Source organism: Delphinus delphis, chromosome 14 (genome assembly GCF_949987515.2).
Source record: "Delphinus delphis chromosome 14, mDelDel1.2, whole genome shotgun sequence".
NCBI lineage: Eukaryota > Metazoa > Chordata > Mammalia > Artiodactyla > Delphinidae > Delphinus > Delphinus delphis.
The window spans coordinates 28,876,179-29,003,165 of record NC_082696.1 but is presented as its reverse complement, the minus strand read 5'-3'; the positions used below and the strand labels follow the sequence as shown (position 1 = coordinate 29,003,165).

General features: G+C 41.2%; 2 protein-coding genes across 3 annotated transcripts; one reads left to right on the top strand and one right to left on the bottom strand.

The window, feature by feature from the left end:
* Window positions 1-15,844: 15,844 nt before the first annotated feature.
* Window positions 15,845-47,330, top strand: TBPL1 (TATA-box binding protein like 1). The gene is made up of 7 exons (XM_060029938.1): window positions 15,845-16,109; window positions 39,415-39,593; window positions 41,094-41,176; window positions 41,343-41,406; window positions 42,936-43,039; window positions 43,132-43,226; window positions 45,254-47,330. The coding sequence occupies exons 2-7, from the start codon at window positions 39,459-39,461 to the stop codon at window positions 45,331-45,333; spliced, it is 561 nt and encodes a 186-aa protein (XP_059885921.1). The 5' UTR covers window positions 15,845-16,109; window positions 39,415-39,458; the 3' UTR covers window positions 45,334-47,330.
* A 322-nt stretch (window positions 47,331-47,652) lies between these two features.
* On the bottom strand, window positions 47,653-104,700 carry SLC2A12 (solute carrier family 2 member 12). Of its 2 annotated transcripts, XM_060029937.1 has the most exons (6): window positions 104,488-104,700; window positions 83,671-85,011; window positions 65,012-65,134; window positions 61,210-61,342; window positions 49,614-49,729; window positions 47,653-48,526 (listed from the first exon to the last, which is right to left on the bottom strand). In XM_060029937.1, the coding sequence occupies exons 1-6, from the start codon at window positions 104,600-104,602 to the stop codon at window positions 48,522-48,524; spliced, it is 1,833 nt and encodes a 610-aa protein (XP_059885920.1). In that variant the 5' UTR covers window positions 104,603-104,700; the 3' UTR covers window positions 47,653-48,521. The 2 variants fall into 2 exon arrangements, with proteins under 2 accessions (XP_059885920.1, XP_059885918.1); XM_060029935.1 differs by having other exon boundaries at window positions 48,515-49,729.
* Between the last annotated feature and the right edge of the window lie 22,287 nt (window positions 104,701-126,987).

The following is a 126,987-nucleotide window of genomic DNA, read 5'->3' as shown; positions in this document are numbered from 1 at the left end:
CTAGCTGAGGTGCTTGCTGAGGGCCAAGGGAATATGAAATGGATAGTGGAAGAAGATAGCTATAAATACCAGCTACAACCATGTAACCAGCTGCAGAAATTAGGGCTATAATCGTTACGAGTGTTTCTTCCTGGTTTTGTTATAAATATTTTGTATATATTTTAAGCAATTATTTTTGTTTTCTTCCCTCTTATTCCTTTATCATCTAAGATATACTAATGACAATTAACTTTATATCACATTTTTAAGAATATCAAAAAGAAGAGTGAATATTACCCTAGGATTTTGCATCCTCTTCTGGAGAAAGGGTTTGTGTGTTTGGTTGTATGGAGTATGTGTGATGTCGGGTGGAAGTACGATTCCGTTGATGTCTTTATGTGGAGGTTAAATATGGTTTATGGAGTTGTGTGTGTGTGCCAAGTAGACAACTAGTGGACTGTAATGGTCTTTTTGACATGTCCACTTGGCTAGGCTATAGTCCCCGGGTACTAAATAAAAAATCCATGATCCATTCAAGTTGACTTAAAGTAAGGGCTGTTGTCCTGGACAATTTGGATGACCCCATTCGATCAACTGAATGAGCTTAAGGTGGAGCTGAGGCTTTCTTGAAGAAAAAAAAGTTCCTCCTGTGGACAGAAATTTCCGCATATGCCTGAGTTTCAGCTGCCCTTCATGACAGCCTGCCCTGTGTATTTTAGACATGCCTAGACAGCCCCCACAATCGCATAAGCCAACTCCTTGCCATAAATCTCTTAATATATGTCTCCTACTGGTTCTGCTTCTCTGATATACGTGCCAAAAGAGAATTAAGGCTGCAGATAGAATTAAGCTTGCCATTCAGCTGCAGCTGACTTTAAGATAGGGGGCTTTAGCTTAGATTACCCAAGTGAGCCCAATGCAATCTGATGCAGCATGAGAAAGACTGGACTGCCATTGCTGGTGTTGAAGGTAGCAAGGAGCCATGATCCAAAATGGTGGCAACCTTTAGAAACTGGCATCGATGAGGAAACTGATTCTCCCCTAAGCGTCCAGAAGGAATGCAGCCCTGCTGACGTCTTGATTTTAGCCCAGTGAAACCAACTGCAAACTTCTGACCCCCCAAACTGTAAGATAATAAATTTCTGTTGTCTTAAGCCACTAGGTTTGTTTGGTAATTTGTTACAGCTGCAATTAGAAACAAATATACCAAATATATGAAGTCTGTCTTAAAGTTTTCCTTAGACTCAGAGAGCAATATAGATACATACACATATATAGTTTAGAAATATATATAGTTTATAATTATATTGTTTATATATAAATATAATTTAGATTATAAATATATAAATTATTAATATGAATTTTGATATAAAAATTATAGCATTGACTTTATTCTTTATAAAAGAAATTCATAAAAATAATTACCATTAGGATTAGTCTCCCATAAGAGAATGTTCATATAGAAGCTTTCACTGAGGCAGTACAAGATAACAGATGTTAAGATTCACAACAGAGCCCTCTATGAAGAATCAAGAATATGAAAGGGACAGGAAAGTATGGAGAGAAAGGAGATTGTCATGTGAAGACTCTCTTTGGAAGAAGATATTGCATGTGGTGTAGGGCTCAGCTGAGAGCCCCACCTCACCCCAAACCAAGGAAGCAAGGAGGAACCTGCCATACTGGGGGATGGGGAGCCTCCCCAGAGCTTTAGGTGTTATTCCTGTGGGGGGAGGATAGGACTGGCTCCCCCTGAGGTCATAGAGATTAACATCCCCTGTGGCAGGTCCAAGAGTCGGATACTTGCTGGGATCTATATACCCAGAGCCTGTCCCCCTATAGGAGAGAGTAAGCAGGCATGAGGTTACCATGGGTCCAGTCCCAGCACACCACCTGGAGAGGCAGAGGGGCAGTAAGTTACAGTCCACATATAGAAACTGAAGTGGCCACCTGATGTAAAGATGCATCTGTCTGCGACAAGGGACAGTGCCCATAAGAGAAAGGTTGGGGTCAGGTTATAATGATACTCTGTTCCGATAATATCTTTCCTTTCCCTTACTAGTCTCCAGACCCACTGCTTCCTGTTTCAACTTTTGGGGGTCAGGAACTGGCAGGCTGAGGGGGTTAGAGGAAGAGAAAAAAGGGAGGAGAGACTGAGATGAAGCCAACTATAATTCTAGAATGCTACAAGTCAGCCAAATTAAATCAACTAATAACTGGTACAGGCATAACGTTTGCAGGTTCCCATCAATATTGATTTGCCCATTTAGTGAAATGTATATATCTGAGCCAAGGATGGATTGACAAAAGGGACGTGATCGACATAGAAAAGCAAACTCTCCATTCTATTCAGAACTTCCCAGAAAGATATAAGAAACAGAGGAAATTTTTTCACAAGAAAGGTACTTTGATGGTAGAGCAGAGTTCACTGGGTTTCCACAGAAGTTGGATTAAGGACCCACCTTTATAGTCAGTGTCCAATCAGAGAGCAGAAACCATATAGTTATCTGAACAGGGAAAATTTAATTTAAAAAGTTATTAACTACAGCAGAGGATTAACTAGAAAGGGAGAACCCTGGGGCTGATGGGGCTTACCCACAGAGGGAAGAAACTTGTAAGAGAGGCCCCCTTCCCAAGGCTAGGATTCAGTTTTTACCGCAGAAGTCCACCAGAGAAGATTTCTGTGCTGCTCTGGACCACAGCTGGTCCACAGGTGCTTGGAGCAGAGGCTGGCAAGCAAGGAATTTCAGCTGGGACCAGCATGCAAGGAACGATCTTCTGGGGTGGAGGCAAACAGAGCCTGGCAAACTGGAATCCTTGGCTGGAAGTCACTGGGAATTCGACCTCTGGGAATGCTACAAGGGAAAACCATCCACAAAAGGTGCCACACCTCAGAAGTTGTTGTAAAGCCACCAGAGATGCTGGGTGGAAGCCCCTGCAGAGAGGTGCTATGTTCTGTTGGCCACTGGGCTCTGCAGGCTGCCACACACACTGCAGGAGCCTGGCCTGCAGAAGCTGGCTCACGAAGGAGGCTGCTAGAAGGAGCACAAATGGGTGAAACAGAAAGGGTGCCTTTCCTCCTTCAGTGTCCCTCCTGCGCCCTCTACTGACAAAGCTTAATATCCCGCCAGCTGCAAAGGAGAGATGCTTATAAAATCTAGCTCCGGAACACTGGATTTAGAGCTGAGCAGGCAAAAGGGTGGATTTGGAGCTGAGAGGCAATACCTTGATAACTGGAACACTGGCAAAACGATTCTTTTCCTGTGTTTTTATCTGTCTGTTCATCAGACAAAATGGATCTGTAAATCAACCTCCCAGGTATCCAAACCCTAAGGTTTCTTTAGGCACCACCATCACCACCACCATCATCAAAGAATTCCAGGGCAACAAAAACCAGTTTTTGAGATTTGCTCTAGGACAGATGCTTGCATACATTATCTCCCTGATGCAGGATAACACAATCTACAGTGTTATATATTGAATAGTAAGCAGTATGTAAGTATATGCTACTGTTCTTCTTACTTTAACAAACATATGAGGAAACTAAAGTTCAAGAACACACAGCTAGTAACTGATGGATCTAAAATTCTAAGCCTAGGACCATCTCACTAGAAAATTGCTGCTGTGTTCACTAACTCAGCCTTTCGCACCAAGAGACTAATTTTTGTGTGATGTGCTAAGAAATTCCATGTTCTAGGCTAAAACGTGGTGCCTCAACTAAGGTCCTGCCTTTGAGAAATCCTGCTGGCAAGAATCTGTTACTTTTAGGACAACATCTTTTCCAAGAATGCGTTAAAAAATGAAATAGAAGTGCTGGTTTTCTTCAAGAAATTTGATAGCTTCATTGTGATTACACTTAAAGTATAGTTGTACACACATGTCCCCTGCTGGGAGATTTTATCAGCCTAACATCTATGGCGCAGTGAGTAAATGCTAGGCATTGCGCTAAGTTCTGTGCATGCCTTTTGCTTTGTAATCTTTGCCACAGCCCTGTGAGTACGGTTAGTAGTCCCATTTTCAGATAAGAAAACTGAACATTGGAGAAGTTGAATAATTTCACCAAGTTATCACATAAGTGGTGGCACTGGAATTTGAATCCAAAATAGGTCTAACTCCAGAGCTCAAGTTCATGATCATGAGGCCAGGGCCCATCCAGTTACCCTGTGTTGTACACTTTCTTTATTTCAAATATTCTATATTTTTAAGTTTTAAAAATAAAAAATGGGCTTAATACATTTTTCAGTTGCTTTTGATTAATAAAAGAGATTGCTCCCTTGAGATGATTAGACTTCTTTAAGAATGTTAAGCAGTCTTAGAGGGGAAGCCCATTTCTAACCCTGTTAGATTAGCAGGGAAAGAAGAGTTTCTGATATGGTGCCCCTTGCCCATTTTCATTAATTCCAAGTGAGGTAGGGCAGACATGTGGATACTTGACATGAGCAATTTACAGTTGTCTAGGATGAAGATAGCAGCTGATACGGCAAATATTTTGGCGAAATTATTTTTCATTGCCTTTCTTCTTACCCTACGTCTGGTTATTAGTAGCATCCCAGCCACAGAGCGGGCCTCTATGCAACTCAAGCAGTGATTCCTCTTGGGCCCCCCTTTATTTTTAACCAAAAAAAGATCTCAGTGCCCATTTCTGTGACACTCAAACTAGAGCAAATCTATTTAAATATTTGCTTCACTTGGCATTCATTAAATTCTGTTTAGTTAAATTATCTCATTTATATAACATGGCTATCATGCTAAAAGTATCTGATTGTCAAAAAGGTAGGAACAAAGAGAATTTTAAGAATTTAATATCTTATATTTTGTTTTATCAAATAAAATTATGCATATCTAGCCATAATTTTAAATGAAAACTATAGATTCCTAAGTGCCTTCCATAGACCTTTCAATCTATGGACATGGGTCAATTATAATATCTTCCTGGGACTTCAGGCAGCTACATGGCTAGGTCCAAAAGTTGTAATTACTAAAAGTTGGTAATTACTGTTCTAACTAATGGAAATTTCACCTTGTGTAATTTCCCCAATTCTCACACTTCTCTGTATAAACTCCACTTTTCTGTTCAAGTATCACACCACACGATGGCAGCCTTGTCTCTCATTTCCTTTTCTGTATTTTCAAGGAGGGATCCTCATTGTTACTGAATGAGTAGTAAGTTTGGGAAGAAACCAACTGATTCAGACCGAAGTTTCTGGAGGACACTAGTAGGAAAAATAGTGTGGGCCCTTACTTCCTTATTTATGGAACTGAATAGATCTCCAAACTCTGATTTATGATTCCAAAGGTGACTTGCCACTGAACTTGAATCTACGAAGATTGTGAGAAAAGGATGATGGGACAAAGCCTTCAGGAGCAAGCTGACCAGCACAGGTGAAGAGTAAGGAAGTAATGAGGGAGGGCATGAAGTGAGGTGTTCCCAGCATTTCCCCAAAGGAAGGTAAGAAAACAAGCTCAGCAAACCTCTTTGAATGTTTGAGGGTCTCCAGGGCAAAAGAAATTAGGGAGATTGTGATGGAAGTTATAAATGACCTAGAAAACACTGGTTGTGTTCAATTTCCATACCCTAGAAAATGTACTAAAATCAATCATTATGTATAAAACTACCATCTCAGAGGAAAACCAGAAAGCATCAATTCCTAATGAAAGTAACTCTAACAGCTCCTCCTACGAAAAATACAAAAACACTCCAATCCAATAAGGGCATAGTTTCAGAGGAAAATCAATAACTAATCAGTAATATTGTAACTCTTCTGAAGAAAAAATAAGATGATAGGAAGATAACAGGTTCTTCCCTGGTGGCGCAGTGGTTAAGAATCCGCCTGCCAATACAGGGGACATGGGTTTGATCCCTGGTCCGGGAAGATCCCACATGCCGTGGAGCAACTAAGCCCATGCGCCACAACTACTGAGCCTGCGCTCTAGAGCCCACAAGCCACAACTACTGAGCCTGCATGCCACAACTACTGAAGCCTGCACGCCCTAGAGCCTGTGCCCTGCAACAAGAGAAGCCACCGCAGTGAGAAGCCCGTGCACCACAACGAAGAGTAGACCCCGCTCACTGCAACTAGAGAAAGCCCGTGTGCAGCAACAAAGACCCAGTGCAGTCAAAAAAATAATAATAAAATAAAATTTATAAAAACAAAGAAAAAGAAAGATAATAGTCTGCATGGTGTCTAAAATAGGGGAGACAGAGAAGAATTCAAAATGTCTTTTGCAGCATTGTTTAGGAGAGAAGGTCTTGACTGCATTACATATATATTTGGTCCATTTGAAGTGAATGTATTTTTTCAGCTTTCTTGGAGTTTCTTCTGTTTTTCTTTCTCTGACTTGATACTTCCCATATCAATTTTCAGGCTTTCTTCTTTAAAGCAAGTAAAACTTGTTAATTATGTTGATTAAAACTTCTATAGCTCTATTCACAGATGTAGAGAACAAATGTATGGACACCAAGGGGGGGGGAGTGGTGGGGGTGGGTGGGGGAGGGGTGGTGGGATGAACTGGGAGATTGGGATTGACATGTATACACTAACATGTATAAAATAGATAACTAACAAGAACCTGCTATATAAAAGATAAAATAAAATTCAAAACAAAAAACTATAGCTCTATTAATTTTTAACTGCTTTATAGTTCAATAAATCAGAGAGATTTATAGGGATATCTTCTTTGATCTAAATTTGTCAATTTCTCATCATCAATTTTGTTTTTGTTTTGACAATATTAATATGGCTACTGGTTTTCAATGGTTAGCATTTTTCTGGAATCATTTGCATTTTTTAGCTTTCACTCTTTCTATTCTTTAAATGTAAAGAATATTTTGCAAACAATATAGTTCTCTTGGTTTTTTTATTTTTTAATCCACCAGAACAATCTCTATTTTTTAACTGGTGATCTTAATATATTTATAGACAGAATATAGTTGAATTATTTTTAATCTATTACTATATTTTCTGATTTTTTGCATGTGAGGTTAATCTATTTACATGTATTATGTTTACTGGAAATTTAGAATTTGTTTCCACTATCTTACTTTATGATCTCTTTTGCTCTACTATTTCTGTGTTTTCTTTCTCTCTTGACTTTACATCCGTTTGTTTTGTTGTTTAATTTTGGCCTTCTATTAGATGGGAATTTATAGTCTATTTTTTACTTTTTATAATAGAAATAGTCTTCTAGTGATCTTATTTAACAACTCAACAATGTCTAACGTTCAGCATACCTTAACTCCTCTTTTAAACAATACAAATCTAAGGACACTCTTTTTGCATCAGACTCCACTTTGCTCTCCCAACTTACTTGAACTGCTAAATAGCATGACAGGATTTCCAGAGTAGAAATCAAGTAGATAACTTTCTCACCACTAGAGGGCAAGATGCATTTTCAAAATAATTTTTTATTTTATATATTTCAAAATAATGTTATTATTTATCTAAGTTGTGAATTGAATTATTAATCAAATGACCAAGTAAATTTTGTTTCAAGAAGGTGGCCTAAAAACATATTTACCTCCTTAGTCTTTCAAAATTCAATTAAACTAACAGAAGAAATATAAATAAAAATTAATTCAGAGCACTAAAAAGGAGTCTATGATGCCAGAAGACTAGAGCACTGGAGAATTTCTGAACCGTATAAAGGAAATGTCACACTACAGTGTTAATTTTGAGGAGGGATGGGATGGCAGGAGGTGGGGGACTAAAGGAGACTTCACTTTGTGTATGTTTGTGTTGTCTGAATTTCTACTGAGAAATGTATTCATGTATTACATGTGTCGAATGAAAGATTACGTAGTCACTTTAAAATAAACTATATGGATAGAGATTTGATGATAAAACCTAATAGAGCTGAGGATCTTTGAAACCCATGCATTTGACAAATGTCAAGAACTTCTTCAAAACGGAGCTAAAATCAGAGACAGTGGAGATCCTTAATCCATGTGGAAATTATTTTTGTTACTAAATAAAGATATGACTATATATTTTTTGAATGGATAGCCAACTGTCTCAATACCATCTATTGATAGTTTATCCTGTTTCAACAGAGTTGAAATGTCACCTTTATCACTTTGTAGATTTCTTTAACTACATGGATCTGTATTTTCTATTCTTTTCCACTCATATTTTTGCCCATTCCTGCCCGAAGTATACTTCATTAATTATTATTGCTTTTTAATGTGTTTTTATATCTGGCAGTATAATATTCCCTCTTTTGCAAAATTGTCTACGTTATGCTCTTGCGTTTTCTTTTTCAGATGAAATTTAGAATCTGATTAATTTCATTAAAAAATTATTGCTGGCTATTGATTGGGATAACATTAAATTTATAGATACAATTGAGGAGAAATGACTTCTCTATACCACTGAACTTTCCAGCCAATCACTTGCTTCTCTTTTCTCTCCATCTTCTGTCTCCATGTCGGCTTTGTTACCTCTTAGTGATTATCATTCTCTGCCTTACAGAAGAGGATACGTCAGCCTGTTGCCCTCATTTCACACCTTCCCAGTTTCACTACCAAAAAAGGAAATTGTTCTTTTTCCTAGCTGCATCTCAACAAACAAAACTCTTTGATTTGACTTGGTCATATGTCCTCTTCCCAACCAATCACAGGAGCCAGGAAAGTGGAGTCGTGAATCCAATCAGGAGACATAAATCACACAGTAATTTGAGCAGAGACAGTACAATATAATTCTTATCTATAACAGGGGATTGGAGTATTGCGGAATTGGCTAGTGTGAAATAAAGAAAACTCTAAGGAATACAGGAATAGTGCAAATAAGGAACAGATGCCACCTCTAGGTCTGAGATGGAACACCCAAGAGAAAAGCCCTCCATGGCTGAGCTCCAGACCTTGTTGGAGAGGGCATGGCCATGGCTTACCAAGTGACACAGAATTGCTATGATACTTGACAGAAAAAATTCACTAGAAACTGGCCCTGGGTGCTGGGGAATGTAGTTCATAAGGTGATGACTGACTGGAGGCAATATCCTACAATACCAAGTGATGAGGAGATTTGGAGGTAGCTGCAGGAGCTAGGAACTGCGGGAGCTGCATGTTTTGCAGGAAGCAGACACTCAAGCTACTCACTTTGTAGGAGCCCCGTGCACTACAGGAACTTGTGACTACTTAGCTTCCATATGCACCTGTCTATGATAAATCAGTGCTGTGTTTCTATGCATTCTAGTAAGATACTGCTATCCTTCTTACAAGTGAACGTCTCACCTTTTCCCCAAAATGAGGAGACAGACTCCTAGGAGTCATTGTATCCACTGCTGCCTGTATTGATTAATCCTCAAATTCAGTCACAGTTCCACTGAATATTCTGTTACCTAAAGACTTGATTGTAAAGCTAACTTCTATAGTAAGTTGCACTGTGGCCTCAAAATATGTGTCCAAGTCCTAACCCTCAGTACCTGTGAACATGACCTTATTTAGAAATAGGGTCTTTGGAGATATAATTAAATTAAGGATCTAGAGAAGAGATTATCCTGATTTAGAGGGGGCCCTAAATCCAATGCTACTGTTCCTTATATGAGAAGAAAGAGGGGGATCTGAGACACAGAGAGACACAGAGAAGACGATATGAAGATGGAGGCGGGATTGGAGTGATATGTTATAAACCAAGGAATGCCAAGGATTACCAGGCAGCCAGTTGCCAGTAACTAGGAGAAAGACATGGAACATATTCTTCCTCAGAGCTTCCCAAAGAAACCAACCCTGCCGATACCTTGATCTCAAAATTCTGTCTTCCAGAATTGTGAGAGAACAAATTTCTGTTGTTTTAAGCCAGCAAGTTTGTGGTACTTTGTTATAGCAGCCCTAGGAAACGAATACAACTTTGACAACTTCAATATAAAATAAAAATCGGAAGGAGAGAAAGGAAGAAAATGATTAGTAAATACAAATAAACACATGGATATAACAAGTCAATAGATAATATACAAAGATACTGCAGTCCCTGTTTCTGTAATTGTTCACAAGATCATAATTCGTATCTATGGCTTCCATTTTCCTCTAACCATTCCGTATTTCCCCTGCCCTCAGTCAGAACCTCAACTGGTTGGGATCCTTTACTTCGTGAAATGACCCAGATCTTCATTTTCAAAGGTTCTGAGTCCTCAAGAACCCTACTTTTTATTTTTAGTTGCTTTAATTTTTCATTATCCTTAATACTAGACATGCAAGTACTAAGACAATGCCCAGAAAATCTTTTGGGCTCCAGGCTGTCCTCCTTGCCTCCATTGTGTAGAATAAGCAAGCCAATTTCCCCTTGGTAATCAGGATCAATCACTCCAGACAGTAGATTACCCCGTTTTTGCTTTTTGTTTCAGTGGTATAAGGAACCCCAAATGACCAGTTGATAGCCTCATCTTCCAATTTACTGGAACCATTGCATCTCCTGAAGGAAACATTCTCCCCTTGGGGACAAATATCTCCACACCAGCAGCAGTCAAAGTTTTTAGGTAAGGGAAGAAAAATCCTCAGAGTGAAAAGAGACACTCCCACTGCCATACCTTGATTCAAATGTATTCTGACTGTAGGAAGGAGAGTACCATATAATGATCTCTGATTCAAAACATATCCGGTAAAACAGAATCCCATTTCTCCAGAGTGTTGCCTCCCAACTGGATCATAACAGTGTCGTCAGTAAGTCATTTCACTTTTCAGTTAAGCCAGCTGCTTCCAAGTGATGGTGTATGTAGTAAGATCAGTTAATTTCATAGACATGGACCCATTGCTACATTTCCTTTGCTGTAAAACAAGCACCCTGATCAGATGCAGTGTTGTGTGTAATGTATCAGTGGTAGATAAACCATTTTGTGAGTTCACAGACAGTGGTGTTGGCAGAAACATTATGAGCAGTCAAGGCCAATCCATTTCTAGAACATGTGATTATTCCAATGAGGATGAATCTTTGCTCCCTCAATGATGGAAGAGGACCAATGTAATCAACCTGCCAGATGGCTGGTTCATCACCCTGGGGACTGGGACTGTATCAGGGAGTCAATGTTGTTTTCTGCTTTTGCCAAATTAGGCGCTTGGCAGTAGCATCAGCTAGGTGAGCCTTAGTATTGGAAAATCCAGGTTGCTGAGCACATGCACAGCCTGCATCCCTACAACTATGGCCACTTTGTTCATGAGCCCATTGAGCAAGCACTGGGGTGGCTAGGCAAAGAGGCTGGCTGACACCCACAGAGTGCACCATTTTATCCACCTGATTATTGAGTCTCCTCTATAGTGGGTACCTTTAATATGCATTCAGATAGGACACAGATATCTTCACAGTCTGTGACCATTCAGAGAAATCCATTCATATACCTCTTCCCCATACTTCCTCATCTCCAATCTTCCAATCCCATTCCATCTAGAAAAACCATTAGCAACTGCCCATTCTGGTCATCCCTCACTCCAGACATGGTGAATAAACAAATATACTATTTGAATTATGCCCACTTAGAAGATTTTCCTTCACCACTGACTGTCCTTCAGACCCCTGAGTGGGGCTGGGGAAGCCACCTGTGCTGCAGGAGGTGGATTCTAGAAAAACCTTCCATGCTTCAGGTGCCTGGCAGGGAAGCACACTGGAACCAGGAAGCAAAACCTTTTCCTCCTTCAGTGTTGCTCCAGCACTTTTTCTACTGACAAAGTATAACACTGTTATAACTAACAAAAGAAGAATATTCAATGGGTCAAGATCTACCTTCACAGAACAGGCACAAAGACTGAATTTGGAACGAAGAGCCATAACTCAATTACAGTACAGATACTATATAGTTGCCTTAGCTCAGCTCAGAAACCCACTGCTCTATCGATCACTGTGGCTACTGCACGTCCCATTTGGACACATATTAGATTGGAGATAGATAAAGAGTAGAAGTAGTTGCCCCAAATAGGAGGGAAGAGTATTCTTCCCAAAGTAAGAGGGGAGTTCTGGGTTGACAAAACAATAAATGTTCCCTTCACATCACCCTTGGCTGTAAGGTGTATACATACACACACACACACACACACACACACACACACACACACACTGATTTCTCCATAGCTATAGTTTCTCTTAACATAAAGCAATGATCCATACACAATTGACAATGTACTCAATCCCTACCCAGTGGGAGGCGAAATCTCAGTCATACCCAGCCCAGATTCAGGGTCCTTGGGTGTAGTCAATCTTGATCGGGTCCAAATGTAGCTAAAGGATGAATAATAAAATTTTCCCCAATGCACAAATATACAGTAAAGGAGGTGGGAGATGGGATAACAAAAACTAACGAGAAAGGGCAAAAAGGAGACGCAATATGTGATGGCTGTGAAATTACACCGTATGTATCCTGGTGGACAAGAGTAACAGGGTAAGAAGCAACTCTCTTCTCCAGCAGAGGACTGAGATATCTGGTGAGCCAATCAAAGTGCCAAGATTTCCTTTATCTATTATCCTGAAAGACCCTGCCTTAGAGGAATAGTGAGAAGGAATCTCCTGGGACTGCCCCAACAAGCGAATTCATCTTTCTACAGAGACAGAGACTGGGACATTGTCTTTGAGACAGCATACCAGGAGATGCCTTCTGCCAGGCTGAGGATTTTCTGGCTATACCTTCAAACAGTGTCATTTGGAGGAAATCCATTAGCTTGTTAACAGAAATCTCACTGAGATGTAAGCTTTGAATATGGACTCTGCCCTTCCTGCTTCTCTCCCTTGGAAACTGGCCTGGCCTCTGTATCATTCTCCCTAGATCTTAGTTCACTGTCTTTGCCACAGACACTATGCTATCTGAGCGCAGAGGGAGGGAACAGCTGGGGTCATAAAGCCAGGTTACGGTATCACATTCTGTCCTATAAATTGCACACTACTCAACTGGCATAATGGGAGGAATTACTTTTTCAGTTGGTGTACAGAGTGTACAGCAGGAGATAGTCAAGTAGAATCCTGAGAAATGAGGATCCCCAACTCCACTGTTCTGCTGGGACTCTGCATTCCTAGTTAGTATGTTAACTTCATGTGGGGCAGAAAATTTTGTTGTTTCAATTGGCAGAGTAGATATTATCTAATCCCTACCAGTATAGGATAACTAAATCACTGGCAGAAAGGACTCCTCTTAACAATGCTGTCTGAGTACCACCCCACTATTGCCTGTCTCTTCAGAAAAGCTGTGCTGAACCACAGTTTGTCTCTCTCAAAGCACTAAGGGAGACAAGCAGTAGCCAACATATTCCAATAACCTGATTTTTTCTTAACCAAGTTCATAAAGCTGGAGCCTTAGTGGGCATAACTGTGGTGAAGGATCAGTGTTTTGGTTTGTTTGTTTTTATTTACCAACCCAACACAGACAAGTGTTTTCATAAATACAAAACTGCACGCTTAGATGTCACAGTAATGTCAGATTATTGAAAGTTTCAAAATGCTCCTCTTGATTTCTACACCTATTTTATTGTTGATCAGTAGTTTACAAACTGGCTTTTGTCTATAAATCACATTTTTAGTAGCACATATCTAACTGATAAGGTTTACTGTTTTCCCAGCCTAGATATCAATTTCTGTATTAATGGGGAGGCTTGGTTCAGAACATACGCTGTATATTCTAATCTTACCTGGCACCTGAATGATGAATAATATTATAATCTTACCTGGATCTTGAATAATGGAGCACATTATAAGACCAGTGAAGCCCATGGGCTTTATCTCATTGTCTTACTTCTTTCATCTTGAAATGAACTCCTGGGTCAGAGGAATGGTGTTTGAGCTAAAGCGTTCAATGCGTCTATGGAGAACGGTGCCTGCAGTAAAATCAAACCCAATTCCAGAATAAGGAAATACTGTAATGAGACAGACTGTGGACTGACCTGTGACAAAAGGGGGCCCAAAGCAACTGACATGCTTGATACCAGGTATATTGCTGGTCTCCTGCAAGGAGGGTGCCTCATAAAGACCAGTCACCATTGCTGTAAAGCTGACTTTTCAGCAGTGGCAGTAATTGTTGGGACAGAGCCTTTCCCCTGCCACTTCCTTGGTAAATCAGACCATGCCACTCTACAGCTTAAACCCCTTCACTTCCACTAGCACTTGAAAGAAAATCCAAACTCCCTTCTGCATGGTCTGCAAGGCACTGAAGGTTCAAGGCCTTAGTTTCTCTCCAACTTCATCTCGTGTCCTCTACCCCTAGCTCTGATCATGATGCCCCATCCACTCTAATACTCCAGCACAGCAAATTCTAGCCCATACTGTTCCCTCCGCCTGGAACACTATGTGCATCCCTTCCACTCCCATCCCTTTCAGATAACAGTTAAAATGTTACTTCCCGAAAGTCATCTCCTCACTACCCAGCAGACATTACTCTCTAACCCAGCCTCTTCTTCATCACACATATTCTTGTTCATTTTCTTCATTAAATAATTATAATACAAGCTATAATTATTGAATATTATTCAAAAAATAAATTAGTAAAGAAAATGAAACAAAATGGAAGTTCCATAATTCTACAGTGCTTTTAAACGTCAGATATTTTACTGAACAGAGTGGGAAGCAAAAGATCTAGAGGCATCCTTGAAGACCCCGTAAGTAGTGAAACACTCAAATGGTTGTCTACTCCCAAATCCCCCAGAAGTCAGCCCAAGTCTTTCAAAAGGACTGTGGTGTTATCATTTTTCATGCAGGATTCACACCAATCAGAGGCCAGGTACTCATGAGCCCGCCTCATGGCCTTTTATTAAATTAGAGCTGCCCACTGGCCTCATCCAGGGCCAGAGGCTTCTGACTGCAGCCCAGCCCTAGAGCAGAGGCCTGTGCCGGCCTGGGAGTGGGGCTCGGGGGGGTGCCGCGGGGCCCCGCGCTGCCTGGAGTTCCCAGGGCCGTTACTCGGGTCTCGCTCCCACAGGCAGCACCTTTCACGTCACCCCGCGAGGGTCCTCGAGGACCCCAGCGCAGCCGTTCAAACGGGCGAATGTGCACCCCTGGGAGTCCCCCGGGTCAGTTCACGGCTACTTGGGAGCACAGCCGAGGAAGGGTCTCAGTCCCAAGCGCCCAGCTTCCACGTGAGCCGAGCCGCCGCTGCTCCTGCCCAGCGCCCCAGTCCCAGCCTGCAGCCGCCCTCTCCCACCTCGCATCCTTCTTGGATCCGGCTACGCCGCTTAGAAGCCTCGGAAGTGCCTCCCGGCTCCCAAGGCAGAATCCTGATCGCAAACCCAAGCTGAGTAAGGAATATCGAAGGGACAGGCGACAGAAGTTTGACCTAAACTCCCTGCGTTATCTATCTATCTATCTATCTAATCTATCAATTTACCCGTGTATCCATTCTTTCATCTTTCATATCCTATCGCTCTATTTTAGGACTAGGATTAGAATTCATTCATGAGAGTTTGATCGCGAAGTCGTAAATTAACGCGAAAAAGCGAAGTAGGACTTTTTCACAGAAAATGTCTTCGTTAGAATTAGAAAAAAAAATAGTTCTTAGGGCTAGCTTCGCTAATTATGTTGAATGGTGGACCTTTTCTATAAATTGAATGAGCTAACGAAAGTTCCAAGGTTTTGACAAAAAACAAACAAAAAACCCTAAAATCCATTTATATTATACTTTACGCCAGAAATTACGTGCTCATGTTTAGCTACCAGCTAAAGATGTACAAGGGATACCTAGTTTTCTCGAAATCTTTTCAAGCGGTTTTCAAGCACAAGTCTAGCCTAGTCCACACCCACCAGCCCCACCTCGCCAAGCTCTCCAACAGGCCGGGCCGGACCTGGGCACCAGGAAGGAGGAAAGGAAAACGGAGGAAGGGGCGGGGGAAAGTGACGGGAGCAGTGAGAGCCGGAAGTGGTTGGCTAGCGAGGAGCCCAGGAGCGCCCTGTCCGGCGGCGCTCTAGCCTCCGCGCGCTGTCTCTGTGCTCCCCCGCGTCTCGTCTATTTATTGTCGCGGGGAAGCAGCGGCCGCCCTGTACCCGGAACAACAAAGCACGGAAGACTGAGCCCGAGCCTCGGGGGCTCCTAGCAACGGGCCGGGGCGGGAGTTCCATGGAGACTGGGGAGCGCGCCCGCCTCATCATTATCCTTGTCCTCCAGCTTATCCTTCGCGCCCGCCGCAACCGGCAGCAGCGCTGCCGCCGCGTCCTCTGCCGCCGCCCGCTCTTCCCACGGTAACCCGGTCGGCGACCCTGGGCGGGGGGAGCGCGGGCGACCGAGCTGCCTGAGTGCCGGGTGCGGGGCGACTTGGCGCGGGGCTGCGTGTGCGGAGCCGGGGCCGTGCTGCGGGTGGGGTGTGTGCGGGCGGATGCCTGAGGGAGAGGCGCTCAGATGTAGGAAATTGGTCCGGGGGCCGAGGGAGGGTCCAGTTCTTAGGAGGACAGGGTGATATTTGGGGGTCTCATCAGGGATAACCGGTTGGGGGTGGGGCGTCACTGCCTGGGAGCGTTATCCAGCGAGGTGTAGGATAAGAAAAGAGGTATTTTATTTTTCCTGTTAGCCACCACTGGGAAAGACAGGAGAAGGGAGATTCCCCATCCGTCTCTATGGAGCCCTCCCCCAGGGGAAGAGAAATCGTGCAAAGATGCTAGCGGGTCCGTTGCTTCCCAGAAAACTTCCAACGGCCTTTGCCGCGGCGAGCCGGCTCCCAAATAGCACCTTCGTCGGTTCCTGGTTCTGGCAATGCCAACAGCCTCGCTTTATGTTATTATTAGTAGTAGAATTAACAGAAATTAGACTTGATGAAGAAGGATCTGGAACTGAGGAAGATAAAATGGATAGTAGGTAGGGCTAAGCAGGGTTGAGAGTCGGGATAAGCAAGCGCTTAATGATAGCCAGTAGAAGCTCTAAAAGTAAATTTAATTGGGAATGACGGTTTTTAAACTCTCTCCTTCTGCCGAGATGTGCATCTGCGGGCTGTGTCAGTGTGCTCATTGCGATAGGATTCAGACTGCAGCCAATCCACATCTGTGAGCTCTCTGACTGCATCTGTCACCTGCAGTTCCAGAGCGACACTGGCAGTTAACCAGCGTTAGGCTTGTGTATTTAGGGTTAAGAACAGTGCCTTAAAACTGGCTCAAGGAAAGAAACGGAAACAAGCTTGGTGTGATTATTGTGTGAAGAAATAATAACAGATTCCTTGGGGAAACTGGGAAAGAGAAATATGAGAAGGTTCAGCTCTTCTAGTACAATCTGCAGTCTCTTGGAAAGTTTGAGAAAATGGCAGTTCATTCAAATCGAGAAAGGATTTTTATCACTGTGTGGTTTAAAGAATTATTCGCAGTTGATATGTTAAATGCCAGTTTATGCTATCTCTTTAAGCCTTACGTCTCTAACTATTTAATGGTTTTATGCTTTCCAAAACCATTCTAGGTCAGTAAATGAGGTTTTCCTGTGGCGTGCTGAAACGGCCATGTATGCATACTACAGTAATACTATTTTTGTGTCCAGTGGGAACAAAGCTCTTTATATAAAGCTGAAGATTAAAGATGAAAATAAAATTGATAAATAACAGAAGCAGTGATGTCAACCACAGTTTCTATTTGTTCCTTACCTTTTTCGCTAAGTCTGGCTTGTCTTAAGCAAATAGGTTTCATCCTTGTCCCCCAGCCCGCTTTTTTCGTAATGATCTGCCGCTCTGTGCTCTTGATTGGTTGATGCCAGAACAGAGTTTTTGACTTTGGCATTTTCATGGAATTGAGGTGCAGCATCTCTTGTTACGGAATTTCATATATGTGCAAAGAGGTGGGCAGTTTCCTTTGACAAAGATGGGAAGTATAAACATTGGGAAACTTAAAATTGCATTTTAAACCTCTTAAGAAGAAAAACCTAATATTGTCATCTTTAGGTTAGTGAATCAAGGACTTTTTCTTAATCTCTTCATGTAGCTGTACTTCTGTGAATGTTGTTCTGGGGGGTGACCACATTTGAGGGTATTGGACGTTGAGTCCCAGGATTTTCTCAGTGTGTATGAGACTTAGTGAGTTCCCTCAGTCTCAGGGCTGCCATCACACTCACTTCGTTTAGATTTTATTTGCTGTTGCCTCTATCCCTTATCCCTTCTGTGTTTGATGGGGGAAAGGATTTAAGCCCCGACTTCCACCTTTATTAACAATCCCTGCTTTCCCTGCTCTCTGCTCCAACACTCCCAACGTTTTGTGTTGTCTTAGTTCCTCTCCTTACTTAATCACATCCCAATCAAAAGTGATTTTTTATGATATTTGTATTATTTCTGTTTCTTATGGAATTTTCAACATATGTCCTTGGCCTGTATATCCTTTTCATTAATGTTACTTTGTCTGTTGCATTTTCCTTCTGTATCCCTCCCCTGATATGGAAAATGGAGTGATCATGTCAGATGCTCTGTATTTATTCTGAATACAACAGGTAAGAGCCTTAAACCAAGAATCAAGACTGCATTGAAATAAGACACGTAAAAATATTTGAACGTTTAGGAATAAAAGGTGTTTCAGAAGTCCAAGTGGTAACACTGTAATTGGAGATGTAGTCACTTTTTTAAAAATAAAAGAGTATTGTAGAGCCTGCTGTGTGTTTTTAATTGAACCTTAGATTTTCATAATTTGTACTCTAAAAACCTTTTCTTAACATCCATCTTTTCTGATCATTTTGCATCTGAATACTTGACTGAAATTACACTTTGCCAAATTAGAGGGAACAATTTAAGTGAGTCCCACAATTTTGTTTCATGTGGAAAATTGTCATGTCGAAATTTGTGTGGATGTATACATATATAGAATGTGCAGAGTTTGCTGCAAGGTAGAATGAATACATGCAGAATCTATAGCTGAATAGTTTTGGAGAGTGTTCTTTCTTAGCACGGGTGTGGCACAGTATTTAAAAATCAGCAAATATTGTATAATCTAGTTGAGTGGGTATTAGTGCTGTTTTTAGGTGAGGAGGCCCGTAATTACCTGGTGATTGATTTCTTTCTGTTGCATCATAGACCATGTGATGAATTATTATTGCTATGAAAAATAAAGTGTAAATTGATTGTAGAATTGATAGTAGAATGTTTCCACAATGGCTCAACACCTGTAGTGCTTTGAAAATTTAGCTGTATTGTGACATTTGAAATAATAAATAAAGATTTCCTGAAATTTACACTCATGTTTGTTGTACCTTTAATATGTTTGATGCCACGGCAGGTGTACAAAGCTGGATGGAAGTGTTTCTCTTCAGGTGCTTTTTGTGCACTTGTAGATAGCAGAGAAATGACATGCATAGATACTAAAACATGACAAACCTAAATTTGAATTTTAAATCCTTTATTACGTACTGCCTGGTGCTATAGTTATTGATGTATGGATTTCAGCGTGCCTGCTAAATTAGAAGTTTCTTGGGGATCGGGACTGTAAGTCGCCATCATATTGTATGTTCATGTTGCATATGTGTGTATTTTGAAGATTAACATATTAATAAAAGGATGTATATATATTTCATTTCTTTCACTTCAGAGACTTATCTAGTGGATGAGGGGAACCTTTAGGCATCTAATCTAATTAGGAATCTAATTCCTGATGCCTAAAATTAACTTTTTATACTGGCTGCAAATTCTAAACAGCAAAATTTCTCAAACATGATTAGGGCTTTTTTTTTTTTTTTTTTTTTAACCAATTCAAATAATAAAAATAATGGTTTACTGCCTTGAGTTGATACAGTATTTGCTCTTGTTACATGACTGCCACTTCGGGTAATTTCAGAAGGGTGAAAGAATATATTTATCTGAGGTCTTTCCAGGCCACGTAGACAGATTTGATTTTTGTATTGTGACACAATTTATTTAGAAGAAAAATGGAGTGTATGTGTTTGTACAGTTGTGAAAAAGCAAGATTCCAGAAGTACGTCATTAGTGGAAAGGAATCAGGTCATATCAAAAATTGTACTTATCTGGTCTTATCTTGTGACTAAAGGGTGACAGAATTCACAATTTGGTTTAAATGGCTTGTTTTGTAATGGAAGGTGTGCTGCTGACGATCCTATTAAATGCTAAAAAAACACAAGGTGAATTCTGGGACAGTTCAAATCAGCCTTCATATGGGAGTCCGTAATGAAGCTGTTTGAAATTTCACCAAAAAAATGCAGCACAAAACTTTGGCTGGCGATTTTGACCATGCAGTATTCATCCGTAAAGAAAGAATACTGAAAATCAGATTGCATCTGAAGGACAGTCTTCTCAGGACATGTGTGGATGACTCTTGGTACTATAATTGTGTTTACCATCATAGACTTCTGTCCATAGACCTTGATCCATGATACGTTTTTGTTTTTTAACTCACTAGGTGAGAACTCACAACATTTTGAAAGTCAGAATTTGTTTTTATTAACTAAATGGTTCCAGAGGTCAGGCATTAACCTTTTTCCTTCTGATAAATTACAAGTATTTTCATTGTAAAACCAGTTTTTTTTGTTTTTTTTTTTTTTTGTTTTTTTGCGGTACGCGGGCCTCTCACTGTTGTGGCCTCTCCCGTTGCGGAGCACAGGCTCTTGGACGCGCAGGCTCAGCAGCCATGGCTCACGGGCCCAGCCGCTCCGCGGCATGTGGGATCCTCCCAGACCGGGGCACGAACCCGTGTACCCTGCATCGTCAGGCGGACTCCCAACCACTGCGCCACCAGGGAAGCCCTGTAAAACCAGTTTTGATCAAAATCAGTTACGCTTTCTTGGGATTAGGGTTAGTATAGCGCTTAAGAGTATGGACTCTGGAGACAGGCTGCCTGTGTTCAGCGTGGTGGCGATGCTGCTTGTTAGTGGTGTGGCCTTGAGCAAGTTTTTTCACTGCCTTCGTTCCCCAGTTTCCTCATCTTCAAAATGGGGTTCATATAAGTACTACCTCATAGGGTTGCTGTGAAAAGTAAGTGTAAAGCACTTAGCACACTGTTCTGCAGAGTTAGCTGAAAAAATACTAGCTGGTGCTTGACTCAGTGGTGTGAGGTGTAGTACGTTAAAGGTGAACCATTAGACCACTCAGATGCTTTGTTTCTATCCTTTGGAGGCTATTAAAACAGTGAAATTGTTTGTGATGCTGGCTATTGGACTCATCTCTGCTGTTAGGTCTTGGGAGGGGGAAGCACTTTTGTTTTAATTTTGGATCATCACACAGACATCTGGTTATCACTTATGGCAGATGGATTCAGTAAAAAGAGACATCTCTGTTTCTTGGAAAAGGACGGCCAACAAAGCCCGGTCTGGCACCATGTTGCAGCTATTGAAATGCTATTTCCCTGTGGACTTCACTGCTTGTTTAGTTGTGTGGTACTTCTGAATAAAAGGAATAGACCCCAGTGGTTTCATTTAGCAGAATTAGCCCTTTTTTAGAAGACACTGTTTTTTACTTGTATAGCCTTAGGTGGTGGTAAACTTGAAACTTATTGGTGTCATTATCACTTGGGTTTTCTGTGTCACTATAAATGTGCTCTACATAGTAGCTTTCTTGTAATTTTAGAGGTAGCTGAAACTACTGCTGTGCTCCAATAATTCAAGTGGCTCGGGAATGACTGCATACGATTGCAAGATTATTTGTTTATGGTAAGGCTGACACCAAATACTGAGGCTGCCTAGTAGGGGATAACCTGATCATTATAGCTTTGTTTATTAGGCTGCTATTGAAATGGCTAACTTTTTAATGTTAAATCCAAATGTTTTAGTTTAGTTGTGTGGACCTTTGAAACTGTTGACTAGAAAATAAATATTTCTCTTAAGTACAATGTATCACAAACTGTTCTTTCCTATATTGGCTGATATGTAGGTCTTGGTTTTTAGTTGAAATAATATTTTTTATAAAACATATAGAAGTTTATATAAAACATTATTAAAAGTATGTTTTGCTTTAAATATACAGGGATAAAGTTTTATAATTCTTTCTTCTATATTGTGCAGTTTTTGTTTTAGTTGGTTTTTATAACCACCCCGCCAAGAAGATTGGCAAATATGCTTGTATTTAGAGGCATGACTTCTGTTTTCCTGATTGAAGAGAGTGACATTTAGTTGATACTGTTGATTTCATTGCGTACTAATAACTACATTGGCCAGAATAGATGAGGTATTGATATAATATTGTTAACATAATTCCTGTAGCCATCATGGATTCTGGGTCTAAAAAAATATGGAGATAAGCAAGGAAATGATCATGGCTGTTTCATATATATACTCGCACATGTATATATCCTTTAATTTTAGATATTCTGAGGATTGTATTGGGAGATTTTTAGGACAGCAGGTCTCCAAAGTGTCAATACTGTTGCCCAGAATAAAACCTGGGTGTTTTATTCTGTCTAATACATTGTTAACGTTTCCCCGGTGTTCTTAACACCACCCTTTTTCAGGGACAGGTGTTGCCATCTTTCAGATATGAAGATAATAAAATCAGTGTGTAACCCAAAAGCGCAAATCTGAAGATGGGCATTTGGTTTATGAGTATGGCCAACAATTAGAGACTGTATCATTGTTTGAACCTCTTAAGATTCACGATGAACCTGCAGCTTATGTGGAGCAAGAACCTCTCCATTCTTTTTAATTTGCCAGATACTTTTGTTGAACCACAAAACCTTTTATCTTTCACCTGCTTATGGCTGCAGTGAACCTCTTGGGCATCTCCAGTTTCTTGTATGTATGTGCAACCTAGTGAGGTTGTAATGAGCAACCGTTAATTGCTCATGGGTTGACCACATCCCAGGACGTGGCAGGTTAGGGTGGTGGTAGGAGCCACAGCCATGTTGAAGGCACAGTCACCAGTTCATTAGATCTTCCTCAACACCAACCTGGTGTGCTCATCTCAAAGGTCCACCAGATTGCTTAACTCAGTTCTCTCCTCTTTTTTGTTGTTGATGGGGGAGGACCTGAAGTAAGGGATGTGATGTGGCTCAACAGTTCACAACTGATAAAGAGCTCTACGAATAATACTTTTTCCATTATCTCAGCAGCATATTGATAATGTAAGTCTTTAGAGAAAACCTTTGGCTGGCCGGTAATCTTGAAAATTCTGCTTCAATGCATAGTGTAAACCTACTTAGGTGATAGTTTAATTTGTCTGTACATTAAGAATGTGTGCCTTTTAGTTACTCTTTGTAGGCTTTTTGTTTAGGGCCTGTTAAATTAGAAGAGTTTCAGATGTCTGAAACTATATTCTTAACCTAATTTGTCTGTATTGTATCCTCGCTCTCACTTTGTAAAGAGAGGAATAATGGCTTTATCATCGCACCCTGTTTAAAGGACGGTTGTTATGCTGAAGGTAACTGACAGGGTAGCTAGTCTATAACCAGCTTTCATGGAATAAACTTAGGATATGGATGAGTTAGGACCCTTGGGGCTGAAATGGAGAGTGTAGCTTAGGAAAGGGGAAAGAGAATATATACCAAAAGTGCTAAGGGTCTGTATGTGTGTTTTAACCAAAATTATTCTTTCCTTACATCAGAACGGTATTATATTTCTGTATTTGTGAAAACTCCTAGAACACAGTTGCCCTTTAGGACTTGGGGGTCTGAACTAAAACCGGTCTGTTGAGTTGATGACCAAGTGCCAGCCACTAAGCCACATTCTAAAGACATTTATATTAAATTGTTCTCTTTAAGGAGCATGGTGCCTACAGTCCAGTAGAGTGGACAGTTACAATACAGTCAGTGCCCTGACATGTGTTGGGCCCTCACTTGGGGTCTCTTCTGTCAGTGTTGCATGTGGCTGGCTCCTGCTTAGCCTTCCAGATCTCATTTTAAGAATAATCTCTCATCTCTGAGGAAGTTAAGGGACCTTCCTGGATCACTCTAGAGTTTCTCTTTATAACATAGATCACATTCTCTAATTATTTTCATGGCTTGTCCTTTTTCATTGTCTGTTTCTTCCACTGGAATACAACTGCCATGAGGGTTTCTTACCTGACTGTTTTGTTCTGAGCTGTATTCCCAGTGTCTAGCCGCAGTGCTTGGTTCACATCCGTTGCATGCTAATGAATACAGTTGTGAGTAAGAGTTTGTTAGTTGAAGGAGTGGGGAAGGGGCATCCTAGGCAGATATAAAATCAGGAAAGGGTCAGCTGTTGCAAGAGGAGTGGTAAAAAGTTGTGAAGCAGTTAAGGTGTGTTGGAAGTGGAAGATTAGGTTATAAAACTTAATTTGGAGACATGAAACTCACTGCATTCCAAGCTGTCTATGTAAGAGAGCCAAGAGATATTTATTTAAACAGGGGTGTGGCACAGTTAGGAAGACAATTCTGGTAGCTTATTTGGTAGATGGACTAAATTGTGGAGACTGCAAGCAGAGAATTCCACTAGAAGGCTGTAGCCTTAATGGCACGTGAAAGCCTAACGTCAAACACTGACGCTTGGGATGCAGAAAAGAAGCTAGACGAGAAGCTAACTGGGTGTAGGAGAAAAAGGAGAAATAAAGGATGATTCTGAAATTTCGGATTCAGGTTTGAGAGGGGTGGCGGCTCCATTAACTAAAATTAGGAATCTGGAGACAGCAGGTGTTTCTGAGGGGATTAATTATTAGTGTTGGATGTGTTGGTTTACCTTAATGAATATGCCTACCAGACAGGAATATGGTTTCAAATCTCTGATAGGTCAGGATTGAAGTAAGAGCCATAAATTTATGGGTAGCAGTTGAAGTCTGGAAAGCTTAAATTGGAAAGGGATTTAAGGCAGTTGTTTATAACCTTCAAGGATCTTAAACTCATTTGAGAATATGAAGAAAATAATGGCCTCCTCAGATGTACATCCACATTTGTGTGGATATGATTTCAAGGGGGTTTGCACCTCTGAAACCAATTGTTGAGCTCTTCAGGGACTGTCGTGGACTTCCCTGAAGAATTTATGACATAAGAGGCAGACAGAGCAGTATTTGAGATGGGGAGAACCTAGGAAAGGTGCCTCAGAAGCCCAGGATAGGGGATGGTGAGGAAGAATCGGGGGAATCAGGGGTTCCCAGGGCTTATGCTCTGGAGAGGTCCAGTAGGAGGGAGTGTCAGCTGTGACATTGGATTCAGCAATGAGCAGTTCATTTGTAACATTTCATCCCATGCAGAGGCAGAAGGCAGATTGTGACCGTTCAATGCATGAATCCAAGTTAAGGAAACAATGCATGGGAAAGAGTGCAGAAGTCTTGATGTTCTGTATGATAAACAGTCCTGATATGAGAATATAACCCATTTTAAGGACCTGCTGAAAGGGAAATTCCATTATTTTGTTGACCTGTTGTGGCGTTTCAGCCCAGTGGTTCTCAACGGACTGCCCCATTAGAAACAACTTGGAAATGTTTTTAAAATCAGGGCCCTACAAAGGTTAGTTAATCAATATCTTTGGGGCTTGTACCTCTTTATAGCTTTTATTTTGTTTGTTCTGTTTTGGGTTTTTCTTAAAAGTTAAGAACCAATGTTCCCATCAGAAAACCTCCTTATCACTCTTTTTATGCGTCTGTGTTAGAATACTTTCTTTAATTGTACGTTATTATCAATTACTCAGTTTACTGTTGTGCTAGGTTTAAATCAGTGCCCTTTAGTCCTTCTCACAGACCTTAGTTTCCAATTTAAAAAATTTTATGGCTTTCTTCTGATCTTCAACCAAGTTCTACATATTTATCTTTTTTGAGTGGTACAGCCCTCAATCAGTGAAAGATCTGCCCATTTCTGAGTAAGACAGGAAATTCTTAATGGTGCTTACATGTGGAAAGAGTATTCATTCTGCAGTCCCTTTTGCTTTTATTTAAGTATGTTACATTTTTTACTAAATAGTAAAAACTATTTTTTAACTAGAAAAGTTTGAACTCTGTACAGTATTTTCCAAGTAGCTAATTTCATAATAGCTACATAAGAATTTCATAATTCTTACCTTCCTTTTTTAAAAAAATGGCAGTCATACATGACCTAGGCCTTAAACAGTTTGTCTCCATTAGAGCAGACATTTTATATGAAGGGTAAACCTGTAAAATCAGTTGAAAGGAAACTGTCAAAATAGGAAATTCCACCTGTTGTGTTTTCAACTTGCAGTGTTTTCTCTGGATTAAATTCTTGATGAGCTGTCAGCAGTTCAAGTTTGAATCCTGTGTTCATACCCTTGAAATAAAAATCAGATTATGGAAAGGGCTTCCCTGGTGGCGCAGTGGTTGAGAGTCCGCCTGCCGATGCAGGGGACACGGGTTCGTGCCCCGGTCCGGGAGGATCCCACATGCCGCGGAGCGGCTGGGCCCGTGAGCCATGGCCGCTGAGCCTGCGCGTCCGGAGCCTGTGCTCCGCAACGGGAGAGGCCACAACAGTGAGAGGCCCGCGTATGGCAAAAAAAAAAAAAAAAAATTGTTTAAAAAAAAATCAGATTATGGAAAAAATTGAAATTTATGCATGCCAACCTTGACACCAACCACAAGCTGAAAGGGGGTTTATTCCGTTTTTTAGCAACCTAATTAATTAATATTTTTACTTGCGAAGAAAATGATAATCTTTAAAAAATTCTGTTGTGTTATTAGCATCAGCTTAATGGCTAGAGTAGTCTCACAAATTGTAGTTGCTTATTATGGGTAACTTAGGGCAAATATTAAGATTCTCTGTAAAGAGACAAACTTCCTCGTTTTTTAAATAATAGCTCATAATATGGGAAAATAGGGATGCATGTAAGACCTTCTGGGAAGAACTGAGGCCTTACACTTAAAATGAACTGATAAATTTACACTTTAAATGAAATGAGCAGATGAATAGTTTTGTTACAATTTAATATTCAGTTTTCCTGTTTTTGCAGGTACCTAGCTAAGTAAATGTTGGCACAATGTCTGTTTTGTAATTTGTAGTAGACTTGGTGAGACTCTTCTCCCCGTCTCTTCTCTCTCCTTCTCCTCCAGACTCCCAACTCCCCACCCCACAAAAAACCCACACAATCAACAACTACTTTTTGTTTTGGTTTGAAACGGTTTTGTTATTGTTGTTGTTGTTTTAATTCACTGTTAAATTTAGTTGTTTTTTAAATACTGATTTCATTTACCAGATACATCAAAATTGTATTCTTTATTTTTACCCTTGCTTTTAGCCCTGAAGCAACATGATCTGTTTTTGTGTTCCAAAGCTGGAGAACCACAATGAATAACTGGAAATCCTTTCCATTTTTGAACATTTCTCTATCCGTGGAAGATGAAGAAAGGAGATAATTATAGTAACAATAAGAATAGCTAAATTTGAATGCTTACCGTGTACAAGTACTATGCTAAATGCTCTGCATGAAATTTTAGTTTTCCCAACACTTGGCACTAGGTGCTGTTATCTGCCTTATCCTACAGATGTGGACATTGAGGCACAAAGGCGTTAAATAACTTCCCCAAGGTCACACGACTGATAAGTGGTAGAGTCTGGATTTAACCCAAGTAATCTGCTCCAGAGCCTGCGCTCTTAAAACTTGTGTCTGTGTGCGCATGTGTAGAGATGCTGCTGTTTAATAATCTCAAGCTAACAGTTAACCTCTCATAGACACTTTATTGAATGTGTCTCATGCCTTGGGCACTATTCCAAGACTTGGGTACAAAAATAAGTAAGAATTGATCACGCGTCCAAGGAGCTTATTGTCTACCAAGGAGACAGAAATACAAAATTTCACTGTAGTGTGGGAAAGTGCTGTGTAGTAGTACAACTAGCAGCGTGGTCATGAGACTCGGAGCATTCATCATGGTAATGGACGCTCTGGCTCAGTCTTGGAGATCAGATGTCGTAGTTCCTTTGATTTCTTATTTTACCCATCATGGTTTTAATTACCTTCTGTATGAGGGTTTCCAAGTTTTCACCTCCAGTCTAGACCTAGGCCTGTCCTGAGCAGTGGCTCTTATCTGATTGTCTGTATCTCCTCTTGGATGTCTCACAAGTTCCTTCAAGTTAACATGTCCAAAACAGAATCCTTACCCCTCCTCCTTTTCCCATCTCCCCTTGCAAACCTGCTCTCCCTTCAGTGTTCCTGTCCCAGTAGATAGTATCTTAGGCCACAAACCTAGAGTCATCCTCCATCTCCCTTTTCCTCTTTCCCATATCAGTCACAAAGCTCTGTTCACTCTGCCTCCCAAAAATGTCTCTCTTCAATCTACTTCTTTCCGTCTTCATCCACCCTGCTCCCACGACTGTCCTCTCTCACCAGGACTGCCGCACTAGACCCTAACTGAGTTTTCTGCCTGTTCTAACTTTGCAGTCCATTCTCCTGTTACAGAAATGGCAGTGATAGATTTTCATGAAAAGCAAATACATTATGTCATTTCTTGCTTCTCTTTAGCCCACCATTATCTTGGGATAAACATGAAAATCCTTAACTTGGCCTAGAAGGCATAATTTAACCCCTCCCTGCATCTCCAGCCAGGTCTCATGCCACTTTCCGTCTTCCCGCTCTAGCCAGGCTGGCCCTTCTTCACATCTGAACACTTCATACTGCTCACTCACCTCAGAGCTGAGAACACCAGCTGTTCCCTCTGCCAAGTCTTGGTCACTGCTGGACCCCCATCTGCTGGGACTGGGCCTGATGCTTAGATTTCCGTTTCATTGTTATAGAATTGATTGAATGAAGGTGATGCTGAGCTATAGAACAAGTAGGAATGAGCTAGGTATAGAAATCGGGATTGATCATTTTTAGCAGAAGAAATAGCATAAGCAAGCAAAAGGCTGATATTTCTTTACATATAAGAGCTTTTTATAAATCAGTAGGATATCTCAGAAGGAAAATGAACAAAGGGTATGAGGCAGTTAACATAGAATAAATACAAGTATTCATATTTGCAAAGTTCACCTTCATTAGTGTTCAAGGAAAATCAATTCAATATTGCTATTTTTCTTATCTCAGGTTGTCAAAGGTTTTTATAAAATCCTTTGTTGACTAGATACGACACCATAGGCATATGATCTCAATCTTGTTTAATATGCACAGATAAATATATGGATTTAGCAGGCTCATGTGCCTACATGAGCATAGAAAAACAGCAGTAATTATCACTGTGGTGAGATTATGGATGACTTTTTTTTTCTTTAAGTATTTCTTATGTAATCAGAAAATGACATGCCATCTTTTAAAATCATATATTAAATCATATATTAAGACCATGTAATTGAAATACTAAGAAATCTATCCAAAATAAATTTTGCTTTTACATAATAAGGAATCTGTATGCCAGATTTCTCATTTTTGAGTGTGAATCGCCAGATTTCAAGTTGTATTCAGTAAAATACTTTTTTCCTCTTATAATAGTACATTAGTTAAAATTAATATTAATGTTAGCATTGACTAATGTGACAACACTTTGATAGAGCATATTATAATTTGTGAGGTGCTCATTAATCCCTCAAATCAATCATATGGTGAGTAAATAGTGTTGTTTGTATTTTGCAAATAAGGGGAGAAACAGTTTAGAGTCAGCCCCTAGTCACATAGCATCCATTAGACATCCAAAATTTCTTACTTTACAGATACATATTAGCACATATTAAAATAGTGAAATTTGGGCTTCCCTGGTGGCGCAGTGATTGAGAGTCCGCCTGCCGATGCAGGGGACACGGGCTCGTGCCCCGGTCCGGGAAGATCCCACATGCCGCAGAGCGGCTGGGCCCATGAGCCATGGCCGCTGAGCCCGCGCGTCCAGAGCCTGTGCTCCGCAACGGGAGAGGCCACAACAGTGAGAGGCCCGCGTACCAAAAAAAAAAAAAAAAAAAAAAATGAAATTCTTAAGCAGGCTACTGTTTAAGCATTATTAATATGGGGTAAGTATTGATTATGTATTCTTAAACTGCAAAATACTTTTTTATACTGGAACTTTTTCATGGCAGTGTAAACCATTGAGTTATCTTTCCTTAAGCAGTCATTTTCAGAAAATCAGCATCATTTAAATCTTCCTCCACCACCTTTTAGGCATCATTACAAATATGTTCACTGATTAAAACATATTAATATACTCCTCTTTACTATTTTTTTTTAATAGATAGTTGCTGGCAACCCTCAGAGTTGTTTAAAAAACAGTATCTTTCTCTGTAATAACCTATATGGGAAAAGAATCTGAAAAAGAATAGATATACGTAAAAACTAAACTAAACAACAAACTAAATCACTTTGCTGTACCTCTGAAACTAACACAACATTGTAAATCAACTATGCTCCAGTGTAAAAGAAAAAATAAAAACAGTATCTTTGTAATTCTCTTAATGTAGATTTTTAAAAATTGTAATAACCATTTTGCTGCCAGTCTTCAGAATTGGTATTTAGATTAAGTCAGAGATAGAAGGTGGAGACATATGTAATGAAGATAGTTTAACTTTCTGTTTAACTTAATGCAGTGATGGTTTTGTACATCGAATACTTTTGCTTTTATTTAAGCATTGAACTGTTTTATATGAGTGGTATACTACATAATCCTTTCCTTTGGAATATACAAGGGTTTTTGGGCCCAGGCATACTGTTAATAAAACTTTCTTTCTTCGTGTGGCTAGAACACAAAAATGCCAACCCCAAGGACTGTTGGTATAAAGTATAAGCTGTTGGGCCGTGCGGAGAAATGTCTTCATGATATGATGTCACCATGCCAAACAAAGAATTTGCAATTTGGTCATCTGCCTCCACCGTTGCCCCTCAGCGCATCTTTCTCCCTTTACTGCCCGTTTGAACACGAATGCTCGTTGAAGGGAAGGTGGGAAGTTCAGAATTGGGATGTTAATTTAACTAAACTAACATAATAGTTTTAGAATGAAAATTGAAATTTAGTATGTAATTCTAGTATGAAATTTAGTATGTAAAGTTGTCTATAGTATGTCTTCATGTAAGATGTTGGAATCCTGGGATTTGAGAATTAGATGGCATCTTAGAAACCATCTAGTGGCATCTTCTACCTAATAAGAGAATCATCCTATAACATTCCTAACTTGGTTAATATTTTGCCCTACCTCCCCTTTTTTGGGACACTTACCTTCTGTTGAGGCTTCTGCTTGGCAGGCATTTGCTTTTTGGTGTGGCTTTATGAGGCCTGCTTCCGTGCGACTTCATTTGGATCTTTCAGTTTCCTTTTTGTTCAGACATTTGAGAGCAACTGCTATCTTTCCTTTCTTGTGCTAAATGTCCTGAGACTCTCCTCATACAACTATTTTTATATCTCATGCCATCCTACTTTCCTCTGGATATCTGGATATCAGTGCCCTCTTTAAATGATAAGGTCAGGATATTCTAGATGTTTTAGTAGCAAAGAGGCTAGTAATTCCTTTGCTCTGAATAGTCCTTTCTAACCTAGTTTTTCTTTTTTTTGTAAGTAATATAATTAAAATCCATGTTGTCTTAGTGTGACTTACTGTAAGGAAATTCTTTTTTTCTTTTAAAACAGCTTTTAAAAATTATTGTGGAAATTTTTAGACAGAAATGTCGGGAGAGTAGTGTAACGAATACGCATATATCCTATCACCTAGATTTAATCATTAGTAAGAGATGAGGCAGTAGTATGGTACTTTTTTGTCTTAAAATAAAATTATACCTACTATCCAGATTCATTCTGTACCTCAGAATAGATCGTCCAAATTTGTTTGTTTCCTGTGGTAAGATTCCAGATAATGAGGGACTCATCTGAAACTTTATCCAAATCTATTTGTTACCGAGTTCAGACAGTGGAAGATTCCTGTATCTTAAATTACAGACATGGCATTTCCCCCGTGAATATTTCAATATGCATGTCTGAAAAATAAGCATAATTGTCTACATGGCCACTCTATTATTTCACCTAACAGAATTAACAGTAATTCCCTAATGTCATCTATCATATACAAATTTCCTCTTATAAGTGTTTTGTTCAAACCAGGAACCAGTCAAGGACCATGATATACAGATGTTTTATTCACTTTATTTATTTTTTTATTGGAGTATAATTGCTTTACAACGTCGTGTTAGTTTCTGCTGTACAATGAAGTGAATCAGGTATATGTTTACATATATCCTCGCCTCCCACCCATCTAGGTCATCACAGAGCACCAAGCTGAGCTCCCTGTGCTATACAGCAGGTTCCCACTAGCTATCTGTTTACACATGGTAATGTATTTGTGTCAAACCTAATCTTCCAGTTCATCCCACCCTCCCCTTCCGCCCACCCCAGTGCCCACACGTCCGTTCTCTATGCCTGCGTTTCTGTTCCTGCCCTGCAGATCCGTTCATCTGTACCATTTCTCTAGATACCACATATATGTGTTAATACACCGTATTTGTTTTTCTCTTTCTGACGTACCTCACTCTGTATGACAGACTCTAGGTAAAAATGTGAGCTTTACATTTATTAGCACTAAATTTTATTTTATCGCTGTCGCCCCATTGCACTAGTGTAGGGATCTGCACACTTTTTCTTAAAGGACCAGATAGTAACTATTTTAGGCTTATAGGTCATTTGGTTTTTGTCACAACTACTCAGCTCTGCCACAGAGTCATTATGTAAACACATGAGCATGGCTGTGTTTCAGTATGACTTGTTTTTTTTTTTTTTAACAAATCAGGCCCTGGCCCATTGGTTGTAGTTTGCTGACCCCTGCCTAACCTCTTATGATCTCTGTTTTTTTCTGTTAATGTGACTGTTCTCAAGTTTTGTGTCAATTCACTAAATCATACTATCTGGTTGCGATATTCTACTACCTGTGAATCCATTAAACAGTTATAGCTACCATTTAGTGAACACATGCTGTATGCTGTGTACTTGACATAAATAATCATATTTAATCCTTAAAAGCACCCAGGGAGATGCAGTGATGTTATTGCCGATTTTCAGAAGAAAAAATGAAGACTTAGAAAGAGGTCAGGTAACTTACCCAGTATCACACACCTAAGTGTAAACACTAAGTCACCCTGCCCTTTTGTAAGGTTTATGCTGTACTATTAAACAGATATGAAAGAAGACCCTCTTTCTAAAAGGCTTTTGTCCATCTTAGTCGTAGGCATGTGTTGAGAGACGATCAAGTAATCTGTTGGGATCAGGAACACAAAATGTCTCTTTCCTAAGCTGCTGTTTTGGGGGCTTTATAAAGAATACGAGGTTAGTTTGGATGGCGTACCTTATTTGTAGAAGAATGATCTCTAGGACACCACCTGGGTTCACACTGTGTTTGCAGTTGTACTATATCCAGTCATTCCCTCCTTCTGCCATTTCTCAAATCGTGGACAGTAGTTCCGTGGTTAAACCTTTGAGGACCCACAAATCCTTTGAGGATACCCACAGTATCTTCAGATGCAATTTGAGTACACTTAAAAGTAGCTAGAATCTACTTTTCTGTATTCTCATGTTTATTTTATTCTTTTGGCTTGTAGTTAGATTTTTAGGGTTATTTTTGCATTGTTTTTATAACAGTGTTTATTGTGCCCTTTTAGTTTAAAATGTCTTTCCTGGTGTGGAAAATTTTAAATGTAGTAGTCTCGGATGTAATTTGTCTTAAAAACCAGGAGGTGGCGATGTTTTCCAGGTGATGCTTTAAGGTTGTAGTTGGAATACCACTGGAAAGAGGATCTAACTTGTCCATAAAAGTCAGTGAGCAGGGAAGAAGCTGTTTCAACTCCAATAATGCATTTTAATACAGTGCTAGAAATGTTACTTCTTGAAGTAGGACAGCTTCAGTTTTCAACTTTGCTTTTTATTAGAAGGAAATATTTGACAAACACATGTTAGGCATTTACTTGAGAAACAGGACAAAACACATTATTAAACCATGTCTTAATATTAGGCCTTGGGCAGTGGGGAAATTACCAAAGTCACTCTGTTGCCAATTCTCTGAATAGAATAATTGTTAACATTTTGGCATTTTTAGTACATACAGAGATATATAAACCAAAATGAACTCTATCAAACATATATTTATTTTTTACATTATGAACCTCCGTCTACATCCATGTAGTTGTAATTTATAAAGTCTGTTCAGTAGTCTGTTACATGAGACTGCTATACTTTATTTAACCAATCCCTTCTAGATGGGCACGTAGGTTTCTGTTATTAACAGAATTGCAGTGTATATAATCTTATTTATACTTTGCTCAGTTGAATAATTTCTCAAGATGCATTCTTAATGGTTGACTGCAATTCATCATATACACATATTTTTAATTATTTGAATACACACTGCCAGATTATCTCCTGTAGAAATTGTTCCAAATTATAAGAGAATGCTGGTTTACTTACATCTTCATCAGCAGTGTTTGATGCTTACCAGTATAAATAGTGGTATCTCATTCTTTTAAGTTAGCACTTCCTCATTACCAGTAAACTTAAAAACTATATATGTCTAAAGGCAAAGACTTTCTAAATAAATAGCTAATTAGTCTAAGAAAAATAATAATGGAAATGTAAATATTGTTAGAATCAAGGGATAATGGAAACATAATATATCCAACTTCAGATGTACCGGAAGCACTTGGTTATAATTGCCTTAAATGTTCATACGAGAATAGAGAAAAAGTTCAAAACTGAAGTATTAAGCATCCAACTTACTTTCTAATATAAGAAATTAGGAAAAAAAATAGATCTGTAGAAGGAAGGAAATAATGAGCATAAGGCAAAAAATTTAATAAAGAGGATCAACTAACTGCCAATAGTTTGTCCTTTGAAGAAACAAAAAATAGAAAAACTTTTCAGCAAGATTGATGATAGGAAAAAAAGCAGGGATAAATGATACTATGATGAAAAAGAGGTAAGTATACTAAAGTTGAGTTTTTAAAATTTGTAAGAAAACCATGAAAAATTGTATGCCATAAAATTTTAAATTTTAGAAGAAATGCAAAATGTCCCAAGAAAATTTAATTTAGGAAAACTGATTAAAGAAGAAATAGAAGACATCAAATGTCTTAAAACTCTTAAATTGAATTAATCTTTTAAAATCCCCCAAGGAAACAAGAAACAGGTCCACACCATTTTCAGATAAGGTTTTCTAAAACTGTCTTCCAGAGGATTTTTTTTTAAAAAAAGAAGAAGAAACCTCACTACAAGTAACTCAATTTCGTTTCTTTTTATGGCTGAGTAATATTCCATTGTATATATGTACCACATCTTCTTTATCTAGTCATCTGTCAGTGGACACTTAGGTCTTCCACGTCCTGGCTATTGTAAATAGTGCTGCAGTGAACGTTGTGGTACATGACTCTTTTTGAATTATGGTAAGTCAGGAAGAGAAAAACAAATAGTATGTGAACACATATATATGGAATCTAAAAAAAAAAACGGTTCTTATGAACCTAGGGTCAGGACAGGAATAAAGACGCAGATGTAGAGAATGGACTTGAGGACATGGGAAAGGGGAAGGGTAAGCTGGGACAAAGTGAGAGAGTAGCACTGACATATATACACTACCAAATGTAAAATCGATAGCTAGTGGGAAGCAGCCGCATAGCACAGGGAGATCAGCTCAGTGCTTTGTGACCACCTAGAGGGATGGAATAAGAGGGAGGGTGGGAGGGAGACACAAGAGGGAGGGGATATGGGGATGTATGTATGCATGTAGCTGATTCACTTTGTTAAACAGCAGAAACTAACACAACATTGTAAAGCAATTATACTCGAATAAAGATGTTTTAAAAAATAAAAACTGAAAACAAAAAAAGAAGAAACCAACCTAACTTGTATAATAAGTCCAGTGTCACCTTGATACTCAAACCAGATAAAGACAGTCCAAGAAAGGAATATTATAGGCAAATTCTACTTACAAACATAGACATATCAATCCTAACTGAAATATTAGCAAACCAAATCCATCAATGTATTTTTTTTGAAAACATGACTTACTGGGTTCAAGGATGTAATACATATGTCATAACTTTAAGAGGAATATATGAGAATGATAAAACAATTCAGCGAGAGTAGAGATTTTCTCCAGAGGGAAGGAACGAGCATGTAATTTTGGGAGAAGTGCATGAGGAGACATCAATTGTATTGTAAATTTTATTTTTTAAGCTGGGTGGTAGGTACATAGATGTTCGTTTTTGCCATTTATGTATCTTAAGTATTTCACGTTATAGTGTCAGCAGGCTTAACAGCTTTGTAAGTTTAAATGCCACTCTAAAATACTATTCTTTTTTGTGGAGTTGCTTAAACACATTTCCCTTGGAACTGTACGAACAAGTTTAAAAAGTTTTATGTGTAAACCATCATGCAATATAGTGAAGTGTACTACATATGCATTTTCATGGATATTATATTAAGGGAAAGAAAAAGACTCTTAGCTCTTCTTCATTTATATGAAAATGAGTGCCTTTGGAAGTAAAGTTTCAGACTTGCTTTTAGTTTTTAAAAAGTTTTTCCATGCCTAGTATTAACAGAAATAGTTTGGAATTCTAGGTGGATGAGAAATTGAATATAGGCTGAAGATTGAAATGTTGGATTTTCTAGCATTCATTCACCAAATAGTAAGAGAACATTTACTATGTGCCAGATACGGTGCTGAGCCATGGGTGTGTACAAACATTTAAGATGTAGTCTTTGACTTTCAGAATTTAGTAGGTGAAATAAATGGTCCAGATGTTTAACTGTAGGTACCATAATAGTTACAAGCAATTTGGAATATTTCTTCCCTAGTGGGAATTAATTGTCCCCATGTTTTTTATAGTTGTGTGTGTGTTTAAACTGTGTTTAAAAAGTTATATGTGTGTGTTTTTAGGAATAATCTAAGCCTTTTGAACTACTTTAAGAGGTAATCAATTCATTCCTCTTTAATGCTGACAATAAAGTTTCCTCAGGTAGAATTTTTTACCCATTGATAAATGATTTAGCTTTACTCGGAATTGAAAGGGGTATGATGCTCTGTAGAAGTTGAGATTTGTCTCTTTCACTGGATTGCCATTTGAATTATCCTAAGTGATATGAAATGCTTTAGCTTTAAGAAGTTAATCTTTGTTAATATTTAGTACTACTCTTGTTTTACAAGATAGATAAACTGCAAATGGGCCTTTTTTTTGGTACTGCTTGAAAAAGGTGGAATCTTTCATGTAGTATGCCTTGCCTCTTTTTTTTTTCTTAAGTACTTCTTCATATTTTATTCTTGATTTAAAACCTATTAAAGCAATGATACATCTTCTGAGACTGTTTGACAGCTTACTCATATAAATATGAATATTCCTAACATGATGATCTATGCCCATGACTTCATTTTTAGAATTTAAGTTGCTTATGTATAGAAACAATCATGAATTTTGAATTAATTGCAAATTAATTAAGGCTTCTTTGCATTCTCAAAGATTTGCTTTACCCCTTCTTTCTTGACTTATTTTTTACCTTATATGTTATCCTTGTATTCTCTCCCAGACAGTTCAGCAGTTTAATACTCAAGAGTAGTAGATCTGAGTCAATTTGTTTTAGCCTGTTTGTTGTAAAAAGTCTATGTGAAACAGTAAATTTGACATCGTTTCTTCATATGTAATTTCTCTGTTAAGTAGTGCTTTTTGTGGCCTCTTATCATGGGATGTGTGTCAGTCAGGCTGCATATAACTGAAGTCCACCATGGGGCCTTAAGATAGAAATTGATTTTTCTCTCACATTTGTAAAGTCTAGAATTAGAAAGTACAGGGCTAGTAAGGAGGTTCACAGTATCAGGGACTCGGGCTGCTTCTGTCTTACTATTCTTCCATACTCATCTCATAATCTCATGATCCCAAATGGCTTCTTGAGTTCCAGCTCTCACGTCCAGACTCCATGCAGCAACAATGAAGAAGAGCAGAAAGGCAAAAGGGTCTTCGCTGGTTAATTTGGTCCCTCTAAGCAGACTTCTCAAAAGACACAAAACCATTTATTTTACATTTCTTTGACCAGTACAGAGTGACCCTAATAGATGTTGGGGTGAGCAGCCAGGAGCCTCTACCTCACAGTTATTTCCTACTTTTAATAGGAAAATAGCAGGTGGCTCGATATCTGGGTTGTGATGTAATCGTGGGAAGTAATGCTAAGAAATCTCTGCTCTGCCTGTGGCTTTGAGCTTATTTTTATCCCTAATCACTGTTATTTTTGTGTTATTATTTTCCAATTATATGTGCTAAGTACTTTTCATACATTTTATGTAATTCCCATAACACTGTCTGGTAGGCACTGTCTATTCCATGTCACAGGTGAGAAAACCAAGACACAGAATGCATAACTGGCCTAAGTCCTGAAAACTTAGTCGGTGGTGTGTCAAACATGGAGTCTGCACTTAAGATCACCACTGATAACTGTTTCTGTCCTCTGCTTATTAATCTGTCCACCTATATATCTATCCCTCAGACTCCACTGCCACCCCTGCCCCACCTCTTATGCATAAGAATCATATGAGGTTGCTCAAACATACACAAAGAACAGAAAAACAAAAAGATAAGCAGATTGAAGGGAATATAAGATTGAGAAAATAGAATGACGTTGAGTTTCAAGTAGTACAGAGTTCAATGCTATATGATCCTATAGAGATGCTAAAAGTTTCGGTCTGACTTCTCATTGTGTCCTATCAGAAACTAAAAGGCAGGAAAACAAAACTGAATTTTTTTTATTTGGACTCTTGGCTTCTTCATTTTTTAGTCATATAATAACTTGAATCCTTAGTCATATAATAACTTGAATCCGTATAAAGAATCCTAGCTCATTTTCATATTGTGGCTTCAAGGAATTGTAAAGATAATTATAATAGTATTGTTACTATTTTCTGATTTTCTCTTTGTGGGGTAGGTAAGCTGAATTACCATTACTTATTTTTTAAGATGTGGAAACTCAGAATATTTTATCTGGACATGGATCATGTGCTTATTAAAAACAAGGGCTTGTTCTTGTTTGTTTATAGAAATTCAAATTGAAAAGATACATATTTTGGAAGATTGGGATCTTGATAAAAATGCTGTTGTGCTAAGTAACTGTTAGAGGTCCCCCGTACACACACAGGTTTGTGAGCTCCTTCAGGACAAAAGACCTTGCCTTATTCCTTTTTTCCTCCAGTATCCTCAGTGGATGGAGGTGTTCAGTAAGTGAATAATGAATGAATGACTAGTAAGTGAGAAAAGTCTGTTAATAAATGTTATAATTAATATTGCTGCCTCTTTAAACTTAAGTCAATGGCTCTACCCAAAATAGCGGAAAAGTAGGTCATTCTTTTTATAGCCCTTGCAGGTTGTATGAGGTGGGTTATAGTACCATTAATGGTTGGACATTGGGACCACAAAGTCCAGCCCTTGAACATGGTGTAAATGGAGAATGGCCATAACTGCAATACGCCTGGAGCATGGTGGTTGTAAAGGCGAGTTGCTGCAGTTACGTCTGGCAAGCTCCTGGCGTGTAAAAGTTACTGATTAATTTTAAGGAATGAAAGTTAGGTCCAGATTTGGAAGGATTTTATATGACATGTTATCTTTTAAAAAGTGACATTTTTCGTGGGGAGAAGAAAGGATATGATTTGATTTGAGTACCATTTGAACAATAAGTAATGAGCTCGACTTCTTGCATTTTAGTTTTCAAGATTACTTGTGAACAATATATTAACAAACCATTTGAGTTTAATTATCTTATTTTGTTTTATTTCTCAGGATGTGATCTTCGTGGTGGGAAGCTAAGTTTTTAAACTACCCCAATGGATGCAGACAGTGATGTTGCACTGGACATTCTAATTACAAATGTAGTCTGTGTTTTTAGAACAAGATGCCATTTGAACTTAAGAAAGATTGCTTTGGAGGGAGCAAATGTAATTTATAAGCGTGACGTTGGAGTGAGTATCTGAATTTTGTCGTGTGTGCTACATTACCGTAATTTTATAGTGCTGTGAAGATACTAAGTAAACAATGATGACACTACCTTATGCATTTATTATAAAAATTAAGAATGTGTATGAAGGCTCTGTTTAAGCTCTAAAAATCAGGTGCCAGTATACCTTGATAAATTTTCATTAGTTCTTCATGCTAGAAACTAAGTAAAGATGAATTAAACTCAATGAAAGATTTCAGTGAATCACAATGAAAGGTTTTCAGGTTCATCAATAATGCCATCTTCACTTTAAAAAAGGAGCAAATATATCTGCTAAAAAGAGAGGAAAAGGCTTATGCTGCGTTGGAACTTCAGCATGCCGTATGGTAGAGAAGTCATTTTTTCTAGGAAGGTTAACTGAAAACTGAGTTGATGGACGAGCTGGTAGTGCAAGACAGTTAAATGTAGAATAACCTCAATGTTTCTCAGCCACAGCCACTTAACGTGTGAAATTTTATAATGTATTTTAGCTCAGATTTTATTTTGCATCTGTGGTAAATTTTGTCTCCCCAGATTTAATAGCTTTCTAGTTTGATAATGTGGCATATGACAGAGAAAAGAAGGAACTAAAAATGTAACAAGAGTTTTAAGAAGAAATGTCTCATTCATATATTTGTTACGTATTCAGTAAACATTTATCTCTTTTATACATAATGGCCATATAATAAATACTGCCATAAATGAAAAGCTGCAGTGAAAATTTAAATTCACATTTTATCTTGGACCTTAGTCCTTGACCTATTTATACTCACACTGTAGGTAATTTCTTCTAAACCCATAGCGTTAAGTGCCTTTCGTTTCTAAGGAATCTAAAATTACATCTCCAGCTCCAGCATTCCTCCTGCATTCAGGATTTGCACATCAACCTTGAATATGTAATGGGCATCTCAGCTGTAAGATACAGTATAACGTAGTGGCGGGCACCAAGAAGCAGAGAAAAGCAGGGTTAGAAATCAGGGAGGGGTGAAGGGATGGGTACTTTGGTGGAATGATCAGGGAAGGCCTCTCTGTGGAGATGACATCTGGTACGAGACCTGAGTGAAGGGAGAACATTGAAGGAAGAATATTCCAGATGAAAGTAAGCTAGGCAAAACTCCTGAGGCATGGACAAGTTTGGCATGTTTGAGGATGTGTGCAAATTGCAAATTCCAGTTATGTGAACAGAGTGGAACGAGAGTTGGAGTGTGTACATCCTTGTGGTACATTGATTTCAAGTATACAGTGAGAGGTTTATACAGGCCTTGAATTTTTAATTGATTAAATGTCCTTTTGGATTAATACGTTCTTTGTGTTCAGCGTGGTTCTTGGTTTCAGAATGGGTCATTTGGAGAACAGTTATTTCAGTCTTGGGTAAGCTTGGCTTAGTAATTAAACATGAAATGGCCACATAGAGTAGAACCGTGTGTGAAAATCAACACTTACTGTGTAATCAGGTTGTTGGAGTTCTGGTTGTCTTTTTTTGCAGAAAGTATTAATGAAGCTTAGAAAGCCTAGAATTACAGCTACGATTTGGTCCTCAGGAAAAATTATTTGCACTGGAGCAACAAGGTAAATGTTACTTGGGTTTTCAATTTTCATTTTTTAATTTTCCCCTCATGGGAAGGACATTTTTCTAGACTTAAAAACAAAATCACGTGTACAGTTTGTTGTGTTCCTCAGTATAAAATTTATTTCCTGTGTAACTGATCGTCTTTTTCTTTCTTTCAAACCACAGTGAAGAAGAAGCTAAATTTGGTGCCAGACGTTTAGCCCGGAGTCTCCAGAAACTAGGATTTCAGGTAACGTTTTTAAAAGCTCTCCGAGCTGCAGATACTCAAGGATTTACTTTTGTAAAGTTAGCATTTTTTTTTTTAACGGACTAAAGAAATCTCCACGGAAAGTCCTCTTATGATTGACCTTTTTCTACATCGTATAATACCGTCCTTCAACACAAAGATTTAGTGGCAGACCTTGCCCGTGTGGGTATTTGTCAGGAATCCTGGCTTTCTCCCAAATCCTTTCGCCATAGAGAGAGAGAGAGAGACGTGTTTCCTTACAGATTAACTGCCTTTTCAACTCTTTACATTTTTCACTTCTCACCAAAAACAAAAATTCTGTTTTTGATCATCACAAGAATGCTGTATCAGGATGATGAGCGAGAGCTGCAGGACCCTGTTTACACGTATACACTGGTTAGCAGGCTCTCACACTTGTGAAATGACTGTTACTAGCAGGCCAGCCTTATCAAATGTGATTTTGTAGAGTCATGCATTTGAATAAAATTAATACATATCCTGGACTTGCTAGGTCACCTGGAAACGATGAGTAAATGAAAGAAAAAGATGAGCTGTGGTTCCTGAACAGGTGGGCCTAGGCAGTTTGGGATTTGGGTGGGAGGTGATGAGAGGTTGAGTTTCTCTCTGATGACTTCAGTCTCCTCTGAGGTGGAAGGTGCTAGGAAGGCACTGAGGTGCTGGGGGGACATGAGTGTGTTGGTGCTGGATGGGAGTGCAGGGTAGAGAGCCATGATTGACAGCGGGGCCACTGTGCACGTTTTGTGACTTTCTCCCACTGCCTTGTGCCGGTACTGAGTTGGAGGGTAGTTCATCCAGATTTGTGGTTTTACTGGGGACAGTTGAAAAGATGACAGGGTAAAACCATTAAGATCTTGGTAGGAGTGGCTGAAGTTATTAATATTGAGAGGACTTTATTTTCAGCCTTGGAGCCTCTTTTCTTAGCATAATATTAGAAATGTTGAGAGAAATCCCAGTGAGTTAAAACACAGTTCTATCACACTGTTCCTCATTTTGTCCCCCAAAAGAAACAAACATCTAACTAAACTCGCAGAAATGCCATTTTACCTGACTGCATATAAGAAAAAGTCAGGTGTTTGGAGCTCAGTGTCCAGTACTTTCTGAGTTTTAAGTGATGGCTTTGCATTCTGACACTTCAAGGAGGACTCTGCTTTAATTTTTTCCTCACTGTTCTCCCTCTTATCCCAGTAGATTAAATATTTAATGGGTTTAGAGTATTGAAAAATTAAACTGAAATAAGATTCAGAAGACCCCAGATGTAGCGCTTTGATCATGCAGTTATCTCAGGCATTGTTTATTTTTTTAATGAAGTTTTTGACCCTTTTCCCCCTCTTTAATTATAGCATTAAGGAGCCCCCGATAACTTAAAACACTAAATCCATGCTTTAAATGTTTTTGTTTATCTTGTTTGTTCTTATATTTAAGGATTACAATTCAATGATTAAGATTGCCATGATGAGCAGATTTTTTTGTTTGTTTCAAAATAATTCATTCATTTTACTTCTCTCCTAAAGGTAATATTTACAGATTTTAAGGTTGTTAACGTTTTGGCAGTATGTAACATGCCATTTGAAATACGTTTGCCAGAATTCACAAAGAACAACAGACCTCATGCCAGGTAGGTCTTTGAAGAATCAAGATAACTTAGCAAATTTGAAGTTACTTGTCCGGCTATAAGTATTTATATTAATTTTGGCTTTTTTTGCATAGTTACGAACCTGAACTTCATCCTGCTGTGTGTTATCGGATAAAATCTCTAAGAGCTACATTACAGATTTTTTCAACAGGAAGTATCACAGTAACAGGTATTTTATGATATTGAAACCAAGCTTGTCAGTTATGGATTGAATGAGATAAGAGGTGTCCGTACCAAAATAGAGATAAAGTCTGCTTTGTCCCTTTTAGCCACTTCTGCCCTTCTAGGGGAACCAGTCTCCTCACTTTTAACACAGTAGATTAGTTTAACCTGCTTTTATATACTATTTTGAAATCTTATGTATACTATTTTGTGTCGGTCTTCTTTGTCTTCATCATAACCCTAGTGAGATTCATCTGTATTGCTGCATGTAGCTGTAGATCAGCCATTCTTACTGCTATTTAGTACCCAGTACGTGAATATATTGTTCCATGGGCATTTGGATAGTTTTCAGTTGGGAATTTAAAATATTCTAGTATGTATTTTTATATATGATTTTTAAGTTTATGACATCTTGCATTTAAAATACTCAAGAGAAACCCATTCTATGAACTTCATAGAGGTTTTACATGAGCAAAATATTCATATATAATTGGTACCTATTTGGTATGTTTTATGTGTATTTTGTTATATCTTTTGAATTGTTTAATTACTTGGAAGGGGTAGTTTTAGAATACTAGGTAGGCATAGATGTCCAAGGGTAGTATTAGCATGCAGGATGATTTTTTTAATGATACTATGGTTATAAATTGTTCAGAGACATTACTTGAGAGTCAGACCCAACCTTTGGCAAAACTGAGTTAAGGAAAATTTCTGTAGTGTCCTTGAATTTTCTTTTTATTCCTTCAATCCTTAGAGGAAAATAAAAATTATTGACACCTGTAAGCCTTCAACAAAAAAGCTTTAGTTCTGATTCAGCCATGGATTTTCACATCTTCCTTGGAGACTTACAGGCTCTTGCCAGAGTCATGCCTGAATCTTAAAAATGGGGGAGCAAGTCCATCTCTTTCCTTCTTTGGACTCTCTGTTTCTACACTTTGGAGCCCAGACCTTACAGAGGCCTCCAGATCTATTGACAAGTCCCTACTAAGTATGGAAGAAAATAATGCATATGTAAAATATATATTAAGTTAATAGATTTAAACAACACAGTAGCAAACTGAAGACCATTGACCTGGTTAATTAGTATGCGTTACATATTAACCTCTGGAATACCCTATGAACTGTTAATTCAGTGGACATATACTGAGTGGTTCCCGTGGGCAAAGCTCTACTCTGTGGAGGGACTGAGGTGAGTCAGGAAGGATCGGCCCAGGGTAGGACGTGGTCAGTACCTTCAAAGGGTCCACAGTGGATGCATATGGACGTTTTTTTAGGATCTTTCAAAAGGTAAGTTTACGTTAGTAGAAAAAACGTATTTATTCAGAATAAGTTTTATAAAAATATTTTTTCATTATCCTTTTTATATATTTTTTTAGCTATTTAGATGAAAGGCTACACATTTTTAAAGTCCTAGCATTATATAGATTAATTAACACATAACATAACCTCATCCCTGGTGCTTTTTTTTTAACGGGCAGAGTAAGCTGTAAGGGTGAATGGCCAGATTAGTAGTAAACATGTGAGTACCAAATAGCAGTAAATTTGTGGGGATGTTTAGACCGTGCAGTTTATAACGGCCCTCTGGTTTCCCAACGCTCTGGTAGCAGCTTTGTTTAGCTCTGCCGGGTTCCTCGATACTCCTGTGAGCTTCAGTCGTAGCCTAACCAAAAGCCAGGCTACAGTGACCAAAAGCATAATAGCTGTGTAGTCCCGCTTGTTACTCCTTCCTTTAATAAGCGTATTATAGTACTTTGTGATTGTCTGTGTGGTTTTTATATATACTCCCTTTTCACAAGGGTGCCCTAAAACAAGATGAATATCATCATTTTGTGTTTGATTCCCTTTAATTGTCCATAAAAAAATCTTATTCTCTTGGTTCTTGCTGTGACTGTGTGTATAATTATGTAAGTGTAGATTTTTTTTAAAACAACCTGACAAATTCTAAAGTACTTGGTTATTTGTAATTCTGGGAAATCAGCTTTTCCTAGTGCTCTTTTGCCTCTTCTCACCCCTTCCTCCACTGTGTTGTTACAGGGCCCAATGTAAAGGCCGTCGCTACTGCTGTGGAACAGGTATACCCATTTGTGTTTGAAAGCAGGAAAGAAATTTTGTAAGTCATCACGTAATTGGTTAGAATCCCAAACTGAGCACCTTTTAAAACCTGCTGCACATTGGACTCAGAACAAAAGGAAAACTGGACCAACAGTAATTGAGGAAATAGACTCTTTTATTCATTCACGGCTACAGTGTAAGCTCCAGTCCCTTTGGATTTTATTTCAAACCTTGCTGTAATATAAAAAGGAAGTTTACAAGACATGACATTGCTGCTTTTACAAAAGGACATTCTATTTATTTTCGCAGTAATTTCATGTCCCCACGAGCAGAGCTGTCACAGTGTGCACTACCTTAAAGTGTTTTGTTGTTGTCATTATTTTTTTCCAGTTTGAGCTGATGTGTTTTATTTGTGAATAGTCTTTTACATTTTTGTATGCTGAATATGGGCACCAAAGAACCTGTAAAAGTTATCTTTTTCAATTGAATGTGCACAAATAAAAGTTTGGAAAAGATCACTCTTCATATCCATTCTATTCCCCATTTTCTATTTTAACAAAAATTGTATTCATAATTCTTTTTTTTTTAATCTATGCAAGCTTAGACTTTTGCTAAAGTGTGTTGGCTTCTTTTTGAAGTGTATTTTGTAAATATATATATGCCACATGTGTATAGTATCTTTTAATGCTCTGTTACCAAATATCAAATAGGAATTTTTTTCTTGCAGATTAGAAATAAAAACATGTATATAAATTCTAGGGAACTGGAGTAGAACTTTATAAATTCAGCGTAATGTTTTATGTTGCTAATTTAACATGATAGAAAATGTTAACTATCTTTTAAAAGTCATAAAGTTGTAGTTTTAAAAAGAGAAACTCTTACCTACAGGATGAATATAAGAAAGAAGCTGTGATGGGTTGTACCTCATATGTACCTTTGTTATTCTGGAAAGACTCAACTCTGGTTAGAGGAAAGTAAAAATCTTAGGTTGGTACTCAAGGCTTTACTAAGAGTCTTGTCGGAAGTTGAAACATTGTGCTGTTTTAGCAAGAAGTGCCCAAAAGCTGATTCTGTGCCACAGTGTAATTAATTATACTACAGTTCAATTTGAACTTGAAAGCCATTTTGCAAGATAAGTCTTTCCCCTTGCTGTGTCTTATTTAGTGAAGCTAAAGAGCGACTACTCAGTATATGGGATTGCTCCTCTTAAAGTTATAATAAATATGCATTTGTGAAACAGTGGCTCTCTGGCTCACCCATGGGCCCAGGAATGGTAATATAGGATCAGGCTGCAGTGGTGCTCGGCCATTTGTGTTTAGGAGTTTAGTATTACTAACAATGTAATTACTAACAATGATTTTACCTAGAAATAAAGCTGAGTGGAGCGTCATATTAGCTTCTCAGTTAAAATTAATAGAGGTAACAGTACAACACAGTTTTCCACTAAAACCTTGAATTTCCAAAATGTTTTGAAACCTTTGTGAAAAATTGGAACATCTTAACCTCCATTTTCCCTACCATATTCTAAAATCTTGAAAGCTGCACTGAACAATATGTATTATTTTTTATGTTTATTTTTATCTTCTTTCTTCTCAATGCCTTCCCCTACCCTGCCTCTCACTCCCTCATAAGTTGGGGCCAATGGCTAACTTTTATATTTTCTTTCTTGGGAAAGACTTAATTGTGATTTTAAGACTTCTCATTTTTTACATTTGTGTTTATTTGCTTCATTTTGAGATCCAGTGGGATAGGCAACCTCAAAAAATATACAGAAGAAAATTCAATGAAAGTTATAGGTTCTGAGCAGACTGTTTCAAAAATTTGAGGTTTTCCACTTAGATTTAATTAACAGTAATTAAGTGACCTCCTGTTTGGCAGTGTTCACAAAAAAGAAATAGCGAAAAGGGGGGGAAACACGATTATATAGCCAAGGTGCAGATCCAGATGTTTGTTGTAATATTTTTCAGTATTCGAGTGACTTGAAAACTATGTAGATCAGTAGCTCATCAAAATGCTTTCTCAGAAAAGAGGGAGAAAGACAATCTGACCGGGTCTGGTTTCAGGGCTGCTTGCTTGAGTATCGCCTGGCAAAGTGTCATGGGTGACCCACTATACTTAACAAAGCTGGTAAGAAATGAGTGTGTCTGATGTCTTCTGGCTTTTCACAAGTGCTGTACATTTTTTTAATAAATAAAAACTGTGAATATATACATATAAATTATAAGTATTCCCCCTTTTTTATTTTTGAAAGTCAAAAAGCTCTAATTGGGTGCGTATTGGGTAAAAATTAGTTTGAAAACAGAACTGTTTCATTATAGATTCTGGATAATAAAAGAAAAATATAAGACAGTGTTTAAGATACTGAAGTTGAAATCACTTAGTGATAAACCTACTAGGTTTATAACAGTTTCCTGCCCATTTACAATGTATGGCTAAGCCAAGAGATAGCTAAAGTGTATACAGTGTTTGAACTGCACAGTGAAATGTGTAACAATTTTGTTAAACATCTTACAATCTGTGATGCTTGGCAAAGAAAAAGAAATTCATATTGATTACCTGTCTTGACCTTTTTTAATCTCAGCGTATAATTGCACTGAAGGTTCATAATAAATTTCTTAAATTGATCCTCTACAGAACACACTTTCCCTTCTTCCAAAACAAGTGAACCATGCATGTTCTAACTTGCATATGAAATGTACCATGCAGAATGAAGACTGCAAATCTCCCTTCCTGATAACTTCCCTTGCCAATTTTAATTTAGATAGTATGTTTCAGCACCAGGACTTTTAGTCATTCTCCTGAGTTCCTGATAATACAGTTTTACTATTGCTTACATAGGTTGTAGTCAGATCACTTCATTATAAGGGAATGCAGTAGATCATATTTCCTTATATCAAACTGGGACAGTTTGTTATGGGCCAATAGAAAATTTTCAAGCTGAATAAAAAGGGCTTTTGACTCTTAGGATTCTCCTTTCTTCAGGTTAATCATATTTTTGTGTTCTTTTTCAAGTTAGGTTGTTCAGTACTTTCTGTGTGTGTCTCCCGTGGTTTATAATATTAGTCATTTAATGGGTTACTGCATAAGTGGTTTGAGATTCTTTATTGTAGATTTTCTATCATCGTATCCAAATTCTATTGGTAAAGTGCCTCCCCACGTCTTAAAATTCAACTGGTGAAATACAGAAGAGAGCAATCCATTGTTGCGTGGGTGAAAACCCAAGTTTCTGGTACAGTCGGTGATCTCTGTTTCATCCTAGAGAAGAACATATTGAGGGAATTGTCCCGATGTTTGGATGTCATTTATTATGTTTGCAGGCATCTGAAAGTCAGCATCAGCTATAGCCTGTAGGCCATAACCTGAGGTAGTGATAGTCCTGAGGAGTGCGAAGAATCACAGGAAACTATGGATCGCTGTTAAGGTATCAGGAAAGCCTTACAAAGAGAGAACTGTGTAAGCTTGACCTAGTAACTCAGACCTAACTACTGACAGATTTGGATAAATAACCTACTGGCTTGACTTCTTTTCTCGTGTTTTACTAACAGCTACTTCTAAATAAATATGGTCCCAGGATTTTGAAATTGTCCTTTCTAGCCGTATTTTTTTAAAATGGATGGAAAATGCTTATTTTTCTCAACTATTGCAGAGTTGTTTCTCTTAATATTTTATAATACTAATACCAAATTCATAAAAGGATATTTTGAATTACATTGTAGTTCATTATTCATAAAATAGGATGTATAATCTTTATCCTTGTTGAACTGTAATTAGAAATTGATCGCTAAAATCCTAACCAGGACCCTATCCTAACCTAGAACATGTTTGCAGTTGTCCACATTGTGTCCTGGTTCTTTTTTACACAAGACCCAGTGCAGGTAGTGTCTTGGTAGGTAGGCAAAAAACCATAAGCTTATGTTCAGACAGCTTCTGTGTCTTAATGATAAAGCCGCAACTGGCCTCTATGCATACAAACCTTAAGGTAAAAGTTATTCTCGTCACTAGTTCATAGTCTTTCAAAGGCTGCTCTGTGAAGAAGGTGGAAGATAACCAACCGGTATTATTTTTTAACCTGGTATTCTGCTCAGAGTAAGAAAGGGATCACTTGGGACCTTGTTCCTCACCTACCTTTCATGGTTCCTTTTGGGCGGGTAGAGATTAAAGATTGTCTCTGTAATTTCAGGGTGTCCCTTTTAAACTAGCTCTGTGATACTGAAGAGAAAACATGGGAGTGGCCAATATGTATTGGTAGGAAGACACCCTAAATGTTCTCATACTGTGTCAACAGTTGTAAGGTTTTGAGGCCATTAGGTCTCTGGAGAAAGCTGCCTTGGCTGTCCCCTACCCCGTAGCTTTTTAGACTCCAAGAACTGATCTTGGGGTTTTCTTTTTTGAAGCTGTTTTGGCACTAATTCCTCTTGGTGATGACTCATAAAACAAATATTGTTTTTCACGTAGTTCCTGAAAGAGAAAGAGGCACTAATGAAAATGTCATTCTTAATTTACAGTATTTAAAAATGTGCAGGCTATAATTTTTAAAATCACCCTGGGGCTTTAATGTTTTAGCTCTGCAAAAATAGACCAAGGTTTATTGCAGCGTTTCCACGTGCCATGAAATTCAGTGCACCACAGACCTTTGATCAATCTCATGCAAAGGGTAAGGTGGGGTGCCTTCTTCTCAGAACATAATCATGGCATTCCTGTCTGCAGGGAAGGATTCCAAGGATAGTCTTACATAGAACTACTGAAGATTACATCCCAGATCCTCTTTCATTTCTTCCCTTTTCTCAAACTCTGCTTACCAATATGCCTATCTATATTTATATCTACATATTCTGCTTTCTGCATTATCCCCTCGCCCCTGCATTAACCAATTCATTTCTGCAACATTATTCCCATCAGCATAAAAACATGCTCTAGTATTTTATGTTTATTTAAATAAACACCTTTGAGGGCTTCCCTGGTGGCGCAGTGGTTGAGAGTCCGCCTGCCGATGCAGGGGACGCGGGTTCGTGACCCGGTCCGGGAAGATCCCGCATGCCGCGGAGCGGCTGGGCCCGTGAGCCATGGCCGCTGAGCCTGCGCGTCCGGAGCCTGTGCTCCGCAACGGGAGAGGCCACAACAGTGAGAGGCCCGCAAACCGCAAAAAATAATAATAATAATAATTAAATAAACACCTTTGAACCTGTCTCTCCCCTTTCAAATATCCTGTTCTATAATTTAACCAGTTCATCGAGTGGCTACAACATGCCAGGTGCTGTGGATGGAGGAGATAAAGAGTCTGGCTTTCAAGGAGCTTACACCTTAACAGGAGCCAAGCACGTAAGCATATAATTTCAAGCAGTAAGAGTGCTAAGGAGAAAAGTAAACCAAGAAAGGGAAAAAGAATGACTTAGTTGGGGTGTGGGGGACTGTATCCTACTGCTGGCATCTCTAAAGATCAGGTGACATCTGATCAGAAACTGGAGTGAAGTTAGGGAGGGAACCATGTGAAGGATTGCAGCTAAGTGCTGTGTTGCGGAAAGTCCAATATGGCTAGAGCATGGCGAGTACCTGAATGACAGACGTGAGGTCGGAGGGGAGGGTAGCAGCCATAGTTAAGAAGCTTGAATTTTATTCAAAATGTAGTAGGAGCCATGGGATTTTGAGCTGAGGAATGACGTTTTTAAGACCCATCTAGGGACTTCACTGGTGGCACCTGGATAAGACTCCGTGCTCCCCATGCAGGGGGCCTGGGTTCGATCCCTATCAGGGAACTAGATCCCACATGCATGCTGCAACTAAGAGTTCTCATGCCACAACTAAGGAGCCTGCCTGCCCCAACCAAGACCCGGCACAACCAAATAAATATTTTTTTAAAAAATTTAATCCCTGAAAAAAAAAAAAAAAAAAATTTAATCCCTGAGCCTCAGTGAAGTCCTCAGATGATTGCAGCCTTGACCAACAGCTAGATTGCAACTTCCAGGACCAGAGCCGTCCTGCTAAACCACTCCTAAACTCCAGACCCGCAGACACTGTGTGAAATAATAAATGTTTATTACAAAAAATAGATAAAAGATCCATCTAACTGCTGCATGGAAGGTAGCGTGCGGAGCGCAGGAGTTGAAAGAGGAAGACTAGTTTGGAGGTGAGTAAGTCCAAATAAAAGATGGTGGCTTGGATTTAGAACAGTACTGGTGGAAAGTGTATATTCATATGTTTTGTTAACAGCTAACAAGACTTACTGATATTAGCTGTGGGGTGAAAGGAGTAGCGTGGATGAACCCTAAGCCTCTGGCCTCAGAAGTTCCCCCCAAGCAGAAGACCCGTGGAGGAAATGTGACTGGGTGATCAAGGGGACTGGAAATCAAGAGTTCTGTCAGATTAGAGATGCCTGTTGGATGTTCCAACCACAGATGTCAAGTGGACAGTTGGATTTCGGAATTCGAAAATCAGGTAAAAGGTCCGAGACTAGAGATAATCATTTGGGAGTCATCAACTTATGGATGGCTGGTAAAGCCACGGGAATATATCCAAGAAGTGAGTGTAGATGGAGATCTAAGGATTGAGCCCTGGGCATTATGGTATTTGAAGGGAGGGAGGGAGGAAGGGGAAGCAGCAGAGACCAAGGAATGACTAATGAGGTAGGAGGAAAACCAGGAAACTAATACTCCAGAAGACAAGTGGAAAAAAAAAATGTTTAAAGATAGGGAGCATGAGGGCCTGGGCACGTGTTGCTGGAAAGTCACATGACACGGGAACTGACCCTGAGGTTTGGTAACTCGGCAGAAGTCGTGAGTAGCCTGGGGAGTCAGAAAGCAGGAAAGAAAGCCTGAGAGCAGTAAGTTCAAGAAAGAATGAGAGGTGAGGACCTGGAGACAACAGAGCGCTCTGGAACTGAAAAGTGGGCAGGGAGTGAGTGGGTACCGGGTGGGGAATTTGAGATTTGAGGTCTAGGGAGGTATGTTGTTTAGGATGGGGAGTACTGCAGCTCTGTGTGTGTGTGTGTGATGATAATCCCATAGAAGGGGGAAATTGATGACATGCTCAAGACAAATGAAAGAATTGGCTTTTGCACCGAGAGAGAGAAGGTGGGCATAGATGTAGGTAGTTGAATAGACGGTGTGCAGGATGAAGTGGGCTCTTTCTTTCTGTTTTCTCAGTGAACTAAAAACCCAAGACCATCAGCAGAGAGTGAGGAAGTGGGAGGGAGTGCTGGAGGCTTGAGAGGGGACAGGGTGTGAGGCCACCATCTTGGACAGTAGGAAAATCAACTGATCAGGGCCATGTGGTAGGTTGCAGGACATTCCTGAAGACCTACTTGAGACTTACGTTCATCAGTTTAAAACTGGACTTGTCAGTATAGTTGGGTGTATCTCAAGCCAAGTTCCTTGGACGCAGGGATAAAACAAGCTAAGAATTGGCTTAATCAGAATTAAGGTTTGCCTGAATGGAGGGAGAGAGGGCAGGCTAGAGGGAGGGGTGGTGCATGGGATCTAAGGAAGGTAAGAAAGGAAGTGAGGACACGGGTGATGACTCTTCAGTGGATTCCCAGTCCTGGTAGGTGCTTGAGAGAGTGAGCTGAAACGCAGAGTGGGCCGAGGGTGAGTGGGATGCTTGTGAAAGGAGCAGCAATGGGTAAAGACAGTCGAGGTTATGATCATCCTGTTTGCTCCCCTTCCCAGCATCATCCAGTCCCTCCTTCTGACAACACTCCTCTTGGCTTCAGTGATACCATATTCTCCTGGCTCCTCTCCAGCCTCACCGTTGGCTCCTTTTCAGTCCTTTCGATACTCACTCTCTGCCTGTTCTCTCCGTGTTGGTGTAATCCAGGGCTTGGTCCTGCACCTCATTCTCCTCTCTGCTCTCTGACTAGACGATCTCATCTGGTTCCATAACCTAAATACCACTTACCCGAATCTGACCCTGACTCTGAGTGTCCCCAGAATTTCATACTTAACATATCCAGCTGCCAACCAGTGCTATATCCATCTGATGTCTAATGGACGCCTCTGCAATCCTTCCAGCCCTGAAACCTAGTTCTGAAAGGGCTCCCCTGTGTTACCGTCCGTGCAGTTTCGCAAGCTAAAAATTTAGGTTCCACCCTGACTACTTCATTGCCTTACTCCTATATCCAGTTAATTCATTAATTTATTCATTTTCAACAATGAGCTTCAATTATATGCGAAGAAATTATTCCAGGTGCTGGGAAACAACAGTGAACAAAGTATACAAAATTCCCTGCCCTCAAGGAACTTAATGGAGTGAGAGGAGGTAGACAAGAAACCAAGTGAAATATAGAAGGTACCAGCTTTGGGGGAAAAACTGAAAAAAGAGAGTGGATGCAGAGTTGGGACATGATTGTGATTTTAAATAGGGTAACAGGACAATTCAGAAGGAGATAAAGTGGTGAGACAAGTGGATATCTAAGGGAAGGGAATTCTAGACAGAGGAAACCAGGGCAGAGACCCTGAGTCTTGAGCATTGCGTGGTGTGTTTGGGATGCAGCAAAATGGCCAGTGCAGCCGATGAGAGTGAAAGAGGGGGAGAGTAGAAGGATATGTAGGCTGTATGGGCCATCAAAGCCGCTGGAGGATTTGAGCAAAGGAAGAGCTTGATCATATTTAAAGGGATTACTGGCTGCTGTGCTGAAAACAGATCAGAGAGGATGGAGGCTGAAAACAGGACCAGGCAGGTGGTTACTACAGTAACGCAGGAGAGAGCACGGTGACTCAGATCAAGGGAGGGGCAGTGCAGGTGGCAGGCTCTGGATCTATATTTTTTTTAAATACATTTATTTATTTAATTTATTTATTTCTGGCTGCGTTGGGTCTTCATTGCTGCGTGCAGGCTTTCTCTAGTTGCAGCAAGCGGGGGCTGCTCTTCATTGTGGTGTGCAGGCTTCTTATTGCAGTGGCTGCTCTTGTTGCAGAGCACGGGCTCTAGGCGCACGGGCTTCAGTAGTTGCAGCACAGGGGCTCAGTAGTTGTGGCTCACAAGCTCTAGAGCACAGGCTCAGTAGTTGTGGCGCAGGGCTTAGTTGCTCCGAGGCATGTGGGATCTTCCCAGACCAGGGCTCGAACCCGTGTCCCCTGCATTGGCAGGTGGATTCTTAACCACTGCGCTTCCAGGGAAATCCCTGGATCTATTTTTAAATTAGAGCCAACGCTGTTTTCTGAAAGATTGAACATGGGGTGGGAGGGAAAGAGTCGGGGAGACGCCAAGGTTTGTGACCAGAGCAAGTCGAAGGATAAGGTTGACATCAACTGAGGTGGAGAAGTCTGCGAGTGGAGTAGGTTTGGGGAATATTGGGGTTCAATTCAGATCATGTTTGTAATATTTGTTAGACATTTGAAAAGAGTTGGAGAGCAAACAGTTGAATAGACAAGCCTTGTGTTCAGGAGAGATATTGAAGCTGGAGATGTAAATGTTGGATTCAGTGGCATATGGATGGTGTAAAGACCATAACTTTGAGATCAATGAGCCAGTGAGGGGACAGAGGAGGGGTCAGAGGACGAAGCCCTCGGGCACACCAACTTTAAGACAGTGAAAGATGAGATGGAACCAGCAGAGGATGCTGAGGAGGCGTGACTGGTAGGAGACAACCAGGAGGCCGGTCCCTGAAGGCAGTGAAGCAAGTATTTTGGGAAGGAGGGCGTGCTCACCCCAGTCAGTGCTGGGGATGGTCACTGCATGAGCTATTAAGACAATGCATGAGAACTGATCACGGGGTTTAGCAACATGGAGGTAGCCAGGATGTTAAAAGGAGCAATGACAGTAGAGTAATGGCCATAAAAGTCTCATCAGAGCAGGTTCATGAGAGAATAGGAAGAGAGGAATTGCTGACAGTGAATAGAGACAACTCTGAAAGAACTTTGCTATAAATGATGGCAAAGAATACAGGTGAAAATAAATGATAGCAGAGCAGGACTTCCCTGGTGGCACAGTGGTTAAGAATCCGCCTGCCAGTGCAGGGGACACAAGTTCGATCCCTCGTCCAGGAAGATCCCACACGCCACGGAGCAACTAAACCTGTGCGCCACAACTGCTGAGCCTGAGCTCTAGAGCCTGTGAGCCACAACTGCTGAGCCCACATGCCACGACTACTGAAGCCCGTGTGCCTAGAGCCCATGCTCCGCAACAAGAGAAGCACTGCAATGAGAAGCCCGCACACGGCAACCAAGAGTAGCCTCCGCTCTCTGCAACTAGAGAAAGCCCGCGAGCAGCAACGAAGACCCAACACAGCCAAAAATGAATAAATAAAAATAGATAAATCTAATTAAAAATATGATACAAGAGCAAAACCTAGGGAGGAAAATGGGATCAAAAGATTTTTTTTTTAAGCTGGGGAAAAAAAATCACACAAGGTTGCTCTGCTGATGTGACATAGAGATCTAGGAGAGAGGGAAAGTATGGATGGTGCAGGGGTGATCAGGGAGGACTGTTGGGGAATGTTCTGGAGAAGGGAAGGGCAGAGGGCATGAAGTGGTTGGCTTCACATAGGAATGAGTTAAAAGATAGAACCCAGAGGGATGGTGGTGTATTTGGATGCAAATACTGATGTGTGGGTTGAGGTGGAAGGGTAAGGAAGTTCCCTTTCTGATTGTGTTCATTTCTTCCGTGAAGTCAGGAGCAAGGCTGTTGGCGGCAGTGAGGACGGCTAAGGAGGTGGGAGGTTTCCAGAGAGAGGCTGGCATTGAGCAGTTGTCTAGGAGAGACAGTTCATGGACAAGGGACATGGCTGATTGCCAGGTAGCATGGAGGGGGCCTCTTGAGGTCAGTCAGGATGATTGAACCTGGGCCCCAGCCCTGTGCTCGTGTGCTTTCTCAGCCGTGTTCAGCTGTGTGCCTGCAGACGCTGGCTTGGCACGCCTTAAAGTAAATGAGGTCACGTCACTCCCCTGCTGAAAATACTTTAGTAGCTTCCCATTGCACTTAGAATGAAATCCAAACTCAGTCTGTAAAGCCCCACACGTCAGTCTCCACCGACTTCCCCACTGGATCTCAAAGATCGCAGCCTCCTGAGCATCTTTTGGTTCCTGGAACAGGTCCAGTGTGTTTCTGATTTAGTCTTTGCACTAGCTGTTCTCTGCCTGAATTCTCCTTCCCCCTACCTTTGCAGGGTTGGCTCTTCATTACTACTCAGATTTTATCTTAAATGTTATCTCTCAGGATAACCTTCTCAGATCACCAGTCAAAAGTACCCCCCTGGGCTTCCCTGGTGGCGCAGTGGTTAAGAATCCGCCTGCCAGTGCAGGGGACATGGGTTCAAGCCCTGGTTCGGGAAGATCCCACATGCCGCGGAGCAACTAAGCCCGTGCGCCACAACTACTAAGCCTGCGCTCTAGAGCCTGTGAGCCACAACTACTGAGCCCGCGTGCCACAACTACTGAAGCCTGCATGCCTAGAGCCTGTGCTCCGCAACGAGAAGCCACCGCAATGAGAAGCCCGCACACTGCAATGAAGAGTAGCCCCCACTCGCCGCAACTAGAGAGAGCGCACGCACAGTAACAAAGACCCAACGCAGCCATAAATAAATAAACAAATAAATAAATAAAGTACCCCCTACAATAAGATACCACCTCAAGCCATTAGGTTGGCCACTACCAAAAAAATAAAAAAATAGAAAATAACAAGTGTTGCACTACTATACATAAAATAGATAACTAATATGGGCCTACTGTATAGCACAGGGAACTCTACTCAATACTCTGTAATGATCTATATGAGAAAAGAATCTAAAAAAGAGTGGATATATGTATATGTATAACTGATTCACTTTGCTGTACAGCAAACACTAACACAACATTATAAATCAACTACTCTAATAAAAATGTACAACGAAACAAAAACCCCAAAAAACAAAAGTACCCACACACACACACACTTACTATCTTAATTCTCATGGCATTTTTGCTCACTGATTAATGTTATAGCACCTAGAACAGTGCGTGGCACGGAACAGGTGCTCAGTAAGTATTTAGCGAATAAATGAATTTGGGTGAGTGAATGAAGGAATGACCACATAAAATGAGCTGCTAAAAGTGAAAAATAACCTAAGTCTCAGAACTAAAATATTTACAAAACATTAACTTGTTAGTTTTCTCTAATTGTTTCCACTTAAACTGGGGAAAAGAATGAAAGTCACAGCTGAAACAGCACATATGGCAAATGTCCCATTTTGTGTTTGTGCTTGTAGCTGGCAGGGCACAAGTTCAAAATGAAATCCTTTCAAATTACATTATTGCTGAAATCTTTTCTGACCTCTCCACTGAGTCATTGTTTATCTTACAAGAAACTTAACAACTTTGGAAGAATATTTGTTTTCTCAGCCTTGTAGAAATAGAAGGAAAAGAAGCCAACTCCAAATATGAGAAAGGAAAATATCAAGCGGTATGGAGTACCAAATTTGAAGTTAATTTGATATTATAAATAGTTTCCTTTCTTGCTGCTTAGGAAATCATTGGGACATACACATCTGGACTCTCTTTCCCTGGGGACAAAAGTTGATTAATTGTTTCATTAACTCCGAAGTTCATGAAGACTCCCTTAGCTCGGCAGTAGCCGTCCTCCATCTTCGAGTTCACTTCAACTTTCGTGTCCTCACAAGTCCCCGGGGGCTTTCCACCACCCCCACGTTCACTTAGCTAGTTCGATCACTTTTCAATACCATTATGTATTTTATTTCTATTTTTGCCTCTGCCATTTCCCTCCAGGGAACCTCGTTTAACACACATACTTCATACATAACTTTGGTCAATTTATATCATTCAGGCTGCTTACATTTTCATTTTTAAGGCATTTGCCAACCTACTGCTTCAAGCTAAGGCATGTCCCAGGCTCTTTGATGTTGCAGAAATCGGAGTTAGCCAAGATTTCTGAAGGCAACTGTTTCCTTTCTGCCCTCAGGTACTGGGCTTTCCCCACAAAAATGCATCCCTGGTAGACACTGCTGCTTGCTCCTCCTAGAAATGAATTTGAAATGCAGAATTGTTTTGCCACCTCGTCTTTCATAATTCTCACCTGTGCCCTTATCTCTATTTGTTCTTCTACACCAACCTCCTGGTACTTGTGGAATCTGTCTAGGGGTGGGTAGTACTCGGGCTTTTGGATCTCTCCTAATTTGCAATTTAAAACTTTCTTGGAGAGGGACTGGATTTAAGTTTGAGTAATTCAAAAACATTTCATAATGCAGAGTTTTGTTAATTTAGACAGATTTCTTCCCCACCCCGAATTCTGAATGAATGAATATGTTTTGTTGAGTCCTAGACACCCAGATCACTATGTTCTTACGGAATGTCTTATTCTGGAGGCCTACTGGATGGAAAGATTGGCTTAAGTTTTGTCTTCAAATTTTCATTTGGTTTGAAATTTGATCCATTCTGACAGCCCCATATTAAAAAAAAAAATCTAAAGGTTTCTTAACCTTAATTCGTTGAGTACATTCTGCCTTCAAGTTAGACTTTTTAAAAAAGAGGGCAATGAGGAGTGATTCTTAGTTTCGTTCAATGAATTCATTACTGCTTTCTCCCTGCTTCAATTTTTTAGTTAGTACTGCTCACAAGAATTGTAACAAACCTTTATTTTTAAAGGCATTCTCTACCCCAGTACATATGCCCTTCCTTTGCACTTGCCAGCACAGTGTATTGCAGTGGTCTGTTTTCTGGTCTGCCTCTCCAAATAAAGGAGCTATGGGTTCTTTGTCTCCTATATTTTCAGTCTTTTCCTAAGACAGTGTCTACTCCATAGTAGATAATCAACAATGAGTTGAATGAATAATCTCTGAAGTTGCGGGCAGGGAGTGGTATGGTGCAGGCCATATGTCTCCCTTTTCTGAACACATACCTCTTGCTGTTGCACAGATTGTTAGATCATAAGATTAAATCTCGTCTGTGAACCACAGATCAAAACTTGTTGTGGTTTATATTGTTACCCCTAATCTAATCCCCACACACAATGAATTCAGCATTGGATTGACCACAAGGTATCCAACTGAACAATGGCTACTTTTTAATCATCTGCTAGGAATCAATTTCAAGCTAGGCACTGTAGAGGTTACATATGAAAGGTAATGGGCCAAGACCATTCCCAGATGCCAAAACTTTATAACCTACTTAATGAAGGAAGTGAAATCACTGGAGTTTTAGCTAAGGCAATATAAAAAGAAAATGGGGGGAATTCCCTGGCAGTCCAGTGGTTAGGGCTCCCCATGTCCACTGCAAGGGTCACAGGTTCGATCCCTGGTCAGGAAACTAAGATCCTGCATGCCCTGTGGCGTGACCAAAAAAAAAAAAAAGTGGGATTAGAAAATATTGATGATTCTGGTGAAAGGAATACTATCAGGGCTAGGGTTACTCAAGGCTTTGAAGATGAGGATTTGCATTGGCCCTTAAGGCATAAGGCTATAGGGTTAACTCTTCAAAGATAACTCTCATGTTACAGTTTACAGATGAATGCACTGTGTTATCAAGGTCTGAGGCTGTTAGTTATTTGAATCATGTATGTGTAATTAATTGTCGTTCAGTTTCTGTGCTCTCCAAGAAATCCAATTATTTGACTTCAACTTGAATAGAGCCAGGCAATGCTCTGGCCAGGCCAAGGAGATAGCCGGCTTTCCTGACAATTATATTTCTCTTTGTAAATGAATACTTTTTATTTTCATTGAAGGCTTTCAAAATAGGACCTTATCAGCATCAAAAATTATCCCTACAGTTGACATTTACCTTGAGTTAAGAGAAAAGTTTTTCTGCTTACTAAAATGAAATGTCTTTAAAATGTAAACCTTTTTTTTTTTTTTTTGGCCACCCCTCTCGGCTTGTGAGATCTTAGTTCCCTGACCAGGTATTGAACCCGGGCCCTGACAGTGAGAGTGCCAAGTCCTAACCACTGGACCGCCAGGGAATTCCCTGTAAACCATTTTAAAGTATATAAGGTACAAAGTAAAAAACATCCATATTCCTACTTACTTCATACCCTAATAATAATAAAAAAATATTATATAATACTAATAAGCCAGGATTAAGAGCTCAGTCTATATATTTGTACACATACCTACCATCAATTCACCTATCAGCTTTACCCTTCCTTCAGACAAAAGCTGAAGAACCGCTATGCCCACAATTTCTGTAGCCATCGTACATTTCTCTCTACTGTAATGAAAGTTGTTTTAGAAGAAAGGCACAAACTGTAATTATGTAGTTTCCTCCTGTTATATGAAAGTCCACGAACAAGTATCCCTACATTTTTGGGCAGAATGATTAAATCCTAGGAAGAGCAACAAGTTCCCCTTCATTCCTGGCCCCTGTGCATCCTCTCCTCCCCCAGGCCACAGTTTCGACAGTCAGAGCTGTGAGACCTGCTCCTAAAGAAGAGGGGAGTATTCTCCAGGCCACTGCTACGTCAAATTGTTCAAGCAGTCTCTCCCTATGAATTTTATCTAACCAGTGTTCTAACTGCCTATTCATGTAGGAAACTCTTTATCTTTCTTAGTGCACTTTGTGCCATATTTGGAATAATTGTAGACATTTAAGCCCAAGAGTTTTCCTGGTAACCTTAGCCTTAACAAGTATTTAGGGCTTAGAGACCTACAAGTGTGATAGAGGTGGAAGGCTGAAGCCCACGGTGCTAGCACAAGGCAAGCATGACATTCCAGGACCACCTGAAACCCCAAGCAACTCCCACCCACTGTGTGGAAAACCAGAGATGGGCGAGGTTCTTCAATCATTACTGAAAAGAGCTTTGAAAGTTTCACTTGTTAGAGAGCTCTGCTTATTCTAATTCCTTAGCTGAATTAGCCGAATTAAACGCATGGCAGAGAAACTCGAATTATGCTTTGAGATATGGTTTCTCCACCAAAGGGAATATCCTAAAAAATTTCAGATATTATTATTATTCCACTGTATATAAAAGCTGAAGTTTTGATCAAAGAGTGTTGTTTGGAGAGCAGTGCACGTAATACTCACTCTTTTGCCAGCTCCATTGATATTTGTTCCAAAGAGCATCCCTTTGTTTCGGGTATAAACACAACAACAAAAACCAGAGATGCTAGACTCATAATTGTATATATAAAGCACACACATGGCAGGCCAATGAGATCTAGAGAGGACAAAAGAAATTGGTTAGAGATGCATTTTGTGTTGCTTTCATCCCATTTGTGGACAGCTGCTTCTTACAGCATATATGAAAACATATGTATTTTCAAACATGCTGGTTGTACCCAGGGAAATAGCAATCACAAATTAAAAATATAGCCAGCCTCTGAAAGTTTCATTTTCACAAACAACCCCAGCTTTCTCTGGTAAAGTGAATAGCAGTCTTGTAAATATCACAGTTTAAACCCACTGCCATCTTCTTGGTGAACATAATACTTTTCGTCTTCAAAATGGTAATAGAGGGCTTCCCTGGTGGCGCAGTGGTTGAGAGTCCGCCCGCGATGCGGGGGACACGGGTTCGTGCACCGGTCCGGGAGGATCCCACGTGCCGCGGAGCGGCTTGGCCCGTGAGCCATGGCCGCTGGGCCTGCGCGTCCGCAGCCTGTGCTCTGCAGCGGGAGAGGCCACAACAGTGAGAGGCCCGTGTACCGCAAAAAAAAAACACCCAAAAACCAAAAACAAACAAAATGGTAATAGAAATGCTCATTGCCAAAAAAAAAAAAAAAAAAAAACCTCAAACAACACAGAAACACATAAAACAGGAGGTAAACTATCTCCTCTCTCCTCACCCTCTACCATTCCTCTCTTGGGAATCCCCGCCATAGCAGTTTGGTTTCTACTTGGTAGACATTTTTAAAGACCTATTTATACAGATGGACTCTTCTTGGAATGAGCTCCCCCTTCTTTTCTCTGATTTGAATAAATCGTTTCCTGTTGGCAATATTTCATCATTTTAGTAGCTGGCAGTATTTGTAATACTGCTTCCTGGATTCAGAGAAAAAAAGTGATAATGGTTCGAATGAAAGGCATTGACTTGCTAAGATGCATCAGCAAGAAGCAGGACGCTCCAGGTTCTGATGGATCTCACCCGCCAACCTAGTTTTCCCTCTGAGCGCTTCTAGCCAGAGGTACAGTCCCTTTGTAGTACTGACCAAGGTCAAGGTATGTTAGCTGGTGAGAGGTGGCCCCCGATGCACTTGAGTCTGCCCTTGCACTGCGGCACCCCAGGCTCAGCGGAAAGTCCAGTGTGGCCAGGAGCAGGGAGGAGGAGGCTGGATTTTTTTGAACACAGGCTCAGACCAGCCACAGACTGAAACAATGCAAATAGCCCTTAGCGGCCACAAATCACAACTGGTCAGTCGGGAACATTGAGCAGTTATGCGGAAGGCATTTGGTAATGCAAAGTGGAAGGAGCTATGCATATTAACCACTTATAGGTCAGCTGGGCTGAGGTGGGGAGAAGCAGAGAGAAGGAACAGCTCTGCAGTCCTTCTGGCAATTTTAATTGAAGTCCGCTCCCTCTGTGCTTTTCTTGGTGCTAACACAGGGTTTTGTCCAAGAGAGTGCTTAATAAAGTGCTTGGAGAATTGGTCCTTCTTTCCTCTCTGGGGCATAAAACCAGAAAATAAAAAGTGGAAAAAAAAAAACCCAAAACGTCATCTCAGCAAACTTATATGCTCTTCTGTTTGAGTATTTTCAGTAACAAGGAGCTCATCACTTATCAAAAATGCACACTACATTGTGAGTCAGCCCTGTCTGTTTCAAACACATTCTTCACTCATTCCTAAGCCCAAGCCTACCTTCCGGGAACTTGGGTTCAGAGGTTCTGCTTTGTCCTCTGGATCAGCCTTCCTCATCCCTTCTTCACAAAAATGGCACAAATATTTGAATGCACCTCCATCCCTTGCTGAGCATCCTCTTGTCCAAGTCAAACTCCCAAACTCTTGCAACCGTTCTTCACAGACCATAGGTCACCTGCCATGTTATCCAGGTCGCCCTCCCTTGGTGGGCACACTGCAACTCTCATCAAATATTTTACTCAGAGCTGAGAGCAATACTGCAGTACATACATTACTGCATAATACAGTATATACTGTATTATGAGCACAGCAGAGTATGTCTGTGTCTCTGGTACACTCTGTTCTTATTGATACAGCTGAAATTGTGCTAAAAGTTGGTGTCCAAGGGCTTGCCACCAAGCAGAACCCTTATATCTTTTACTTGGAAAATTGATTTTTGAAAAGAAGTACAGAATTTCAAACTTAGTCCAATGAAATGTCATTTATAGGTTTGAGCTCATTCCAGAATTTTTTTTTTTAATGAGTATGCTTTCCCAACATTTGTTCTAAGAGCCCATGCAGAACTTCTGAATCTTCATCAAGCTCGTCCTATGTATTAGCTAACCTTCCCAGAAATTCGTGTCGTCTTTATTCAACCTTCATCATTTCCATTCTTTCTTTTATATTTCTCCTTCTCCATATAAACAGTAGGTAAGTGTGTGTGTTGTGTGTGTGTGAGAAGGTGAAGAGCACGGGTCTATGTGTGTGATCTAAGCAGGAGACGTACGGTTGATGCAAATGACCAGTTCCTGTGTTTCCTTTCATCTTGGGCTATTTCCAAAAATGTAGGACATAAATATTTTAAAATTTTGTGTAAAAACCCAAACTGTGCTTAATTAATAACTCTAAAAGTTCATTTCCAAAAGTAGATAGACTCCAAAAAAAGTCAACAAGATTCAGATGTACTACATATAGATATATACTTTTTTGACTATACATCCACTTTTGAAATGGTATCAATATATATTATCTCTGTATTATAGATACTATTTAATATTTATGCATTATATATATACATATAAAAGGAAGGGATGAAAACTCAGCTCATTGGTCAGTTTTGGAGGATGCTGGGGAACTACCTCATTATTTTGAAAAGTAGAAAATAAAGAGAAAGTTTCAAACATTAATCTTGGCTTTCTTATATGATTCATACTTCGGGGCAGGCAAATAACTAATGAGAAGAAATTTCTCCTTAAGAGAAGTATTGCTGATAAAAAACTTAGTAGGAATAATGAAATGAAGATAACGGATCTGGGAAATGATCCTCAAAGGATGCAGGCATGACAAAGTGGGAGATAAGCACACAGGACATGCCTCTGATGGCAGGACACAGGCCATCACCTGGGAAGGAGTTTGCAAATAAACAAGAAAATCTAAATCTTTGTCAGCCTCTACATCTAAATAGCAGTTTACAGGAAACACAAAGGACAGAGGGTCACGTGATGTGACTACAATCGGCAAATCCAACCCCGGGGAAAACCCTATGAAACAAACGACCCAGTTTCTTCATTAAAAATATAAAGTGTAGGGGGAGGAGAAATGGAGGTGAAACGTACAGATTATGAGACATATCAATTAAGTATTTGGATTGTGATTCAAACAAACTATAAAAAATAATTATGAGACAATTGGAAGGATGTGAACACAGACTGGATACTTGATACCAAGAGACTATTAATAGTATAATATTTTTAGGTGTGATAAGGATGTTGAAGTTATAGTGTTTAAATGTCTTATCTTTTAGAGGTCCCTGCTGAAATTTTAGAGACAAAATGACATGTTTGGACAATGACTCCAAATAATTTGGGGGGCAGAGCAGGTGGGGTCATAAATGAAGACTGATAAAGTTTTAAATTGGGTGGTCAGTACATCAGGTTCACTACCATTCTCTTTACTTTTGAGTGTGTTGACGAGAAAATGTTTTTCAGGCGAGTGTGTTTCCCTAAGATTTGTCCTAAGAGCACAAAAGGCGTTAGAGGAAAGCGAGTTCTTACCTGTCACAGTCAAAAAGGTCAGAGAGATGAGGAGATTGATGCCCCAGTTCATGCTAGAAGTTAGAGCCATGGCTCGTCCTCGAATTCCACCAGGAAAAATCTCACTCAGCACCAGCCAGGGCACTGGAAGACAAGGAAGAGTGGGTGGGGGACAGCAAAGTGATCAAAAAGCCATTGAAGCTGAGGGCCAGCCCACTGACCTCTGCCCTAGTCCCTCGTGATCTGTGGTTGGAGAGCAGGGCCATGTCCTTTTACAGGACGAGGGAGGAGAGAGTGTGCTTCCTCCTCACCTCCAATCAAGTGAGAAGGGATTCAGGAGAAACACTGAGAGAGCTTGACAATGGTCCCTGGAAGTAGAGGGAGGGACATAAAGGGCTGGTAGGGGACACTGGCCTGAGACACGCAAACAGAAAGGGCAGTGGCTAGGGCCATCTGCCCACGACAAGGGGCAGCTATGAGCCTCAGTGCCAGAACCCGGATCTATCTGCTTTCCTCTGGACCCTTACCTGTAACCTCCTCTGCCCCCGACCTTTGCCAAGTCCAACATCATAGCTACTGAGTGGGTAGGAAGTAGAGCCAGGAGGGCGGAGGAAGGAGGCTGGCTCCTCTCCCCTCCCCCACTTGGGCTTCCTGGCCTGTGGCAAGCTGGGTGGAGAGAAGCTCTCAATTAGACAGAGCTCCAGGATTCGGTGTTACGCCAGGCCAAACATTTGACTTTCTGAAAGGAGACGACTCTTGGCACGAAAACTGATCAGAGGACTTTTTATGATCTGAGAGTGACACAAAACATTATAGGACCTGCCTGACGGGATTAGAAGGGGCAGCAGAGGAGCAAATTAACTTGTCTTCTGCTCACAGCCTATCAAATCCAGTTTGCCGAATAGCTACCAGTTCTTCCAATGGGCTGAGACCTTTACAAACCTTATCTCATTTGATCCTCGCTGAATTCCTACCAGATAGGAACTATATCGCTCTCCCTCTTTTATAGAAGAGGAAATGGAGGCTTAAAGGAGTTCATAATTTGCCAAGGTCCCAGAGCTCAGAGGTGGCAGCAGAGGTGGCGCTGAGCCTGGGCAGCCTCTGGAACTCATGCTTCTTCATCTTGGTGCTCTCTTGGGGGTGGCTCAATAAATATTCGTTAATGAATACATAAATGTGGAGTATCAGCACCTCTGATTCTGAGGAAAGAAGGGCTTAGGAGCTGTCCCAGCCCTGCTCCCTGCTGGCTAAGTCACATTGTGTTGCAAAGCCGGTGTTCAGATACAGACCAGATGCATCTTCTTGCCCGAGAGGAGGCGGTGTGAGGGAAGAAGCGAGAGGCCAGGGAGCGGCCCCCCGCCAGCAACCACCTGGGCTGCCAGGGCCAGCCAGAATCCTGGAGCAGTCACCTGTGTCTCTGATTGAAAAGTCACCTCTCACGACAAGGTCATGCTCTGTAGAGAAAACACCTGCTCCGAGTAAATGTGCTGTTTTAAAGTAAGAAAAATATTTAAATTATACAAGAGGGCTGGAAACACATTTTTTTTTCTTGATTATCTTCTCCAAGTGAATCTACGTAGGGCGGGGGCGAGAACCGTAACCAAAGGAACATGATTATTATTGTTCTAATTAATAGGGAATTCAAAAATAACATTCCAGATCCCTCCCCTCCACTCTTTCCCCCAGAAGACCTTCACTAGATTCTTGCAGATTATATCCTTGGAGACGGGTGCAAAGCTCAGGTAACCTTGCCTTGAGGTTTGCAAGACAGGGGATCTGGATCTGAGTAGAATGACAGCTGCATAATTCTGGTGAAGCCTTTGTAATGGCCTGTCCTTGGGCAAATACAAGATGAAAGTATGTAAGTCCACTCTGTTGAAGATAAATGATCTATGCTGCAAGCCAATCCCCCAGGCCCCTTCCTGCCTTGGGTATTTGGTGAGGGTAGGGGTGGAGCAGAGCGTTCCTTATGGTCTTTTGCTCTAGCAGCCGTGAGGAAAAGGTGGGGGAATGGACATGCTGATTTTCTTTGACAAGAGTTAGCACTGGTTTTCTTGATCTACTTCCATCCCCACTTCATCACCTCTGATATACCCCACTTCCCCTCCCCACCTTGCATCATGATGGCTTCTTGGAATTATTTGGTGGGGTTTGGGGAAAATCCTTTCCACGCTGTCCTCAGATGAGAATGAGTTGATCCTGCTGTTACAGAGAGTGGTGGATCTTACCAACAAGAAGATGGGACAGTTGCACAAAGCACTAGTTATAAGTGCTCAGTCTGAACTGTCGAGGGCTCACCTAAAAGCACCCAGCAACCCCACTGAGGCCTGTCCTAGGCACGCATTCAGTGCAGCAGCTGAGCCAAGTTCTTGGGCAGTTTAACCAGTCAGTGAGCAATGAACTGAATACTGAAAAACAGACTTCCGTCAGTCTCTGATGGGCCCTGTTGTCAGGCAAAACTTACACCTGACATTTCCAAAAGTAATATATCATTGCTGAATGCGACTACTTCTTTTTTGATCTAGTGGAGAAAATTCAAGAATCGATGCCTTGGTTTTTGTAATATTGACAAACTGGATGTTGCAACAATTGACAAAGGTTTTGACAAGGATGGTTCAACACCCCCAATATGGAACCTGTCAAGTCAAAAATAAGGAGAGTAAATAATTAATAAATATTTGTAAATTAATTAATTAATTAATAATAATGTTAAAATAATTTTAACAATGATCTCAGAACCATAAAAATCGCAGGTTATCAGATCCAGAGAGTGTGAAATAAAAATCTGAAAGTGGAACTTGCAGCAAGATAGAATTTACTGAGAGGGTAAAGTCTTTCCATGGAAGACTTAGGAGCAAGATGGTGCCAGAATCTTATAGGCCTCCATGTTGCCTGAAAAAGGGCTGTGAGCACCCAAAGCAGAAGGAATGGAGAAGCTCTTTCAATTCATAAGTAAAGAGCAAAGAGGTATAAATCATCACATGCGGATATATATTGGTATTCAATAATAACAGGTGGAAGTTTTTTTGTTGTTGTTTGAATCCCTAATGTTTTTCCAATGAGATGGCCTAATTTCTCTCCAACAAAAATCAAGCTATTGTCACATGCCACAGTAAAATGGTGGCTCTCTCTGGCTGTCCTCATTATCCCCTTCCCTGATGACAGGCCCACAGGGGGTGCTTTGCGCTATCTGCTCGTGAGGAATCCACAGAGTAGTCAGAGATATAATAACTCTTCTACAGTGAATGAAGCTACTCACTGCAGCTTAGCAGGCCCTGCAACAATTCTCCTCGATGCCTGTTATTTCACCTTTAACCCCATTATTCCAGGCCCACCTCAGCAATATGTACTTGTGTAAATGTCAGAGTCTGCACGTGTCTTTAAAGTCTTCTCTAGGTTACAAGGGTTGAGGAAATTTTGGTCTTGCTGGGAGCTAATTGTCCACAAATATTGAACCTCATATTTCACATGGCATTAAATCACCAGGGCTGCCCATCAGAACTTGCCTGATCCAGATGAGATCTGCAGAGTTTATGGCTGTACAGAGTGTCATAAAAAGACCATGAAGGACAAATACGTTGAAATGTCTTTGTTTGCAATGGAGGACATGAGCTTGAATGAATAGGGCCAATCAGTGGAAATGGCTGAGCTCTGTCGCATATCAACAGCCACACTTAGCTCCTCCCTCCTCCATATTTCAGCCACTGCTGAACATTTTTTTCCACTGAGGCTGTCATTTCTCTCCCTGTGCTTTCAGATTCAACCCCCGCAGCATTTCAGGCATGCTTTCCATTTGGCTTGAGCATTTTCTGAACCACCTGGCATGGCAGCCTCAGGTTTGAAAGACTCATGGAGGCCTTGAAACTCTTACCAGGGAACTCCTAGTAACTTTGGAGGAAGTTCTACACTTAGGCTGCAGAGTTCTCAACAACTTGATGGAGCCAGTGTCCTATACTTTGTAGGAGTGAAGCCAGTTAAATTATGGCCCCATAAGTTCCTTGAGTGGGAAAGTCTTGTCCTTTAAAAATATACTCCACCGTAGGCCACCATCTCCAATATCATCAGTGATACTGTAGCTTTACTTTATTTTTATTTTTTGTATTCTCCCTTTTCTCAGTCTCTCTGAGTTTTGCTTACTCCTGACCTCTTTTAAAATACTTTTTTTCAAGAATATGATCTTGGATTACTTAACAGGAAAACAATGAAATAAAACCTCAATGTTCCCAATCTTTCTATCTTAATGATTTCTAGTCAGAATCAACCGAAATGATTTCTTAAAATATTTTTTAGGAAATTGGATTAAATGAAATAACCCTTAATAAAAAATGCCAGAGTTAAAAATGGAACCCTTTTGTGATCAGGTACTAATTGGGAATAAGAACGGTGGCAGTGGTCTCCAAACTTTCTTGCTTGTGTAGCCTTTAAAATAATTAGAAAAACTAAGTACTTTCTTTCATTTATAAATCAACATCTAACATTTTTTTACCATATAAATTTAAATGACAGCAAAAGATGCAATTTCTATGGTATTTTTAAACTCTATATTTACAGTAGAGAATAATTATATCACTCAAGTATTTCCAGTGGAATTTAAATACAATACCTATTTGATACTCATCTTCATCCATTTAAAAATATAACAATAAGGCATTTAACATAAAGTTGACATCATTTTCAAATAGATGAAATGTGGGGGATTTCCTTGGCGGTCCAGTGGTTAAGACTCCACGCTTTCAATGCAGGGGACGCGGGTTCGATTCCTGGTCAGGGAACTAGGATCCCACATGCCCCGTGGCACAGGCCAAAAAAAAAAAAAAAAAAGGGAGATGAAATGTACTGTTTTCAAGAATAATAAAAATAGATGGGGAGTTGAAAAAGTTTTTTAATAGGAGTGTCACTACATTCTTTAAATTAACAACAAAAGTTTGTTGTAATGATATATCAGCTGATAGCTTGATTAGGTCATCCTACAGTTTTGTTGAAAGTAAATTATTAGAAATATCTAGGCTTATGAGAGAATTATTATCTAGTCATTAGAGTCATTTTTCCATACCACACCTACACCAATATTTCCAACTGTCTTTTGCATTAGCGTTCCTAAGGTTTTTATAATTGGGGACATATATCATAATAAGATTTCTGGTGGGTAACAGGTGTGCTTTCTTTTAAGTGGAAGAATAGTTATTACTGGCAAGACAGGGAAGAAGAAATTTTAGGAAACAGACTTTTCCTAAAAATCCAAAAATTGATTTCCTTTGATGTATCATTGAAGGAATATTCCAGAAAGTAGCCTCCAGGATTATGCTTATCCCAATTTGCAGATCACTGAACTAGAGTTCAAAAGGCAAAACAAAAAAGGGAAGGAGATACAAGAAATTAGTCTTTTCTGGTTTACACTATAACTTGAATGTCATGCTTCACATGTAACATTTTATGCTGTGCTTTTTTCATGAATGATGCTTCAGACTCCAATGAGAAAAGTATTAATAGTTTTTAATGTTACAGGTGTTCCTTGGAAAAATGCTTAACATTGTGTTCTGAAAAACAATAAAGTAACAGGTGAATGCTGTGTTTATTAAGATAGTGTTAAAAACTTAGTCTGTTTCTTTAATGTCTTTACTGTCTGATATTCGTAATTTTCAAGGGCATGGGCCTATGATCATAGTGTGGGATGGAGAGGAAAGTTAAACACCGATGTATTATATTATGTGAAGAGTTGCCTTTGGTAATGTTGTAAATGGTGTTACTTCTCCTTGTTTAGCTGTGTTCATGCTACAAAAATGTAGTTTTAGACTCTTTGGTTCTATTAGGTACCACTGTGCATCATTTAACTCCAAAGAGGAGAGTGAGATTTAATTAGCTAAGGCACATATTTCTTTAAGTTTTTCCTCTTGCTTGGGTGCAAATTTAGTATAAAACCATTCAGATACTATTATTTGTTTACTTTGCATTATTGCAATGACTAACACCAGAGGACCATATAAATCACCACTTTAATCAAACAAAATAACTTTTAACTTAATTAACTGGAAAAAAAAGGAACAGTATTGGTGTGAATATTGATGATAACTGAAATGTAAGATTTAAAAGAAAAAAAAAAGATTTGAAAGATATTAAAGGTAGACACAATTAACACAAACCCATTGTGTGAATACGATTGTATAATGGCTACATTTGATAATAAAATTCTCCTGTTTAAAGAATAATAATTTAATCAATATGCCTCTTCTCTAAGAATATGTGATTATCCAAGAAGAATGATAGAAAAAGAGGGTGAGCACTAAAAAGTCTTTGACGGTGATGGTTTGGAATATTAGGGGCCTGGTGTCTAGGAGGAAATATGAAGAATATCAAAATATCTTTGAAAACATTTGATATAATTCTGGTCTGCAACCCTTTGTTCTAAACCCTGTATATCTTAGAGTGAAGCAGCTGAGTAAACTTCCAAATTAGAACCTGCTGTTCCACACCCCTGGAATTGTCATAATTTTTAGCTGTACAAACAACACATAAACAATTGCTTTTGGAAGAGCTGGAGATATTTAGGTATAAAGTCTAAATTCAAATGTTATGGCAGATGAGTCATATGCTTCCTACTGATAACCATCCTCCAAAAGACTGGTTAAACTCCATAAAACCGAACAAAACAAAAAGCTAGGCTCTACAATCTTTGTACCTTAAGAAGTTCTAATTTCTTGTTTTAAACAGAAAATTGGCCTTTTCAGAGTGTTTGAGTTGAAAGACGATTTTTCATGGGTCTCGCCTTTCAGCATGTCTCATGAGAAAAAGCACCAATTTTGTTCCAGGCTGTCTTTCTAAGGATGTTCATAAAACAAACAACCTTGGAAGACAGAGTGTCCCCTCTAGAGCAAAGTTTTGTTTACTATCCAGTAAATTAAAGATAATGTCTCCCTCCAGGGGAAAAATCAGGCTGGCTTACTGTCTATTATAAAAGATTTGGGTTCCCTAAGCTTGGGGTTCCTCTCCTCTAAAATAACCCAGTCTAGGTATAGGTGTCACCTGGCCTGGTTCATAATGCCCTGTGGGTATTGGGGCCTGGGGAATTTGTGCAAATGCTGGTAGTCTGGCTATGGCTATTGCTATGAATAATAAACTGTCCTTTGTCTCTGACCAAGGAGTCTTGTGTCTTTGTCAAAATCCATGAAACTGAGGCTAACTTGTAAGCTTGCGAGTGGGCTCAAATATCAGCCAGTTTACAGTTCTTGAGAGTTTGATTACTTGTGGCTATGGTAGGATTTTTCTACAAAGATCTTTTATTGCTATTATTAACTTTAGACTTCCAGCTTACATCTGAGAAATTTAACGTGATTGTTAAGCCTGAGATAATCCACTGAAATATTTCTATAAGCTCTAACACTAATTAAGTAAACAAATTCCAGGCTCAGACTTCTACATATTTCTCTTAGGAAAACCAGGAAGGAGTTGTCTCAAATCTTTTTTGGAAAGAGTTAAGTTCTAAAACATTCAATTACTAAACCAAGGTAGGAATTATTATCCCATGATATGACTAATCTCAATCTCTCTCTTTTTTTTTTTTTTTTTTTCCCACTCCAGGGGAAACGTTGAATCTTGTATTTGGAGCAAATATGGAAATTTGGAAATGAATATTTTGGCTAACACCATACATTTTTTTAAATGGCCTTAATTTTAGTAAATTTAAAACATGAAACTTCTTTAGTCATCAAATGAATTAGAGGTGGCCACACATCCTCAGTTGAATAGTTTTACTCAGATATAACTTTTGGTCAAATGTGCATGGGGTTCCCCACAAACCACTTTTATTTCTGATGGCCTAGATATTGACACAGATTCATACTAGAGAAGATCAGGATATGTCAACCCTAGACTAGAGAGACAGCTCCCCTTCATCACAGAAGCTGAGAGAGTTCCAGAAACTTTTTTTGACTCATCTAACAAATATTTCTTGAGCCCCTATTGTGGGCCAGGCCCTAGGTTAGGCTCAAGGAAACAACAATGAACAAGCCAAAGTTTGTGTGCACACAGGACACAGAGTCTAAATTAGTTGCACCAACTTAGAAGAATGGACAGTTGGGTGTTTCTCAACCTAAATCACACCTTTCACCTTTCGCCAAAGACTCAGAATTTTCTGTAACACCTGTCTGATAACCTAGAAAACTCTCTTGACTGTAGGTAATGCAGAAATGAACCATATTTCAAGCAACACATGTATTTTCTTTAGTCTTGACCTAACTGGAATGGTGTGCATAGAAGGGAGGTGAGGAGGACCATGGCATCATAATTCAATATGTGGCTATGGAGCATCTGCTGTGTCTCCTGATGTGCCTTAAGCAAAATGACTGCTGGGGTCAGTGCTGGCCTTACCAAAGCTATACACCTCTTGTCTAGACTACGGCCAGATATTTTGAAATAGCACTAATGACTAAGTGTATTGAGTCCATGCCACACACCAGGCACTACACTAGGTACCCGTCATACAAATGGCTTTGTTCAACCCCACAGTTACACTGTGAGGTGGATCAGGAAGCTGAAGCCTAGGGAGATGGATTCACCTGCCTGGAGTCCTACACTGTAGAGCTGTGATTCAAGGTCAGGCAGCCTAATGCCAAAGCGTAGTCTGAATTCACACACTGTTGTGTAGCCTCCACAGGCTTTCTGCTCTTCTCCTAAACCTCCAAGCTCACGTCTCCCTTAAGGCCACTTGATGTTATCCCTGATCCTTCTTGATTTTTCTTCATCACTCTTACCTCCACCTAAATGTTGACACTTCTCTCCTCCTGAAGTTGTATTATACATGTATTCATTTTCTGGCTTATTGCCTGCCCCCACCACTAGCTCCATTGGGGCGAGGTGTGGCTCTCTCTCATCCATCCCTAAATCACCAGCAATGGGTACCATGCCCAGTGGGTTGTGGTGAGCAATCCACACGTGCTGGACAAGTAAGTGAGCAGGTGAATCCCTACCACTGTCTCCCTCTCTCCTCTCTTCGTAATCACTCTAAGATGCTTTCTTGATGGAACTCCTGCCTATTTGGTAGAAGAGATTGGGGGAGGTGATTTGCTGTCACCTGTCATTCAGTCTTCAGTGTAAAGTTCCGCTTGAACTTGTGAATACAAAGGCAGTTAACGGATGACAGTCATAGCCTCATTACAGAACTTAATATGTGACCTTGGACAAATTCCTTCCATCTGCTCTAATGAAAAGATATTAGTCATGAGGTGGAAGAGGAGTTTAATTAATTTATGGACATAGGAATTTTTGGATTTATAAAAAGCCCTAATAATTGTTCTTTTTAATTAATTTATTTATTTTTATTATTTATTTTTTATACAGCAGGTTCTTATCTATTTTATACATATTAGTGTATACATGTCAATCCCAATCTCCCAATTCATCCCTCCACCACCCCACTCCCCTCCTTTCCCCCCTTGGTGTCCATACGTTTGTTCTCTACATCTGTGTCTCAATTTCTGCCTTGCAAACCGATTCATCTGTACCATTTTTCTAGATTCCACATATATGCGTTAATATACATATTTGTTTTTCTCTTTCTGACTTACTTCACTCTGTAGGACAGTCTCTAGGTCCATCCACGTCTCTACAAATGGCCCAATTTCATTCCCTTTTATAAAAGCCCTAATAATTGTTGTGAAAAGAACAGTCACACACATTTTTCTGAGTTACAGAGACTGTTCTAAGGAGGGCAGCTACACAAGTGTTACCTCAGATGAACTCATGAAATAATAACTTTACGCCTTGGGCTTGGGCTTGGGCTCATCTCTGCTTTACTTTTGAAGCCCAAGAAGAAGAGAAATCATTATGTGGCTCTATGTCCTCATAATGTCAGGACTTTTTGGTTCTACCCTGAAGCTTGAACCACAATAATAAAGTGTTCAGTTATTAGAAGGAGCTAAAATGATCAGGACCACCCCAGAAAGACTGGAAAGTCAAGTTAAGATTTCGAACATATTTTAAAGTGAGAGATGAAGCGTGGAAAACGGAATGTTTCATAAAAATCTCCAATAAAAGCAGTGGGGTATATATTGTGATTTTTATTTGATGGAAGAGTTTTGGTATTGGTTACAGAGAAATGGAGGGCAGAGATTCTTAACCTCGGGCTATGAAACCCCTCAGCAGGCTAGTGAAGCCTACAGATTCCTTCATAGAATAATATTTTAAATGTATAAAATAAAATATATGAGATTACTTGGTACCAAATTTATGCCCCCTCCTGAATTCTAGATTCCAGGGTACCCCATTTATGCTAAAATCAGGGAAACAGATGACCAGAAAGTAAAATGATGTAGGGCATACACTTTAACCTAAAAATAGAAATACTTTTTGACAAGAGAAACTATGTTGTGATCTAATACAATGAAGGAATGTTGTTCTAAGCCAACACATATTTTAAAAGATTTAATAAAGATGATTTAATCTTGCTTTGATTTTGCTTTGGAACAGCAAGTACTTTTCCCTTTATGCCCCTATTTACACAAAGGATTTACTTCTATTACAAGTAATAAACTCTCTAAATGAAATACCTGAGCAATAATCGCATCAGGTTAATACGTTTATAATGCGTTCACGATCTGGTATGAAAATTTGCTCTTAATAAAAATCTTCTTTAAATTCCAACTGGTTCGTGCCAATGCTCTAGAATACAATTTTGGTGACTGAATTGGAATTCTTATGGTATGTTTTCTTTAGAAAAGAAAAAATGAACTGCAGCATGAATATAAACAGAAATGGCTAACTCTTAGCAAGAAAAATAAAGGACAATTATTCAGATCTCTTCTAAAAACCCTAAGAGAATTGACAGTCTCAAGCCACCCACGTGAATTAACTGCTTGTTTTCCTTAGAGGGAATGTTTGGGATTCTGTCTCCGACTGCTTGCCTTCTACCCTCAGGCGTGACTATCCGGATCAGTGCTTGGAACAGCAATTACAAGTTGAAGAAACCGTGAGATGAAGGGTTATTTCCCTTTCCCAAACCCAAACGTCCTTCAGACTGAGATTCTCCATCTCATTAGCATTGCTTTTGTTCTAAGAAACGCTCAAAAAGACTCTCTTCTCCATGTGAAAGCAAAAAGCAAAGGTGTCCAAAAAAAATCTGGGACTACTTTTAGATACTCTGTGTCTAAAAGTAGGAATTAGTGAAAGTCCCAAATAACTCTTTACAACCTGACAAAGAAAGGCCCTAAATGCCTCCAACTACTTATTTCTGAGCACTGCTAACTCTCCTGCATCTTTTCTTAGAGGCAAAAACAGAAAGAGATTTTTAAAACTCACACCACAGTTGAGACAGGAGGGAAGGCGGCAAGGCACAAGAATGACATGGCTGTTGAGGATATGACAAAAACTGGTTAGAACAGATTATGTGCAAGATGGTGGAAGATTTGACTTCCAGAGGACCTTGAGCCTCGTTATAAGCTCATTATGAGACACTAGCTATGCTAAATGACATACACACAGGCACCACAACAGTTCCAAAGCCAACCATTAAAGGCCAAAAAGTGGGCCGTGGCCCAATTCCTGGAAATCTCTGTCTCTTCCCCAAAATAGTTGTAATAATCTTCCCACTTGTCCGCCTATGAAATTACCCAGCTCATAAAAACTAACGACCCCATATTTCGGGGCCTCTCGCCTTCTGAGATGGTCCATGCTCTGTCTGTGGAGTGTGTATCTCCCTAAATAAACCTGCTTTCCCACTTAACTTTCAGGGCAGAGTCCTCTTGCCTGCCCTCTTGTATCCTTCACAAGCGTCCTATATTAATAAATCGACTTGCCTATCACTTCGCCTCTCACTGAATTCCTTCTGTGCTGAGACGTAAAGAACCTGAGGTCCATTAAATCCTGTGACCAGGTGTGTGGTTTCAGCTGGGAGATTGTGGGTTTGAGTCCCCGCCTAAGCCAGAAATTTTGGGTTCAAGTCCCAACTGAAGTGCAGCTGGATTCGAGTCCCACCTGAAGGAGTGAGATTAGAAGATTGTGGGTTCGAGTCTCAAACTGAGGTGTGTGGTTTCAAAGTGATGGATTGTTTTGCAAAAACATGATGGTTTCAGGAGGAACAGGCGCTTCTGTGGCAACCTAGTGTTCCCAGCTTTCCTGGTACTTAGCCTACCCACTAGATAGCTTGACACAGATAAAGAAGCACACTTCAAGATTTTTCCTGTATATTCACCTTAGTTTTAAAGTTCTTCTTTCCCTCTCCTCCTTAGAAACATAAATGTACCCCTGCATGGTTTTCAAACAGATATATACAGTGCTGACTTAAAGGGACAGAAGGAAAAAATGTGAGATGTCGTGTCTTCCCTCAAAGAGCTTACAATCCAGTAACCACATTCTGGTTAATAAACCAAACAAGCATACAAAAGCAGTACACTATATCATTAAGGACTAAGTTGTATTATCACGTGGTAACTTCCATTTACATCACACACTGTAACATCCAAAACACTTGCACATGCATTAGTTCCCTTGATGCTCACCTATACTCTGTGAGATAAGACAGGTATTATTATGCCCAATTCATGGATTTAGAGAGCGCTTCAGAGAAAATAAATGACTTAAAAACATATAACCAGTAGGCAGAAGAACTGAGATTAGAGCCTAGGTTTTGTGATTTTAAATTCAGGCTCTTTGTAGCCCAGAACTGAACTAGTCTACACTAGAAATAACTAGTAGTTCATACAAATAAAGACCTTGAAGAAATGGAGTGAATTCATAAAAGAGATAAGACTTTCACTGAGCTTTCAAGATAGGAGGCACTTGGGTAGAGTAGGGGGGAAGGAAAAGAGGCCACAACAGATGCTTTCTGTCTCTTGACCTGGGTGGGGAGCAATGGGAAATAAAAATGCCCAGAGAGGCAAAGCATTGCCTCATGTCACAACGCCATGGGGCATCATTCTCCTTATATCCCATGTGGAATCTATATGTGTTTCTATATGAATGGTAGCCCTGAAAGAAAACTCCACAGACTACGATGTAAATGGTGCCCCTTGGAGTTGTGCAGACGCTCTGATGGAGTTGGGTGGGATGATGGAGAACCTTGAAAATCACACATCTTTTCCCTCCAGGATGAGTGATATAGTCATAGAAAGAGCATGGAATTCGGCTTCAGATGTCCAGAGTTCTAGTCCTAAATCTGTGTGATCTCAATCTCTGAGAGTTTCTTGTTTCTTTTCTCTAAAAGGAAAATGTAGGACTAGGTCATTTCTAATCTTTTCATCTTGAAAGGCATTTGGTTCTTCTGATATGGAAGAAAGTGGGAAGCCGTGGAAGATTTGTGAGCTGTGGTGACATGGGGAACATGATTACTTAGGGAATACTGGTATGGAGGACGGCTGGGTGTGGGAAAGGCCTAGAAGGGGAAAGAACCACAGGAAGGGTCTCCCAGTAATCTAGGGATGAGACTGAAAGGGGTAGACTAGGATGGCAGAAGTGGGAAGGAAAAATGAACACAGGAACCCTTTGTGAGGGAAAATCCAAGAGCATTTATTTGGTCATTGACTGGATTGGGAAACGGGCCCAGAGCGTCAGACCTGAGTGACTGGCAGAGTGACTACCCCGTGGAAAAGAAAGACAAGTCCCCTGACATGAGGGGAATAAGAATTCAGCCTCAGCTTGTGTTCAGCGGACGGTGAAGCATCAAAATGGAAAAGTTCAGCAACCATTGGGAAAAAGGGAACAAGAAGTCACGTGAGGCAACGGAACTGGAGATACGTGACAGTGGTCAGCTCAAGGGAGACAATTAACATTCCTGAGAAAATAAATATGAAAGCTTTTATCATGCATTAGCAAAAGAGTGTTTTTTGGTTTTATAGCTAAAGAAACAAAAGCCAAGAGACAGTAATGAAATGACCTCATGGCTTCTTTAGAACCAGATGGAATGGAAGCTAGTCATATAGTTTAACAAGTAATATCTTAATGAAAAGAAATGAATGTCTATCAGAGAAACTGAAGACAGGATACAGAGGCTTTGACCTTCTGAAATATTTCTTTCCAGATTCTCATCTATTCTCTTAGTCAAGTTTATCACTCTGGACATTTTGTACTGTGTCAGTTTAGCTAAGCTGGAACTACATTTCCTTCCCTGTGTAGTTCTGGGTAAGGGTTGCCCAGAAGAGAAGTTTGCCTGAGACTTGGAAGGCTAAAGTGACACTCAGCCCTGTGCCTGGGGGGTTGGTGCCCTGGACATCAGTGCAGACTGTACACATTGTTGTGGTCTGCTGGTTCTCCTTGTTGGCATGGGGAGCAGCCAGTGCACCCAGATCCCCTCCTCCAACTTCTCCAAGTACCAGGCCAGGCACATGGGCAGGGCTCTGTGGAGAAGGACATCAGTTTTTCTGCAGGTGGCCTGCGTCATCAGAGTTGACATGGGAGACAGATGTGGGTTCCATGTTCTTCTTATGGATTCCAGTTTGCCCTAGCAGGGTCCCTTGTCTTTGCTGCCCCCTGCTCTGCATCCAGCTTTTCCTCCCACCTGCCCTGCTGACCTGCAGAGACTTCAGGCTGCAACCAGATGCAGAAGCCGCAGGCTTCACAGACTCCACCAGCTTTTCTTGGCGGCCCTGATTAGTGACTTTCTCCTTTGCCTCTAACCGTCCCCTACCAGACCTTTGCTTGCTCAGCAGCTCTCACAATTATGCAGTGTCTAATCCCTGTAGAGAATTCCTTATCTCATATCACTCACAGCAGTTCTGCTTTTCTGCTAAGACTGCTCACACTGTCTTCTCATCCAGGCCTTTCAATACCTAGCCTCCGTTTAATTGACTGTACTTTGTGCATTTCACTTATTCTCAAGGGATCATTAGCTATCAGAAAAGGGTGATGAAATTTTTTTTTTTTTCTGTACGCGGGCCTCTCACTGTTGTGGCCTCTCCCGTTGCGGAGCACAGGCTCCGGACGCGCAGGCCCAGCGGCCATGGCTCACGGGCCCAGCCGCTCCGCGGCATGTGGGATCTTCCCGGACCGGGGCACGAACCCGCGTCCCCTGCATCGGCAGGCGGACTCTCAACCACTGCGCCACCAGGGAAGCCCGGGTGATGAAATTTTAAACTTCATCTTAATATCTCTAAATAGGCATCACGATAGACTGGGAACCAATATTAAACCATGGCGTCTGGGGACATTATCTATAGGCTTCCAGGGCCTGGGCTGGAAGCCTCCACGGCACCCAGAACTACCCAGCTCTGTGAACAGAAAGAAAGAAGCTGCTATCTTGTTTAAGCCACTGTTATTTTGGCCTTTATTATAGCTGAGCTTGAATTCCAACCAATATACACACTAAACATTATCTTAATCAGTTTAGTTATTCAAGTAAATGCACATCAAAAACTTCTGCATTCTCATCATTATTTTCCTTCTCTTTTATCCTGTAGCTCAGCCTTATAAAAACTGTTCATGCTCGCTTAGCTAGCAGAGCTTCAGAAAAAGAGAGACTGTCTCTATCCTGCATAAAATGCAGTGGCCCATTAATAGCCTCATGTGATGGACAATAATACACTATTTTCATTCATTCTTTTTTCTAATATATCTTCAAGGAGAGGACTGAACTGACAATTAACAGTTACTATCAAGACCAACACAGTTCTGCCTATTCTTGTCTTGGCCATTTCAGAAGACAAGGGATGTTTTCATGAGAGCAAGTCACTTAACTTCTCTGAGATTCAGTGTCGTCATTTATAAAATTTGGTGAATACTTTTCTTCCCAGGCTTGTTGTGAAGGTAAAATGAAGTACTCCAAAATATGTAAAAACTTCCTAGAGCAGTGTTTGACATAATAGGTGCCAATAAATATTAGCTGAATCTAAAGCTTAAATTATGTATTTTTAAAAATTAGTATAGAATACTATTTAAGGAATTCTAGAAGGTAAATAACAAATAGCCTCCAATAATTTTGTCCAAAATCAGATTGAGCTTCCTGAAAAGGGGAACTCTTGCTCTAATACAATAAAGTATCAAATGGTATGTGAGTGACTGAGGATTTACTGTACTTTTCAATGTTGCCCAAAAATTAAAGAGAAGAAGAGTATCATGAGCTTGGGAGGACTCTTACCATGAATAGGTTGGCTCTGGAAGTTTAAGATCAATGTCTCTCATATTATAATGTGTGTCATGTCATAACTTCTGCCAACCTGAGAGATCCTCTGAATGAAAACAAAGAGGGCATCCTTTTCTTAATTGATCTGTGATATTTCAAAAGATTGGATCAAGAAAACTGATGCAAAAAAGAAATATTTTTAGTTTTATGATGAATATATAGGGAAAAAAAGATGTCAGCAAAGGGAATCAATGGAACAATAAATACCACCTGAAGTTTATCAAGTAAGCAAACCTTATTGATATAGAAAGGTTCACAGACAAGGTTAAGTTGATTCCTTGGTACAAGGTAGCACTCATATCTTGCTCTTCTAATAGACTTTAAAGAGTTTCTGAAAATAACAATTTTTAAAAGGTGCTTACTCAAATTTCGTTAACTTCATGTATCAGAATGGCCACATAAGTATTGTTATTGCTGCATGTTATGGCTCCCCAAAATTCATATGTTGAAACCCTAATACCCAATGTGATGACATTTAGAGATGGGGCCTTTGGGAAGTAATTAGGTCATGAGGGTAAAGCCTCCATGGTGGAATTAGTGCCCTTATGAGAAGAGACACAAAAGATCTAGTCACTTTTCTCCTCTCTCTCTCTCTCTCTCTCTCCGTCCCATACAGCAAAAAGTCTGCCTCTACAAACCAGGAAGAGAGCCCTACCAAGAACTGAATCTCCTAGCACCTTGATCTTGAACTTCCCAGCCTCCAGACTGTGAGAAATAACTGTTTGGTCTCTAAGCCATGGCAACCCAAACTGATTAAAACAAGTGTCTCACAGGTGCACACCCAAGATAATTGAATCTTGAAAGAATGGTAGAAGCCTGTTTCCAGGAAACTGTTCGTTAATGATGTTTATCATTTTCAGTCTTAAGAAGCAGGGTCAGGGTCCAGGAACGGGTCAGAGAGAGCAAAGGTTGATGGTATTGTAGCATTTCCTCTATCTGCCCATGCACAACCCCTTATGGGGAAATCTGTCTACTCATAGGGCGAAAGGAAGGGCCATCTTCTGGACATCAGTGCTTTAGATCATGTAGTCCAGTCTAGCCATAGCTGCTTAGACTAAAACAATCCCTTATGACCTGGCACAGCAAAAAGCAGTGTACATCAGATTCCCTCTATGGAATTTGAATGAATCAGTATCTAGAGACTGATCTCACATAGACGTAGGAGTAGAAACTAAAAGATGAGGAAGCAGAATTGAAGGAGAGGCCGTATCGGCCATGTGCAAGTCCAGTTATTAATTAACTGAGATTAAGCAGGTCAAACCTGCTGGTTGCTGACCAGAAAGAATCAGACACAGGGAGCGTAGCTCAATCCATTCAACCAAAATCTCCTTGAAGACAGGGACAGTATCTGCCTTGTTCATTACTCTTTCCCTAATATTGAGCACAGTTCATGGCTATTAAAACAATTAGTCACTGGGTACATATCATTTGAATGAAGAGTTAAGAGTGGATCACTAGCACAAGCCCTCTCCAGAAACACTGTCCAGCGTCTGGCACCAGAAACCTGCACGTGTTCATGAGATTCCTTCTCCCTCAACACAGCCTATGTCTTCTCATTATTCTTGAACCTCCAGCATTTCCCTTTATGGGAGCAAATTTGTCTGCTCCTTGATCATTGTAAACAAAAGTTTCAATATCAACTCTGTAGGAGAGGAAAGGAAGGAGGAAGAAAGGGAGAGAGATGGAGAGGAATGATAGTGGGAGGGAGAGGTGACAGGTAGGAGTTGAGGGTGGTAGAGAGAGACTACCCTTGATTTTTAAGCGCATCATTTTCTAGTGAGGCGTAAAAAAGAGCCTTCACAACTTCCCTACAGAGAGGTTTAGACTTTGGATGTGAGGCTAAAAGATGAAAGAACTGCAACAAACAACCTATTCTAGCAAACTCGAGTTTGCTCAAGAGAAGTGATTAAACTTTGTCACTGCAATAGACTGACTATATCAAATAAAACAACCTTGTGGCTACCTCCCTGTAGATTGTTTGTACTATGTTCAATGGGAATGCATTGACTCCCATTCTCTTGGTTCATAGACAGAGTAAAGTGCCCCAGGAGGTTACTCTAGCGATCAAATATACTTCAATAATGCATTATCCTTCCCATAATAATCCCTTCTTAATTCCCTTCTTCTTCTTTATTACTGGAATGCATCTACTATTGTGTCTTTAAGAAAATCTAAACACAATTTTTTTTCCTTGCACCTATGAAGAAAGTAGAGAATGATATAGAAGACAATGTCCCAGTCAACTTTGTTTTCATAAAACAATATATTCTCTTGAGCAACAAATATTTTTCAAGGTCTGATTCATTCCTAATCAACTGATATTAAAGTATCCTCATGTGACAGATAATGGGAAACTAATCCTTGGTTGAATACTAGCCCTGCGCATTTCACAAGGCAGATATAAGCCAGCCATACTTTCCTCATTAGCAGAAATATCAGGTGGCCAGTATCATCCCCATCTTCCTTCTAGTAGTTCTATGTATAAGGTACTATAGCAGTAGGATGCTCTGACGGGTCAACGTTAATATATAACATTCATAAGGGGAGAGAGGGAAGGAATGAAAAATGAAATACTTACTTGGTCCTAGACCAATTGAAAATGCAGCAACATAAACAAGCAAGCTGGCCAAGGACAGCCATTTCAAAAAAGCTGGGACGTCCGCAGGGTCCGTGATGACCTGGTACTCAGTTTGGCTTAGTCCAGCATTCGATAAGGATGCCGAGGTCGTTTCTCCTCTCCTATCCAGGTCATTTCTCGTGGGCCTTAGCGAGTTTCTGCTGCGGGAAGCCATCCCTTTAAAGGATTCTCTAAGAGTGTCATTGCTGGCTGACAGGTTACCTGGTCCATAGAGCACAGACTCATCCAAAGACTGGTTGATAGGACTATGGTTTCTGCAGATATTGGTAAAGTTCATATGGATGTTGAGATTCACGATGCCCATGGTTACCAACGAAGCTGCCATCACAGAGGAGCCGACACAGAGGAGGGTTTTGCTCCCGACATGGTCTACAAGCAGGGTGGCCGGGATGGTGCTGAGGACCTTGACAACCCCAACCCCTGTGGAAGCGAGGCTGGCCGCCTCGTTGCTTTGGAAGCCAACGGACTTCAAAACAGTGGATGCATAGAATAATATGTTTGGCTGCCCAGTGATTTGTACAAAAAATACCAATGTTAAGCCTATCATGATTCGGGTCCTCATGTTGTCCTTTGAACGAAACAGATCCCCAAAACTGTACTGATATTCATCTTTCAGGGAAGATTTGATCACAGTGAGTTCCTCCGTTGTATCGGAGATGGCTCTCAGCTTTCCGAGAACCTTGCTAGCAGCTTCCTCGTGTCCCTTCATCACCAGAAACCGAGGACTTGGAGGAAGAAAGTACATCGCAATCGCCTGCAAAACTCCCAAGGGAATAACAAGGCCGAACATGTATTTCCAGCCGTGGGAAACATTGGCAAACGCGTAGTTTGAAATGTAGGCAAAAAGGATGCCAATGACGATCATCAGCTCGTTCAGCGACACAAGAAGGCCTCTCTTGTGTTGGGGAGCAATTTCTGCGATGTAGACACACGTGGCGATGGAAGAGAGCGAAATGGAAACCCCAATAGCAATGCGTCCCGCTATGAGAGCCGCATAAGATAAACTGATGATCAAGACCAGGCTCCCAAGTCCCAGGAGGCAGGATGAAAGGATGATGGCGGCCCTTCTTCCGCACCTGTCAATCAGGACCCCTCCGATGAGAGAGGCCAGTAGGGCCCCGATGAGGAGGGAGCTCACAACCATTTCCTGCTCGTGGCAGGTCAGGGCTAACAAGGTTCTTATCTGCAGAAGAGCCCCAGAGATGAGCCCAAGTTCATACCCCACCAGGAAGCCGCTGACAGCAGCCGTGACAGATGACAGGAGAGTAAACATACCGCAACCTACGAGCAGAGAGAAGAAACAGGTCAGTTCTGAATTGTGTCTGATGGAGACTTAAGCTTGTCTAAGTACGTTTTTCATAGCACTGAGTATAAACACATATAATCATAGTCAAATAATACACTAACCAAAACATGAATAAAGAAGGAAAAATCCTTTTTCTTTCATTTTTGGGGAGGAGAGGGGTGGAGACATTTAGAAAGTTATTTCTTCTATTTGTGATGTGATGTTGGTTTTTGTTTTGAGCCGAAAGATATGCGAGATAAGCAGATGACAGATGATGAGGACTGAATAAACAAGAACATGGTTTCATTCCTGCCTTGGTGTTGGAAGAGAAATTCAGAGAGCGTGGCTCCTCGGGTCCCACTGTCTAAGGCAAACCCTTGAGGGCAGGACAGAGAGTGAAGCAGCCTCTGCCAGGATGTGAGCGCCTCCATGAATTCAGAGCTGGGTCAGAAAGAAGGAGGCGGAAGTAGGTGCAGGGAAAGGACCCGACAGCATCCATCACTCACTCTGAGGAAGGAGGAAGGGGCATGGGACAGGGGGAAGAAGAACAAAAGGGGCTTTATATTGTTCCATTCTTGTAGGGTTAACATCTGAGGGAAAATGGTGAAATGTTAAGAGTCATTAATTTTCGGTGGTAGGTGCATAAGTGTTTGTTACATGTCTGTAACTTGTCATAACAGAAAGGATACAAAACAAAAAGACAAAGGCTTAGAGAAGAGGATCACAGGTCCAGGAAGCACTAGTTTCCAAGGCCGGAGCACAGAAAATCGCTCGTCCTGTTTGAGGAGCTATGAGATGCCAGGACGTCATGTCATGTACGGGGGCACAGCATGAGCTTGGGGAGGGAGGTGGGAGGGGGCATCAGTGAAAGTGGGTAGGTAGAGAGGGAACACTTCATGCAAGGCCTGGCAGGTCACAGTGACAACTTTTTATTGTATTCCCAATACAGTGGGGTCCATGCCCACTGACCAGTAAGAGGGAAGACACTCTGAGCTTCTTGCTGCTGTGTGGAGACTAGTTGTCAAAAGGCAAGACCGGTAGCAGGGGGTAGTTTGTCACCTTCGTCTCGACAAGAGACGGTGCCAGCTTGCATTTGGGTGTGAGGAGTGGAACTGATGACAAGCAGACAGATTCAAGAGTTAATTTGGAGGTAAAAACGATGACACTTGCTTGTGAATTGGTGTTGGAGGGTGAGGAAGTGGGTCAGAACCCAAGATGGCCCCCTGGTTTGAGCAGTCTGTTGGGTGGTTTTACAATATTCAGTACCCGGTATGCAGGCTTATGTACTATATGGGCCACAGGTGGACCTAGGGAAGAAGCAGAAGGGACCTGGCTATGGGCGGAGGTGAAAGGAGAAGGGGAAATCAGAAGTTCCATATTAGATTTACTAAAATGGTTTACTTGTTTTACCTGTAAGGTGTTCCGATTAAAATATCAGGTAGTGGATTGAGAATACGGATTTGGAACTGAAGAGGTAAGTCAAGGCTGGAGAGATGTATTTGGGATCCAGCAGTGTGTATTTGGTATTTACAGCTACAGGGACGGGAGAGATCACTTAGGGAGACAGAATAGAGGAACAAGAGAAGCAAGACGAGGACGAGGACCTAGGGAATGCCAACATTTAGAAGGGGAGGCAAAAGCAAAGGCGATGGAGAAGGAGCAGAATGAGATGTGTGTGAAATGGACTAGAAACGTGTGCTTGGACACACAATTATCACAAGCTGAGCTAAGGCTGTTCAACTATGCCATTGCTGGAGTAGGAGGTGTGATTTAAAAATGCCATTTAGGGCTTCCCTGGTGGCGCAGTGGTTGAGAGTCCGCCTGCCGATGCAGGGGACACGGGTTCGTGCCCCGGTCCGGGAAGATCCCACATGCCGCGGAGCGGCTGGGCCCGTGAGCCATGGCCGCTGAGTCTGCGCGTCCAGAGCCTGTGCTCCGCAACAGGAGAGGCCACAACAGTGAGAGGCCCGCATATCGCAAAAAAAAAAAAAAAAAAAAAAAAAAATGCCATTTAGCTTTGGTGAAAGGAGCAGGTCAGATAAAGGTGATCTGACATCGCCTCTCACCACAAGTATCCAAGGTATTTTACATCTCTGGGATCCTGATGGCATGTGGAAAATGGGAGACTTCAAAAATAAAATTTAAAAAGCATCAAATATTTAGATGGAGGAGCAAATAAAAAGGCAATAATCCACAATAAAATAAATTTGGTGTATGAGCATTGCGAATACAAACCATTAAATTGAAACTACATCAGCAATTTAACCAGCTAATCAGAAAACAAATATTTAACATCATTACACAGCAGGCATCTTCCTAGGTACTGGGAGATATCTATATATATGTACAGATATCTCTCTATATATGTATCACAATGAAACAAAACAGATGTGGTTCTTGCTCCCCACGAAACTTAACATTCTAGTGATATCTCTATTTTCTATTATTTCTTATGTACTCTTTTAATTTTCACATGCAAAATGACTTTGAAGTACTTTCATGCTCTCAATTTCCACATATTCTTTTTTCTCACTTGATCTTAAAATCCTCAACAACAAATTCTTCTACCACAGGTGATCTGAGTCAGATTCTCACATTTGGATGAGAATATCACATTGCTCCGTATCTCTTCTTGTCATCGTTCTTTACACCTAAGTTTGATGTGCTGATTAGGGTGTGTGCTCTGGTTGTTGGTCTCCAATATTCAGGTTGGAGAAATAAGCGGCTCTGGAGAATGGGGCACTTGAGAGGCAGGTTGAGTGAGGCACCCCAGAAGCAGATTTAGAGGGACAGAGGGCGGCATGGGGTACTGAGTCAAGGACACGGGGGAAGAGATGTGAGAGCTGTGTGAGTAGCAGAAGACAGTCTTTGCCACCTTGTCCTTCTCCTTAGCCTTCCTTAGTTTCCCCGTTTTGTTGGATGGGAAATAGTGCCTCCCTAGAAAAAGAAAGACCACTTGAGATACAAGAGTTCCTTCCTTTGATGCTCTATTATCCTACTTTATTTTTATTTTTACTTTTTTAAAATAAATTTATTTATTTATTTATTTTTGGCTATGTTGGGTCTTTGTTGCTGCTCGCGGGCTTTCTCTAGTTGCAGTGATCCGGGACTATTCTTCGTTGTGGTGCGCGGGCTTCCCATTGCGGTGGCTTCTCTTGTTGTGGAGCACGGATTCTAGGCACATGGGCTCAGTAGTTGTGGCTCGTGGGCTCTAGAGAGCAGGCTCAGTAGTTGTGGCACACGGGCTTAGTTGCTCCGTAGCATGTGGGATCTTCCCAGACCAGGGCTCGAATCCGTGTCCCCTGCATTGGCAGGTGGATTCTTAACCACTGCGCCACGAGGGAAGCCTTCTATTATCCTACTTTGGAGAGAGTCGAGGCCGTGGGTTAAGGAGGAAAGGGGATGGGGGGGAAGGGTGCAAGTCCCAAAGCCAGCTTCTTGTGGTCTTGGGGAAATATCCCCTGACAGAAGAGAGACCCAGCTTTTTCTTCTGCTTTCTGGACTTAACTTCATATGCCTAGTTCTTTTATCCAGGGTTCATAGGACACTGACAGACTGGGATGTGTGCAAAGGGTCTGGAAACCATCCTGGTTTGTCAGGATCAGACCCTCTTGAGACCCAGCAGCTAGCACTGAGTATAATTCTTTAGAGATAAAATAAAATTGTCTCCATATGAATAAAAAATTCTCTTTACAAAATTACAAGTTTTTAAAAATTATATATCACAGTATTATCTATCTATCTAGGCAATTTGCCTTCAAAAGCTTATACAGTTGCACTAGGACATTCTATGACCCTATACTCACATAGGTTGGGGGGAGGATACCAACGCAGGTTGTATGCTACAGAATTAAGCTATGGTCTTTACTGACTGAATTTTATTTGAAGGATATATCTTCCCATTATATGCTTTAAGGGCTACTGACCCAAACTAGCTTCCCCACTCATCTCATGACTGCTGTTTATTACTGCTGAGGTTCCATTACAGTCCTCAGGCTGTCCATTCAGGATTTGGAATTCTAATGCAGTGTGGAAGGCTAGACCCTAGCGCTTCCAGGATCTCAACCGTGTGACACCTTAGGACTTCCACCATGGGAAATTTTCCTGCTGCTATTTTACCATATAAATAAAATGAAGAAAGACATAAAGTGGGTTTTTCTTTTTCTGTGTCTACGTTTTGGTTGATGATGATAGAAGCAGGATGCTATCCTCTGGATGCCAGAAAGTAGAGATGACGTTTCCAAGAAATCTGACAGAGAACGGAGGAAAGAGAGAGGATGTCTGCCTAAACATGAATGGCAGAGTCTGGGGCAGCTGGGTGGACTGAGGAGAAGCAGCCAGCACTACAGGAGAGAGGAGGGTGAGGAATCATAATTAGAGCCTTTTCAATAAACATCCAGCCCTGAAGCCAGTCCGCACTTGAAGTTCATGGTGAAGTTTAGCATTCCTGGCCATTTGGATCATGGTCTCGATCCACGAGGGCCCTTCTTTACATCCCAGTGTCCCCCCAAAGATGCCATAGGGAATTCTCAGCCTTTTGTGGACATCACGGAAGTAGAAACTATCTAGAAACTTGCAAGTGGTACCCACAGGCTCCTGGGTCATGCCTACCCTCTGGGTCCGGCTGCTTTGTTAGACCAGCCGTGTTCCTTTTGATGCGATGATAATTCCTTAGTAAGATAATAAAGTAAAACTGTTCCTATTGAAGATGTGGTCACAACTCAGAGGCTTTATGCAAATGAGCACTGAGACCCACATCCAGGGCACAAAGGACAGGCAAGCCCCACTGGCTAAGAGGCTGCAGCCGCTTTCACAATAGCTGCATTGTCTCCTGATCACGGTGACTCAGACAGAACCACAACTTTAACAGGCAAGCACATGAAACACTCCATTTTTCACAATATTTGAGTTTCTGCCCGCTTTCTTCTTTCCTTTCTCCCCCATGTGCCTATTCTAGCGTAGGTACATAATGGACACACAGCAAACGCTTGCCAGAGGACTGAATCCTACAACAGACTGGAAAGCAGCGTGCACACACAGGTCTTTTTTCAGCAGGCAGCCAGGTCATTATACAGCTTGACCAACTGTGAAGGCGTCACACATTTCAAAGACCTCCTACTTCATGTTTTGCTCGAGAAAAACTTGCAGTGGCCCCCAAATGGCCTTGCATTTGTGTTCTCCTCTTTCTTTGCTCCTTCCCTCTGAATACCTTTAATCCCAACCCATCATTCAAGAGTCATTTCAAGTGCCACCTCCCCCATGATGACTACCCTGCTCTGCCACCTTCTGCTGTCCCATCCCAGCCCCTCTGCACTCCTGCTGTGCACAGAATGTAGGGTTTCAGATATATGAAGGCATACTTCTGTCACTCATTTATTGACCTGTTTGTCTTCCTCTCTTACACAGAAAGACCTTGAAGGCAAGACCCCACTTTCTTTTTTTTTATTATTTTTATTTTTATTTATTTATTTGGTTGCGCTGGGTCTCAGTTGCTGCAGGCGGGCTCCTTAGTTGCAGCTCTAGGGCTCCTTAGTTGTGGCATGCGAACTCTTAATTGCAGCATGCATGTGGGATCTAGTTCCCTGACCAGGGATCGAACCCAGGCTCCCTGTATTGGGAGCATGGAGTTTTAACCACTGCACCACCAAGGAAGTCCCCAAACCCTGCTTTCTTTACATCTGTATTCTTACCTCTAGTCTTTGGCACAAGGTCAATCCTCAATAAATATCTGTTGAGCGAATAAATAAATGAATGAATGGTAACAGCACTGCAAATGCCAATCCTTGGTCCTCTCTTCCCCATGGTTGGTCAACAGACTAAGGTTAATACCTAGTATGACTTAAGGGTTAGCACCTGGAACTTTATATTTACATAAATGCTTAGCATCTGAACAACATGCAATCAGTATTTCTATAGCGCTTTCAGCACTGTTATTAGCCAGTTAATGTGGCACCATTTGCAGGGACTCTAAAGTGTTCCATTGTCACTCGTATATTTATGTTTTATTTAATGTCAGCCCCATGCACAGGCTTGTTCACTAGTCACTCAGATTCCATGTTTAGCAGTCTCCTTTCTGGGGACCAGGTTTTCACGTCCCAACAACAGTCTTCAGGCACAATTCTCAGGCCTTCTGCACCACTGGTTGTTTCTGGAAAATGCCTGCCCTTTCCCAGACTTGTGTTTCTCTTCATGCTGTTGTCCCTCATTTACGGCACGTGGCACATCTGGCCTCCCTCCTTCACAGCTTAGGGAAACCTGAGTCTCTGAAGATCCGGCTCAAATATCCCCCCTCTACAAAATCTTCCAGACTGCCTCTCTGTGGTTAGCATTAATCTCTCTTCTCTCTTCTGCCTTTGTGTCCAGGGCCTTACAGCACTCTGGATTAGTCTGTCTCCTGCTTAGATTGGGAGTCCCTTGAGAGTAGAGTCTGTATGGGGTCCACACAGGACCTGATGCCAGAGCTCTGCAGAGGCTATTGGATGCCCGGGAAGGAGAGCGCTGGCTTAATCAGATAGCTCCCTTGTTCAGAGGGTGAGACGAGAGTGTGGTGTTGTGGTATGGTGTTTCCAACAGCTGTCAAAAGTTCCAGATGCTGCCTCTTGGCCTTGGACCATGTGTGGTACTCCCTGTGATGGTAAATATTGGGCACTATCCTTTATCTAACCACCCTCCCCCCACCTCTCTCCGTACCCCCATCCTCTCCTTAACATGCAATGGAACTCAGAACAACAGAAAATGTGGCCTTCCTCTATACCTACTATTTGGACTTTCTAGGACAAAAAGGTAGGAACTTTACTTTCTTTCCTTTTATTTTTCCAACCCCAGGTAGTACTTTCACAGACACACTTTTCTGAAACTAATCTTCTCCAAATTCTGTTGACTGGGGAGGTATAAAGAGGGGGCGTAAGGACACTTCCCTGCATTTTGCTCTGTTGTTAACACTCCTTTTCTGCCTGATTCCTTGTAGGACTTTCATTCTTTTCTTTCTTTCCTTCCTCTCTTTCATCTTTCCTTCAATTTGAAACTTGCACCAGGACAAGTCAGAGTACTTGTTTCTTCTAAAATTTTTTTGCTACTGGTTGAGTTCTCCTACTCAGAAAAGATTTCCTCTAGTATTTTGAGGGGTTTTTCCTTCCCATTTGTTTTGGAATAATAATTTATATGTTAGCTAAATATATTCATTTCCTCATCTCTATCTTATTGTTCTTTTTATGTACATCCTAGAATAGCTTCTCTTATTTATCCTCTGAATCACAGATTTCAGATAATAATTCTGCTCTTGCAGTTTTAGACTCTGACACTTTACACATCTCGTATTAGGTCTATTAGCATCTCTGATCTCAGCTAGTTCCATCTTCACCTCAATTTACTCTTATCACCAGATGTTGTCCTGCATCTCTTTTTTCCACAGAGTCCACTTTTTTTTAATTATAGAGAACAGAAATCAGATGCTGTCCAAAACGTATTTGTTTCCTGTAAAGAGAAATCTTAAAACGCATGCTTTGCCTTTGTATTTAAAATGTGTCTGACAATAACCAGATTGCCACATTCTCTTTACCCAGCCCCCAAATCATTTATGATATTTCTGATGGCAGGAAACCAAAAACCTGCAAAACATGGGCATTTATTGTTTACTTTGTGAGAAGACCAAGTTGAATTTGGTGTCTACAAGGATTCACACTCTATGAATCCTTCTGTTCCTGCCTCCTCAGAGGGTTGGCTTTTGTCCCCAATCTGTCACCGTATGTGCAAGGTGGCTGTCACAGCTCTAGATATTAGACGCTTTCACAACCAGACTCAAAGGCAGCAGACAATGGAAGAAGGCTTAGGGCAAGGGGTTATTCCCATGTGCCTCTTTCCTTTTATCAGGGAAGGAACTTTTCAGAAGCACCTTGGAAGATGATGGGGTTCAGGACATGCTACCCCAAAATACAACCCCTTGGCATATTGAATATTTTAAGCTGAAGGAATTTGAGAAAATGCCAGTTACAGGAAGGTGGCTCTAGCCTTCCCCCTGCCCTTCCCCCCGAAGCAGGTCATAAAACCCTCATGTGAGAGGTGCTCTCTGTTATACCCAGAGGAAAAGAACATCCTTATCTCAGAAGACAAAGGGGCACCAAGAAGAATTCAAACAAACAGGCTTGCTAAGTTTCCCCTGGCTCACTACACTTACCTCATACTCCTTGACCTGTCATATTTTCATGACTGTCCACTGTTCATCAAATCTAGCATAAAAATACTCAGGTTTAGTCATGTCTTTGGGTCTTTATTTCCTTATGAAGGTTTCCATGTCACATAAAACTTATATTAAATAAATATGGATGCTTTTCTGTTAGTCTTTGTCAGTTTAATTTTCGGACTCAGCCACAGGCCCTAAAAAGGTTGAGGAAAACTTTTTCCTCCCCTACAAAGACTTGCCCTAGTGTCTCGTTGACCAGAACTAGTGAGTTCCACAGTCAAACTTGGCTGCAAGAGAGACTAAGTGAGTATCTGAATCTTCTAGTTCTCCAGATGGGAAAGACCAAGAAATAAGAAGGAAGTTGGAAAAGCTGTTGGGTTTTCAGTGTCTGACACACCTTAGTCTAGCCACCCAGCTGCAGTTGGAAACTCTCGTAGTTAGACTTGAAGGAGCAGTTGATGTGCACAGCTGCTAGCCAAATTTCTGATGTCTGGAAGTTATTTTTCTGGAGTGACCCCACTGGACTGAGAAAGGAATTTTTTTTCTTCCACTTTTTGGTCCCCTGACTATGAACAGACTCTCATTTTTTGCTTGTCATAAACAATACATGCAAAATTACAACTTCTAGAATGTACCATTCCAGCGGCTCATTTGGACTTTGTCTCTTCTTAACACTGATTTCACATTCTAGAATGCAACGAGCCAGTCAGAGTTGCTGAAATCTTGAAAATTGTAGCCCTTGAGAGATATAGAAAGAGAAGTGATGGTGACAGGATAGAGTGGGAGGAATTGGACTATGGAGCAAAACCTTCTGACCCCCCGAAAAAGCAGCTCCGGGGGAGTCTGTGGAGATGTCATCCTTTGATTGATGAAAATTCTCTCATTAGGGGTGCTGAGTGAGAGTTTGTGGAGAGCTAAAATATTACCGCCCTAGTTTATACATTAGGTCGATATTTGCATTTTATTTAGGGATAAGTTCTAACTCATTGATGAATATATCTGGCTTTAATTCTATTGTAATTTTGCATCTCTTTCCATCTTTTCAAGGGGATTTTCAATAGATAGTTAAGAGGGGGTGAATCTGGAGAACAAACCAGCAGCCATTTTACCCAGAGGCCTCTGATGTCTCCAGAGATTTTCATCGTGTGTGAGTTGCGGTGAGCGAGGGACTTTTGAAAATTGGCAAAGTCTTCAGAAAGGATCCTCATCCCATCAATGATTATTAAACATTGGGAAAAATAGTAACATACATATTTGTACTTCAAGATTTCATACATATGTAGATGTGACTGAAAAAAAGGTCTTAATTCAAAGTGCGAGTGAATGCAGAGTAGCTTTCTGTCATTCTATATTTTCTAATCAATAAATATAAAACTGTGAAAACCATTATGTGAGAATTTGAAGTTGTTTTTCTATTTAAAAAGGAGTCTAGGACTTCCCTGATGGCGCAGTGGTTAAGAATCCACCTACCAATGCAGGGGACACCGGTTCAAGCCCTGGTCTGGGAAGATCCCACATGCCACAGAGCAACTAAGCCCGTGCACCACAACTACTGAGCCTGTGCTCTAGAGCCCACGAGCCACAACTACTGAGCCCACGTGCCACAACTGCTGAAGCCTGCATGCCTAGAGCCCGTGCTCCGCAACAAGAGAAGCCACCGCAATGAGAAGCCCGCACACTGCAACAAAGAGTAGCCCCCGCTTGCCGCAACTAGAGAAAGCCCGCATGCAGGAACGAAGACCCAATGCAGCCAAAAATAAAAATTAATTAATTGATTAAAATAAATAAATAAAGGAGTCCAGGTTTTTCAATTTAAAAAAGGAGTCCAGGTACTCAAAAATGGTTGAGAATCACCCTCAGTGCTTTAAAAATTCTTTAGTTAAGGAAATGAAATGCAGAAAAAATAATATTATAAAGCCTGTGGATGTAAAGTTCTTAGGAAGAGCACTTTATTTACTAAAAATGAATACCTAGAGGGCCATCTCAGGGCCAAGGGGAAAGCCCGTGCGTCATGTTGGTAATACAGTGGTGGGCTATGGGACAGAGAGGGAGAACAGGAGAAAAGGCCAAGAAGCAAGAATTTTCGTGTGTGTGTGTGTGTGTGTGTGTGTGTGTGTGTGTGTGTGTGTGAGAGAGAGAGGGAGAGAGAGAGAGAGAGAGAGATAGAGAGAGAGAGAGAGAGGGAGAGAGAGAGAGAGAGAGATCAAGAAAGAATGGCCTAGGGCTTCCCTGGTGGCGCAGTGGTTGAGAGTCCGCCTGCCGATGCAGGAGACACGGGTTCATGCCCCGGTCTGGGAAGATCCCACATGCCGCGGAGCGGCTGGGCCCCTGAGCCATGGCCGCTGAGCCTGCACTTCAGGAGCCTGTGCTCCGCAACGGGAGAGGCCACAACAGTGAGAGGCCCGCGTACCGCAAAAAAAAAAAAAAAAAAAAAAAAAAAGAAAAGAAAAGAAAGAATGGCCAACAGAACCCAGAAACAAGATAAATGAAAGAAAAGGTCAGGAGAGTTTGTCAAGTTCTGGGGGATGGGGAATGAAGACAAGGGAACAATAGTGCAAGAGGCCTGTAGCTTTTAGAAAAGTTGGTTTACAAGAAATTTCCTATGGTGGATTTGACAGGAGAATTTTATGAATGGGCCCACCTAATATTTAATTGCACCATAGCTCTCTTCAAATTGTCAGTAAGAATCGACAAAGTACTTGTGTGAATGGGATTTGAGTATATGAAGGAAAAGGGCTGTAATCCACGCATGGATTGGAGCAGGGATAAGAGAAAAGACAAGCTGCAGGAACTGAAGGGCAAAAATCCAGGGGAAACAGCAAGTTGGTGCAAAAAGTGATCAGAGGGTTTCCCTGGTGGCGCAGTGGTTGAGAGTCCGCCTGCCGATGCAGGGGACACGGGTTCGTGTCCCGGTCCGGGAAGATCCCACATGCCGCGGAGCGGCTGGGCCCGTGAGCCATGGCCACTGAGCCTGCGCGTCCGGAGCCTGTGCTCCGCAACGGGAGAGGCCACAGCAGTGAGAGGCCCGTGTACGGCAAAAAAAAAAAAAAAAAAAAAAAAAGTGATCAGAAACCACAAGACTCCTAAGGTGTACTGGGTGTGTTTGAGGATGGGCGAGGGCAGAAGAGCAAGGGCAGGCTTTGAGCAAAGTGGAGGGCGTGTGGATTTAACGTTATGGGGGCTGGAGCTACTTTTGTTTAAATATTAAAAGAATGGTGATCCCATAGAGCTGAAGGGTTTACAGCCATGCAGGTGGAGCTTTCCAAGATTCCCTAATTCTTTCACCACTATCATCACTTTCAGAAACTTTTCTTGATTTCTATAAACCAGTAGGATCTCTTCCGAAGAATTCCTCCTTTCATGATACTTATCACACAAAGGTTTCATAACATGGTCCCTACTTACACCTTCAGATGTTTTCATAACCCTCTTTCTCCTGCTTTGAACTCTGTGCTTTCATCAGACAAAAATATTCATAGTTCCCTGAATGTGCTTGTACACAGCTTGTATACAAGCTATCTTCTCTGCTTAGAATTCTCTCTGTAAATCTATTGGCCTCAGTCATACTTTCTTGACTCAGCTTAGCCATGCTGTCTTCCAGGATCCTTCAAAAACTGGCTGAGCTGCCCCCTGTGCTCTACTGTGGCATTATGTGTCTGACCACCTCCTCCCTTGTAGGTTTCCTGATCTCTTCTCTCTCATCACCAATTGTTAGGAAGTATTTGCATCGCATGAATGTCACTGGTTCACCATTGGACCCAGGGTCTAGCATCATGTCTGATTTCTAGGAGACACTCAATATTTGCTAAATGATTGTCTTGTCATTATTTAGACTCTTATGTCTCTGATGACTTGGTAAAACTTATGGACCTGGATAATGTCTTAGATATCTTTCTTTTTGTTTTTTTACTGTGAAGTATCCAGCACTGTACCTCTCACACAGTAGGTGGTCTCACACAGTAGGTGGTCAATAAGTATTGCAGAATTAAATGCTCTTTAGTTCAGCTCAACAAACACTTCTTCACTCACTCACTGATTTAACAATTAAGCATGTACTCCATGGCAGTACTGTCTTGGACACAGATGGCAAACAGTTTCAACTATATGGACAGTGCAATCAGCACGGTGGTCAATCCAATCACAGTGCTGACACATTTCCTAGGTTACAAGATGGCTGTACTTGTGCCATTTGCATGTGATCCCTAATGGAAATACAGAGGAAAAGGCATAATTCCTCCCTCTTATGAGCTACACAGTACTTTCTAAACACTTGCAGTTAGCTCAGAGCTCTGATAAGTACAAGAATATATATTTTATCTGGGAATTTATAATCTTATAGAAAAAGACATGTCACATGGAAAATTAGAGAATAGCTAAAACAGAATGCAAAAAAGTTCTGAAAGGCGTATACTGGGTACCCAAATTCACAGATCAGATCATGGAACAGACCAGGCAGTAGAAACATTGGTGCTGGATGGTATTATCATTCAAGTGGGCAAAACCCTGGCTTGGATTTAGGATACTGAGGCTTGGATCTCTGGGCTATTATCCATGCTACATGGAGCAAGTCACTTTGCTTCTCTCCCAGAGGTACCTTGGCTGAATGCTGAAGGTACAATCTGGAATCAGAGCGTCTGGTTAGTTACCAGCTAGACCCTGACACGTCCCTTAATTTTTCTGTTCCTCTGCGTCCTCATTCCTAAAATAAAGATAATATTACATAACTCATAAAGTTGTTATGAGAATAAATGAGATAGATGAGTGGCTGGTGCATGCTGGTAAGTGCTTGGTAAATGCTAACTGTTGCTCTCTTAGCCTCAGTTTCCTTATCTGTGAACTGGGGGGTAATATTACCTCATTGGGTTGCCCACAAAAATCATTCAACAAAGATCTGTTTAGTCTGAGTCTATGGGGGAAAATCTCCACAACACTGAAGTAGAACTTTGAAACAGTCTCTTACTGATAGCAAAGGAAGTAAAGTGATACCTTGCTTCCAGCATAACAATTCTGCCTTTTCATAAATTCTTGAATTCCTCTGTTTTTGGCAATACCTACACAATTGGGCTTATATCATTAAAAACTCTTCCTGTGATTTTGCCTTGGGCTTTCCACAATTTTGTGTCCCAACAGAAATGAAATATTCATTAGCTTAGGGATGTTCTTTCACGATACCAACTGATTAAAATTACAACTTTTTCCCCTATTCTGTTTTCTTCACTTCTCTATTTTATTTTATTTATTTTACTTTTGTTTTTTGGCCACGTCACGCGGCATGCAGGATTTTGAGTTCCCTGACCAGGGATCGAACCCTTGTCCCTGCAGTGGAAGGGTGGAGTCTTAACCACTGGACTGCCAGGGAATTCCCTCCCCTATTCTTAAAAAACCTTGCACATCTGAGGCTGAGATGTCACATCTAAATTAGCATTGCACATGGCTCCCAAATTCCACAACGTGTGGGAAACAGGTGCATGCAGGAGCAATACATTATAAAAAATAATAATAATATAAATAAAATAATATGGTTGCAGCTAACAGCCCCAGAGCCTAGTAATGCCAGGCAGACCTGTGTCATGAATGTTTTTGAGAAACAATTACTTCCAAGGGAAGCACAATTTACCAGTTTAAAGTTTAATAACCCTTGATTTACTTAAGGGAAAAAAAAATACTCCTGTAAGTCAAACAAAGGACTGCTTTTCTCCCTGATATTTTGGTACAACAGTATACAGTGAGTCATGCTCAAAAAGAATGAAAACTCCTAAAATGAGAATAATGTGATAAATTATTTGTCTTATTACTTCTACCTAAATTGTATAGAAAAATTAGTATATCCCTGAAGCATAGCCATTGTGCAAATGCAGAAATGAATGTGCTGCGACGCAGGAAGAGAAGTAATACCAAGGAGCCAAAACAGAACAAAATAAAATAGAAACAAAACCCATGTGAATCTATGATTTACTATGGAAGTAATATATTTGGTTTAACATTTCATCTGGGAGATACTTGGAGGGATTTCAGGTTCTGTGCCTTTTTTTTTTTTTTGTATGGCTGTTCCGCACAGCTTGTGGGATCTTAGTTTCCTGATCAGGGACTGAACTCGGGCCCTGAGCAGTGAAAGCGCAGAGTTCTAACCACTGGACCACCAGGGAAGTCCCAGAGATTGGGTACTTTTTGAGGGAAGATGGGATGGGAAATTATCCTCATTTGGTATTTGGTCAAATAGCTCCTTGGGAAGAAGCACATTTCAGCTTTTCTCCTTTCTTACCACCGTGACTTGGTGTACTTTCACGTGCCTTTCATTGCCTTTTTTTTTTTCTTGCGGTACGCGGTCCTCTCACTGCTGTGGCCTCTCCCCTTGCAGAGCACAGGCTCCGGACGCACAGGCTCAGTGGCCATGGCTCACGGGCGCAGCCGCTCCGCGGCATGTGGGATCTTCCCAGACCGGGGCACGAAATCGTGTCCCCTGCGTCGGCAGGCGGACTCTCAACCACTGCGCCACCAGGGAAGCCCTCATTGCCTTATTTTATTCACTAACTCATCCTCTTGGGGAAGACTTCATGAGAAAAAAGTTGAACTTGGGAGTCCCGACTCCGTTCAATTTAAGAATCTTATAAAGCCAGTTCTTGCTCATACAACCTGAATAAAAAGCTGCTTCAAACCTTTAAAAGCCCAAAGCTAATTCCACACCCATGCAGGCCTGTTTGGAACTTTTAGAACTTTTTGAACCCTGAGGCTAAACAGTATTATACTTCAGTTCCTCCTAGTGAGATGAGGCAATGAAGCCAGGTTGAAGAACTAAGTATTCTTGAATGAAAAATACCATACCACACATCTACAGCAACGAAAGACTGCATCTTCAGATTCACCTCAGATACATACGTGTAAATTGGAGTTTCCGCAGGCAGTTCCAGGGTGGACTTATTGTATTTTGAGTTCTGTTTTTATCAGCTTCTACAAGGTCTAGACCACTGAAAAGGACCTCCTTGAGAATTCACAGAAAACATACCTGAGGGATCACAGTGGGGTCCCACCAGCTACCACCAGTCTCTTTCCTAAGAACGCAGCCACTCAGGTCCCGCTGGCAATGTTACCGGACAGAAGGGTAATGTTTAAAATATTTAACAACTGGACAGAGGCACTGACCTATCGGAAGAGTCATTGGCTATAAAACCTGTTCAGGCATGCTGGTGTTTGCTGGGTAATTTCAGGCCCTCTGGGTCAATGGCACTGTTGGTGGCTCCTTGGCCTGGCCTTGTCTGCCAGGCCCTGCCAACACAGGCACTCACAATACATGCCTTTTGCTGCAGCAGCCTAGAGGTGGTTTGTGGCAAGCGGCAATCTCTCTGCTCTCTCTGTGATGTGATATTAGAGGGGAAAAGAGCCCTGCTGCGCGAGCCAAACACCACCCAGAGTTGGCGGTGAAACAGCTCCCGCCATGTTTATTTAGAGCCTCTCCCTTCTGAGATCCCAGAGAAGCCATTTGCCCATGCCTCACTGTCACAAAAAGCCTCAAATTTAGACTTTTGATATGATTTCCAAGTGAGGTTAAAGGTACAGCCCCAGAGATAAGCTGACTGAAGAGAAAGGGGAGATGGTTATCTTTAAATCTGGTCTTATTTCCAGTCAAAAAAAATCTATTGTCCCTCATAAATTCAAGTGTCTATAAATTCCGTCATTTCCTTGGGAATATCAAGCTACACAACATTTTTTTTTGCTGCCGTAACTGCCATCAATTTGTTAAATGCACATGTTTTTAAGGACACGATTTTTGTCAAGAGTTTTGTCACTTTTTCATTTGATACTTAATACTGTATAGATTTTATTAAAATTTTTATCTCTGCTTTTTTTTTAAGGTATAGCTGATTTACAATATTATATTAGTTTCAGATGTCACTTTTTAATATATGGAAAGCCTGGAAAAATGGGAATGGCCAAGGCCTGGGTCTTCCCAATGTGACCAGTCTGTTGGTCTCACAGCTAAAGCTCTGTGAACAGGTCAAGCTGGTCAGTCTGACCTTCTCTCCCCCTGTGATGTTTGTTCCCCAAAGTCTCCTCAGTCTGTCTTACAAGTAGACTTCCCCTTGGGCTGCCTGAGGAAGCCTGAGAAAGCCAGACCTGACTCAATTCAAGAGGGTCTGTTTTAGGCTAATCCTGAGAGCCCAAGGCTCACAGCAGGAGCACAGTAAATATGCCCCAACCTCAAAAACACGGCCTGCATAACCGGAGTGGTGATGGACCTGAGGTTTGTTAATGTGATGCTGACCCAGGAGCCGGCTCAGGGCCACAAGGGATGAGAGAGGAGCAGGGAAGCAGCCAGGCTGCAGGTCCTTCTTCCTCCACCTCTCCCCTTTCCACTAAAGAGGCACCACGTTTACTTGTCTTAACATACTGACCACCTACTCAGCTTCCATTTGCAAAAAGGAGTTCACAGCTTTAAACAAGTTTGAGAACAACTGCCATAGGGTATTCCCCTCATTAGCAGAAGTGTGCATTTCTTAAATCTCAGCTGGTTCGGAGTCTAGTTCTAGCGATCTGGGTTCCACTGCTTTCGGCAGTTGGATCTGCAGCGTGGAGAACCGACACTCATACGGTGAATATTGTTCTTGGTTTCTAACCTTTTGGGCAGATCTGAGAGGAAAATGCAGCGCTGGTGGGGTAATGGGGGACTTAAGGAAACCCTCCTCCTAGCCAGTTGTTTGAATCATGAATTAGAAGAGCCTGGGAGACCCAGCTCCTGAGATGAAGGAGCAGGCCCCCCGGGCCACAGGTCACCAGGGTCAGCTTTGATCAGCCACCGCGTGAACGTGGGCCAACCACACATCTTCTGGACTCATGCTCTCCTTGTGTAAGATGCCCCAGCAGTCCATGTTCCTCACCTCACCTACATCTGTTGTTGGCTCGAGGTAGCGAGATTTAAAATTGAGCTCAACCTGCCCTACAAGGTCAATTATAACGTGTCTATGAACACTGAAAGGTTTACTAAAAATGTATCCACTTTGAGCCATAGCTTTTTGAAAATGAATTTAAATTCATTAGCTTCTAGCCATTGAAACAGAGCATTCTTTCCAGTTTAGAGGGGTTAGCCAAGGAAAACCTGCCAACACTTTTCATTACCCACAATAGCATTAAGGGGGTACAATCAAAGAGATTAAGGTTTTTGTTTTGTTTCATTTTTCAATATCTCAAATGTTTTAATGACCTTGTCCTGGATTGTATAACTCATTCCTCTTTGCACGTTAATTTTTTCATCTAGGAATATAGAACAACTGGCTATATTGAAGAACAACCTTCAAATGCAGGAAAAGTAGGATAATTTAAGCATGTTTTAAATACTCAGAATTTCCTGGATGAAACTATGGAAGTTTAAAATATAAAGAAGTTGAAAGGAGTATTTGTCAAATATTTCATTAAACCTCAACATCTTCGTAAATCATACAAAAATACAATCCCAGTTGGAGAGGTGAAGTAACTTGTCAAAACCATAGAGCAAGTCCGTACTATGGATTCATTATACACATAGATCTGTATAATGCCTTTGGGTACCAAGAACGTTTAAGACAATTTATGAAAACTTACAAAAGTAATAATGAAAGGTTTGTATTTGTCTAAATATAAACGACATACAGCACCCATCAAAGCTGTATTAATTAAGGATTTAAGAAAAACATTTAGGTTTCCTCTGCTACACGATAACGGTTCATTTAAAATTAAATGTAAAAGATAATTTATGGTATTTGTTCATTTATCATTTCTTTTCAGTGGCATAAACAGTTGCACTATAAATTGAATTTTGTGTGTGTATTCAACCTTTACAAGCACACATACCTGTTACCTTCCTTTGGGATCACTGTGAACTCGGGCAATTTAACCTATTAAGAGTAGTACACTGTGCTTTCAAAGACATATCAAAACTAAATAGTCCATTTTTTATTGTTACCATGGAGGCCCCTCCAGGACAAATTTCTTTTCATCTTCTTTGTGACATTTATCAGTGACCCTATCTAGTTAACCCTTTTGTCAATATCACCACCTCAGCTCACCCTAGAGCTCAATCTTGCCGGAATTCAGAGAGAAGAACTTTGCCACTCTTTCTCTTTACCCCTGAATACAAGTTTCTTTTGTCTCCTCTTAGACTTAGGAACCAAAGATCACACTTAGACAAAGGGACAGCTCTGCTGAAGAGAGGGCTGAGACATAGTGTAAGGTGACCCCAGATATTCATTCTTGACTAGAAGGAGGGAAGCAAGGGAAGGCTGAGCAGGGAGAGGGCAGGGGATAAGGAGAGGGTCTCAGTTCCCAAGGAGGGGCCGCTCAGTTCCTCCTTGAAAGGGGTTGTGGATTCAATTCCAGGATCATCAAACCCGCTGTGCAAACATAAGTACACAGATCCATCCCAAGGTGAAAGGTAAAATGCCTTTCATATCATTTAGTGTTTTTGGTTATACATGAAATTCCAATATATGGGGTGGGAATGTATTATATGATTAGAGGGAGCAGAGCTGAGGGAAGCGGTGGGAAGAAGGGCAGTATTTGTGTTTGATTTCATTTCATATTACGATTAGTTCCTATTCCTTTGAGAACAAACTAACTGAAGAGGAAAAGGCAACTAAAAGTGTGCAATGTGTTTGTGAAAATTGTAAATGTGGGAGTGAAGAAAGGCATTTGGTTTAGCAAAGATAACTGAAATAAATTAAAACTTTTCCAAATTTCACCTCCGCAAGGAAAAGTATGAAACACACCTCAGCCTGAAAGGCCAGTTTTAAAGAAAGCAGGAGCGACGAAGCAGAGGTGTTAGGCTGTAAATAATGCTCAAATTCATTACAAACAGATGCTGGGAACTTAAAAAGAAAGTTGTATTTATTCATTATATAACTAATAATTTTATGAAGCTTCCTTAAAATGCTGATTTTTGGAATGGTGGTTATAATGTCCAATTGTTACAGATTATCCATTTGTGACAATAAATGAAAAAGTGTGTGTATGCGGGGGTGTGTGTGGGTGTGTTTACACGTGTGATTTTCTTGCCAGTCAATTTCTCCAAATGAAAAAGATTTATACATCATACCGTCAACACGGCGGAGGGCACCCGGCTTATGAGTAGTGGGACTTCAACCTTCACATCAGAGCTCCTTGTCACTCCTCCCAGCAGATCCTGTCCCCTCGTCTCCAGGCATCTAGCACGCTTACGTGCGCGCGCGCGCGCACACACACACACACACACACACACACACACACACAGAGACACGCGCCCAGCTAGTTCCTCTCGCGGTCCCCGAGCCCTGCAGCCTCGCTTTACCTCTCGCCCAGGGAGGATGCCGGCCGCCGCTGTCTCTGTCGCTGCCATCAGTCTCGGCTGCTGGCCCCTTCGGTTTCAGCAGACTGGGGCCCTCTGCGTTTTCAACAGGTACCATGGTCACGTAGAAGTTACAGCCGTTCCCTGGGCACTAAACCACCCTGACTTCCCCCACTGACACGAGCGGTCACTTTCCCCATGGTCGCATGCTAAAGAAAGGTGAAAAAAAACTTCGGGCAAAGCCAATGTGATTTGTGACCAACTTTGTTTCTATTTCCGAAAGCTTTGCCCTTTTCGGTGACACAGGCTCTTGCTATTCCAAGCAGCCTATCACAGGCAGTGGGAGGGCCGAATCTCCGGAGGATTGTTTTTTTGCCTTCAGATGCAGAGCTGGAAGCAAAGGATTTCCAGGCTTGGGAACCGGAGCTCTGACAGTGTTTGGCGCTTAGCTGGGGGCGTTGGGGCGCGGGGGGGGGGGGGGGGGGGGGGGCGGGGGGGCAGCTCTTGTATTCCTGCACCTTTGAAAAGAGGCACAGAAAAGAATCAGGCAGATTCAAGCCCAGGCTGAGAGTGAGGGCCAAGAATATTCACAGATGGTATTAGTTAATCTTGCACAGGGAGGAACAATTTAGGCAAAGACATACCAGAAGGAAAAGTGTGTCAATTTTTCAGCAAGACGGTTATTCCAAGAGCAGTGACACTTAGCATATTCAACAAAGCATGAAACATCTTCATTGTTTCAACCTGATTTTGCCCTAGGCGAGTGCGGTATATACTCTCCCTCTCCAAGGCCTGTCAGACAAATCAAGGCCTGAGACCAAGTGTACACAAACTCAGAATGCCCAGGTTCTTTGGACTTTTTATGCCCTGGGGTTACAGCAAACTATCACAGTTTATTTATGCATAGCTGTCTTTAAGGAAGGAACCAACCCTGAATCTTCTGTCGAGATCAATGCCTGATAGCCTGATTGTAGGAGGAGGGGCATTTCCAGTTCTGAGCGTCCAGAGTGAATGGACCATGGTGTGGCTGTGGTGTCGTCCAATCGGAAACAAAAGCAGGGCCTGAGAAGGAAGATTTTTTTTTTCCTGATTTGTGAGTATATTTCTATAAAGGTCTTACCAAATGATTCATTTTGGGGGGAAAAAAAACTTGTGAGGCATGTACCCATATTACAGAGCAGAAAATGGAGGCAAAGTGACTTGCCTCAAACATCACAGCTAGTCAGTGGCAGAGCTGAGACCAGGAAGCCAGGTGGTCTAATGCCATAACTTGCCTATATCCCAACCTCCCAGCCTTGTCCTTCTCTGATTTTCTTGGTTTCCGTCACTTTCAGCCCTTCCTGACCTTAAGAAGAGGACATGAAATACAGCTTTGGTCCTAGTCGTTCCTCTGGACAGAGAAACGAGTTCTTGCTTGTATAGGCAGAAGCTGAACTACACAGAACTCACTTTTGGCATTTTGGCTGGATCCTAACACAGCTCTAAATTAACTTATCATTCGTACATTACTTTTGCTCATCACTAGATATTTCTGTATCTTTCTTATCCTTCGGGGAATCAGGCAACAAAGGAAACAAACCTGTGATGATTCAACTAGTATTGATTATGCACCTGTTTATGTCTCTGCTGCTAGTGCTGGAAAATGGCAGTACTTTAAGCATAGCCCAGACTCCACCCTTTTTTTTTTTTTTTTTTTGAGGTACGCAGACCTCTCACTGTTGTGGCCTTTCCCGTTGCGGAGCACAGGCTCCGGATGCGCAGGCTCAGCGGCCATGGCTCGCGGGCCCAGCCGCTCCGCGGCATGTGGGATCTTCCCGGACCGGGGCACGAACCCGTGTCCCCTGCATCGGCAGGCGGACTCCCAACCACTGCGCCACCAGGGAAGCCCAGCCCAGCCCCCTTTTGATTCAGAAGTGAGTAGTTCAGACTCCAACAGATCAGCTTGTCCCCACTAAAGAATGTGTGGTACAATGATGCTTTGGTTTTTATTTGTTTCCAGAATGTGTTATCATTATAGGAGCAACAGTTTTTGTCTGTGAGACACATGTATTTCTCATCAGCTCTCTGTATTCGCTTGGCTTCTATCTACTCTCTGCTGGGAATCAACGAACTCAGTTGGTAGACATGTTTTTGCAGTGGGTCAGTTGTATAATTGCTTTGTTTAATGATCTCAGGCCCCGTGTCTCCAGCAGCTTCCTGGCACCATGGACATGTTAGGGTGTTTGTTATAGTCTTTGACCAAGTAGAAGATAAACCTAATTCCAGAATCCCTTACTGCGGTGAAGAGCAATTCAACCATTCTCACTTTGCTTTCTGTAGCCGAACCACACAGGAGCTCCTAAGGCATAAACCAAGGTGAAATCCAAAGGAATAAGCACATTATGTGACTGAACACGTGGCTCCTGGTGCCCCTAATTCTGTTCTTCATTCCACTGTTGACCTGATGTGGGCCACTGGCTCTTCCAAGCTCTGTTCTGTGCTCAACTTACTCTCTTAAACTCAGAGAAAATTTAGGAGAAAAATTCTTTTCACCTAGGCTAATGGGGCATATTCTCCTGCCGAAATTTCCTGAAGAACCCTGTACTTTTCCTTCACAGTATTTTGCACACTTATCATGTTACAGTTTTATTATAGTTACATGCAGTGATTTGACTAAATCTGCCTGACAGAGTGGACCATTTCTGTTTGGTTTGCTATGGATATTACAAGTGCCTGGCCAGAATGAATACTCAGTAAATATTTGCTGGCTAACAGACTGATCCCTATAAATCCAGCTAACTTTAGCATGACCAGAATGTAAGTTCCATGAGGGCAGGCACCTATGTCTGTCCCAGGCACTCATCCATCTCTGTGTCTCCAGCTCTTAGCACAGTGCCAGGCATACAGCACACCCTCAATAAATATGTGTTAAATAAATGAGTGCAGGGACTTCCCTGGTGGTCCAGAATCTGTCTTCTAATGCGGGGGACACGGGTTCAATCCCCGGTTGGGGAACTAAGATCCTACATGCCACGGGGCAACTAAGCCCATGCACTGCAACTAGAGAGCCCATGCGCCACAAATAGAGAGCAACCTGCACACCACATCAAAGAGCCCACGCGCAGCAACGAAAGATCCCACGTGCCACAGCTAAGACCCGAGGCAGCCAAAAATAAATAAAGAAAAAGATTACAGTGTATGGAAAAACCTACCCTGCAAACTACTTTGGGAAGAAAGAGATGGGCAGCCAGAGCTGAGGGGTATGAGCAAAGTACTTTTCCTCACTTCATTCCATTCAAATTTCTACAAGCAAATAAATAAATAAACAAATAAATAAATGAATGCTCACAAATGGAGCATTTAGTGAGCTGGATAACTATGTAGTTTTTAAAAATCCATTTGACAATTGTCTCTAACACTTTGTCGTTTCTCTCTCCTTTCTGGCACTCTCTTTAGAGCAAGTATCACCACAGGCTGTCCCTCCTTAATAGAGTCTGAGCCACTACTATCGTTAAAAGTGATTCCTCCACTTAAGGAATATGTAATCAGCAGATGAACAGTTCATTTCCCATAATTCCAATAATTTTGCTGCATACCTTTTCAGACCACCTGTTCATAGGCAATGCTACCAAATCCAAAAATGTGTATTATGGCTTATAAACTGACAAGACAAATAAGAGGGGATGAAAGAGAAAGCAAACAGCATCACAAGGCTGTGGACCTCTACTATGTATATATCAGGGCTATTTTTAGGGCGATTTTTCTTAAACCTCGCAACAACTTTGTGAAGTAAACACTATTACTTTCATTTTGCAGAAATTGAAACAGAGGTTTTTGAAACATGTCCAGATCAAAAACAAAACAAACAAAAAAACCCAACACTTTCCAATGTTTCATCCTGAAAATTTTCAATCATACAGGAAAACCTAGATTCTATACTCAGCATTTTACTATGCTCACTCTTTCATCTATGTATCTGTATTTTAATCCCTCTATCCATCCATTGATCCATCTTAATTTTTATGCATTTCAAGCAAGTTGGGATACTTTGATATGTGTATCATGAAGTAGAGTCCAATACTTGTTTAGGTTCTTTTTTTTTTCCCCTTTGAGACATTTTACATACAATGATGTTCATACAAGGGTACCATTATAGAAATTCAGAAAATCACATACATATGTACACTCCAAACCTCTACTAAGTACAGAACATGAACATCATCCAGAAAGTTCCTTTATGTCTTTTCTGAGTAAATTTACATCTTAACCCTTAGAAGAAATCAATGCTCTGATTTTTTTCCACATGGGTTATCTTTCCCTGTTCTCACTCCTCATAGAATGGAATCCTACAGTATGTACTCCTGTGTAAGGCTTCTTTCACTGGGCATAATTTTGACATTCATCCTTATGTTTGTGTGTATTAGTAGTTTATTCTGTTTATTGCTGACTAGTATTCCATGGGTAAATATACCACAGTTTATTTATCCATTTTCCTACTGATGGGCGCTTGGGCTGTTTTGTTTTGGCTATTGTAAATAAAGCTGTTATGAGTAATTCTTGCACAAATCTTTTGCAGAACATAACATTTCAAAGCACAGCGGTCCAAGTCCGTTTGACTCCAAAACTCACATGCTTTCCACTACACCCTGGTGCTTCTCTGTGGTGCATCCCATTGCCCTATTTTATGTAGAATGTACTTCCGGAGTTTTTATCCTAAAATAGTTCATTACAGTGTAAACACAAATGGGGAAATACAATCTTTAGACAAAAAATACCCAGATACAAATTCAGGTCTTAATTAGCCATCTTCCAATAAAATATTCATCTTCGTATCAGTTTTTTGGAGGAATATTTATTATTTTACATGTTTATACTATCCAAATAACTCCTTTTTCTAAAGGTTTTCAATATAACTTTTTTGTAATGTGCAGAATATTACTAATCATAACATATCGATTAAAGTTCCTCAAATTACAAAAGAAGTATGGTTAAATTCATTATATGTTCACCTTATATAAAATAAATTGTTAAAAGAAAGACAATATAGCAGTGTAACAAAATATTGTTTCTATTATTTTAAATGGAAAAATCAGAGTAGAACATTTCATGCTGATTACCACTATAATAATTTTTAAAAATATATATGTGAAAAAAAAATATATATATGTGTATTCATAGAGACTAGAAGGGAACTTGGAAAAGTTGAAAATAACAAATACGTTGGGATGGTAATCTTAGGTCACATAAGGAATTTAGACTAGTTCTAATCATGGGTAAATCATGTGTAAAAAGTATTTTCTGAAAAAGTATTTTCTTAACATTGTTATAATACTGTATATCTAATAAGTATAAATCTGAAGAAAAGTTCTTCAAATTTAGGGCTGCCATATACTGTTGTGCAATCCATACATTGCACAACTATAGGTGGGCTGTTCCCATTCATTTAAACAGAAGTTTGTTTATTTATAAAACAAGTTTTCCAGAAAATCAAAGTTAAAATGTAATTTGCACAAAGATGCATTTGGGCAATTAATGGGGCTGTTCAAATTATAATCCTCCTCTAAATTGCAATGTCTTATTCGTTAGTTTGGCCTACATCTGCCTTTGTAGAGCTAAGCTATATAAGATGAGTACCCTTCTCCATTCTATTACCTGTTTTTCCAAACAAATTATCAATATTTTCAATTTTTAAATTTTCCTCAGTACTATTACCATGCTCTTGGGATGGAGGCATCCACAGAAAGTTGTTCAATGACTAAGCCTTTCCTGTAGGTTTTCCTTCTTTTTATGCCATAATGATGGAAAAATACTGCTCAATCCTATGTGACAACAGCAGTCTTTATTGTCTTGAAAGACTGGTCCACCTTCATTAATTGTCTCCTATCTGCTGGTCGGCGAGAAGGGCACTACATAGAAAATTGACTGTCTCCCACACAGAGCTTGGAAAGACCCTTCTTGGGGCTTCCTTTACACCTAGGGCCAGGCTCTGCCTAACATATCACCCACCCCAGGTTTTGCATCAGAAGCTGGCAACATGAAGCAACAGGATTTAGTGGTTTTGTTCTGGCAAAATGGTGCAGTGGTCTGGCCGCCATGTCCCTTGGCTGCTAGACATACACAGTGAGGTATGTTTCCCTGGGGCGGCTGGATCAGCTCAGAACAGGACTTGGGGAATTGTTTTTGACTGCAGAGTCTCCAAGTTGGAGTTGTTTCCCGAACTCATCTAGCTGAGTCCTTTTTGACGTATGCAGAGGCAGGTCAACCACAAAGCTAACAATATTTAAGCTTCAGGGCCCCTCACTCACACTGGCCCTTCCAAGGTCATGGGAGGGGCCCAGCAATGCATTCACAGGATCGTATATTTTCTTAAAATTTGCAAAAGTAATATATTTACCTGCAATCAGTGAAGACCCCTAATTCTTTGCGTTCTGACACTGATATCCTTTTTGTCACCTTTTCCTTGTGTAGGTGACATAGGAGTGGTCATGGGATATTTGGGATCTGGTTTAGGGGCAGTTAAGCTGGAAAAATATTTGGTTTGGGTTTCACTTAGATGACTCACAGGCACTTCGGTGAGTAGTTAAGCTCTTGCTATCTCTCCCGGTAAAGGAAGGACTCCCAGGAATTCTCCTGCTTCATACTGTGCCAACTCACGCCGCACAGTTTCCACATTATCGCTCATGTGGCATGATGATGAAGGGGCTCAGGACTGGAGCTTGTCTATCCGTGTCCTGTGTCTATGTCATATGGCTCCCAGCGCCAGGAGTATGTGGGTCACAGAGGAGGGCCATGCTAGAGAAGAGATTGGGTTCTTTCTCTTCTCTCTGTAGAAAGTAATATTGCCAAAAAAAAAAAAATTCTGTTATGAAGAAAAGGGGGGGAAAGGAATATTATAGAGATGTATCAGGTAATTTCTGGATTGTGTGGTGTTTGTAATACTTGATTGCTTTTTAAACATTTGTAATTGATCTTAATAAATATTCACTTTCAGACCTAATTGTATATTCTTAAAGATTGGAGTACCCCAATTTTAATAAACTTCTGGCCCCTCAAAATTTGTATCTGACCCTATGAATATGGTTGGGAGATCGAGGTCTTCTCAGATGACTGTACTTACTAAAACTCTCTCAGATCTGTTCCCTTCCTCCCATCCCCGCTGTCACTCTCTGAATCCAAACTACCTCCCCATCTCCCATGTGGACAGCTGCAATGACCTCTAACAGGTCTCCCTGCCTGCATTCTTCATCCCCAAAGCCCATTTTCCATAATACAGCCCAGGCTTTTCTCTAAAATGTAGACCCTTAAATGGTTCCAGTTGTTTTAAACCTTTCACCAGCTTCCAACTGTTCTTAGGGTTGGTCTAAATGTCTTAATGAGACCTAAAATGCCCAGCATGGTCTGGCTCCAGCTGACTTCCCTGGGCCCGTCTCCTGCTGCTTCTTCACTCGAAGCTCTGCAGTCTAGTCCTTTTTTGGACTCTCTGGTGGGCTAGCTGATCAATGCCTCCTTGACCTCATTGGCTTTTAGACACTCTTGTCTCACTCCTCACTGTGGTTGCCCACGACTGACTAAACCATGAATAGAGTTCTCACGTTCCGGGAACCAAAAGAATGGACCAGGATCCTCTCTTTGAGGGCCTTCTCTCTCTAAATTAAATTAGAGACTGGTTTTGTATCAGTCAGAGCTCTGTGTGGGAATTTTAAGCAGGAAGGAATTTGACACAGAGAATCAGGGGCTTATAAAATCATTGGAAGGCCTGAAAGATCAGATTCCAAGCATTCAGAAATGACTCCCAGAATAATATACAGTGGACTTATCAGCTGAGCTCCTATATCTAAGGCCACCTAATGGAGCAATGAGTTCAAACTGCATTGTTTAAATCCAGGGATCAGACTGAAACACAACTACCCCCATAACTGCATTCTCCCAGAAGCTATAGATGTCGAATGCTGCCTCAGGAAAATCTCACATCACCCGATCTCATAGGCTAGTAGAAACCCCCCCAAAAAAGGCAGAGAAAATAGCTTCCCCATCATATCTACCTTCCTGCAGATGCTTCTAACTGATGTCTAGATCCTGATTGCTAAGAAGTCTGGGAAATGTAGTTTTCTAATCTACCCAACAAGAAGGAGGGTGGAACGGAGGTTGAGAGGGCCACTCTACTGTATCCACCAATGGTGGGTGAATGTTTGGGTTAATATGGAGTGAGGCCTGGGGTCAGAGTCACAGCAGGCCAAGTTTGTGCAAGCCAGATTTATGGTAGAGGGAGCAAAGGAGATGCGCAAAATAAGAGAAAGCTCGGCAGAAAGAGAGCAGGAGGATGAAAAATCATAGAGTGAAGCAGAGAGGTGGAACTCTAAGGCCCCAGGAGAACGGTCTTGGCTTTTGGCTTTCTATGAAGTCTGGCTGTGTTTTATACTTGCCTTCAGTACTTGAGGGATTGGGTGGTATGATCTTTTCCCTCCCTCCCCACTCCCTCCCCATCCCCCTTTGCCAGAGGCTTCAGTCTTCTCCGTCCTCCCTTCCCCCAGACTGGGCCCAGGATGCACCTCTCTGCTCCCATGGCACAGAGAGCAGCGCTGACATAAGGAGAAGCATGGAGTGCTGTGATGATTTCCCAACTTGTTCTCCCTACTAAACGGTAACCACTGTGAGGGCGCGTTGTGACCACCTGTTCATTGCCACTCCTCCAGAGTCCAGCGTGGTGTCTGAAACCTTGAGTCACTCACTAAATATTTGCAGAAAGAAATACAAAAGAAAAAGATGGAGAAGAGGGTATAAACAATCAAACTTCAAATTGATCATGTGTTGTTTCATTAAAGCATCATTTTGAAAGTAGCTTCTTGGACTAGTTGGTTTTAATTCTGGCTGTACCACTTACTGTCTCTGGAAGTTCTTTATGACTCAGTTTCCTCATCTCTAAAATGGGATAATAATAGTACCCAACTCATAGGGTTCCTGTGAGGATTAAATGTATTCATGTAAAGAAACTATTTAGAACAATATCTGACCATAATGATCCTCAATAAATGATAGCTGTTTTTGCACCCAAGGGCTCCATGGAAGTATAAGTAATACTAGGAAAAATATTACTGGTTTAGGAGTAAGATCATATAAATTCTAACGTGTTTTTTGTTTATTATCCACATGACTTGAGGCCATTCAAATAACCCATCTAGGCTCTTTGCTTATCTCTAGGATAGGAAAACATGAACTTGCTTTGCCTAAAGCTGCTAATTTTTTTACCATGCAGCCAAGCTCCCTTCTTTCAGCAAAATCCTTGTAATTTCCTGTTGGGAAACGACGTGCCATTTTAGAGGACCTGTCAACTAATGTGCACCACTCTCTAGCCGAGGGGTCAGCTTGTAACCCCCTGCCATGACAATTAGATGTTCTATCCCTGGAATGTGAGTCTTGAGAGATAACACTAGGTCAATACCTGGGTGGAACAGTCAGTCATTCCTGATGGCAGAACAGAAAACTCTACCCACTATTACCTATTTCTCCAGAACTTTCCTGGTTTCTCCCAAGACTTCGTTCTTCCTATTTTTTCCTGCAGTCCTATAAACCACTCCAAAGCCCAGCTACAAATTTGTTTTTGGCTAATGTTGACCAGAGTCCAAAGAGTCCCTAACATAAACTGTCTCAAAGATTTTAGTTAAGATAAAAATCAGACAAGTATCTGAAATCACTTTGAAAACTGTTCAGGTGCTATATGAATATAATTTACTTACTAATGAAACAGCAATAACAACTGTAGAAGAGAATCAAGTTAATGCTCAGTCTATTTGTTTATCCGTTCAAATCAGGCTCTCTTTCTAAATAAGCACGGAAGCAGCATATGACAATAGACTGGCAACTGATACAGTGGTGATAAACCAGAAAGGTCCACGTATCTCCAGCCTCTACAATAGCATGACCTGACTCAACATTTCACAGAGCCACATGTCCAGCTGGAGGCCCCTAGTGAGATCTCTAACTCTCAGACAAATTTTGGGGCTGATCTTACTACCAGGAGAGAAGGGGAGAAGAGAGAGTGTCAAGAATATAAAGGATTGGGGGTATATCTTTATTTTTCAAGCTCCATCTTCAGAGAGTTTACTCTATGAAATGGCAGGGGTCAACGTCCCAGTCCTTCTTTCCCTGTTGGTAAAGAAAGTTGATATCGTAAAGTGGAGAGAATCAACTTTGGCATTAAGATGGGAATGGATTGGCTAGGAAAGCACTTCCTAATTCATCTTCTACAGAGGTTTGAGATGTTAACAGACATTCTGAGGAATCAAAAACCCTCTTGCACTGTTGGTGGGAATGTAAATTGATACAGCCACTATGGAGAACAGTATGGAGTTTCCTTAAAAAACTAAAAATAGAACTACCATATGACCCAGCAATCCCACTCCTGGGCATATATCCAGAGAAAACCATAATTCAAAAAGACACATGCACCCCAATATTCATTGCAGTACTATTTACAATAGCCAGGTCATGGAAGCAACCTAAATGCCTATTGACAGACAAATGGATAAAGAAGGTGTGGTAAATATATACAATGTAATATTACTCAGCCATAAAAAGGAACAAAATTGGGTCATTTGTAGAGATGTGGATGGACCTAGAGACTGTCTTACAGAGTGAAGTAAGTCAGAAAGAGAAAAACAAATATCGTATATTAACACATATATGTGGAATCTAGAAAAATTGTACAGATGAACCGGTTTGCAAGGCAGAAATAGAAACACAGATGTGGAGAACAAACGTATGGACACCAACGGGGGAAAGTGGCGGTGGTGGGATGAATTAGGAGATTGGGATTGACATAGATACACTAATATGTATAAAATAGATAACTAATAAGAACCTGCTGTATACAAAAAAAAAAAAAAAATTGCAGAGGCTGTTTCATCGGCCAGAAAGTTTGAGAAATTTTCCATATTATATACTGTACTTGACACACCAAAAAAAATTTTATATTTAAGAAAATTTTCAGTATAGACATGAAATAATTTTAAGGTAGATTTCTCCCAAATCCTTAGTTTTAATCCTTAATTTCTCCATAAAAATAAATTAATTTAAAAAAAATGAACTTTTAGGAGGACACAATTTGGGCAATCTGCATTAAGCTATTAGGGGTGGTTTTGCTCACAGCCACCCTGGTACCTGAATTAACTCTTCTCTGCTGCCCCCTTTTTAGTAAATTTATTTATTTATTTATTTATTTATGTGTGTATGTATGTATGTATGTATGTATGGCTGCGTTGGGTCTTTGTTGCTGCGTGCAGGCTCTCTCTAGCCGCAGCGAGCGGGAGCTACTCTTCACCACAGTGCGCAGACTTCTCATTGAGGTGGCTTCTCTTCTTGTGGAGCACGGGCACTAGGCGCGCGGGCTCAGTAGTTGTGGCACGTGGGCTCAGTACTTGTGGCTCGCGGGCTCTAGAGCACAGGCTCGGTAGCTGTGGTTCACAGGCTTAGTTGCTCCGCGGCATGTGGGATCTTCCCTGACCAGGGCTGGAACCTGCGTCCCCTGCATTGGCAGGCGGATTTCTAACCACTGCGCCACCAGGGAAGTCCTCTGCTGCCCCCTTTTGATAGATAGAGGGAAGAGCATGTTTCTAGCTGCAAGGGGCCAAAGGGAGCAGGAGACTGCCAACAGTAAGTAGCTGCCAGCTGTCTACTGGGAAAAGAGAGCACCAAATCGATCTGAGGAGTTGCTTTTGTCAACTGCTCTGTGAGTTTTGTGGCTCCGGTTAGCCGTTCATTCGTGTTTCCTGCCCGCCTGCCCAGAGTAAAGGGAACATGTGCATTCATTCAAAAACTCATCCACCTATCCTCAAATATTTATTATATGCTTACTCTGACCCTGGCCCAATGCAAGGTGATGACGAAAGAGGCCCTCTTGTGCAAGAACCCAAGACCTTTCCAGTTGATCTGACTATATTCATTGCACCTGTGCCTGACCTTCTTTTTGACTCTAATATTCTTTTTCTCTAGACGTGACTCTCAGAGACTGAAGCCTTTGATTGAGGTTTCTTTCTTCTTCCCGCATAGAACAGCCATCTTTTCACAGTTTTCCAGACCCAAATATTATTTCGTAAGGACACTTTGCTTTATAGTCATAAATGGGCTCTTTGGCTTCATATAATTTTCACTGTCTCCAGAATTCTTATGTCATTCTGTCTTGTTCTGAGATCTGAGGAAGAATCTGGATCGCAGAATCTACCACTTGAAACTCTCTTGAATACGAAAGGCATTCACCCTGGAAAGAAATTCTAATGGAATTCTTAAGATCTAAAAGTGTCATTATCCTGAGCGTGGCTCACAATAAATGGAGCATTTTAGAATTTCTTTAGAAAAAAAGAGAAAAAAGAACATTCATGAGGCAGTTTCTAGCCCCTCCATCTCTTTCCTGGCAATAAGCCCTAGTAAATATAATTTTCTTCCTTGTTATTCTCCCAGGTACCTACTTTCCATTTCCTACTCTACATGCTGAAACATTTTAAATCCCATAGAGGGCAGTTAAAAATGCATAGAATGGGCAAATTTGCTATGGTCAGGGAATTAGATAACCAAAGTTTTCATGAACCTCCTGAGAGAAATTTTATTTTAATCATCATCCTTATATGCATTACACACTTCCCTGCCTTAGTTAACATAGAGTTGGAACCAGATGGAATATTTTCTGGATTATTCTGGGTAATTAGAGTATTGAGTTGTCATACTGCGATGTCCTGAAGAGTAGCTGATGGGCAAAAATATGAAGCCAATTTCACTCTTTCACACAATTTCTTCTAGCTGGTGGCCCTCAAACATTTCTGCTCAAGTATACCATAAAAAAAAAAATTGGAAAACTCTTGAGAAATTCTGCACCTCTTCATATATTTTTAAGCTGACAGCTAAATGTTTTACCATAAATTTAAATATTTACAAAGTCGCTATCTTCCAGGGTACTGTATAGTGTATATATCCTTTAAATATATTCACTAAAAACAAGGAACTATAGATTCAGTCTGTGGATAACATCTGTCACATATTGTGATAGACCTCAGTGTCAAACCAAACTGTCTAATAACAACTTATTTTCCATGAGGAAATATTTAAACTCATTTTTTAAGTTCAAATAACCACATTAATGTGCATCTTTTGTGACAGTTTTCTCATTTCTGAATTCTTGTTCTAAAATAGATTGATGATAGATGGAAAGAAGGAGAGAGGTTTACATGAGTTGGAACCTGAGACCTGAAGTTGGCATGAGGAACAGGCAGGCCCAATGACTGCCTCATATTGGAAAAATTGTAAAAAAAAAAAGCAACTGGAACTCTCAAGTCATGAAAAGACATGGAGGAGCCCTAAATGCATATTACCAAGTGAAAGAAGCCATCTAAAAAGGCTACCTTCTGTATGGTTCTACCTATTTGACATTCTGGAAAAGGCAAAACTATGGAGATATAAAAAGATCATTGGTTGCCAGGGATTGGGGGGAGGGGGGATGAATAGGCAGAGCACAGAGGAATTTTAGGGCAATGAAACTGCTGTGTATGTTACTGTAATGGTGGATACATCTTTGCACATTTGTCAAAACCTATGGAATGTGCAACACCAAGAGTGAACCCTAATGTAAACCGTGGACTTGGGATGAAAATGATGAGTCAATGTAGGTTCATCAGTTGTAACAAAGGCACCATTCTAGTGCGGGAGGTTGATAGTGGGGAGAGGGAGAATATAAGAAATGTTTGGGGCTTCCCTGGTGGCGCAGTGGTTGGGAGTCCACCTGCCGATGCAGGGGACATGGGTTCACGCCCCGGTCCGGGAAGATCCCACATGCCGCAGAGTGGCTGGGCCCGTGAGCCATGGCTGCTGAGCCTGTGTGTCCGGAGCCTGTGCTCTGCAACGGGAGAGGCCCGCGTACTGCAAAAAAAAGAAAGAAAGAAAAAAAAGAAATGTTTGTACCCTCTGTTCAGTTTTGCTGTGAACCTAAACTTACTCTTAAAAATAAACTCTTTTTTTTTTTTTTTCTTTTTTTAAAACACAACTGAACTAGATTTGGCCAAAGTCAATCTGAACTTGTCTGGGAATGTCTCACAGGTGGTGTGGTACCCGACTAAATTAGCTCTGGCGTGGGGAACGGTGCCGACACTGGTCCTCTGTGTGTGGATACCATTGTCTTGCTGGGGTCAGAGAAGGTCAACCCCTCTAAATGAAGGATGCAATTTCAGGAAGCAAGTGGAAATTCCCACAATCATCCTGAAAAGAGGCAGTTCTAGAAACCAAAAATGAAAACTTGGAGCTCAGGGATGAGACTGGGTGGGCTTGGAGGGAAAAGTCCTTTCTTTTGGACTATGGGGAAGAAGGTTCAGGAATGAGAGGGAAGGATATGCCCCGGGAACTCCTGTTGGAGGCCCAGCGGTGAGAGGAGTTTGCTTCTGGAACAGGAGGTAGGCGGGTAGATGGCAGGAAGTTAGCCTGGGGCCAGCCCTGAGCTCCTGAGCTGTTATTCTTTGTGTCTGTGCTGCCTACAGATGTGACAACTGTGGCGGCTGGTCTCAGCTACCTCTGGGGAATTGAGGTCATGGTCTGTGCACATGCTCAGGACAAAGGTGGAGGCAGGAAAGCAGGGCTGCCTGAGGGGCCCCAAGGCTAGCTTTTCTCCTCTGTAAATTCTGATGGCTGGCCATCCGCTGAGTTCCAGGGAGGCCTGAGGGGCTGTGGCTCGCACCCATCTCTTTTCCTGCACCACGTGTTCTTTACACCTCCACTCCCCACTAGGAGCCTAGGAAGGAACCTCAGGCTAAAGGAAAACAGGTACTCCCCCATCCCTACCCCCGCAGAGCATCTGTAAACTTAAACAGGCTCAGCGCCTGATAAAGGGAGGGGCAATTCTGCTCCTCCCCCGGTGAATAACATGAATCTGTGAGAGCTCTTTTGAGTGCCTGAAGCCATTGTTTGTATGTGCTTACTTATGAGTTTGAGCCGTTCAGGGGTGGGTAATGATATCAGAAAGGTAGGGTCTGAATATATATGGAGATGGAAAAATTCCTATCTAAAGATTCATTCATCTTTCTCCCCCATCAGCTTTCCAAATTTTGTGTGAATTTCATATGGACAATTTATGAAGATACTGAGTGTGTCCCCACCCCTGGCCCATCCCCACCTGGGCTCCCAGAATGAAGCAGGGCTTGGAGTGCCCCGAATCGGGGCTGTTGAGCAGCAGACTGGAAGCAGCAGTGACCTCCTCCCGGCTTTTGATTTGCTAAAGTCCCTGCTGATGGAGGGGCACGGCGCTGGATTGCCCAGCAGATAGCGGGTGGGCCAGTGCCTGGGGCTTCTATGAGTTTCTTAGGGCTGCTGGGACGAGGTACAAACTGGGTGGCCTCAAGTGGCAGAAATGTATTCTCTCGTAGTTCTGGAAGCCAGAAGTCTGAAATCAAGGTGTCGGCAGGACCATGCTTTCTCTGAGGACTCCAGGGAAGAACTCTGCTTGCCTCTTCCAGCGCCTGGTGGTTGCTGGCAACGCTTGGTGTTCCTTTGCTTGTGGACACGTCACTTCAATCTCTTCTTTTGTTGTCACTTGGCATTCTCCTTTTATGTCTGTGTCCTTTCTGCTCTTCTTATAAGAATGCCAGTCATAATGGATTAGGGCCCACCCTACTCCAATATAACCTCGTATTAACTAGTTACATTTGCTAAGCCCCCATTACCAAATAAGGTCACATTCTGAGGGTCCAGGGAAGACATGAATGCTGGTGGGGAGGGGGTACTGTTTAATTCAGAACAGGCCTGAAGAGTCAGAGAAACCCTCAACAAGCAGGGTCTTGAGAATTTGGGGAAGAGACAGAGGGTTTTGTGGTACCACAACTGGTGAGGATTCCCAATGTCTCCTCCATAGGGCCCCAGAGGGGTGCCAGGGCTTTGGTCACAATGGTTACCTGGTGCACTTGAAAGGGCCATGACTACCACTTCAGCAAAGACCCCTGGGTCCAAGTGTGGCACCAAAGCACTGAAACCACCTTGTGAAGGGATTACGGGGCTTGTAAGGTTGAGGGCTCCTCAATGATCGCTGTTGACCAGTGACCAGAGGTTGCTTCTCAACACTCTGAAGCATGTGAAAACTCCACATCATTCATCCAACCTGGGAGAGAAGGAGCTCCCAGATGACTGAGATTGAATGTTCTGCCAACGGGGGCTTATATAGTTGATTTATAGGAATTCGAAAACTGTGACATTTCTTACACCCTGTGATGTAGAATGAAATTCATAACAACTACATGAGAAAAAGAGTTCTAGGATTTATTTGAATTCTTGTAAAATCCATGGCTGATTACAATCCATAAAACTGGAGGCCTTTGATTTTTTGACAAGGCCTTGACCCTTTTGGTCAACAGGGCTGAGCGAGGACTTTCATAAGTGACTGTCGATTGGGGAAAACCAGTGGATTTTGAACTAATACTTAAAAAAAAAAAAACCCTATAAAGTGCTTCAAAACTCCCGTGCAGACACTAGGCTAGGTGTCTACCAAAAAAAGCCAGAAAGAGAACACAAAGATGGCCTTGTTTGAGTTTATTAAAGAGATCTATTTTGCTACATAACCCAGGAAAGCATCGTAAAAGGGAAGAATGTAGTTGGAGATCTTTGAGGCCTATCTCAGATTCTTAATTTCTTTTAAAAATGAATCTTTTCTAGAAAAATAAGAGCAACCCCAGTGTCTTCCAGCCCGGTCAGATAGTCTGAGTTACAGGCTAAGCTGTTGGAATTGGTTGGGGTGGCAGTGGGGGGAAGGGGTGGGGGGGAAAGCCCATGGTGGAAATCAATCAGGAAATAAGTGACTGTAGGTCCCAGGCTGAGAAAAGTGGGAGTATTGAGTAGATGGTGCCACAGTAACAGATTGCCAAGGCCAGAAGTGATATCCACTGATGAAATATCCCAGGTGTATTAGTTAGCAAGGTAACAAAGCCGCTGTAACAAAGTACCACAAACTGGGCGGCTTAAACACGGAAATGTATTGTCTCTTAGTTCTGGAGGCTAGAAGTCTGAGATCAAGCTATCAGCAGAGCCATGCATCACTTCAGTCTGCACATGGAGTTCTCCCTGTGTGTGTCTGTGTCCAAATGTCCTCTTTTTATAGGGACACCAGTCTTTTTATAAAGACCCAATCCTACTCCAGTATGACCTCCTTAACTAATTACATCTGTAAAATCTCTAATTCCAATAAGGTCACATGCTAAGGTCCCGGGGGTTAGGATCCCAACATATGAATTTGGGGGGTGGGTACAATTGGGACTCTGCTTGGAGAAACCTTTCTTCAGACATGGTGCCTGAATATCTGAGAACTTTAGAAAAGGATTTAGAGTCCACTGAAAACCAGAGGATGCTGTAGGTCAATTCCCTAGACCCCCTCCCAAAGGCTGCTGAAAGGCTGGGGTCTGTATTTAAACTGGAATTAGAGTCTTTAGTAGAGAAGCATCTGGCCTGGGAGATGTAGCAACAAGCTGCTCAGAACTTGCTCATTTAAACCGGGCATGCGCGAATGCACAGCTGAGCGCTTCATCCTCAGTGGACCCTGTGTTCCCTCCCCCTCTCCAAATGCTCTCCTATCCACTGAATCAGGTGAAAGAAAAGGGGAAGAGAGGGACGAGGGGCCCATTGTTCACTTCCCTGAAAACGGGAGCCAGACATGGATGGGTTGACTTCAGCGACCCATATCTTGCCTGCTGTGACAGATGGCAATTTACCACAGCAACGAAAAGCCCTGACTGCCCTCGTGCAGGCTTCAGGGAGCTTGGTGTGGCCTCCTGGGAGAGGGTGCTGAGGCACAGAAAGTACCCTCTGGTCTGGGACCCCATCCAAGAGACATGGCTCTTACCTGGTCCTTGAAGGAACGGCCCAGGACACAAGTGAAGGGACCGTAATGTGGAGGAAGCCCCGGTGGAAACCAGGAGCCCCACTTTGCCCAATGTGGGAGGATCCCGAGCAAGCCACTGAGGGTTTAGGGAAGCCCAACAGCCTTGAGTTTGCTTCTTCTATGGTAGACCAAACCCAGGAATGACCAAACAGCTGCACAGAGGAAACTCGGGCGCGTTTGCAGTGACCTTAGCAAATCAGGGCGGGAAGCAGGGAGTGGAGCTGCTCCACAGAATACGTTTCTTAGGCTCAGCTGGCTCTTTCAGTTTTCCCTTTACTCCGCACACAGGGGTCCCCCAAACGGAAGGAAGACCAGTGAAGAAGAAGAGGGCCCAGTCTCCAGTTGGGGGACCAGATCTGGATTTATCAAAAATTGACTCTCTTCCTCTCTGGCTGCCTTTAAACCAGACGTTGCTCCCCCAAACCTGAGGCTTGTTAGGGGCTTCACCAGACGAAGAAAATTCTAAGACTGAAATGCGTAATGCGTTGGGGGGTTGCCTGCCTGTCCACTGGCTGCAGACCAGGGCTCCCAGCCTAGTAGTCCTGAGTAGATCTAGGAAAGATCCCTCACTGACTGATAAGCTGCTTCCACTGGGGAAGCTAACATCCTGGGAAACTTGGACCTGGTCCTCTTGGAGGGATGACAAAGCAGGGAATACTGTTTTCTTTTCAGAGACTCCCAGATTGTGTGGGAAGCTAGGAGAGGGAGGAGAATGGTTTGGTTCTTTGAAAATAGCAGTTGGTGTCCTGCTGCTCGGGTGTGTTTTCCTCCCCCATCCCAGAAGATAGCCAGGCCCCAGTGTTCCCAGCCAGCCTTCTTTGTGTGGCGCGGCAGGAAGTAGCGGTTGCCAGGCACCCACAAGGCACCCCTCCCCCTGGCTTTTGTGTTGCCTGGGCCTGGGCTGATCCAGGAGAATTGTGCTGCCTGAGAGGCAGAGCCAATGGAGTCCGTGCTGGGGTTGAAAAGAACTCAGTTACTGGAGGGAAGAGCTCCCCTCCAGAACTGGGGAGGGAATGGGGCTTTTGTGATTCCACACCTAGAGAAACGGCACTTCCCGCCCCCAACATAGTCACAGTGTTGAGCATTTGGGGGCATGATTGGCAGAATCCAGAGGAACAGATTCTAGGTTCACCCAGAGGGGCTGTTCCTCTCCTTACCCAGTCCTGGAGCAAAGTAGACAGAGCTCCTCAAGCTGTCCCGCTCACTCACAAGGGTGGGTGAGCAGAGTGCAGAATGCATTTCAGTCCCCCCTGGCTCCTTCACTTACACAAATCTCCTCAACCCTCTTCTTTCCTCCCAATTCATTACAGTTATTTTTAGTTCTCCTGTTGGATTTTTCCAGAGGCCTCCAGTTCTCCCTAGAGCACCTCCCAACTTTTCTAACCAAACGAATTTTTACATTCTCAATATTTATCGCATCTACGTTTTCTAGTGTCTTCGGCTCTAATTAATGTATTCATGATTTGTCTATGTGTTACGGAATTAGTCGACTGGACCCATGCAGGGGTTCTAGCCCAGGCTGAGACCCTCTGTCTCAGCCAGAGAGGTTCTTTTTCCAATTGGATTCGTGCCACCAATAATGAAACCAATGCTGAGACTGGAAAAGCACGAGGTTCATTCAATGGCCAAAGAATGGAGAAGCAGAAACCTAGTTCACAAATCAGCTTCTCAACCCAATTTGGGCGGAGACGTCAGATGTATAGGAGGGTCAAGGTAAAAAGAAAGGATTTGGAAAGAGTAGGAGGAATATTCATGACATATCCAAGAACAGGGGTGTGGTTTGGACCTGGAACTGAAGCAGCCGTGCTCATTTTCAGTCCTTGTATGGGCTTTCTCAGTTGTTGTCATGGCAATTGTCAACTCTCAGGGCGCTGGTGGGTGTGTCTTTTAGCATGCTAATGGGTTACAATGAGCATATAATGAGGCTCAAGGTCTAATGGAAGTTAAATCTTCTGCCACCTTGGACCTAAGTACTTCTAACCAGTTCTTGTTTTTTTCTCCTTGCAGCTTCCTCCTGAAACTTAGATAAGAGTAATTGGTTCCCATTCAAGGGAGGGGCAGGGGTGTGATTCTGGGGCAACAGCCTTGGTAACATATAGAGTGATTTTAAAAACTGATATTCACTATACAACATTTACAACAAGATGATTATGAATATATTATTCTCTATAAAACTAAGTGAAGTAATAAGACAGGATACATAAAGAAATGTTTTCATATGTCACTAAAAGCTGTGACACTAGGAGAAAAAAACATGTCCAAATGTTAAAAATCAAATAATTTATTGTTTTACACTCTATCAATTGCTCAAAATTATACCACGTTTTAGATTGCTTCATATTTGAACCTTGAATTTCTTATAGATGTTTGTTTTTTTACCTTGTAATTGCCTTTGTGTTTTCCTAAAAGAAGTGTATGCCTTTACCTTCTCACTAAGGTCATCTATCTTCTTAATGATATTTGCCAAGGTGAATTCACCGACCTTCTTTGACTTCTTGTTTTAATTTGAACAGGTTGTTTTCCCAGTCCACTGCATAATCTTCATCATGGGTTTGTCTCCTCTTTCTTGACCTCATACCTTCTCCTTTTGATTCATTTTAAGGTTTCCTGAAGTATATCCACAATATTTTTTTTCAGAAAGGTTAATAGTAGAAAACTTTCTGAGCTTGGCATGTCTGAGAATACTTTTGTTTTGCCTTCATGTTGGAGTAATGGTGTGGGTTAGTATATAACTAGGTTAAAATAAGAATTTTGAAGGCATCCAGCAATAGGATGCCCACTTGATTTTCTTTCCTTCTCGAGAGACTGTGGTATTTTTCTTCCCCTCTCTTAAAATCTTTTAAGCTCTTTTATTTATCGCTGGTATTTTGAAATTTTATATCTTGGTATGAATCTTTTTTCTCCCTACCTACTTGTCACTTGCAACAGTTTTCAATCTAAATAATTAAATTTTTCTTTATATTTTAGAAATATTCTTGTATTATTTCATTTATTATTTTCTCCCCTTTATTTTCTCTATTTTCTATTTCTGGAACTCCCATTGACCAGATTTTCATTTGAGCTACCATGTATTAGTTATCTACTGCTGCATGACAAATTATCACAGCTTAAACAGCAACTTAAAACAAAACACATACACCATCCCAGTTGTTTCCATAGGACAGAAGCCTGGCACAGCTTCGCCGGATTCTCTGCTCATGATCTCGAAAGGCTGCAATCATGTCAACTGGGCTGCAGTCTCCTCTGGAGGCTTGATTGGGGAAGGATCTGCTTCCAAATTTGGCAGAATTCATTTCCTTGCATCTGTTGGACTCAGAGCCCTGGCTTATTGGGGGTTATTGACTGAAGGCCACCTTTAAATCCTGGAAGCCCCTCTCAGATACTTGCCACACACAGACCTTCAGTACGGCTGTTCTCTTTTTCAGAGCCAGCTGGGGAGACAGAATCCCTAGCACTAGTCTTCTAGCAAGAAAAGGTCTTGAATAAGGTAACGTAGTCACAAAAGTGGCACTTCATCACATTTACCATAGTCAATTCACTAGAAGAAATTGACAAGTCCAGCCCACACGCAATGGGAGGAGATTATAGCAGAGTGTGAACACCAGGAACAGGGGATCATGAAGGGAGGCACCCTAGAGTCAGTCTGCATCCCAGGTCTCTTAATCATATCCCCTGAAGCTCTCACACACAGTTTTTATTTTAAAATATTTTTTCCATTAATTTATGCTCTGGAAGATTTCCTCTTCTTTATTTTTCTGTTCTTCCTGAGAATAAGAGGCCCATGACAGAGGAGATGTGAAGTAGATATGTGCACGTCACAATAGTGTGATGACCTGAATGTCCTGTGAGGGATGTGTTTCAGAGAGGAGAGTGGTCAACTATGTTCACATTGTGGGGTTTTTTGCTAATGAGTCAAGGAAAATGAGGACTGATCATTCCCACACTGGACTTAGTAACATGTGATCATCCTGACCTAGGCAAGAACAGTTTTGGTAGAATAATGAGGATAAAGCCTATTGGGAATGGGTTCAAAGGAGAATGGGAAGAGAGGGACTAGAGTCAGGAACTATAGACAACTCTGCAAGGAGTTTTTCTATTAAGAGAAACAAAAAAAATGGGGCAGTAGTTGGACAAGGATGCAGGATCAAGAGAGAGAGATTATTTAAGACGTGGAAGTTCTTACACATTTGTGTGCTGGTGGTAGTGATCCAATAGAGAAGAGCAAAAAATAAAGTGATACAGGACAGAAAGAGGACAACAGTAACCTTTAATAGATAAGGGAGTAATAAGCTTTAATAGATAAGAGAGCATAGGATCTGATGCACCAGTGAGAAGGTTGGCCTTAGATGGGAGCCTAGATAGTTTATAGTAATAGGAAGGATGATGGTTGGGAAGGAAATGTTAGGAGCAGGAATGTGGCCTATTCCCAACGGAGTGGGTATGGGAGGGGCATGATTGACCTTGACCAGACCTCCTGGTAAATATGTTAATGATATTTACTGTCAGACAGAGAGAGAGAGAGAGAGCTGCCAGGTGTCAAGGTGATCAATTAAGACAACCTAGAGCTATATAATAACCCACATCATTACTCCAACATGAAAGCAAAATAAAGGCATTCTCAGAAATGCATA

What these genes read in the sequence shown, in the direction of transcription:
- TBPL1 (XM_060029938.1), top strand. Translation starts at nt 39,459, where the DNA reads ATGGATGCAGACAGTGATGTTGCACTGGACATTCTAATTACAAATGTA. An exon ending in ATTTGCACTGGAGCAACAAG is followed by an intron (nt 41,177 to 41,342) that starts GTAAATGTTACT and finishes TTCAAACCACAG; the next exon opens with TGAAGAAGAAGCTAAATTTG. An exon ending in AACAACAGACCTCATGCCAG is followed by an intron (nt 43,040 to 43,131) that starts GTAGGTCTTTGA and finishes TTTTTTGCATAG; the next exon opens with TTACGAACCTGAACTTCATC.
- SLC2A12 (XM_060029935.1), bottom strand. Translation starts at nt 104,602, where the DNA reads ATGGTACCTGTTGAAAACGCAGAGGGCCCCAGTCTGCTGAAACCGAAG. An exon ending in TTCAATTGGTCTAGGACCAA is followed by an intron (nt 65,135 to 83,670) that starts GTAAGTATTTCA and finishes CTTGTCTTCCAG; the next exon opens with TGCCCTGGCTGGTGCTGAGT. An exon ending in GACCTTTTTGACTGTGACAG is followed by an intron (nt 61,343 to 65,011) that starts GTAAGAACTCGC and finishes TGTCCTCTCTAG; the next exon opens with ATCTCATTGGCCTGCCATGT.